Consider the following 112,526-nt stretch of genomic DNA (forward strand, 5'->3'; position numbering starts at 1 on the left):
GACAAGTGCACTTTTACAGTCTGGTGTTTTTTTTTCACTTAATGATGTCATTAAGATTCACTAAGTCTTCCTGTTCACAAGCCTGCACATGTCACAACACACACAAGCAATAGAAGGATAAAAATGTGAAATCTGTTTTTGTATCATGTGTCTGACTTTAAGTGAAGTGTCCTGTCGATTGGGCCAAATTTGGAATGAGCTGTTACTTTATATCCACTGGGAGGAAAATTTGGTCTGACAGCAAGGCAGACTGTCAGTCCAGAGGAGCCAATCTGGTGATCATAAACAACAAAGAGGAACAGGTGGGTGTGTTTGTTTGATGCAACTGCCAGAAGTTCTGTGTTTTAACCATCTGTCCATCTACTGTCTATTGATCTATCTATTCTATAAAGGACAAGAGAAGTGAACTGAAATGTTTCATCTCATTTAGTTTTTCTTTCAGACAAATTCACAACATGATATTACTACAACAGAAGTACTGAATTATGACTGGCCGAAATATTTATGTCTGATTTCAATTAGGAATTTATTGAACTGAATATGAGAGGAGACTCCTGGATTGGTCTGACAGCCGGTTACAAAAGTAAAACTGGGGAACATGAATGGGAATGGGTGGATGGATCCCCGCTGACAGAGGCGTGAGACATTTTCCTTTAAATTAAAACCAAAACCAAAAAGTTATTATTTAATACCTCCATGTGTTGGAAGACAGAATGGCAATACATTACATCAGCAACCGAATATATGACCCACATTTAAAACCGATGTCTGTAAACAGCTGAGAAAATATTTTCAAAGAGCAGAGAGTCAGCTCTGCCTTCTTTTTATTCTAAGATTTAAGAGTATGAAGATTTAATATTCATGAAAAACTTGAAAACTGTTAATGTACATGATGAGACTCAGAGAAAAGTCTAAAGCAGGTCAATTGCGACAGAAATCTGGAAAATGCTTATAGAGAGTCATAGTTATATAAATGTGACAATTGACATGATTTTAGTCTAGTTTAATATATTTTTTTTTTATCCAACAGGTTTTGGGCACCAGGCCAGCAGGATCCTGTTCATGGTTTTTCTGCAGTATGCTGTGAAATTAAGGAAAAATGGACACGATCACAATCTTCTGTATCCAAGACCTGGATCTGTGAGAAATGATTTTTGACTGATGACATAAGGAAAATTAAAATTTCTGAATAATCCAAGTAGTTCTCCAACTTCAATTAGACATCATTAGTGTTAAATTTCATAAAGGTTTGTCATCTGTTACTCATGTTTTTGTTCTACTGTGAGCAATTCCTGTCTTTACCACAATGGATCATTTTAATGTTCATATTTTTGACTTGGTATTCTAATATTTTATTGTTTGCTTGGGTTATTGATCATTGGTTTTGGACAGAAGTTTTTGTTTTCTAAGGATGCAGGAAAGATTATCGCTGATTAATATGTATTTTAAGAATTCAAAACATTAAAAACAGTTACAACTGTTTTGAATTCTTAAAATCTGTTTTTCATTAAATTTTAATGAGAAACAGATTATATGCACATAATAAAATGTTTACAGAATATGCAACAGAGAAAAATAAAATGGAAAATATAAATCTAAACTGTAAAATCAATTGTTTATTTTCTTAATGGAATAATGACAAACGATGGGGGCAGTTTACAGACTACGTGGTAAATTCTATTTGGATTAAGAATTATATCATTACAAATCATTGAACTCCATCCAAGCCTTGGTTTTCATCTTTACCAACAGCTCCTAGATTTCAGGGGGACATCTTGTCCTAAATCCTCTCACCCCTGCAATTCTGTTCTGCCATGATGGTTCATCTCAGTCTATTCGCGAAATACATTCATTTCTCTATCACAATAAATCATGTTCAGTTCTTCCACGTGATCTCTTTTTCTTGAACTTTAGTTGATGAGATATTCAAAACCTTCACAATTTTGAGAAACAGAATTTTGAAATTGTTCTGTAGAATTTATAAAAACAGTTTTTAAGTGATTGGTGAACCTCTGTCCGTCTATATCTCTGAGGAAGTCTGCCTCAGTCAGTCCACTTTTATGCTCGCCACGTCACTTTGTGACAGGGAAACAGAGAAGTTCAGAAAATGCAGAGTGGTCAAAAAGCATGCTCGAGATCAGCAGACCAGACAGCATCCATGGGCTCATTATAAACTACACGCAGTAAACAGAAAAGTGAAAAGGCTGTAAAATTGCCGTAAGCATTTGTACAGTGTGTACAAAGTGCCATTTTCCGGTTGAGCTTTAATCAACGCCTCCGCTGTTAGAAAGCTCAGCAGTGACGCCTTCTGGGAAAGAGCTTAATTACATGCATGTGATCGGCTGCCTCGTTCACCTACAGCAGTGCCGAGGACATTTATCCACGCATGTGACATTTTGTGTGCATTTATAAAGAAATTATCACATATGCACTTACTGCATAAAAAACCTACACAATGTCCAAATATTTGTTTTGTTCTAAAAGAGAAAAAAGCTCTTTAAAAATAAAAATCTGAAGTTCGCACAACACAAAACACGTTTGTTGATCAGTGTCTGCTGATATGTAGATTTAAGGCCTAACAACAACATTTAACCTGTTCTACAAAATTATTTTTACTTGAGACGTTTCTTTTTTCTTACAAATATATCAGGGGCGTTCATTTCTCTACGATGATAAACATCTTTCTGTCTTTTTCACTTTTTTAGAAAATTGAACAAAAATTAATAAGGTTGTGTATTTGCAGTTTAGCCCTTAATGCTTCTACAAACATTTTAATAGAGCTTTTAAAAAAAAGTCAATAAAGAAAACAAATACAGTAGTTAAGAGATTTATCATTTTTATTTATTTGTATTTGAATGAAAAATGACTGAAAACCATTTTTATGTGAGCAACAAAACACAGGACAGTATCCCCCCAAAAATCCCTGATTTCTGTCACATTTTTATGCTTTGAGTTTTCTGGCTGATGATTATCACTAAATTTTGAAAATAATTGCAAGGCCGTCATATTTGACATTAAGTTGAATAAAATAATTATCAAGGCAGCCAGAAGGGGCATAATTGCATCTCATCTGCATATCATTATTGAGATACACACTCGTGGCACAGATATACACTCATAACATTTTGGTAAATATTGGGGGAATCATAAATTCATTTTATTGGAAAATAAAACAACTTTAAGCAAAGAGTTGCATGACACTGCCAAAAACCTTTGGCCAGCTGATCCAGCTGAAAGCAGTGGGTCAGGCTCTGGTTTGACACTTAAGAACATAATAAATGTAGAGCGACCTTTTAATACCCACACAGGCGAACAGGCAGTGTTGGAGACACACGGGACAGTTCGATGTTTCTGAGTTCTCAAACTCAAACTGAAAACTACTAAACGTTGTTAATATGGATGAAATAGATTAATTTGACTGAAATGGATATTACAGATTCTGACTTGTCTCTTTCAGTAACAACTGAATGATCATATGATGGTATTAAAAATTACTAGAAATTTAAAAACTGTTATTTAGAAAAATCACTAATAAAATAACCATGAATCTTCGGTTCTCTAAACTTGTCTAACTGGAGGCGTGTATCCTCGGTTGTAGGGTGCTGTGTTTGTCTACGTGATGTTGATTCAGTCACACAGAGAGTTCAGTGACACTGACAGGAGCTGGAGGGTTAAAAAAATAAAACAATTTCAGTTAGTCCACTGATCGTGGAATGGCTTTTGTATGAAACATTAGTGGAAGTTTTTTTAACTCACAGACTAAAAAAAATACGTTTTTTTTTTCTTAATCTTAAGAATATTAACAGCATTAACAGCCTCGAAGAATGTACATATTTTCCAGCCCAGCTTGGATCTCCATCAGTTATTCCCAAAGTAATATTAATAATGAAAAAAGAAGCCAGGAAGAAAGATTCAAGCCTCACAGTTTAGACAATCCACAGTATCAACAAACTAAATTACTCAAATATGTTTTTCTCACCTTTCCAGTTGGTCCTGATAATGCTTTCATTCAGATTTGTGATGATGTCCACACCACCAGAGAGCTGAAAGACACAGTCGTACCTTCCCCAGTCTTCAGGTGTGACTGATAATACGCTCAGGTCAGCACTCATCTGGAAGGTCTCATCATTGTTGGGGAGGATTTCTCCAAGATAAACATCTTCATGAATCTCCTCCCCACCTTTCCTCCAGAACATCACAGCTCTGCCAGGACAGAAACCTGTAGCGTGGCAGCTGATTGGAAAGGAGGGAGTCTTCTGGAGGAGAGACACTGATGGAAGAACTGGAGAGGAGGAAGACAGAAGTTGTGTAGAGTGAGTGAACACAGGATGAAAGTAGTATTGAAAGTTGAGAAAGGAAAAACAGATAAGGAAAGGAAATGCGAACAGTTAAGGAAAAACGCAATTTGCAGTATTTCCACACGTCATATTTAACTGACATTACTTTAACTTGAGGCTATGAAACAGAAATGTGTTATTTTGTTAAACACCTGCTGGCTCCACAGCTCCACTTGGACCTCTGGTGGGAGGCACCAAAACAAAAGAAATGGGTTTAAGGTTGTCCACTGTGGGAAATCGGCCTCTTGCTTCATCGTCTCACATCCTCAGTAGGCAGCACTACCTTCCCCTCCACTGTTCAAGCATTTTGGTTTGACACCAAAACCAAAATGCTGCTGTGTTAACACTAAAGGGGACTCCTGTTATCATCTCCTTACTCCCACTCACTCTCTGCACTCCAACTTTCACACTTCTTTATACTTTGACTACACTACCTACACTCGCAAGCTTTGTCGCCTTTTCCACCTGTTTTTCTCCATTACCCTGGAAGCTCAACACAAGAAGGGATTCCAGCTTTGACTTCTTCACCACATCCTCCCAACTCTTACTGTCTCTACCTTCCAGCCTAGCCTCCTGCTCCTTGTTTCTCTTTCTGTCATTGGCCATCCAGTATCCACCTCCTCTCACCACCTCCTGCTGCTCATTTACCTCTGTATTACTCCCATATACCTCCTCATCGCTCAGCTCCATAACTGCTGTTATAGCTCTCCACCTCCTTCCCTATCATGTTAGTCTGCCCAACCCTCCCACACTGACTCCACTTTCCAGCTTCCAAGTCCAAAGTCTGCAATCCAAAATAAGCGTCAATTAATCTGTTCAGATTGATATAAACCAGCGTAACAGTCCTCAGCAAAAAATTCCAAACACTCGGGCAAATTTCTCTCAGCCTGGATGTCGCCCCCACCTGTGCATCACTCCTCTCCAGTATGATCATTTTTCACACTGTCAAGTTGTGAAAATGGCCTGAGCTCTGTTACACATGAGATGATGAAATAGAGCTGAGGTTGTGCTATAATAAAACTGTTTATGATACAGTTGTTCCACGTGTTATATTCAACTGTTATCAAATTAAAATGAGGCTTTGAGTGAAAGATTTTTTTATATTGATAAATGCCTGCTGCTTCTGCTCCCCTGAGATCTCTACTGGGAGTAAGACACAACGGGAAGAGTCGGTCGAGTCAATCAGTTGCAGTCTGGAAATGTGAAAAGTAGGGTTGCCTGTCTCCTGTGGCTTTACTTCCCACCTCTGATTCGCTGATTGTCTGCACCTGTGTCTAGTTTCCCTCCTGTGTGATTGTCTGCCACACCCTCACTGGTTTCACCAGAGTTCACTCCACACTGTGTGGATATAGTCTTCTCCCTGAGCCTCACAGGTGTCACACTGTTTTACCTTCTGTGTGACCTTCTGGTGTTCTCCGTGTCCTTTGTGCTTTACTTGTTAGTGCTACTTTTATTTTTCATCTGTCTGTAGCATCTGTATGACATCCCCCTTTACCTCTCCATATCTCTTTGGGAGGCAAAGTGAGCCAGAAAATATTGTAAAAGTTGAATAAAATGTTTGTGTAGGCAGCATGATCAGAATCTAGCAACTAAAGGGAGTGAGAAGCTCTTTGGACGAAATCCTTTTTCTCCTGCTTTTTGGTTGTTAGCATAGGTTTGAGAACTGTTGTTTAAACTTTGTTCGGGAATCTTGGGATTGAAAGAATGGAAAATTACAATCCTCTTAAGTCTAGGCTGAGGATGTAATAGTCAACCTATACATTTTTTCAGAGATAACTATTTTTATACATATATTTTAACATAAACTACTGCATATAATATAAAAACACTGCAGACTACTGCATCCATGAAAATGCTTTGGGTCATGTAATTTTACCTTTTCTCTGCAGGGAACTTCTTGCAGTGTTCCAAACTGTCTTCAGCCAAGTTGGACAAACCACATTGAGAAAGTATTGAGCGTCTCTCAGGTCAGCTCTGTCAGCATCCCATCTTATTTTGGTATTGACAGCCTCTGGTTTCAGTGCGATCCATGTCAGTGTCTTTAGATCAAGCTCAATAAAGTCCTCTCCATCATACCCAAAACGTGTCAATCCGGTCACCTTGCCAGTGGTTTCATCCCATTCACAGCCATCTATCCTCTGTAAGAAGTGGACACCTGAAGAAAGAGAAACAAAACACACACTAAAATGAACTTGTTAATATTATTCATTTCGTGAATCACTGCTATTTTTCAAGGTTTGAGCTATGCTCAGATCTGAGCTGATCTGTCAACTTTTTATTAGCATGACTAAAGGAAGATAGCTGAAATGCTGTAACATGTACAAATTAACTTGATGTGATACCTCAAAAATAAAAGATGAAGGACAAGAGACAGAAACTAATTTAACCCAGGAGTAGACATCTAGATGACAAATTATAAGAATCAGAACAACTGTTAAGATACAATTGTTAAGCGCAGGACAAACAACAGTGATTATAATTGATTGTTTTATCACAGTTTTAAGTATGTTCACATCTACAAGGTTTGATGATTCCTGGATTCAATGGAGAAGTACATTTTTAAGACTTAAGATCTTTAATTACACAATTAAAAAAAAAAAAAAAAACAAAATTAATTTACTTAAATCATTTTTGTGTAGGCATTTGTATAATTTGTACTGACTGGTGTAAGGAATAACATAAAATATCACACCTCCAGTTTGGTTGAAATCCTGCTTCACAGTGCATATTGTATCTGTGAAGAAGGGTGGCAGATTCTCAAAGCACACATGAGTGTAATACTGTAACTGCTGAGGGTCTTTGTCTACTATTTTCTTCGCCCAGTCCTGTTTTATTTCCAATATCCTGTTTCTGAGGTCACAGTAACCCGCCTCGACGCCATCAACCATCCCAACACCCATAAACTCTGAGATGTTTGGGTTTCCAGAAGATGCCGTGATGAAATACTTCAGTGAGTGTCTCTCTGTGGGGCGAACAATGTTTATATTGTTAGTATATAAGTCAATAAAACATACAAATAGAGTGTGAAATGTGATGCATTCAGTATGATTTGGTGAACGCATTCTCGTATGAGAATCAGTAAAAGTGATGTGAGTAGGAGTGTGTGTGTGTGTGTGTGTGTCTGCGTATGTGTGTGTGTGTGAGCATGTAAGGACACAATGTGACAGAAGAAAATCTTAATGTTATTTATATTTTGACAAAGATGTGGATGACGTTGTTAGTTAACTGGAGTATTAAAGTGGCTTCATTCAAAATAAGACATAATTGCAACTATACAAACAATTTATTTACATTTCACAATCAAATATCACAGACTGTTGGGATCAGAGGGCATGTGAATGTGATTGGCTGCTGAGTGAAACCACCTCTACGGCATATTTGGTTCCACTGGACTCTGACTAGCTGATAGGTAATAAACCTCTGTGAGTAAAGAAAATAAAAGTTTTCCCTTTTCTGAACTACAAAAATATTGATAATAATCAGCCTAAATCTTTAAAAACTACTTTAATGAGATAAATCTGATTTGAACCTTTTATATAAGAAAACCTGACTTCTTTCACACTTTTTACATCAAACCTTTTCATCTGTACCATTTATGATAGTAATGAAAAAGAGTTGTGAAACCAGTAAAATTCATACACATGATAAAATATATATTTATCCTGTTTTATATTCTCATAAATTGATTGAATGAGCATTGATACAGAGTCTATGAACTACCTACAAAAGCAAAACAAATATGCTGCTGTTTACAGATTTGATTAAATGGGTTTTTTTTACCTGCAAATACAGCAGGGCAGAAGAGAAGCAACATAAATAACTTCATCCTTTCTGTATGGTTAAAGCTCGAGGATCTTCAGACTTTGAAAATACGATGGACTTGACTTGGAACTGTGCTAGATTCAAACTGTCACCCACCAGATCAACTCTCTGATGAAATAAGTCCTCCAAACTAAACAATTATATTTGCTCTTACTCTCAGACGGCCCACAGTTTCCAGCCAGCTGTGGGCTCCACCTACAGCTGGCAGAAGAAACGCAAAAGGGAGATTATTTTCACTTATATCATGTCGTCTTTAAGCTGTCTTTGTTTTTAGTTCCCACAGACTTTTCACTGTTAAGAGATGGCGTGTCATTTTACAACCAACTTTTTATCAATGCTCTATGCTGAAATAAAAAGCCCCAAGCAGGCATGGGTAAGGACAAATCTCTGAGCAAGTGACAGAAAGATGTCAGAAAGCTTGTTGGGACTAAAAGAACTGAAAGGCTCTGAACAGCAGTGGAGTCAAATGATGGATACTCGGCTCCCCTCAGCCGTGCAGATGCAGAAAGTAACAGAAGATATGGAGTTTGCATGAGTTTAGCTGCTGGTGTTATATGAAGAATCTGTAACTAGCAACACTACAAGAGAGTCCAGGCAGGATTAATAATTTAAAAAAAAAAACTGAATAATTGAAAATTACACATTATTCCTGTGTCCAATCACCTGAATTCAAAGTACATATGGCATAAATTTACTGATACACTTATACAGGTCTTTCTGTAATCTTCTATTATCCAGCTCACACTGAGACCATTCTTTCCTCCTCTTTCAATAAGTGTGATGTGTTTTTAGTGAAGCTTTAGTCCTCATAGGATTATAGTATGGTACGTGTCATGTTTATAGTATACTGTCGTCTTAAATTTTTACAGATGTAGTGATTTTCGACAGATGTAAAAATGTTAATGCTGTGGCAAAAACCTGCCCATACTGCAGCACAGGGCAAGCATACCAGGCTCATGCAACTGAACTGAAAACCTTAAGGTCCTTGAAGGGCTCACAGACGTAAGCCATTAAATGAAAGATAAACTTTTTCTTTCCATTTGTGAAATGAAAGTCATCTACCAAGATGTATATTTCAATTTTCTCATTTGAGCCTGTTTGACCTTTTTTTTTTTTCTTAAAAATAACTAAACAATTCACTTTCAACTCTTTAAGATGGAAAAAAAATCATGTGCCACAATAAAAGAAATTATTTATCATTGCTTTATCATTTGGTTGTGTCATGGAACAGCTGTGTTTTGCAGGAAAAGGACCCAAACATAATAAATAAATAAATCAACAATAATAATAACAAACAAAACACTGGGTCATTGCAAATGCAAAACTCTCGGAAAAAGAACTGAACTCAAAGATCACTGCTTTATTGCAGGCTTAACAACAATACAGAATACAACACTAGATTGGGAATGCTAAACAGAGACACAAGGAAACACAGGGAAACACACACACACACACAGTTCCAGGGATGAGACATTGACAACTAAGCACAGAGAACACAAGGCTTAAATACAAAGGCAGTAACAAAGAAAGGAGAGACACAAGAGAAGCACGGCTGGGAGCAATCAAACCTGACAAGAACCGAGGGAAGCAAAACAGAATGCATTAATCTGAGACACTGACCTTCAAAGTAAAACAGGAAACACACAGACTGAACACAGACAAACACAGAGACATGGGACCAGGGCGGGCAGAAACACAGAACAGAAGTTGCTCAAAATATAACCAGAACCCAACCCCAAAGAACATGAAAACAAGAATTAACCTTAAGAACAAGATAATAATAACCAAAACCAAAACCACTGAGTCACAGACTCAGGACCATGACATCAACATGTAGCTCAAACATATGAATGTTTTACAGATAAAAGGTTTTGCACATCAATACAGAATATTTCTGAATACATGAAAAAGTAAGGAGAGAATGTCTTCTTGTTTAGAAGACATTAAATGTTCAAATAATTATAAAAAGTTACGGTAAGTGTGAACTGGGCTTTATGCCAAAGCAGACCCAGAGTGATTTATAAGCCATCTGTCCCATGCAGGTGATATGACCAATGATCAGACATAACATATAAATTCTCTAACTGAATGTAAATGTCAAATTCATTACATGAAACGATTATACATGTAATGCATGAATTATTATACATTAGATTTAATAAAGGGTGACAAATATTTGACTGTTAACTACACAAAAAGTAAACATATAAACATCCAGAAGAGGTCACACCCCTAAAGTTAAATGAACCAAGATAAATTATATTTTTGAAATGATACTATATCAATATTTGAGCTTCATTTGAGGCACATACATTTATTGCAGTGTGTGCCTTTAAAATAAACAACAAAAAACTTTTTATGATGTATCATGTTACCTGTTGGGTATTTTGATAAGTACTGTATATAAAATGTAAAACTTTAAACTGTGGAAGAACTGAAACAGCCAGAGCAAAGTCATGCAGAGCGCAGAACTGCGTGAAGGATGGTCATGTTTGTGGATTTAGTGTCTCAGACTGTTCAGAGGCATTGGCAGGAGCTGTAAGAACACAAAGATAAAGCTGATATTTTCTATAATGTACAGTGATTCATGATTTCTGTTAGCAAACACACTAGCTTTCTAGCTAAACATGCAATAAAGAGTCAGGCAAGCAGAAATATGAATAGGGAAGTCACATTATCAAGAAGCATAAATATCACATGCTGAGCATGGTGGAACATGAGGGAAAGTACCACCAAGAAATTTTTTTTTACCGCAACAATCACGAGCTGTTTCAGTTTTTGTTTTTAACTCAAACTGAGAAATGATTGGCAGACACATGACTAAAGGTCACATGACACAAAATCTCATCACTACTCCTTAAAAGCATTAAGCATCACAGGAACACGAAGCTTGTTTTTTGAAGTGTGCTTTTCATTCTAAATGCCAGCAGTAATATGTTCTACGCTGTTCCACATGAGCAAACTCTTTTCCTCGAATGTAGTTCACAGGTAGAGATTTCAATAATTTGTGTTCTGCACAGCAATGAAGATCAGCTCTGTACTTATCTATTACACTGATGCTTCTCACATTATCAGTCAGGTGTCATATATTAATCTCTCTGTGGCTCTGAAACGTAAACTCTTATATATATACACGTATACGCTACTCTTTCAGGCTGTACGTGTTTGGAACTAATGTTAAATGTGTCAGTATGGATTAAACACAAATTCAAAAACTAAATGTAATGTTTCTCCAACTGAGATCACTCACCTTTCTTTCTTTTGTATGCGACAACCGCCACAGCTGCAACAGCTGCAATGAGGCCGATAGCTAGAACAACCGCTGTAGGTATAATGTGAGCGGGCTTCCCTATTGAACAAAATATGGAAACACTTTAGTAATCCCACACATTTTTGCTCTGTGTTATAAAGAACAAGTGAGGAATGACTCAGTAAGGACCTCATAGTTGATGCATCTGACAAAACTGGAGGCAACAGAAAACCATTAAAACTCAGTTAATACTCCAATGTACTTAATCTTCTTGTGCACGCTGAAGATAAACCATACTTATAGTATTTCATTACTTTTTGCTTACTTCAGTTATCTACCATTTGTGTTCCATTTTAAGTGAAGCATCTTACTGATTTGTTAGTAATTGTTCTTTATGAATTGATAATAGAATTGTTTGATTGGATTGGTGAACACCAGTGTGACAAAGGTCAGCTTATCCAGCATCATCTCAAGAAACTTAATATTTTAATGTAAAACCCTTACACCATTATCAAGACTTGATAACACTCAATTGATCGTATATGTTAAAAACAGCTTTTAACAGGAAGAAACCTCCAGCAGAGAACATTAGACAACAGATGTTGAAGATGGAGGTGCCACCAGAAGGAAAAGGAAAATTGATGTAGTGAAGGAGGACATGCAAAGGGTTGGTGTGACAGAGTATTCACTTTTTAAAATCAATGGCTACTCTGTAAAAATGATTCATAACCATTCCAGGATCCAGTCTTACCCCAGTTGGTCCTGATCAGGGTTTTGTCCAGTTTGGTGGTGATGTCCTCGTTTACACCAAAGAGCTGAAACACACAGTCGTACCTCTCCCAGTCTTCAGGTGTGACTGATGAAACATTCAGATCAATACTCATCTGGAAGGTCCCATCATTGTTGGGGAGGATCTCTCCTGGATCTACACCTTCATGGAGCTCTTCTCCATCTTTCCTCCAGAACATCAAACCTCTGTCAGGATAGAAACCTGTAGCGTGGCAGCTGACTGGAGAGGATAAAGACTTCTGGAGGAGAGACACTGATGGAAGAACTGAAAAAAGATAAAGCTAGGAAGGTTTTACATTGTATTTAAATTGTCATATAATTTATTTTATTTTTCTACACCAGATTCTTTAATTCTACCTGCTGTCTGCAAAAAGTTTTTCCCATACTGAACCTACTTCTTCAAAAACTCAGGGCATTCGTGGACATAAAAGTTCTTATTGCATTTTAATTGATCTTCTTCACCATCCCATCCCAGTTTGGTGATGACAGCCTGTGGTTTTAGAGCAATCCATGTCAGTCGCTGCGGGTCGAATGTTAGAAAGTCTTCTCCATCATAACCGTACTGATTGAACGCATTAATTTGTCCAGTCTCGTCATCCCAGTTACAGCCATTCATACTCTGGAAAATATGAACACCTAAAAAAAGACATAGTGACAATAACTGCAGGAAACCAGTGAGATGTGAGCATTACAGAAACAAACATAGAAGGACATACAGTTACTGGCACATAAAACAGTCTATCAACTAATGGACAGTGTGGAAGGTTCACCTTTTTCTCTGCTTCGTTCACTGTTCTTATTTTCTTTTCTTCTTTTCTCTTCACGTGTGCATGAAGTAGCAGATCACATTATGTTATTTTCAGTGTTGGGTAAGTTACTTTAAAATAGTAACTTAGTTACATTACTAGTTACTTCTATCAAAAGTTACTCAGTTACTTCAAGTTACTCGTTACTTTCAAAGTAACTAGTTACTAGGGAAAGTAACTTTGGTTTTACTCAGAATTCTCTTGTTAATGTGTTGCTTCCATAACTTTGCCAGTCTTCTAGCTTGCTTACTTGCCACAAGTGCACTGTGCCACCTACCAATAGACAGGAAAAGATAATGCGCATATTTCCACGAGAGAAATCCCACGCCTGGACCGTCATTGACTGCTGCCATGATTCTAGCCTACGTCACAGCGTCATGTGCGCCTTTTACATCCAACACAAAAACTGCAGTCGTGGTGCTTTCGATTGTACTCAGAACTCTGAAATTCTGCCTTCTGAATAGGAAGATGTAGGTAACACCAGACTGCAGATGAGCTGCTTACAGGGCTGGACTGGGACAGAAAATTAGCCCGGGCATTTTGACTATAGATATTAAAAAACACACGCTGTATTTTAAAGAACATACATTAAGAAGCAGATTATATTAGATTTATATTTTAAATAAGACAAAATTTGGATTTTACAGCAGTAAAATTATTGTATCTCTACAGTTTAAAGATGTAATAAGCTTTGCCCCCGCACAGAGTGGATAGTGAAACAAATGGAATCATCATAAATACATTATTTCATATTTATTACTTCCCCCTCCTCATTGCTTTATTATTGTAGCTCTAGTAATAAATAATAATGTAAGGATTCTGGATCAGCACCATGATGCCCATAGTATATACAGTATTCTGAAGAAGGTCTAAAATGTCACTGTGTGTGCGTGCATGTGTGTGTTTTATTTAGATGGATTTTTAAAACAAATATTACTCATGATATAACATTGTGCAGACATGGCTGGTAAGGACATGAGGAGGAAACAGCAGGAGCTGTGTGAGGCTACTAAAGGCAGTGCTATAACATTTTTCTGTCATCATTTTATTATAGATTAAGTGCAAGAGTTGTTAGGTGTGGATAATTAGATTATAGTTTATTGCAATAACAAGTTGTGCCTTGTTCTCAGATAGACAGCAAGTGGAGAGTGATATATGAAATGATGGGATGGAAGGAAGAAGAGAAGCAAAGAGTGATTCACAGGCAGAGCCTAATTTATTTCTCACAGTTTTTTGTTGCCTTATGGTTCCAAGCACTGTCACCAATCTTTGCATTTTGTTATTATCTCATGACACTTGTTTAATCAGCTACCATCTCTCCTATGGACTTTTTAATGTCTACAGTCTCAGATCAACACAGCCCTGCCCTTCCCATATTAGATTCTTGATGAATGTGTGTTGTTGTTATTCAGCCTGGTTCAATGTGCCCCTTTTTAACTTTGAGCACCCGCCCCTTTAAACCTCTCTGCACGGCCCTGATCAGACCATAAAATTCCCAATGTTAACTGTTACCTCCAGGCTCCCTGCTGACTTTCCATCTCCAAACCATAAAATGTACCAAAAAGGAATTGCCAATGTTCAATGTGTTTTTTAAGTGCAATGTCTTTACTTATATTCGTAAATAGACTTTAGTGAACATGATTTACAAAGGGATTATAGATAAAATTTAAAATGACCTGACTTGACCTGAACCCTTAAAAAATACATTTTTAATGTCAACGATATTTTTTCAATCTTAATTCCATCTTGTAAACCTTTCCCTTTTGGTGTCATTCTTCTGGCACAAATCATTCCTGACACTCGTCTCCGTCTATTCCACCCTGCCTTTCACTTCTTTTATGCAAATATGATCCAGTCACTGTGATTTCTCATTTAATTTGCAGGAAAAATGTCATTACATGAACTGACAGGACTGTGTAACATTTTTAAATGTTGATAAAGAAATACGATCTGGTTGAGATATTTGATGTGTTTGTCACAGCACTGATTAAAAATAATCAGTAATGACCAACATTGGTCTAAAATAAATGTGTGTAAACAAATGGGAGCATTATTAATATTCATTCTTTACAAAACGCCTTTAAAAGGCTAAATCATGCATGAGATTTATGAGAACACTATTTAACTACGCAGTTCTGTACCTGTGTACGGGAAAACTTTTATTCTACCCAGGATAAAGAATCAGAGTTGCAAAAAAAAAAAAAAAAAAAAAAACGAAAAGAAACATTGTACTGAGATCAGACTGCGATCCAAGATTTAAAAGTTGTTCTTACCTGCAAATAAATCACAACATAAGAGAAGCAGCAAAAATATCTGCGTATATGCTTTGTTCTTCATGTTGCGGAGGCATAAAGAGGCATTGGAGAATGTGTCCCCAAATCCAGGAAGTCCTCTATGTTTCAGAAAGTTTTTCGAGTGTTGGTGTTGTTGTGGATAGGCGTAGCTTTGGGTCACATGGTGTCGGTAATAGTAATAGTGATTGCTATATCACCCGTTCACGTCCTGAGGGAATTTTTGTGAATGAGTGGGTGATGGGGGAAGTCGACTTTTGCTGACCGCTCAAGCTTAGAATGTTTTTGATCACTGTTTTTCTACGGGTTTTAAGGATTTGATAACAAATAAAGGAGTTTTAACCTGGAACTTTGACTTACGTTTTAAACAGCGGGCGCGTCAACATTATTTCCCTATTCAGCTGCTCGGCAACTCAAAGGCTTGACAGTCGCCAATAGGTGTGATTTATGAACTTATATAAAGCGCAATGGATTCCAGCAAAATTTGCGTGTTAGTGTGTTCATGTTTCACCTGTGATATGAGGAGCGTGTTCTCATGGACTTTGAGAAGATCTCGTTCAATAAATTTGTACATACAATGCTTGTGAATAATGAAACCTGTAAGTACTAATATTCACGAGACTTTTTTTTTTATTTCAAGTTGAAGTGTTGTCGGGTTTTCTGTTAAGCTGGGCTTTGTGTGTAATCTCATGTAAAAAAAAAAAAGGCATTCAGAGGTCACATAACTTTTTACACACAAAGTTATCTCCATGTGTGCCACCTGCTCAATTCAGAGACACTATCACATGATGATGATAAGTGATAAAAATCTAAGAATAACATAAAACCAGAAAAAGAAACACTATTGAAAATCAGAAAATAAATGGAAAACTTACATGTAATGATTTAAATGAAATTTTTTATTCAAGTTAATTATGTTATGGCTGAGTGTGCTCTAGGTTCTGCTATGAATCTGTGAGTTGATGGCTGTGCATTTAAACTGGGTCCATTAAAAAATAAAAAGGTTACTCTCACAGTCTAAAGGAGATGTGGAAATCTCTTTAGTTTCTCAGGAGATCAAAGGTAAAGTTTATTAATTTCATTGATAGAACAGCTATTTTTGGTGTGTGATCTGTGTTGTAGGAGCTTCAGTTCCAGAAGTATTACAACATTTATATTTTTTTTTTCACCACCAAATGAGTACATATGAATTCCTGTGACTATGCAACATAAAGTTTACACTACTGTAACTGGACAGCTGCACTTCATTCAGTATTTTGCTTTGTAATATTACCCCTTTGGAGCTGTCTGACAACTAGGCTATAAATTCTAAGAAACTGAAAAACCGTTGCAAAATAAAACATTTTAAAGACAAAAGCTAATATTATCTCTTCTTAAAGTAAGAAGAGATGTGGTATATTTCATATTTCATTATCATTTAGGTTAAGGTATAACAGAAATACTGCACCTTCACTTTGATTGAACTGCTGTTTCAAACTAGAAATCAGCTCTCTGAAGAAGTTTGGCTGATCCTCAAAACACTTGTGCTTGTACCAGTGCAGATGCTTAGGGTGTTCTTCTAAAATTTTCCTCGCCCACTCCCGTCTTGGTTCCAATATCTTCTTGCTTACTGCTATGAAGTAACCCATCTGAACGCCATCAACCATCAGCACACCAACAAGTCCTGGGATGTTTGGAGCTCCAGAGGATCCAGCAACAAAATATTTCAGTGAGTGTTTCACTGTAGGGCAATGTTTATAATGTTACTAAATAAATCAGATGCACAAACAGTATTAGAGATATGATTCTCCAAAAGTTGATTCTGTTCATCTGGACGTAGCGTTTTGTGGGAGAAATGTTTCGTCACTCATCCAAGTGACTTCTTCAGTCTCAGCTGCCTGCAGGTTTCCCCAACCTTATATATGGTCATTTGCATAATGACTGAAACGAGCACACTGAAGGAACAATGGCCTGGGAGGTCAGTTCCTTAATCTTAATTATGCAAATTCTCATGACCATTGATCAACAACCATTCACCAAAACCCACTGATCAAAGCCCACTGATCAATGGCCATGAGTATCATTCACAGAGAGTTGGGGAATGGCTGCAATCACAGCATTGTAAGATGGCGACAGATGTACCCTTAGGCCCCCTCCTCGATTCAGAGATGGTCTTTCCCTTTTCACGTAGATGGCCTCCTTGACTCCGCTCTCAAACCAGCGTTCCTCCCTGTCCAAGATGTGTACATCCTCATCATTGAAAGAGTGTCCACTGGCCTGTAGGTGTAAATAGACTGCAGAGTCCTGGCCTGACGAGGTGGCTCTTCTGTGTTGTGCCATCCGCTTCGCCAGAGGTTGTTTGGCTTCTCCAATGTATAAATCCTGCCAATCCTCCGGGCACTTAACGGCGTACACTATGTACATCTAAGGGTACATCTGTCGCCATCTTACAATGCTGTGATTGCAGCCATTCCCCAACTCTCTGTGAATGATACTCATGGCCGTTCATCAATGGTCATAAGAATTTGGATGATGAAGGAACTGACTTCCCACCCCATTGTTCCTTCAGTGGTGCTAGTTTCAGTCATTGTGCAAACGTACTGTATATAAGATTGGGGAAACCTGCAGTCAGCTGAGACTGATGAAGTAACTTGGATGAATGACGCAATGTTTCTCCCACTGAAAAAGCTACGTCCAGATGAACAGAATCAACCTTTTGGAGATTTACTTACCTGGATGATTGAGCATGCATCAAGACATAGTGATCTTAGTGTTTCTAAACCATCTGATTCGGGTTATGCTCCCAGTGTTCTCTCTGAGTTAGCCCATATGGATATTATAGCTGTTGAGTTAACTAAAGAAAAGACTGTTACTCCACCCCAGACTCACCTGCAAATCTTTCTGGCATTGTTTCCCAGTTGGACTGTTTCACTCCTCAGCCTGTAAATTCTGAGGTTTCCCAATCTGAGCCCAGCCACACACCACCACCATCAGCTCCAAATAAGATTGTTCGTCCTCCTCAGCATGAACCATCTAAGACCATGTATTCTGTAGTAAGTAAGTAAGTAAGTAAAATTTATTTATATAGCACATTTCACAGATAAAAATCACAAAGTGCTTTACAATAAGATCAGACATACAAGTTAAAATTAATTAAAAGCCCGTTTGTATAAAAATGTCTTCAGCTGCTTTTTAAAGGAGTCAGTAGAGTCTAGACAGCGTAAAGACAACGGCAGAGAGTTCCACAGCCTAGGTGCCAGTGCCTGAAAAGCCCGATCCCCACGTGTTTTAAACCTAGTACGTGGGACCACCAGTAGCCTCTGACTTGAAGACCTAAGTGCTTAGGATGAAGCATGAGGTTTCAGCAGGTCAGAGATATGTAGCTGATGCTCCTTCTAGTGACTGTTTTATATTCCAACCTGTTTTGTCTTTAGACATTTCTGGTGTTGCCCAGCCAACTCCACAACCAGAAATTGTTCATTCGTTTTTTGTTTTTTTTTTTGTTTGTTTTTTTTGCCTGTCCCGTTTGGCTCTTTTGCCATCAGAATTGTTGTCTAAAGGCGAAGAAAGATGCCCAACGGATTTACTTTACCAAATTGACCATCCCAGCCTTGCCGTAATGGTCCATTTGATTTACCTTTTATTGTTTATTTTGTTTTCACTTGCTGAATATGGGACAGACTTGACTGGGGGAAAGAAGGGGAGAAAGAAAGAGGGAAAGAAAGACAGCTGAGAAGAGGGACGGGGGAGAAGGGCAAAAATCAAAAACCAACAGAATAAGCAGAGAAAAAAAATGCATCTATCGATCACCTGGATCACCTGTTGAGAAAGAAAAAAGAAAACAAGCAGAAGAGAACAAGAGTAATAGAATAAACAACATCACAATGATATATGGGAATATGACAGTAAATACTAAATATTAAACATTATTGTGCAGCACATAAGATCGACAGCACACAGTGTGCTTTGAGGTAGGAGCCAAAAAGGGTGTAGTTTGTGTGTGTGAGCACCCGTGTGTACACCTGTGAGCATGGACGCGCTTGTTTTTTTAAAAGGTTCCTTCATGTAATGATCTGCTAGAGGGTGTGGGGGGGCCACAGCCCCATCCTCCAGGGCATGAAGCAGGTATGGAGGAGAGCAAAACTCCAGACATCCAGAGGCCCTCAGAACACAAGAGACCAAGGAAGACTAACAGAGGGGCAGCCGCGCCACTGTCCCAGAAAGAGCTGAGGAGAGTCCCAGATGAGGGCTCACTCAGCAGCCACGGAGCAGAAGCCAGGGGGGGTTGCAGTGACGCGCCCGTGAGCTCCGCCGGCAGCCAGCCGTGCCTGAGTGACCGAGCCCCAGGCCGAGAGGCCGGCGGCACCCCACCTCCGAAGTGGCCCGAGCGAGCCCCAGGCTCCAGGCCCCGATAAGCGGCTGCCAAGGAGTGAGCCGGTGTGTACCCGGACGCCCACCCCCAGACACAAAGAACCACCAACGCACCGATGTCTGAGGGAGTCCGCCACTGGCAGGGGAAGTGGTGGTGGGGGGAGATAGGCCTCCAAACCTTGGAGGCAGCTAGAGATGGGGAGGGAAGGAGGGCAGGTGACCCCTCCCTGGGGCCAGCTCCCCCGTTGACCCCAGTAGGCACCCCCATACTCCGCGACCCGCCAGGGAAAGGGGGCCCAGGCCCATCCGGACCGGGGCCCAGTGCAGCAGCGCCGCCCGGCCCCACAGAGCCCGGGACAGTCCGTCCAACCCCACCACAGAGAAAACTGCACCCACCCCATCATCCACTCATCTTCCAGACTACATGACACAATAGACGCCCAGGCTGAGATCTTCCTCCACCTCTCCTGTATCTCCCCCTCCTGCAGAGAGAGTTCCTGAAGAGAGGAGAGCTCCTGCAAGATTACTGTTACAAGTTTACTGGCTCCAGGAGGTCAGAGTTCAGATGTGTGATGTCATCAGTAAGCGCAGAAAACAAACAGTGTCTGAGACGTGAGGGAGCGATGTTTTGCTGATGATCCGCTATCCTGCCTGTAAACTCCAAACCTGAACTGAGGAGAATAAAGTTGCAAGAAAAAGGAGAATGGAGTCATGTCTCTCTGAGGGTGCAACAACTGTAGATTTTGACCAGTGAATTGAGTAATTTGATATTCTTGCAAAAGAGTTTATCAATTCAATCACCCCAGAAATATTGATTTGTGAATTTTGGAGAAAGAGTAACACATCATCCGCATAAAGGCTAATTTTATGTTCCACGTTCTTGCATTTTATGCCCTTAATTGTTGTAGCCTGTCTAATTGCTGCTGCTAGTGGTTCAATAAAAATTGCAAACAGTGAAGGGGAGAGTGGGCATCCCTGCCTGGTGCCCCTCAAGAGACAGAAGCTGGAGGATGTTTGGTCATTTGTTCTGACACAAGCTGTTGGGGAATTATATAATATTTTTAACCAGTTTATGAAAGAGGATCCAAAACCAAATTTGTGTAAAGTTGCAAATAGAAATTTCCAGTTAACTCTGTCAAATGCTTTTTCTGCGTCTAAAGAGAATATTGTAGTTTCTAGGTTTTTACTGTATGAGTAGTCTATCAAATTAAGTAATCTACGTGTATTTGTTGATGAGTGCCTACCTTTTATGAAACCAGTTTGGTCAGGATGAATTAAGAGGGGGGTTATTTTCTCCAGTCTCTTTGAGAGAGCTTTGCAGATTATTTTAAGGTCTACATTTATAAGGGATATTGGACGATAGCTTGAGGGATATACAGGGTTTTTGCCTGGTTTTAGCAGGAGATTAATGTTTGCAGAATTCATATTTGATGGAAGTCTGCCCTTTTCTTTGATTTCCAACAACGTTCTGTAGAAAACTGGTGCTAGAATCGTCCAGAATTCTTTGTAGAATTCTGCAGGAAAGTCGTCTGGATCTGGAGCCTTATTATTGGGCATACTTATCAGGGCTTCCTGGAGTTCGCCTGGTGTCAGTGGTGAATCCAGTGCCATTGCTTGAGTGTCCAATAATTTTGGAAGAGTTATGTTGTCCAAAAACTGATCAATTTCCTTTTTAGATGGGTTTATTTGTGGTGAATACAACATTTTATAGAAATCCCTGAAAATGTTGTTTATTTGTATCGGATCATATATTGTGTTCCCAGATGAATCTTGAACAGCACATATAGTTGTTTTTTCTTTCTTTATTTTTAGCTGGTTTGCTAGAAATTGACCGGATTTATTACCATGTTCATAATTTTGTAGGCGTAGTCTTTGTACTAAGAATTTTATTTTTTTATCAATTATCTCATTTAATTGTAGTTTTGTTTTGCGTATTTTGTTTAATGTTTCCTGATCTTGGTGGGACGCGTAGGCTTCTTCTAGTGATTTGATGTTTTTTTCTAATTCCTGAATATTTTTGTTTTCTTTTTTCTTTTTATGTGATGAGAAAGAAATTATTTTACCTCTCATCACAGCTTTCCCTGCTTCCCATAGAACAGAAGCTGATGTTTCGGGAGTGTCATTATAGTCCAAATATGAAGTCCACTCTCTTTTAAAATATTTAATAAAGTCTTCATCTTTAAGTAGTGATATATTAAATCTCCAGTTTTTTCTTGGCGTAGTATTATTCTTGTGCATTAGTGTTAAAGATACAGGACCATGATCGCTGACAGCTATAGGGTGAATCTCAGTGTCTGAAATGTCACACAGCAGTGAGCTGCTGACCAAAAAAGAATCCAGACGAGAGTAGGAGTGATGGACATGTGAGAAAAAAGTATATTTCTTACTGGTGGGGTGAAGGGAGCGCCATGCACCGCAAAGACCAAAGTCGCTCATATACTGTTTGATTATATTTATGGACTGCCAATTACGCTGAGTTCCTGCTGTATTGAGCCTATGTCTTCATTTAGTCCAAGGTTGAGGTCGCCTCCAAGAACAAGTGTGCCATCTAAGTGTTCAGAGAGTGCACTGAAAAAACCGTGAAAGAATGAGAGATCATCAACATTTGGACCATATACACTTGCAATACATAGCTTTTTATCAAGTATAGAGTAGGCTTGGCTTAAGTGTGTGTATCCTATACGACTGTGTGCGCTGTCTGACTGATGTAAATGTGCTGCCGTTGAGCGCATGGTGCATATGTGTCGAAATAAAGGATGTTGTTTGTGGATGAGTGTCGAAGCAGGTGATCGAGGCAGTGAAAGAAATAAAGAAAGAAACCAAGAACAGGGGTGAGCAGCATAAAAACAAGAGGGGGAAAAGAGAGGAAAAAAACGAGAAGAAAAAAAACAAAACGTAAACATTCCAATTAAATCACTGACGGAGAGTGACGGTGTTAATTCTGCTATGAAATCACACTTTAAGATGCGATTTGATATCGGTAAGTTAAACAGATGTTAATGCAAGTTAGTGTGAGTGGATAGGGAAAGGGTGTAGCCGATTCTTATCTGGTGTGAAGTTAATACAGCCACGGAGTGATGTTGGGGTCGCGGTGGAGCTGTCCGTCCACGTACAGCCGGTCCACAGCGATGACAGCGCGGGAGCCCTTCTGGATGAAGCCGCGTCGGATTGGGAAGAGGACCCTGCGTCGTTCCAAGATCTCTTTGGGGAACTGGTCGTTCACGCTGAAGTCCGTTCCTTTTAATTCCCGGCTTTTCACATGTTGCTTTTGTTTGAAGTGGCCGAATTTAGCCACGATAGGACGTGGGCCGTAGCCCGAATGGGGCCGAGGCGATGCACCCTATCGAAAACGATGTTCTTCACCTTCACACATGTCAAGCTCTCCTAAGTACCACTATGAAAGCATGAAACTCATAAATCTTACAACACAAAATTATTATTATTAAATTAGTAAAATTTGTATCTGCAATAAAGATTTTTTCATACATTGTATACATTCTACCACAGGCAAAGTTGCCTCCATTTTTATAGTTTTTATTAATATTTTGTAATAATTTATTCTGTTTTGGGAGTGTTTTTTATGTATCTGTATTATATTATACATACACATTAAAAGTGAATCTCTGTCCAAAAAATGCACTCAGTTTACTTTTTACTCACTATGAGCTTTATTCATTATTCTCCCCCAGTAATTAAGGTTAGGATGTGTATTTTTTCTATTCCAATCCATTCTTCTTTTGCAGCATTTAAATAACCTTTATCAAATTTGATGGTTTTGTTACAGACTTTTCAAAAAAGTGTTTTGCTTTTCTTTCACAAATGTCGGGATTAAATTGTGTTAAAATGCACAAAACAGTGATGTCATGTTTTGTGGTGAGGACCCAGGCACAGAGAGACTTGATGAATTTAAGAATCTTATGATTTAATGAAAAAAAGAAGTCTAAATATCCAAAGTCAAGGGGAGTCACGTGAGCAGACCGTGTCTTGCAACCCATGAGGAAGTTTAAAAAAGGGATAAAACACTCAAGCAGGTCAAGCAAGTTTTTATGTTTGGTTGAGATCACTATTACTGACGAGCAGCCCAAATGAAAAAACTGAAATACATAAAAAAAAAGAAAAAAGAAAGATGTTTAGTTTGTGTGTATGTTTTTTTTTTTCTTAATTGTATTTATCTCCTTTTAAGTGATTTATATCTTTGTTATAAACAAAGTTGAAAAAGAGCTTTGGATTCAGCATAAAATACATAAAGCACAATTATAATTAAAAAGCCCTACTTCTTTTTTTAAATTTTACTGTGTAAGCTCAATGATGAAACAGGCTGATGCTTTGGCACATCCAACTGTATTGCACTCTTCATTTTAAAGACAATAAAACAAGCGAGTCTTAATATTGTTTAAGCAGCATATGTGAATTCAGAATCAGGCGAAGTTCAGAATCCACTTAAAAATCACGTTTTTAACATATAAGGCTCCACATGGACAGACCAAGCTTAAATATCAACGCTTTGGCGAACTTATCATTGAAGCTTTGCCTTTCAGGTCCTCTAACTAGAGTCTCATAACTATCATTCACTTTAATTTTCAAACCAAAGGTGTGTCTGAGCCTCCCTCTGCCTATCAGGTCTATGTTTGTTTTAAACAATGGCTGACTGCTTATAGATTAGTGTTCCCTCAGTCTTTTTTCCTTTCTTTTGGGCCATAGTTTACAACTGTTTACAGACTGTTTACATTACAGGTGTATATGTTGGAATGAATGCCTGATTATGTGTCTGTTTATGTCTCTAGGTCTATGTTTGCACATGTATAGTTTTAATGTGTTCAAACTGTGAAACACTTTGTAACTCTGTGCTTTGAAAAATGCTATACAAATAAAGTTATTATTATTATCATTAATTATAATAATAATAATGATGATGGTGATAATAGTGATCATAATAATACATTTTTCCACTAGCACAAGTAGGACAGTGAAAATAAGAAATGCCCCTTAATTCAGTGTTTCACCTTGATAGTTGTGAGTCATGTACAGACCATTAAGTCCAGTAAAACAAAGACATCCAGAGTGGAGTCTGGATGTCCCAATATGTGCCCCATCAGGGCACATATTTTTTAAAAAGTACTTCAGTAAAATATTTTTGGCCATGTTTCCATTCCACTTTTTTTTTGTGATTTCAGCCTCCACATTTGAAGTGATCCATGTCCCAGTCTCAAGATCAAATGCAATGAAGTCTTCTCCATTATATCCAAATAGATTAAAACCATTAATCTTTTCAGTCTCATCGTCCCATTCACAGCCTAAAATCTGCTGGATAAGGTGGGCACCTGAAGGAGAAACAAGGTTGAACTAAACCAGAATGAGATTCAGGTTCCCTCCTATTATAAGTGCTATTATATATTTCAAAGTTTTTCTCAACCTCTTCAATAAATGTACCAGATATTGTCAAGTAAATAATAAAAGTAACGTACCCTCAATTTCATTTGAGTGCTGTTTGAAAATTCTAGTTTCATCAATCAAGATTTGCTGATAATTCACACAGTTCTTAGTGTATGTTTCCCATTGCCGAGGATCATCTTTTATGAACTCTCTTACCCAGTCTTGTTGGGGTTCTAATGTTTTCATGTTTATGTTGTAGGAACCCATCATAACATCATCAATAGTTACCACTGCTAAATAATCAGGGGTATTCGGGAATTCAGAAGATATCATGACATAAAACTTCCAGGAGTGTTTTGCTGTAAGAGAAACAGAATTTGTTATTTTTTTTCACTAGTTGTCATGTCAGCAAGTGAGAATGAGTTTGGCTCTGTTTCTACTTGCAGAGTGGTATTTAACTAGTCTGTATTTAGTTGTTGTTTACTCAGTTGATTAGGTAGACCTAGCTGCTGACACAACTTTATCACACACTTTTGCTCCATGTTTTTCTCTTTAGGCTAATTTTAATTTCAAATTTAGTTGATAACAATAGTCTCGTTGAGCAAATTAGAAATTAAAATATATCTTGATTGTTGATCATGATCTTACCTGAAGATGCAGCATGACATAGGAAAAGGAGTATCGTTAGCTCCTTCATCATGTTTAGACAGCTGGATTCACACTGAACAACTGAGAGAAGTGTGAGATGGTTTTACAGGTTTGTTCAGTCTAATAATGTTTCCTGGTTTACTGGAGTTTTTTGAATGGCTCAACGTCAACTGACACCCTGCAGAATAACATGGACTTTGCTCCAACGAATACTCTTTCAGTTTAACTTGTTCAGTAATGAAATGAAATAGACTTCTTTGTTATGTTCAAAACTTTTTTTTTACATTTTTACTTTGATTCATTTGTTGCTGCTTGTCTTGTGCAAAGTTTAAAATAAAGTAAATCATGCAAAACATAAACTGAAACTTTAAAGATGTGCACCATAGCCATGACTGAGCCAACAAATATGTTGGTTTTCACAAGTAACTTCTATATAGAGCTACATATAGGTACACAAATATTGTGGGTTTATTTTGGCTATCGTATATTGTTCTGTGTGTTTTGAGATATTCGCCTCTGCTTTTCTGCTGCTAAACTCCACAGCATACCCGGTTATGTTAAAGGCTGAGCATTTTCGAAAAAGCAAACTTTTAAAAAGTTAAAAAAAGTAAAACTTTTTTATTTTTTTAATGTTAACATTTTCAGCTACAAAGGAGTTTACCAGACAGTTACTATAGTTTATTATGCACTTTGAATTATTAAGAATTGTGGTGGAGCCTCAGTGGGTTTCCAGTAGTGTACTAAGATAAAGATGTGTACAAGAAAACCTCCTTTTAAACGTCTTTTAATCTCTAGCTGTCATCTGTAGCCGTTTCCATTGTTTAAAAAAAATTACTAAACCTGTTTCATCAGTTCCTGCTTCTATGCTCCACATGAATAACAAGAAAATGTTTCCAATTTGCTTGTTATTAACCCAGGTGTTGGCTTATTTGCATTTTCAAATTAGCATCTGACTTCCTTGTAAGTTTCTTAAAGATCTGCAGAGTAAACAGGAAGCACTCCGAGAGCCCAAAACTCTGCCAAGGTGGATGCAAAACACCAAACACCAAAAAACCTAATCTCCTTGGCACAGTTCAAAAGTTCCATGTGTAATGGAAATGTGATTTTAACACACGAGATAAAAAACAATTCATCCAGACAGCTTGCAAAGTAAGAAAACTGAAACTCCTAGAATTTTTTTTTAATTTTTTTACAGAAAATTGTATCAAGGTGCACAGACCGTATAAACAGTTTTCACAGTAAGGTGCATAATTACAATGAATTACAATTAAACTATGTAACAATAGGTATAAGGTATAATTTGCAAGCTCCTTTGACTACGATGACCTGGATGACTGAGAACCTTCACAGACAATAGGTATAATGTAATTTTTCACATAGAAACCAACTTTAAATATAATATCTTTATTGATTATGTATTTTTTAGTAAATAAACATTTATTTCCAAGAGGAAAAAATGAATGAAGTAAACAAAAAAAATTGTACTTATTTCTACAATGTTATCTTAATAGTCCCATAACTGAATTAAGAAGGTCTTTCATGCAGCCTTAGTGAGTTTGTGACAGCTTCAAAAATTCTTTATTCAATAAAAGCAAAAACAAACGAACTTGATTGTAAATAATAGACAGTAAATAAACACTGATGTGTCCAAACTGTGCAATCAATAGTGACTCAAGCACACACACAAATGTACATATCTGTTTATTTATTTGCACTGTATTTTCTGTTTTTATTAGAATTTTATTTTCAACTTTTGTATTTCTGTGAATAGTTAGATTGCTTTCTTTGCTTTCCATGCTTTTCTCTGCACTGAATGGGACAGCATGTAATTGCATTGTGCTTTTGACATAATGACAATGAAGGAGTCTGATTCTAAACTCTTGATGTCACTGTATGTCCGGGAGCTGTGTTTGCTTATGTGGTCTCTGGATTCAGTCTCTCAGAGAGGTCAGAGATGTTGACAGGTGCTGTAAGATCCAAAACACATTTTAAGTCCACTGATCATTGATTGGATTTTATTTATATAAAAGAAATAGCAATTGCAATATAAATAAAATGTTTCTTTTCCCTACATGTTATACTTACACAAGTTGGTGCTTTTGCCTAAAACAAAATGGAAAAACAGATCATTTCAGTTCTTACATTTTTAAATATAAAAGTCTTCCTTTCTATACTAAACCATGATCTATGTATCAAACCAAATCTTGACTCTTAAAGAGAGAATACAGAGAACTGTGTGTGGTGCTGCTGCTGTGTTTTTTTTTTTTTTATTATCTTCAGTTTTGCACAGTGGTAAAGAACACCAGCTCAACTCTTTAACTGCTTACCTTTCTTTCTTTTGTAACCAGCAAATCCAATAACAACAGTGACGATGACAACAAGAACAACCATGGCAGTGATGATAGGAACGGATCTGTCTAAAATACAAATAAACCAACAATCATCTGCAGTTTATAAGAAAACATTCTCCTTTAAACCAAAAGCTGGTGTGAGGTAATAAATATAAAGTGGGATAGACCAGGGATTGGTTGTCACAATTCTTACTTTCGCATGAATTGCTGATCATTGAAAAATCTTTCAATATCCATTCCTTATCAAATCTAGGAATAAAGTGTTGGCTCAAAATGGGTATCAAGGAACAAGCAATGTGACAATCAACCCTGTTATTACAACTGAAATGAAGCACAACCATCTGACAGTATTGTTTTTCTCACCTTCATTATTTCCAGTTTCACCTTTGTCCCAGTTGGTTCTGGTGATTGATTGATTCAGTCTCGTGACAACATTGTCCTCAAAACCAGAGAGCTGAAACACACAGTCATACCTTCTCCAGTCTTCAGGTCCGATTGATGAAATATCCAGGTCAACACTCATCTGGAAGGTCCCATCATGGTTAGGCAGTATCTCTTTGTGGTCCACATCCTCATGTATCTCCTCTCCATCTTTCCTCCAGAACATCATGGCTCTGTCAGGATAGAAACCTGTAGCATGGCAGCTGACTGGAGAGGACGAAGTCTTCTGTAGGAGAGACACTGAAGGAGGAACTGGAGAGACATTCTATGTTACAGCAACAGTTTTAGTGTCACATCCCATTGTTTGAGCTACTTGTAACTCTTAGGCCTTGGATACTGGGCACCAGTTAGACTTTCATGTAATGACAGAAATGTTGTGGAGGAAAATGATAGTAACATGATATGTAAATATATGTAAAACCTTAGAAATGATAATGATTATGTGGCAATGTTAAACATGTCTATTTGCATGTTATAATGACAGTAATCAGACATCAAAGTATTTTCTGTCATTATCTCAACATGCACAAATGAAGCAACATTTTGACAATACTTTACATATTTTATTCATTAAAACATGTAAAGTATTATAAGATGTATTTTTTAAAAGGTTCTGGCCTCTTCCTCTCTCTCTCTCACACACACACACACACACACACACACACACATCTCTCTCTCTTTATATATATATATATATATATATATATATATATATATATATATATATATATATATATATATATATGTACAAGATCTCATCCCGTGGGGTCACAATGATCATGAGAACGGTGAGCAAAGATCCCAGAACCACACGGGGGGACCTGGTGAATGACCTGCAGAGAGCTGGGACCAAAGTAACAAAGGTCACCATCAGTAACACACTACAACGGCAGGGAATCAAATCCCGCAGTGCCAGACGTGTTCCGCTGCTGAAGCCAGTGCATGTCCAGGCCCGTCTGAAGTTTGCCAGAGAGCACATGGATGATACAGCAGAGGATTGGGAGAATGTCATGTGGTCAGATGAAACCAAAGTAGAACTTTTTGGTATAAACTCAACTCGTCGTGTTTGGAGGACGAAGAATACTGAGTTGCATCCCAAGAACACCATACCTACTGTGAAGCATGGGGGTGGAAACATCATGCTATGGGGCTGTTTTTCTGCCAAGGGGACAGGACGACTGATCCGTGTTAAGGACAGAATGAATGGGGCCATGTATCGTGAGATTTTGAGCCAAAACCTCCTTCCATCAGTGAGAACTTTGAAGATGAAACGAGGCTGGGTCTTCCAACATGACAATGATCCAAAACACACCGCCCGGGCAACAAAGGAGTGGCTCCGTGAGAAGCATTTGAAAGTCCTGGAGTGGCCTAGCCAGTCTCCAGACCTCAACCCCATAGAAAATCTGTGGCGGGAGTTGAAAGTCCGTGTTGCTCGGCGACAGCCCCAAAACATCACTGCTCTCGAGAAGATCTGCATGGAGGAATGGGCCAAAATACCAGCTACTGTGTGTGCAAACCTGGTAAAGACCTATAGTAAACGTTTGACCTCTGTTATTGCCAACAAAGGTTATGTTACAAAGTATTGAGTTGTATTTTTGTTATTGACCAAATACTTATTTTCCACCCTGATTTACGAATAAATTCTTTACAAATCCTACCATGTGGATTCATGGATTTTTTTTTTCACATTCTGTCTCTCACAGTTGAAGTGTACCTCTGGTGCAAATTACTGACCTCTGTCATCATTTTAGGTGGGGGAACTTGCACAATCGGTGGCTGACTAAATACTTTTTTGCCCCACTGTATATATATAAACATATATATATATATATATATATATATATATATATATATATATATATATATATATATATATATATGTGTGTGTGTGTGTGTGTGTGTGTGTGTGTGTAATGTGACTGTACCTTTTCTATGCACAAAACTTTCAGCATAATTCATGTACATGCTGGACCATGCCGGGAAAGTAGTTGCGAATACGTTCTTCCAAAACCCCTTATTGGTGTGTGCGTTCCATATTTGTTTTGTGATTTCAGCCTGTGGGTTTGAAGAGATCCATGTCTCTGTTTCTATGTCCAGTGCAATGAAGTCTTCTCCATTATAACCAAACTGTTTAATCCCAGTGACCTTTTCAGTCTCATCTTCCAACTCATAACCAGTCAACTCCTGGATTATGTGAACACCTGAGAAAGAGACAGAGAGACTGAACTATTATTCAGGGTCCAACACAATTTAAAGTAACTGATATTACACTTATAGTACATATTTTCATAACAGTAACTTATCATAGCCTAAAGATCATCTCCCAATACCAATTTCCAGACTATGTAGCAATCATCGCACTGTCACAAATGTGACAAGACTGCAAATAGTCAAGTAAATTGGACTCCACAGCCATGCTAGCAGTTGCACCCTGTTGTTACGCTAATATCAAGATGCTCATGTTAACATGTTTATGATTAGCTGACAATGCTCACAACATCACCTGAAAAATTGTTTTATTTGGTCTTATACGCTATTGTTATCAGCTATATTTAACACTACAATACAGTATGGAAATTTAAGCAGTTTTGTACATTTTAAAAAATTTGAACAGAAGAATGTTTCTTTTCTTTTTTCAGGTCATAGGTATGCTTACAGGGAGCTATTATGCTTCCTCACTGCTCTTTGCATGTGGCACAGTACGACTAAAAGTGCGAGTGATATAAAACATTTTGCAACTTTGCCCTTTAGGATTGCAATGCAAGTTGACGTGTGAACACATGGTACTGTTGTTTTAGTGGTTTTATTCTCTTTGCACTAGTCATCCTTAGAATTGTTCTATCTAAAAAAAAATCAAACAAAAAAAGGAATACAAGTGAACATACCACAGAAACATGTAGTTATTAACAGGGCCGTGCAGAGAGGTTTAAAGGGGCGGGTGCTCAAAGTTAAAAAGGGGCACATTGAACCAGGCTGAATAACAACAACACACATTCATCAAGAATCTAATATGGGAAGGGCAGGGCTGTGTTGATCTGAGACTGTAGACATTAAAAAGTCCACAGGAGAGATGGTAGCTGATTAAACAAGTGTTATGAGATAATAACAAAATGCAAAGATTGGTGACAGCGCTTGGAACCATAAGGCAACAAAAAACTGTGAGAAATAATTTAGGCTCTGCCTGTGAATCACTCTTTGCTTCTCTTCTTCCTTCCATCCCATCATTTCATACATCACTCTCCACTTGCTGTCTATCTGAGAACAAGGCACAACTTGTTATTGCAATAAACTATAATCTAATTATCCACACCTAACAACTCTTGCACTTAATCTATAATAAAATGATGACAGAAAAATGTTATAGCACTGCCTTTAGTAGCCTCACACAGCTCCTACTGTTTCCTCCTCATGTCCTTACCAGGCATGTCTGGACAATGTTATATCATGAGTAATATTTATTTTAAAAATCCATCTAAATAAAACACACACATGCACGCACACACAGTGACATTTTAGACCTTCTTCAGAATACTGTATATACTATGGGCATCATGGTGCTGATCCAGAATCCTTACATTATTATTTATTACTAGAGCTACAATAATAAAGCAATGAGGAGGGGGAAGTAATAAATATGAAATAATGTATTTATGATGATTCCATTTGTTTCACTATCCACTCTGTGCAGGGGCAAAGCTTATTACATCTTTAAACTGTAGAGATACAATCATTTTACTGCTGTAAAATCCAACTTTTGTCTTATTTAAAATATAAATCTAATATAATCTGCTTCTTAATGTATGTTCTTTAAAATGCAGCTTGTGTTTTTTAATATATTATAATTATAATAATTATTATGTGGACATGCATATTAGATCGTTTTTAGTGAAATATAATCCCTCCAGAAAGGCAGGAAAAGCCCGGAAACTTACTTTAAAACTAAATATGTTCCCTAAAACGGTGACAGAGCTACAGACCCATGACAGCCAGGTAGCCAGCAGCTATGACCAGCACTACTTGTGCAGTTAATAAAAGGACAGGTAATGTTTGTCGCGCTGTTGCACACACAGCACGCTCGTTTGTTTCAGTTCGTCAGTTGCCACAAGACAGCTTACCAACGTGTACGTAATAAGCTAATACTCCTGGGTGCTACACACTACAGTGTACGCTGTACACCTACTTACTGGTTTTGTCGCATCAGTCTGTGTCTCTGAGTTAACTTGTGTTTCTCCTACAGCTCCGGACCGCTAAAAATGCGCGTGCTCCTTGTGAGCTCGTTCCCGGCTCGTAACCAGCGCGTTCTGCCGTCAAGGGCGATCATTGGTTAAATGTGATCATGTGACTGATGCAAGCCAGATCCTTTTATTTAGCAATACTATGATTAATAGTTAAATATTATTGTTGAGGGGCACATACAGGACTCCGCACGCACACACACATTAAAAAAAATAATATTTTTTTTTTTTAAAAGTTGCCTCAACAAAAGGGCACTTTGGGCACCCATCAGGAAAGGGGCGGGTGCTCAAGTCCCTCTAGCCCCCCCCTCTGCACGTGCCTGATTATTAACATACCTTTAGTTTGGTTTGTGTGCTCCTTGAAACTGGCAGTTGCAACTTCTAACATCTGCTGATAAAGTATCATCATCTGACCATGCTCTTTGCATAGCTGGAGATCCTCTTTCTTCACTTCTTTTGCCCAGTCCTGTCTGGGTTCAGGTTCATTCATGTTGCTGTCATAGTAAACAATCATAACATCCTCAACATTTACCGCTGCCAAATATTCGGGAACATTTCGGACTCCAGATGATATCATAAAATACATCTTAAAGGAGCGTATTGCTGTGGGACAAATAGAATTTAAGCCATTTAAACATCATTCAGAGTTGTGACAAGTTGAAATGTTCTTACATTATACTCAGTATATTGTGAATTAAACATATTAAACTGTCTTGTAATGAATTCAGTATTATAACAAGCACTAAGCATACCTTTTGGTTAATGTCACAGTTGCCACATTATTACTGTTTACACATCATCTAATTTATGATTAGCTTTAAAAGCCTCCAGCGTTACGCAAATTCCAAACTAATATACTTATTAAAATGGATCACGATCTTACCTGCAGATGCAGCATGGCAGAGGAGGAGGAGAAACATAAGTTTCTTCATCATGTTTAGAGAGTTGGCACAGAACTGAACAAGTGGGAGAAGAGTTAGAGAGTTTTACATGTCTGTTCAGCCCAAAGATGTTTCCTGGTTGAGATTACATTCGGAGTATCTGATGCATGTTCAACTTGGACTAATTCCCTACAGCTCCTTGTTTTAACAAACACTACTTCAGTTTGACTGCTGTATAGAGTTATTTTGGGTTGTGTATTCAATAGGGACCTTTTCACAATTCAAGTGTATGCTCAGGGTATTTTTCTATGAAGATGTTTATCTTTGCTTGTCTGCAGTTAAAAGCCAAAGCAGATCATTCATCTATCCAAGAATTCTCTCCCGCATACCCAATCCAAATCACATCATTTACACAGAATGTGACACACTAGACTTACTCAACTTGACACCTGCAGAAGTTTTACTAATAATAAAAAGTAGAATACTTTTAATTAAGAAACGCCATGATAAACCGTGAAATACAAATTGGTATTGTGGAGCAGGGAAATTATTTTACTGCTATTGTTAAATAATCATCATCATTACCATTGCATTAATAATAGAATCTGCAGCATTGATATTGTATTCAGAGGTTTAAACAGTGTGTGTCTTTTAGAAAGACTAAGTTGCAGGCTGACAGGAAGTTGCAGAGAGTTTGCAGAAGGGAAAGCAGAAGTGAAAGCAGAGTCTAAGTTATTCTGAGCAGGTTAGACGAGGCTATTTGAATTACTAGGTTATTCAAATTGTCTGTTATACTTTTATATTCTTTTACTAAGCCCTTAGTAGAGGTTCTTGATTAAAACATTTATTCAACATAGTACATAGTAGTTTCAGTTAGGTTATTACACATAAGGATGAGCCTCTGGTCTGGTAAAAGGTCAGAAGTGCAACGGGTGAGATGAGAGGGCATGTAAGGTCAACATATACATACACACACATTAGTAGACTCATTTATAGGTGAGAAGTTGGTCATGTTTGTCTCTGGAAAGAGGAACAGCGCCTGGCAGGATGTGGGGCTCGTGTTCCAGACGAGACGAAGACAACGTTCTTTTAAACTGTGTTAAAAGTCATTATGGTTTTGATTTGACGTATGTATATATTCTGTCTGTGACGTATGAAGGGGCGTCATTAATTCAAACCCTGATGCTATAAAAATCTGTGTATGCTTTGATTAAGTTGAAGATTAATTCCTGTCTGCGTACAGATTATTCTTCCCACGCGTGTATTCATTAAAATCAATTGTTTGACCAAGATCTTCTGGACCAGGTTGTTTGTACTCTCCTTCCTCAATTATGTGAACCTTAACATTTGGGGGCTTTGTCCGGTGGTTGAGGAGGGAGAGAATTGGAGGTGTAGATGGAGAAATTCGGTGGTCTGAGGTGGTCGGACGGGCAGACATGAGTGCCAGTGGTCGAAGTGAGTGGGCAGAAGCCGGCTTATCCAAAGGTAAGGCACTACCTGTTGAATTATTTCCAAAGTGTGCCAAATTGGACATGATAAAATTTAAGTCTACTCACTGAAATTACTGGTGGGTGTCTGTTTTGATTTTGATTTTGATGAAAAAATCTCATGAGTTGAAGCAGTTAGAGTCTGCTAAGAAGAAGTTAAAGCAGTTAGAGTCTGCTAAGAAAAGTTTAAATACTGGGTTGAAATCCCAAAGAAATTGAGTTAGAGTCTCAAGTAGTTTGGTAGGGAATTTGGTCATTTTGTGGGTTAAAGTCCCGGTTGGTCATTAGGTCAGACCTTTGTTGGTCATTTTGTGGGTTGGAGTCCCCATTGTCCATCAGGGTAGATCTGCCTCAGTCATACACTTGTTTTGGGTGTTGATTGTTGTTTCAAAGTATTATAAATTATTCTAGAACGGCAGTTAGAGTCTGCTAGGAAGCGCAGAGCCCGGAGGTTACGCTCCCTCCTTGTCGTGGACGCGCGACATTGACCTCTCGGCAAAGAGGGTTAGTTCAGTTTGGCTTGACTGTGGGGTACAGGGCATCCTGGAATTAAGCTAGGAGTTAGAGTCTCCTTACCGTTTGGAACGGTAGTCTGTGCTTTTTTGGCCAGCAGAAGTTGGACTTCGGGCATGTAATTTTAACTTAAAACTTCGGGGTAAGCCTTGGCTGTGAAACGCCAAAAATAGAGCTTCAGGCAAAGTTTGGGTTGGTTGACGCTTTTAAATTAACTTAGGGATGTTAGAGATTAGACCAGAAACAGTTAGAGTCTGATACTGGTGAATTGGTCGTAAAAAACTGGGAGTTTATCCGCTGGGCGGTTATTTTAAATTTGTCGAAATTGTGTAGGCGCTAAAGCTGACAGATCTGACAGTGGTTGTAAATATAAGACGTCTTTGTGATATACAATAAGAGAGTTTGGTGTGAGAGGAGGCTGTGTGTCGAGTCAGCAATGCACTGACTGCTTGCTGCTATTTTTAGACGGTGTGTGTGTGTGAGTGTGAAAATGCAAATGAGTAAGCAGTGAACTGTTTAAGGCACAGTTGGTTTTACAAATACTGCTGCAAACATTGTTGAGTGTGTTTAAAATGCCATTTATGTTCATTAGAGGGTTATAAATAAAGTTTTGAGTTGCCGTAGTGGATGTATAGTAATTGACTGAGTTTGAATGTAGATATATAAATATAGTGAGTGCACTGTATATATTTAAGATTAACATATTACTTTCAGTAGTAACTTCTCCCCAGCAATAGTTGCTGGTGTGTTTTATTTTTTCAATTTCTTGTGTGTGCAGTGAGAATTAATAGAGGTTTCAATTGTTTTTTGTTTTTTACTTGCTCCTTCTGATTATGAAAGGCATGTCTAAAATGAATGAATTCAGAATGAACTCTTTTGAGTATATTCCTCAACTCTGGTCACAGTTTAAGTGTGTGAATGCTGTGAGTAGTAGGCTTTGAGTGATTGGGTGCGATGTGTACAAAATAATAAATAATAATACCACTATGAAAGTTGATAGTAGAGTGAGTGCAAAAGGAAGTGTGAGAGGAAAAGGCGGTGTGTGTGAGACGATTCCTGAAGTTTGAAAGAGCTCGGCCGAGCACGCGGAAGACTGTGATGTGAATGCTGACAAATGCAAAGAATTTAGTATATTTAAAAGTGTGTGTGCGTGAAATAAGGGTGCATTGTTTTTAGATCAAAACTTAGTAAAACTAAACAGTTTGATTAGGTTGTAAAATAGGAAAGAGGAACCGAAAATATTGCTCTGAGTGCTGTGTGTGTGTAACAGGAAATGGTGTGGGTGACAGGAAGGTTGCATGCCCATAGAAGGAGAGACTGTGACGAGTGAGCACCCAGACGGGTTAAACTCTAGGCAGATAAAGCGAATGGAGGTTTTAAGAAAATAAATGAAAAGGATATTAATCGTATGCTTTAGTGTGTCAATACAGGTTACAAATGAATAAAGGTGGACTTCTCTCAACCTGGAATTTTGAGTATGGCGCCAAAACCAGTAGAGTAGCATAATTGGGAGAAAACAGGCCAGATTTTGGCTTAAAATTTTATAGCTTGACCTCCCACTTGTCCCCATCCTGAGAAGAAGCTCAAAGGACAGTTAATCTTCTGATGAAGACCAACAGAACATCGTGGACTTGAGAAGAATTTACAAGCAGCCAAAAGACAGTGCAACTGAACCGTTGACACTGAAACCAAACTGACGGGACCAGCAGCATGGAAGGAACCACGAGATGGAAACATGCACTGTGAAGTACAGGCTGGGCAGTTGAACAGTAGGATAATGAACTGTGGAAAGCACTGGACACTGATTGTCAGATTTGCCATGCTTGGAGTAATGTTGAAAGAGACGACTGAAAAGAGAAACAGAGAAGAAGAAACCACGCGATGAAACATGCACGGTAGACTGTGATATTTTGCCAGGCTGGGACTTAATCTAAAAGGAAAATACTGAAGAGAAACAGAGAAGAAACAGACTGTGTTTGCTGGAGAATTCAAGACAACAAAAGGACACTGAGAGAAGAGGACAGGGACCAGTGAGAGGTGAAGCCGGAGGAGTTCGACTGCGAGAATACAGGGTATAATTGGACTGAAATTGAAGCCTGAACTCATGATGGTGTTTAGAGATGTCCACCAGAAAACTAAGGAGGTAAACAAAAAAGAAGGTAAAATGAAGAGAGAAAATAACTGACAAATACATCAATGAATAGAAAACACACATACACAAAGTGTTACATGTGAAATTATTTCTGGAGAGAATCAGAAGTGAGATAGTTTTGAATTAAGAAATCAGTGAAAAGATGCATGAATTAAACCTGACTATAACATACAGAGGCAATGAAGAAAGCAGCTTACACTCACTGAACATTAACAAAAATACATAGGAAAAGCAATGAAGACCTGCTTACACTTATACACATAACATAAGCTGGTATTTCTGACCAGAGAGAGGGAAACGGGTAGTTTAAGTACTCATGATAATAATAAAATGTCTCAGTTTGTCATGGTCCTGAGTCTGTGGACTCAGTGTTTTGTGTTTCTTTATGCTTTTGTTCATTCCGAGTGTGTATTCTGTTGTGATTTTGCCATTTGTTAGGTTTCTGTTCTTTGCCTGCCTGCTCCCACTTCTCTGTGTTCCCTCTGTCTGGTCATGGTGTTATTGTCTGCTCATGAGTCTGCCTGTCAAGTTCAGTGTCCTGTCTGGTTCTCTGTGTCTGTTAGTTTCCTGTTTTATTCTGAAGGTTCATGTCTGATGTGAGTGTGTTCAGTTTACATTTCCCCTGTCCCGTCAGCTCTGATTTCTCCCAGCTGTGTTGCCCTCCTGTCTCTCATCCCCTGATTACTGGTGTGTGTATTTAAGCCCTGTGTGTTCTCCTGCCTGTTGCCGGTTTGTCTGTGTAACTCCGCGTCAGTCTGTGTTCCTCGGTGTCCTGCTCGTCTCGCTGCCTCTCTTCCCTTTTTGTTTCATCTCAGGTTTGTCATTTAGCTTTCCCAGTTCAGGTCTTTAGTTTTGTCTTCCCTCTTGCCTGTTTTGCCTTCTCACCACTGTGTAAATAAACTCACCGGCATCTCATCCACTGCCTGCATCTTGGGTCCTTCTTCTAACTCCACACGGCTAGCCTCGGCAGCCGTGACACAGTTGTGTTTCTTCAGGTGCAAAACAGACCTGGATCAATTCTCCACATGCAGCGGTCGGAAGAAACCTATAAGTTAACATGACTGGATATGTCAAGGCAAGTTTCTGGTTGAATTGTTCACAGCACCATGTCTCCATAAACCTGACAAGTGGGCCCTAACTTGTGGCTGAGGAAAAGGAATGCTGTTAATAAGGTGGGAACTTAAAATTTGGGTTGGCGAATTTGGGAAAGAAAACTGACGGCTTAAGTGGAGAATTGTGCAGGAGTCTGAAACACTGCAAAAGCAACATATGCAAATCACACACACACAAACAGAAAATGCATTAACCTTACAAAGACAAGACAAGCTCATGATGATTAATGCATAGACATTGATTAAACCTGGCTTAGAACACAAACATACGGAATGAAGACCAGCTTGCTATTTGTATGAGTGATAGAATGGTGTGAATGTTTAATAAAATACATTGTGATTGTTGTGTGCAAATTGTGTGGTTTTAACAAGACTTTCGGTGTATTGAGGAGGTGAAATTATGTGAGTTGACCTGGGAGTGTCAGGACTGTGGTGGCAAAACTTTTGTGTGCTTAAGACTTTTGATGTTGTTGTGGTGATGACCTGATTCTGTCAGTCAGGTTCGGGTTGTTTTTTGTTTTTAATAGAGGGAGTTTTGGGAAACATGGACATGTCTAAGAGGGGGCCCATGATTTTTGTAACAGTGCACTTAGAGAAAACCTGTCAGGTGATTTTGTTTTGTGCTTTGATGAGCTAATAATCAGCTCTATTTTTTTCTCATTTTTGTTCTAAGCAGGCCTGCAACAGTGAATAACAGCGCTGACAAATTCTCGGGAAGAGCAAATATAAGGTGGGCTTTCCAGATTACAACTGGCTGAGGAGAAAGCTGCCTGTGGGGACCTGATGAGGTCGTAAGTCCCTGTCTAAAAGGATTGTAGCGAGTCAATCCAGTCCAAAAGCATAAAGAACTGTTTTCCTATGGAAAATAAAAAATGAATGAGCTCATTTTGCTGAGGGTGGAGAATCTGATCACTTGCGCGGGAGTCTCCACTATTAGCAAAAAATATGGTGTGACTGCATGTGAGTGAATGTGTGACTGGATGAATAAATGTGGACAAACAATTTGCTTTTACCAGAGAAAATTTCTGTTTTATTGACTGGGGTTAGATTATGGGATTATAGTATATTGTTGGAGGAATGCCAAATGCTAAAGGGGAAACACTTTTTGATATAACTCATGTTACCATTAATTGAAGACACACATGACTGATAACTGTTCTGTTTTAAGTTTATTTTTATGACATAGATTGGATCATGAGTGGGGAAAACTGAGCATTTTTAGTTTTGTATAGTATTTTCACACATTTCATGTGTCAAAATAAAGGGGGGTTTAGGGTTTATTAATTTAATTGTTTAATAATTTAGGATCATTTTAGGACTTTTTGGGTTTTTTGATCATTTGGATATGGTAAAACTGAAACTATGGTAAAACTGAAACTGTTATTTTTATGTTAAGGTTAAAGGATTAAAGTGAACTGAATCCTGTTTAGAAGCTACAATGCCAGTGTTTTAAAGCTGTATACAAATCTTAGAGGGAAATTGTGGGACACGTTGACAAAAAGATATGCTTTGGGGAAAATTGGTCAAGGTTGTAGGAGTAGAACAGGTTTGATTTCTTTTTTGATTTCTAGAAGAAGTGGTTATAATGTAGGCTTACATACAGATATTACATAGATTTATTTTTAGGATAAAGGGGAGAGCTTATAAGTAGAAATGATTTTTATACATATTGCATTTTGTGCCTTTAAAGGAGTTGTGGCTCAATTCGTCTCTTGAGGGTCACAAGCCTTTGGCTAGCGCTATGATTAGCCAATCTGTGAGGATGATATGAGTTATTGAAGGATTGCACACGCTTACAGACACAAAGTCCAGAAACACACATGAAAGTATGGATTCCAGGGAAAAGGCCTAAAATTCATTTAGCTTTTAACTGAACTTAAAGAAGGACCAAAGAGGAAGGAAAGCATATATTTTGGTTAAGTCTGATAAACTAGAATTAGAAGGTATTTTTACATTAAAAGGAGCAAAATGAAATAAAAAGGCTATACCAAAAAACAGGTTATAACATAGGAAATGTGAGGTTAAAATGAAGTTAGTGTTAACACACAGGAGTTGTTTCTCTTATATGCTTAAACTTAATTGATTAAAGAGGTTGTTTTCTTTTGGAGCTTTTAGTAGAATAGGCGCTTATAATGATTTTCTTGTTGAGCAGCGACAGTTCGTGTACAGGATGTTGATGATCAGATAAGGGAAAATAGAGCGAGTAACCGGACGTGAAAGCAGCGCTTTAAGAGTTTTAAAGTGATGAGTAACGTTGAAGAATATATAAATACAAGTCAATAAGTCAAGAAGATAATTAGGATAAGGCTTTTGATTAAAGAGTCCCAAATATGATATGTTAGGGAGGTGCAGGAAAAGGTGTTTTGTTTCCTTTGCAGAAGATCTCGGCGACCACAGAGGGATGAGGATCCTGGAGGCCCGAGACAAGAGAGGGACGCAGAAAAACCTAATCTTACGCATGGAGTGTTCTCAAGTGGGAGCTGGTGTTTATTACTGGACCAATTAGATGACATGAGGTTGTCTGGTTTGCTGAGCCAGAGGATGGCTAGAGAGGGTCAGAGCGAGGACACAATGTATTGCGACTTCTGGTGTTCCAGAGGTCGAGAGAGGGAGTGTGGAGCAGGGAAATTATTTTACTGCTATTGTTAAATAATCATCATCATTACCATTGCATTAATAATAGAATCTGCAGCATTGATATTGTATTCAGAGGTTTAAACAGTGTGTGTCTTTTAGAAAGACTAAGTTGCAGGCTGACAGGAAGTTGCAGAGAGTTTGCAGAAGGGAAAGCAGAAGTGAAAGCAGAGTCTAAGTTATTCTGAGTAGGTTAGACGAGGCTATTTGAATTACTAGGTTATTCAAATTGTCTGTTATACTTTTATATTCTTTTACTAAGCCCTTAGTAGAGGTTCTTGATTAAAACATTTATTCAACATAGTACATAGTAGTTTCAGTTAGGTTATTACACATAAGGATGAGCCTCTGGTCTGGTAAAAGGTCAGAAGTGCAACGGGTGAGATGAGAGGGCATGTAAGGTCAACATATACATACACACACATTAGTAGACTCATTTATAGGTGAGAAGTTGGTCATGTTTGTCTCTGGAAAGAGGAACAGCGTCTGGCAGGATGTGGGGCTCGTGTTCCAGACGAGACGAAGACAACATTCTTTTAAACTGTGTTAAAAGTCATTGTGGTTTTGATTTGACGTATGTATATATTCTGTCTGTGACGTATGAAGGGGCGTCATTAATTCAAACCCTGATGCTATAAAAATCTGTGTATGCTTTGATTAAGTTGAAGATTAATTCCTGTCTGCGTACAGATTATTCTTCCCACGCGTGTATTCATTAAAATCAATTGTTTGACCAAGATCTTCTGGACCAGGTTGTTTGTACTCTCCTTCCTCAATTATGTGAACCTTAACAGTATACAAAAGAAAACAAATACTTGAAGCAGTTTGCCTACTTTTATTCAGTTTATAGTTCCAGAATGAATGGGAAACAAACAAAACAAAACTTAAAACTTAAAAGATTATTTGTGTCGCACAGCTTTACTTGATAAACAGGTGGCTAGATAGAGGGAAAGAGAGAGAAAAAAACCTGATTGACCCGATTGGTTGGATTCACATCCATAACAACAAGATGTCTGAAATGATTACATTTCAGAGACATTTAGATCTAACTTCCTTATAAGTTTCATGTAGGTGTGAAAACATTGATGTGCTTGAGCAACATATGACTAGTTGGAGCCACCTGGTGGATAATTAATGCAACTGTATTGTTAAGGTTCTCATCACTGCATCCCAACTGAAGGTGGTTCACATGATCAATGTTAACATGCATTTTTATTATAAGCACTATTAGCATGTAGTCTGAAAGTTGAATTTTTACACCAAGGTAACTTTATTCACGAGTGCCACTTTTGTTAGGATGCTAAGAGAATACCAGCTAACTAGTCAGGTGCCTTCTGGCTCTAATGTGTTATAGCTGTATGACATAACTGTTATAACACACTGCTCATGTTTACTGTGTGCTTGTTTTAATTGTTTTGTTCTGTTCTGTTCTGTGTGTATGTGTATGTTTGTTTATTGGTTTGCCTTTCAGTCCATTTTCCATGCAGAAATAGTTTCCCTGTTAAGTAATGCAACTAGTATTTGACTGCTATTCTAATATTTTTTTTTATCATTTTAACATTTCCCTTTAATTTTATTTTTAGTTAATATAGATAATGTGTCACAAATGGATATAAATCTCTCTGAAATGTGTAAGGTTTTATATTTTATTGGCTTGTATGGTTTCAGAGGTTTTTGATAACCCATAGGTGTCCCATACTAGCAAACTAGTGTCATTGTACCATCTTTGGGACAAATAAACAAAACAAACCTTTATATCTGTTATTCAGCTGGTTAAAACCCTGGTATAACACATTATCTAAACCAAAGCAGTTTATATAATATATTCTCAGTTTCACCTGCAGAAAAAATAATGTTGCTTCAACTTAAGATTAGATATGATTAGATCAGTTTAAAAGCATTTCAGAAACAAAATAATTATTTCATTTTAGCTTAAAAACATGTTTAACAGCTTGAGCAGCATGGCCCTCCGGTCAAGTCTAGTCTGAGGCCTTTATGTGCACACTTGCATGTTGTCCCTGCATCTGACTGTGTTCTCTCTGAGTACTCCTGCTTCCTCAGCAGTCCAAATACATGTGTGGGTTAAGGCTAATTAGTCATTCTAAGTTAGCTGCAGGTGTGAGCTAGAATCTCTCTTAGCCCTGTGACAGACATAAACGTACAGAACAAGCTCTAAAAAATAATAACATGGATAATGGTTTTTCACGAGGTAAATTGTAGGTTTTATTGTTAAATGGTATTTATGCATTTCAGGTTATTTTATAGAGAAATGTGAAAATGATATAATCAATACTATAAATAAATAATTTCTTCTGGGAATAATTAAGTAATTCTTATCAATTCCCATCCCTAGGTAAGAACATAATACATCTAGCACAGATTCTTTAATACCAACCCAATTGTAGACGATAAAGGAGACCAGATAGTGCTAATGGATAGTGATAAGTTGGTATTTATGAAATAAATAAATTAGGTTGAATAACTGTAATTTTAAGTTTAGAAGGTGGTTAGTGTTTTTTGCATAAAATTAGATCCAAAAGTATATCCTTTTTTTTCAAAAAAAAAGGAACAAAACAAAAAACCCAGAATAATCACATACTGGATACAAAAATACCAGAAATGAAAATACCTGTCATTATGAAAAAAAAAGAAAAGATCAACATTTCCTTTGCTCTTTTTATTATGTAGGTGAAGATGTCTGTATTTGTCCATCATGAGCTGTGTTTGTCTATGCGGTCTCTGAATTCAGTCTTGTAGAGAGATCATAGGCGTTGTCTCGAGCTGTAGGGTGCAAAACAAACTGTTAGTCCTACTAATCTTGAACTGGCTTAGTATCAATGAAAATCAGAGTGACAATGAAAAACACTTTGCTTACATTGTTCAGTATTTGTTTCTGAAATAATAGGAAAAAAATAAATATTCAAGAATGCCAGAGACATTCAGCTTTGCAGTCTGTATCAGAGCATCAGCTCAGCTGAATCGCTCACCTTTCTTCTTCTTGTAAACAGCAGCAAAAACAGCAGCAATGAGGACGAGAGCAACTGAAACAACCACTGCAGCAGTGATGGTGATCATCATGTCTGAGGGTTCCTCTGATCAGTCAGAAATCACATAGTTAAAATGTAAATCACATATTGGTGAGAAGAAGACAGCATAATTTCTATGTCAAGATCTACTGATGTGATCATACATGTAACACTATACAACACTCAGATGCCATGATATATTGCAGTAAAGCAGAGGAGGCACACTAAAATTAGATGGCTGACTTTTTAACCCTTTGACAGGAGTTCTGTGTATTCAGCTCCTCAATTATAAGGCCAGAAATAAAAAGTAAGGGTTTTATTATTTAGAAACACTTGCATTTTGAAATGTAAGTTCCAGTACCACTGTCAGGATTATGGTTGAAACAGTTTTCTCTTAAGAATATTAACAGCAGCCATTCGCACTCACATTCACACCTATGAGCAAGTTAGAATCATCAATGAACCTGACCCCACTAACTGCATGTCTTTGGACTGTAACACCCTGATAAGGAGAAGGAGAAGTAAATGGATGAATGGATGGCTGTTAGCAGTACCAACACTGGGCACATTTTAAATCAAAGAGACAGTTATTATATACAAGTACTGATTTTTTTTCCTCCAAGTCTAACAGGATCTCCATGAGTTATTCCTACAGTAGCAGCTATTCTGCCTGAGATCACACAAAAACAGGACAAAACACTGGATTACAGACAATCCACAGTAACAGGAAACAAAATGAATTAAATGAGCTTTTCTCACCATTTGTATTTTTTCCTCCCCTGTTGGTTCTGATCACTGTTTCATTCAGCCTGGTGATGATGACATCCTCACCATCAGAGAGATGAAACACACAGTCAAATCTGCTCCAGTCTTCAGGTGTGAATGATGAAACATTCAGATCAACACTCATCTGAAAGGTCTCATCATTGTTGGGGAGGATCTCTCCAGGAACCACACCTTCATGAAGCTCCTCTCCATCTTTCCTCCAAAACATCATGACTCTGTTAGGATAGAAACCTGTAGCGTGGCAGCTGACTGGAGAGGAGGGAGTCATCTGGAGGAGAGACACTGAGGGAAGAACTGGAGAGACAGATGGAGGCAATGCAGGCAGAGGGAAGGAAGAAGTAGCAATTAGAAAATAAACCAGACCAGGATACAAAGAAAAACAAAGAAGAAATTCAATAGGAGGAAATGTACAGTGTATGTGTTAGATATAAAACATTATAGTACCAGCAGAAAATAATTGTGAGTGATTTTCTGTGTAGGTTTTCAGGCTTCCAAGTTATGGTAGTCTATGAAGCTTGTAAAGAAAGCAACTGGACTTTAACTTTCTTGTAGACGTTTCAGCTCTCATCCGAGAAACCAAATGGTGGAGATGTCTTGATGCATGCTCAATCATCCAGGTAAAGTAATCCCCAAAAGTTTGTCTGTTCATCTGGACGTAGCGTTTTCAGTGGGAGAAACGTTTTGTCACTCATCCAAGTGACCTTCACAGTCTCAGCTGACTGCAGGATTCCCCAACCTTATAAATAAAAAGTACATTTGCATAATGACTGAAACTAGCACCACTGAATAACAATGGACCGTGAGGTCAGTTTCATGATCATTAATATGCAAATTGTCATGACCATGGGGCAAATAGCAGAGAGTCCCATGTATCTAAACCCTGTCCCTTGAGACGGTTATTGACCCACTATTGATTATGTGCCTCGTCACATGAGCCAAAGTGTGAAAAAATAGGCGTGGGGTGGCTTACGACACCAACTGTCTGTCATCTACAATGTAGTTTGGAGATCCAGTCCCAGGTGCCTCAACCCCTACTCACATCTTGCGTCATGTGGCCTCAATAGGTCACATGATAGGTTGAGGAAAGGTGTTTATTGCGTGAGGAGCAGGATTTTGAATTCAATTCTGGATTTAACAGGAAGCCAATGAAGGGAAGCCAAAACAGGAGAAATATGCTCTCTCTTTCTAGTCCCTGTCAGTATGCTTGCTGCAGCATTTTGGATCAGCTGAAGGCTTTTCAGTGAGTTTTTTGGATATCCTGATAATAATGAATTACAGTAGTCCAGCCTGGAAGTAATAAATGCATGAACTAGTTTTTCAGCGTCACTCTGAGACAGGATATTTCTAATTTTAGAGATGTTGCGCAAATGGAAGAACGCAGTCTTACATATTTGTTTAATATGTGCGTTGAAGGACATGTCCTGGTCAAAAATGACTCCAAGGTTCCTCACAGCGTTACTGGAGGCCAAGGTAATGCCATCCAGAGTAAGAATCTGGTTAGATACCATATTTATAAGATTTTCAGGGCCGAGTACAATAACCTCAGTTTTATCTGAATTAAGAAGCAGAAAGTTAGCGGCCATCCAGGTCTTTATGTCTTTAAGACATTCCTGCAGTTTAACTAATTGGTGTGTGTTATCTGGCTTCATGGACAGATAGAGCTGGGTGTCATCTGCATAGCAGTGAAAATGTATGCTATGTCTTCTAATGATGCTGCCTAAGGGAAGCATGTATAATGTAAACAGAATTGGTCCTAGCACTGAACCCTGTGGAACTCCATAATTAACCTCAGTGTGTGAAGAGGACTCTCCATTTACATGCACAAACTGGAGTCTATTAGATAGATATGATACAAACCACTGCAGCGAAGTACCTGTAATACCTACAACATGTTCTAATCGCTCTAATAGGATATTATGGTCAACAGTATCGAATGCTGCACTAAGGTCTAGCAGGACAAGCACAGAGATGAGTTCACTGTCAGAGGCCATAAGAAGATCATTTGTAACCTTCACTAAAGCTGTTTCTGTGCTGTGCTGAGCTCTGAAACCTGACTGAAACTCTTCAAATAAACCATTCCTCTGCAGATGATCTGTTAGCTGTTTGACAACTACTCTTTCAAGGATTTTTGATATGAAAGGAAGGTTGGAGATGGGCCTATAATTAGCTAAGACTGCTGGGTCTAGAGATGGCTTTTTGAGTAAAGGTTTAACTACAGCCAGCTTGAAGGTCTGTGGTACATAGTCGATCATTAGAGATAGGTTGATCATATTTAAGATCGAAGAATTAATTAATGGCAGGACTTCTTTGAGCAGTTTTGTAGGAATGGGGTCTAAAAGACACGTTGATGGTTTGGAGGAAGTAATTATTGAAGTTAACTCAGAAAGATCAATTAGAGAAAAAGAGTCTAACTTAACATCAATGGTACTAAGAGTAGCTGTAGATAATATTACATCTGTGGGATGATTATTGGTAATTTTTTCTCTAATGATAAAAATTTTATTTGTGAAGAAGTTCATGAAGTCATTACTAGTTAACGTTAAAGGGATGGTTGGCTCAAAAGAGCTCTGACTTTTTGTCAGCCTGGCTACAGTGCTGAAGAGAAATTTTCTTTATGACCCCCCAATTATTTTCTTCAATCAGTGATGAATAGTAAGATGTTCTGGCTTTGCGGAGGGCTTTCTTATAAAGCAGCAAACTATTTCTCCAGGCAAAATGATGATCCTCTAAATTTGTGACACGCCATTTCCTCTCCAGATTACGAGTCATCTGCTTTAGGGTACGTGTTTCAGAATTATACCACGGAGTCTTCTGATTAGAGACCTTAGTTTTCACAGGAGCTACAGTATCCAGAGTCGTACATAGTGAGGAGGTGAAATTATTAACAGGATAATCGACCTCTGTTGGGGTAGCGTTCAGATAGCTGCTCTGCTCTGTGTTGGTACAGGGCATTGAAGATGATAACAGTGGGTGGATTATATTCTTAAACTTAGTTACAGCGCTTTCAGAAATACATCTACTTTGATAAAGTCTACTCTCCACCGCTGTGTAATCAATTATTATAAATGTAAATGTTATCAGGAAATGATCAGACAGGAGAGGGTTTTCAGGAAACACTGTTAAATGTTCAGTTTCTATGCCATATGTTCAAGATCAAGAAGAGTGTGATTAAAGTGGTGGGTGGGTTCTTTTACATTTTGAGAGAAACCAATTGAGTCTAATAACAGATTAAATGCCATGTTGAGGCTGTCATTTTTAGCATCTACATGGATGTTAAAATCACCCACAATAATTATTTTATCTGAGCTCAGAACTAAATTAGATATAAAGTCTGAGAAATCAGACAGAAACTCTGTGTAAGGCCCAGGTGGATGATAGATGATAACAAGTAAGACTGGTTTCTGAGTTTCACAGCTGGGGTGGACAATGTTAAGCATCAGGCTTTCAAATCAGGCCCCATCTTATCTTAATGACCTTGTAGTACCATGTCACCCTATTAGAGCACTTTGCTCTCGCTCTGCAGGCCTACTTGTTGTTCCTAGAGTATTTAAAAGTAGAATGGGAGGGAGAGCCTTCAGTTTTCAGGTCCCTCTTCTGTGGAACCAGCTTCCAGTTTGGATTCGGGAGACAGACACTATCTCTACTTTCAAGATTAGGCTTAAAACTTTCCTTTTTGCTAAAGCATATAGTTAGGGCTGGACCAGGTGACCCTGAATCCTCCCTTAGTTATGCTGCAATAAACATAGGCTGCCGGGGGATTCCCATGATGCATTGAGTTTTTCCTTTCCAGTCACCTTTCTCACTCACTATGTATTAATAGACCTCTCTGCATTGAATCATATCTATTATTAACCTCTGTCTCTCTTCCACAGCATGTCTTTTATCCTGTCTTCCTTCTCTCACCCCAACCGGTCACAGCAGATGGCCCCGCCCCTCCCTGAGCCTGGTTCTGCCGGAGGTTTCTTCCTGTTAAAAGGGAGTTTTTCCTTCCCACTGTTGCCAAAGTGCTTGCTCATAGGGGGTCATATGAGTGTTGGGTTTTTCTCTGTATCTATGAAGCGCCTTGAGGCGACTTTTGTTGTGATTTGGCGCTATATAAATAAAATTGAATTGAATTGAATTGAATAAAAGCAAAAAAGTGAATGGTGGCTTGGGCTACTCCAACACAAGTCGATAATTTGGTTAGTGATTTTACACTGTTAAGACACTGAAAATCTGCTCCAACACCTGCTGAAATAAACAAGCAAAAAGAAAACAACACAGTAAGGAAACTACAGAAGCAACCAACATGAGCATCAGTAACAGTAAATAATAAATATTGAATGCTTGTTTTAGTCAATAATGCCTTTCTTGTCCTTACATGACCCACACCTTTTTTCACAACTTGGGTCATGTGATGAGTCACATGATTAATAGTGGGTCAACCCCCACTAAGGTTTAAATACTAATACCAATAAAAATAATCTTAATTCTAACCAATATAAAAACCATCTAATAGGTCACATTAGTCTTGATACAACCTCTGCCATCACATTTGATCAATCTCTTTGGGCTCCTTTGATCGGCTTCATCACCTAGTGGAGGTGGGGGGTCGTGGCTTGGTCCTGCCTTCGCTATTGTGGTTGATATGGGGGTAGGGACGGCCTTAGGGCGTCTGGGGAGTCCCTAGGGACATTTCCCAGGTTGTGGCCATGACCTGGTTAGGAGCTCTGGGGGCTCTTAGATGGTGTTTTCCTTGTGGCTGCGTACAGCGGAGATGGGGGAGGGTCTGTGCTGGCGGACGTTGGTTACTGGCCTGGTAGCCTGGCTGCCCCTGGGAGGGTCCGGGACGGGCGTGGAGGCTTGGGGGTCTGGGGGTGCTCCGCCCCCCGGTCTGGGGTGCTGGCCGGGCCTTGGGGGCTTGGGTCCTGGCTGTTGTGTCGCCGGAGCAGTGGGCGGGTGGGTGCAGGGGGGCTCAGCCCCAGTGCAGGTGACCTCTGGTGCATCGGCCCAACTAGGAGGCTCTCTAACTGGTGGGGAGGTTGTTATATCTTTGCAGGTGGTCTCCTCACTACAGGAGCTCACTCTGCAGGTGGGGGGAGATATATAGGAGAGGTGGAGAATGAACTCAACCTGGGTGTCTATTGTCTTGTGTAGTTTGGGAGATGATTGGATGATGGGGTGGGTGCAGTTTTCTCTAGGGTGGAGTCGGGTGGGCTGCCCCGGACTCTGTGGGGCTGGGCAGTGCTGCTGCTGCGGGGCCCGGTCCGGATGGGCCTGGGCCCCCTTGCCCTGGTGCGTTCCAGAGTGTGAGGGTGCCTACTGGGGTCAGCGGGGGAGCTGACCCCAGGGAAGGGCCGCTTGCCCCTCCCTTTCTTCCCTCCCCATCCTCAGCTGCCTCCCTATTCCCGCTCTACCACACCCACCCACACACGCAGGGCTTGGGGTGCAGGTATGCCACCAGGGTGCGGGGGAGGCACTCCCCCTCTGTCCCCTTCTGGCCGCCTGTGCCTCAATTTTATTCTGCAACCTAGACATCCACATTACTCACACTCTCACATAACACATACATATAGGGCCTTGGGGGTGGGCACGTTTTACAGCATCCAGAGGATGGTCGGTGTACTCCAACCCACCTCTGGCGCTGGTGCCCTACCCTGAATTTTAAATGCATTTAGACACTAAGGGTTTTCGGGAAGAGCCGTGCTGCTCTCTGAGAGGAAGCTAGTACCATGCTCTCCTGAATTTTAAATGCACTTTAGAACAGCATACAGCACTACATATGAGCGGGCGTAGGGAGGTTTGAGGTCTTCACTCACCCCGGTTCTGTTAGCCGTCAGGGCTGAGGGGCTGGGAGGAGGTGCTGGCCATCAGACTGGGGTCTGGGATGCGGGGCCTCCCTGCTACTGCAGATAAGGAGGGGGTCCGCTTGCCTCCACCCCATAGAGAAGGGTTACATCTCCTGGGTCTAGGTGCGGCTTGCCCCTCTGAGGGCGGGGGTACCTGGACCTGGGATATAGAGTATGTTTGGGGAGTGCGACTGTCTGTGCAGTGTCTATTTGTGTCTGTCTACACGTTGGGTGAGTGCCGAGTATTTGGTGGTGCATATGGGGTGGGAATGCACGTTTGTGTCCGCGTGTGCCTGTTCGTCTGTGTCTATATGTCAGGTTGGGTCTTAGACTCAACCTCTCTGGGTACATCTCAGGCCCTCTAAAGTACGGAGACCTATCTCCTCTCACCACACTCCCTGCCAGTGGCTGATGCCCTCAGACGTTGGTGTGTTGGTGGTCCTTGTCGTCTGGGGCTGGGCGCTCATGTATGTACCGGCTCACTCCTGGTGGCCGATTGGCGGGGCCGGGCGCCTGTGGCCCGGCTGGGCTCCTTCCGGGGGGTGGGATGCCCTCAGGCCTCTGGCCTCTGGGCCTGAAGCTCGGTCCTCTCTGGCACAGCTGGTTGCCGGCAGAGCCCGCGGGCACGCCACTGCAACCCCCTCTGGCCTCTGCTCCATGGCTGCTGGGTGACCCCTCGTTTGGGGCTCTACTCAGCTCTTCCCAGGAGGGTGTCACGGTTCCCCCCCTTTGGTGGTCCTCCTCGGGTCCTTGTACTCTGGGGCCTCTGGATATCTGGGGCCTGGATCGCCTCCATACCTGCTTCATACCCTGGTGGACGGGGCTATGGCTCCCCACACTCCCTAGCAGATCGTTACATGGAGAAACCTTTGGAATACAAGCATGCCGATCCACACAGGTGTGCACACGGGTGTTCACAGACGCGGACTACACCTTTCTTGGCTGCTGCCTCAAAGCACATTGTGCGCTGTCTATCTTGCGTGCTGCACAATATCGTTTAATATTTAGTATCTACTGTTATCTACTGCTAGCTAGTTTATTGTGATGGTGCTGTTTTTTATTATGTTGCTCTTTGTTGTTTGCTTTCTCTTCTGTTTTTTTTTTCTCCATACACGTGATCCAGGTGTTTTTTTTTTTTCTTTCTTCCCCCCCTTCTCACCGTCTCTTCTCCCCTTTGGTTTTCTTTCTCCCCCTCTCTTTCTTTCATTCTTTCTCCCTGTCCTATCCTCCAGTCATGTCTGTCCCATTTGTAGCAACTGAAAATAAAATAAATACATAATTATAATAAAGATCAATCAAATGGACCAATATGGCAAGGCCATGATGATCCACTTGGTAAAATAAATCCGCTTGGCATCTTTCTTGGCCTTAAGACAACAATTCTGATGGCTAAAGATCCAAACGGGACACAAAAAATAAATAAATAAATAAATACTAATACCATTTCACTTTAAAACTAAAGGAGCTGTTTGGATGAGAGGGAAACGTCTTCCCCTAGCTTAAAGAAGTCCAGCCGCTTTCTTTACATGCTCCATAGACAATTGTGACTATAATTAAAGCAAACATCTGAAAATCAAAACAAAATTGAATTTGTAATTTAAAACAGAACAAGCTATACAAGCCAAAGAGTTTTAGTTTATTTAGTTTTGGAAGACTCATTTGCGCCCAAGCTTCATCTTCCTGGCTGATGTCTTTAGATCAGGCACGTGCAGAGGGGGGGGGCTAGAGGGGCTTGAGCACCCGTCCCTTTCCTGATGGGTGCCCAAAGTGCCCTTTTGTTGAGGCAACTTTTAAAAAAAAATATATTATTTTTTTTTAATGTGTGTGTGCGTGCAGAGTCCTGTCTGTGCCCCTCAACAATAATATTTAACTATTAATCACAGTTTTGCTAAATAAAAGGATCTGGCTTGCATCAGTCACATGATAACATTTAACCCTTGACGGCAGAACGCGCTGGTTACGAGCCGGGAACGAGCTCACAAGGAGCACGCGCATTTTTAGCGGTCCGGAGCTGTAAGAGAAACACAAATTAACTCAGAGACACAGACTGATGCGACAAAACCAGTAAGTAGGTGTACAGCGTACACTGTAGTGTGTAGCACCCAGGAGTATTAGCTTATTACGTACACGTTGGTAAGCTGTCTTGTGGCAACTGACGAACTGAAACAAACGAACGTGCTGTGTGTGCAACAGCGCGACAAACATTACCTGTCCTTTTATTAACTGCACAAGTAGTGCTGGTCACAGCTACTGGCTACCTGTGTAAGGCTGTCATGGGTCTGTAGCTCTGTCACCGTTTTAGGGAACATATTTAGTTTTAAAGTATTTAGAAACATATTTAGTTTTAAAGTAAGTTTCCGGGCTTTTCCTGCCTTTCTGGAGGGATTATATTTCACTAAAAAATGATCTAATATGCATGTTCACAATTATGCATTATTATAATTATAATATATTAAAAAACACACACTGTATTTTAAAGAACATACATTAAGAAGCAGATTATATTAGATTTATATTTTAAATAAGACAAAATTTGGATTTTACAGCGGTAAAATTATTGTATCTCTACAGTTTAAAGATGTAATAAGCTTTGCCCCTGCACAGAGTGGATAGTGAAACAAATGGAATGATCATAAATACATTATTTCATATTTATTTCTTCCCCCTCCTCATTGCTTTATTATTGTAGCTCTAGTAATAAATAATAATGTAAGGATTCTGGATCAGCACCATGATGCCCATAGTATATACAGTATTCTGAAGAAGGTCTAAAATGTCACTGTGTGTGCGTGCATGTGTGTGTTTTATTTCGATGGATTTTTAAAAAAAATATTACTCATGATATAACATTGTCCAGACATGCCTGGTAAGGACATGAGGAGGAAACAGTAGGAGCTGTGTGAGGCTACTAAAGGCAGTGCTATAACATATTTCTGTCATCATTTTATTATAGATTAAGTGCAAGAGTTGTTGAGTGTGGATAATTAGATTATAGTTTATTGCAATAACAAGTTGTGCCTTGTTCTCAGATAGACAGCAAGTGGAGAGTGATATATGAAATGATGGGATGGAAGGAAGAAGAGAAGCAAAGAGTGATTCACAGGCAGAGCCTAATTTATTTCTCACAGTTTTTTGTTGCCTTATGGTTCCAAGCGCTGTCACCAATCTTTGCATTTTGTTATTATCTCATAACACTTGTTTAATCAGCTACCATCTCTCCTGTGGACTTTTTAATGTCTACAGTCTCAGATCAACACAGCCCTGCCCTTCCCATATTAGATTCTTGATGAATGTGTGTTGTTGTTATTCAGCCTGGTTCAATGTGCCCCTTTTTAACTTTGAGCACCCGCCCCTTTAAACCTCTCTGCACGGCCCTGCTTTAGATGTTACTTCAATATGTCCAAATAATTTTCTTTTCTCAGGATGCCATCTACTTTGTGAAGTGCATGAGTTCCTTTTGCAGCAAAACAGCTCCACAACATGATCCTACCACCCCCATACTTCACAGTTGGCATGGTGTTCTGAGGCTTCAAAGCTTCCCCCTTTTTCCTCCAAATATACAGTTTATCATTGGCCAATAGTGCAAATTTTGTTTTGTCAGACCACAGGACATGTCTCAAGAAATTAGAATATTTGTCTCCCTGGGCTGGGTTGATTCACACTTTTCACGCCAAAAATCGTTCCTCTCTGGGGCTTAGAATCTGTCTTCTTCCCAAGCAGTATGACAGTTGTGCATTCCCATATTTTTTAATACTTGCATATTATTGTCTGATTGGATGAACGTGGGACCTTCAGGCATCTGGAAATTGCACCTAAGGATGAGTCACACTTGTGGAGGTTGACAGTTCTTTTCTTGATGTCTTGGTTGATTTCTCTTGATTTTCACATGATGTCAAAGAAAGAGGCTCTGTGTTTGGGGTGTGCCTTTATTTTCATCCACAGGTGTGTCACCAATTAACTCAAATGGACTCAAACAATCAGAAGCTTCTTAAACTCAGTAATGAAGTAATGTAATGAAGCTTGTGCGTAAATTCAATAAGGAAGGTACTCATCTATTTGCTTCCTGTGTGTTAGTGATTAATATAATCTTTACATAACTTCCATTTTCCCGCACTGTGAAGCTAATACTTGGGTTGCAGTCACGTGGTTCTGATGACGTGCGGAGGCAGCGCGATTTTTGAGTGGAGGGCGGAAGTAAACATGGAGGACACTGTGGAGAGTCAGGAGAGCAGCTATTGTGCAACTTTAGACCCCGTTTCTCGGGAGAGATATAAACAGATAGTTAAAAAATATATCGGACGTGATCCGTATTCTTTGAAAATGTCCGAATACACCACAGAAGTAAAGGATTTGCCTACTATCGACGCTGTGGATATCACCAACTACTTGGTCCTCCAGACTTCTTACTACACTAGGCAGCAAATGAAAGCTTTCAAGAGTCTGGAGGCGTACAATTTTTTTGTCAGCGGGTGGGTCCACAACCTTGGAACAAAACGTCTCCGTGATGGATACAGTTTGGTGTTTGCAAGGGTGAGTGTTTGTTCTTATATTGCTTTATCTTAAACACGCTAACAGTTAGCGTTAGCGGCTTTAACGTCAACAAACATGCCAAATCCTTAGGACTTCGTTAGAGTGACAGTTGTTTGTTTCAAGGTAAACCATTCTCAGAGGTCTAACGAGACACCTCTGAAGACTTGGGTAATTGCAAGCTTAATTAAGCTTCATTCTTTTATCTCGTTTGAGAACTGATTCCGATCTGGGTTTTCGTTCGTAGCCGAGATTGACCGTCGGAGCCCAGTCCTCCGACTCTTCGTCATCCAAAGCACTTGGGCAGCCTATAGTCCCAATCAAGTCAATATTAGACTACTAACTTAAAAGCACTAAGTAAACGAGAATTTAACGACAACATAATGCTAATAAGTTCGTTTGCAAACATAACATTACCTCTGACGAAGTGGTCGCTGCAGACACGGGCATTGGCAGACTCTGCTCCTCCCGACTGTAAACGTAAATTTAAAATCCATTTTTTCCTACGTTTTATCGGTTAGAATTTTCCATTTTTCTCCTCTTCGTTGGGCTATTTTTGGTACCCTAAAATACCGTTTATCAGTTTCTCGGGTCGACCTACTGGAGCATCCGTAAACACAACAGGACAAAGGCATTTTGCGTACTGTCTGTCTGTGATTTTGCGCTGATCTTTTTCACTTCCGCCCTCCAGTCAAATTTCGCGCTTTACGTCGACGTCACGTCGACGTCAAATGAAACCCAGCTATTGTGACATGACGGGTCTAAACCAATGATTTTTCTCCAGGCCAATCAGTCTTCACTCCTCGTACTTTAAATCTCACTGTGCATCTGTCAGTCTCCCGTAAAGACAGCTTGGTGCAATCCACCTCCTCCCCATCTCTGTCTCTCCCTCATCACTCAGGCTCCATTCAAGCCTCCATCTTCATTTCTGCCACTAGTACCTAGATTGGCTGTCGATTATACCTTACTCAGGGTTGCTAGTAGGGTGCGTCAGCTAGGGGGCAGCAGGGTAGAAATTTAGAATGAGGTAGTTAAAAGTAGAATGGGAGGGAGAGCCTTCAGTTTAAAAAAAAAAAGAAAAAAAGAATGAGGTAGTTAGTTGCTGGGTGAATTCCCAACTTAGTTTCTATAGTGGTAATACTCCTAGGCTCATAGACTCTGACCCCTTGAACGAGAGCCAATCCAGAGTTCTGTACAGAGATAACTGGGATCTGAAAACACATCACAGTATATTTTAACATTAGCGAACCCCCCAGTACATCGTTTTCAGACCTCCATGGTTTTGGCTACTCAGGTTAAACATGATATATAAGTCACTTAGATAACTTAAAAACGTTATTGTTTGGCTTTTTTCAGTGTTTTATTTGTTTCCGAGTAAATCGGTTTGGCTGAGATTAAAGTTATAGTTTTCACACAAATGAATAAATGTCAAACAGAGGGTTAGTCAAACTGATTAAACAGAAGTGTGAGATGGTCAAGAATTGACTCCAGTGTCCTGTTTATTATATTTTAGATAGCAAGGAGCAGATGGCTGTGTTTACTAAATTCCATCGAGACAATCTGCTAATTTTATTACAGGCTTAATAAACTATCATTTTGTCTTCATTTTTAGTCAGCACATAACTTAAACACTTAAAGCTGTAAGCTAATGATAGTTATATAAGAGCAGATGCATGCTGGTGCAATAAGATGTAAGTTTTACGTCCAATGGATCTATCCATCTATAGATCTATCGATCTATCTATCTATCTCTCTCTCTCTCTCTCTCTCTCTCTCTATATATATATATATATATATATATATATATATATATATATATATATATTAGGGGTGCAACGATACACAAAATTCACGGTTCGGTTCGATACTTTGGTGTCACGGTTCGATATTTTTTCGATACAAAAAAAATGTTCATGCCTTTTTAATTTGTCATTTATTAAAATTATAAATATATATTTTAACTCAAAAGTACAGTTTTTAAATTTAACCCTGACCCTTGTGCGTGTTTTTTATTTTGACAGCGAATGCGCACCTGCGGACCAGTTATGTGCAGCCCTGGTTATTTAGCTTGTCATATTGCAGCCACAGAAATTCTTTTGTCCATGAAACCATAAAGCTGCACTTTCTTTTTGCCTTATAGTCTGATTTGTCATAACTTCTCCGTTTTGTGGTAAGCTTTTCTTTGGCTGTCACTTCTTTACCCTGACCTGTCTGATTTGGCTCAGCAGAACTAAAATATATATGCTGCTGCTTTTACACACGCACTCACATAAGCTCAGCGATTCTCTCACATCAACCTCTCACATGTTTAAGCTTGCTGCGGGAGATTTCACTTGTCATGTTTGCGTAGTAAGCTAACGATTACCGTATTTTCACGACCATAAGACGCACTGTACTAAAAGGCGCAGTCTCAGTTATGTGTGCCATTACTGTATTTAACACACACATAAGGCGCACTGGACCATAGGGCGCATACAAGTACCGTATGCGTATTTAAAAATAAAGCGGGAGCAAACCTGAGTTCGGTACCTTACTCACATTTCTATTACCGGTAATCGTCATCATCAACAACACACAAGCATACAAGTGTGCATATTTAAAAATAAAGCAGGAGCAAAACTGAGTTTGGTACTCACATTTTTATTACCAGTAATCGTCATCATCAACAACACACAAGCATACAAGTGTGCGTATTTAAAAATAAAGCAGGAGCAAAACAAAGTTTGGTACTCACATTTTTATCATCAATCAAACCCATCGAAGTCCTCATCCTCTGTGTCTGAATTGAACAGCTGCGCTAAATCTCCATCAAACATGCCAGGTTCACTTTCTTCACCGTCAGAGTCACTTTCCGTGCCGTGCGGCTCCTCGGAAATGATGCCGGCTTTTGCAAAAGCTCGAACAACAGTGCCAGCAGACATGTTAGTCCAAGCATCTACAATCCATTGGCAAATTGTGGCGTAACTCGCCCGGCGCTGCCTTCCACTCTTGGTGAAACTGTGGTCTCCATCGGTCATCCATCGCTCCCAGGCCGCTCGCAGCCTTACTTTGAACGGGCGGTTCACACCGATGTCCAGCGGTTGGAGTTCCTTTGTCAGGCCTCCCGGAATGACAGCAAGCTCACAGTTCATTTGTTTCACTAGTTTTTTCACATCGGCTGTGAGATGGGCACGCATAGAGTCACAGATTAAGAGCGATGGTGATGCGTGGAAAAAACCACCTGGTCTCCTTACATACACCTCCCTCAGCCACTCTTTCATCATTTCCTCATCCATCCAGCCCTTTTCATTTGCCTTAATGATGATTCCTGCTGGAAACTTCTCTTTAGGCAAAGTCTTTCACTTAAAAATCACCATAGGCGGCAGTTTCTGTCCATTAGCATGGCAGCCAAGCACAACAGTAAAAGAAGACTTTTCATACCCCGTTGTGCGTATCGCTACCGTGCTGGTCCCCTTCTTCTCCACAGTGTGACTCACCGGGATGTCAAAAGTGAGCGGGACCTCGTCCATGTTTGTGATGTGGCTGGGCTGGATGTTTTTGTCGCCGATGTGTTTGCTGCGGAAGATGGCCAGCTTTTCCTTATAATCCGCTGGAAGTTGCTGCGCTACCGTAGTCCTGGTCCGGATGGAAAAATGGCACCGTTTCATAAAACGAAAGCACCAAGACGGACCTCCTTGGAAATGTTCAATGTTCATCTCTTCAGCTAGTGAAACTGCTTTTAGCCGAATGGTGACCGTCGAAACGCTTCTCCCGCTCGTTCTTTGCTCGATGATCCACCGCTCGAGTCTTTCCTCCAACTCGGGCCACCTCGCCTTATGTCCGCGGAAACTCAGCTGCGTTTTCTTGACCTGCCGGAGCTTGTTTTCTAGCTTCCTCCATTTGCGAACCATCGATTCGTTAATCTTAAATTCTCTCGCCGCTGCTCGATTTCCATGTTCCTCCGCATAGCTGATGGCCTTCAGTTTAAACTGTGCTTCATAAGCGTGTCTCTTTGCCATTTTCAGGGTTGTTAAAACAACGATGTTCCACATAATGCACATACCTGTCCTTTTATACAGGTATGTGCGATTGTCCGGTATATACGATCAACGCCCACACTTCACCCTTTAGCGTTCTCATGGTGTTCTCTACTACGTCCTCCTTACAACACACAGGGCGCACTGCGCTATAGGGCGCGCCGCACTTTTTAAAGAAAATCTAAGACTTTTAAGTGCGCCTTATGGTCGTGAAAATACGGTAATAAGACAATGTCAGAGGAATTGGTGCACGAATTATCATCACTCACAGATCAGTGCTGTCGCTCTCTATACACAGTTCGCACGATTGCAAAGTGAAAGCAAAAAAACAAGTGCAAATTCAAACGCGATTTCAATATGTCACATATTGACAGTGGCTCACCGATGCCAATGACATAATTACCCAGCTACATTTCTGAAAGAATGCAAAAGCATTGACATATATTTTTCCTTTCTACAATAGCCCGATGGTACACATTAGGTGTACCTCTTGTTTACGCTAAACTAAAATATTTTGCTGCCTTTAAATGGAATGAACTACAAAAAAATGTGAAACTGATTTCATTACAATCTTTTAAAATGTTATATTATCTACAACTACCCTTGCATATGGTTTTCTTAATTTTTGAAAATGTATAATGTATTCTTGTATTGTTTTTTTGTAAACAAAATGATTAAATACAAAATTAATCCCAAAATGTTTTGTCATACAACTGTATTTCTTGGAAGACCATGCAACACAAAATAAACACCACAGCATCCATGAAACCACATCAGGTTGTGTGACTGTACCTGTTCTCTGCAGGGAGCTTTTCCTATAGGACAAATACTTCTTCATCCACTCTGGATAAATGTTAGTGAGGAAGTTTTCCTCGTATTTTGTTCTACCACTGTCAGCATCCCATCTTTGTTTAGTAATAGCAGCTTCTGGTTTCAGTGCGATCCATGTCAGTCTCTTCAGATCAAACGCAACAAAGTCTTCTCCGTTATAACCGTACTGTGAAAATCCAGTCTCCTCTCCAGTTTTTTCATCCCATTCACAGCCTTCTCTCTTCTGTAAAATGTGATCACCTGAAGAGAGAAACAAAGAAAAGAGAGATAGCAGTATAATATTTTAATATTGCACATTGTCATGGGTGCACTGCGTCATGGATATGATGCATGGCAGGTAGGATGTGGACCCAAACGCACTCATGGGATAGTGAGAGGAGAGCACACGTGGGATGCATGGTTGGAAAGTATAAATATTTGGGCAGAGGAAGTAAATGTAACACAAGAAACTAAGAATAACAGTTACCAAAATAAAACAAAAAGCCACAACTGATTGGGAAACGAGGGTTAACCCTTTAGAACCGGTAGGAGCGGACACGCTCCATTTTGCGTAACTATTTTTAAATCCCGGTAGCACTGCAACCACGTGATTTTTTTTGCATATGAAACCGGAGGAATTGCACTTACATCTTATGCCATCAGCTTGTCCTCGGTCACAGTTTCCTTCCACATATAGCTTTTCAAAAACTGCATAAAAAGCGCTTGTAGCAACAAAAACATAATATTCCAGAAACACGCTTTGCCGATCCGATCAGCTGTTTGTAACACTTCCTACGTCCATCAGCGCGAACTATCACATGACCGCATGACCTGCCCGAAACCGGAAGTGACGTCATTTTGCGGAAATGTATTTTTTTTTACCATCGTGGCCTCATGAGCTTATACTTGTGTTTTTAAAAGTTATGTTTGACTTCATGACTTTCTGTGTCGTTTCTGGGATGCTTAGGACTCATATTGCACTGCTGGAAATAGTTTATTTTGATGCATATGCTGTTATTTTGCAAATTTGCACTATAATATATTTTTTCTGTTTTTCCTGTAGTATATGAAAATTGGTGTATCTCAAAAATAAAACTATGAAAACACTCAAAATAAATTTCCTTTGGTGGGAAACTATTTTGTGCAACTTTTTTGTATTTACAGTTTTGAGGGATAAGCCTCTTAAATTTCTCTAACTAGAAATATATGTTAAAAAAACAAAAACGATTTTAAATTTTTTTGTAGTTTATTGCACTTTTTTGCAATTTATGTAATTACTATGCACTTAATGCAGACATATTATTAAAATTTGGGCTATAATGGTTGTATTGATGTATAGAAACTTGAAATGCTCCAAAAAATGGCTCCACAGCATGTAAAAATATAATATAAGCTCTGGCGGACTTGGTTCAATGGTTGGTCTTAAAGGGTTAAATCGACATAGATGACTGAAGAACTAGAGAGGGGAACAAGGAAGGAGAAATGCAGACAACGCTGGGACATAAAGTTGAACTAAGCAGAAGCAACGTGTACATCACTAACCAGAACAAAAACTGAAATTAATATAATAAATTCACAAGAAACCATAGAAAAGAGTCCTAAACTTCTAATAAACTAAAGCAACCACACAACAAAGTAAATACTAACTACAACAAGAATGAATCATGAGATACAAATATTAAACTAAATATACACAAAGCTACAACGGAAGTAAAAAGAATAAGTAATCAAATATGAATATGAAGTTGATGGAATTCTGCAACATGTAAAAGTAGGCTTGGTGTGTCAAGATTAAAAGAAAAACAAGAGATCGAAACTGACAACTGACAGAAACTGAGGGCGAATTAAGCGAAACAAAACAGTCAGATAAGTCAAACTTTACTCAACTCATTCTTGCTTCCTCTGCATCTGTACCATTGATTCATTCATGTTGAATTCTCTCGCAGCTGCTCTATTCCCATGTTGTTTCAGTATAGTAATGACTAACCTCATATTGTGGATGGATTATCTCACGTAGCACATCATTATATACCAGCTAGTGCAACTTCAGTAACCCTACAAACGTCACTGCTGTTTAGATTTCTGTCTTCATTTATGTCGGAAGTGATAGCAGAGCTGTACGTTATAATTTTTTCACCAATCTCTCAGTCAGAACATGCTATATCATGTTTAGGTGGAAACTAGCGAGCAAACTTCCTGCTAACTTTGAACTCTGTTAAATTTAATAAATTCTATTTTCATGGATGCCTGGATGCTAAACTTAATTGTTACACCTGGTAAAGCAGCAACACCGGGGCCGGTGTTGTGCCAAAAAGTGATTGTCTGCCAAAAACTGATTTCCGGTATTTGCCAAAAACTGATTGCTCGTATTTAAACTGCTATAAGTAACTTGTTGGGCTATAATATGTGAAACATATGTCAAATGCATCCATTATGGATGACATAAAGTCATCTTGAGCCACAAACAACATTCGTGTAACAAGGTAGAAGGCGCATTCAGTTTGTGGCAGTGACTTTTGTACAACCTTTATTTATGCAGTTAAAAAAAAATCTCATTAACATTAAAAATGTCTTTTGTAAGAGTAAGCTGGCCAAGAGGACAGCAGAAATGGCAGCAAATATTACAATAGTGCTGTAAAAATATTTTAAGTGGGGGTAAAGGACCGGATTGGTTAAAATGTAAGTACAATAACACAGAGTTGTAAAGTTACTTGAAAAACAGATAATTTTTTATTCTATATATAACTTCTTTGTAAACCATGTTCACCGAAGTCTATTTATCAACATACGTAAAGATATTACACATAAAAAATACACAGAAACATTGGAAATCACTTTTTGGCAGACAATCACTTTTTGGCACAACACCGGCTATACGCTGGGGCAAGAGGGGGCAATGACCCCTTAAACAAACGCCTTGCCCCCTTAAGTCAAACTTTTAAAAGTTGAGAAAGAAAATAATAGATTACCCACAAACTGAATATGGACAAGATTTATTATAGTAGCTGAAAAATCCACTGGAAAAGGCACAAATGAGATGATAGGTCTCACGTCTCGTTCGCTCTATGCCTCCGTGCTCTGTTTTTGCGCAGGCTCACACAGCACTCAGCAGAGAACTGCCACTCTCCCCAGCTAAACATCCATGCGACGCATCTTGCCACTGCCTTCATGTTAGACTCAAGTTTATAAAGAACTCATGTCAAAATATTGTGGTTAAGTTAAATCCTATTTATTAACCAACCAGCTGCGAAGAACGTACTTTCTCCCATTTAGCTACGGCAGGCACTGAGGTGCGTTTACCGTCTCTCTGTTAATTTGATTTTCCATTAAACCACGATAAACAGGTGTTTATGTTGTTGTTTTTTTACTATACCAACCTGTTTTGTAAGTATTGGCTATATTGAGAGGTCTTATTTTATTCTTACTTCATTTTGCAAATTTACTTGAATTAGGCCATCCAATTAAGGTAAATGTTCTGTTTTAATTGTTAGAATCTGATGAGCAATGTTTCATTTAATTTTTTGTTTTTTTGCTTTTCTGTTTTCCCGAGGGATTGCCCCCTTAACGCGGTCAGGGGGTTTACGTGCCTTAGTGACCATAAAGGCTAGACCAGCAGAAGCCTAGCCTTCAGGTTTGGACACTCAAATTGGTCAAGTCTTAGGGTAGAGGCCTGACAACCACAACCACATGTACATCTAAAAAAAGATATAAATATTGAAACACTAATCCAACATTATCCTTTATTGACGGATCATTTGATCTTAAACTTTGTCATGTTCGGAGGCAATAAGACGCAGGGTTCTCAAGCACGAACCACTTTTTATTCAATTGTAGCAGCAGTGTCCGTGGCTACATCAATTTCTGGAAAAACACATATACACCGGTCTTCTAGCGACCTCTAGTGGCTGCCCTCATGGTAGCCTTACTAGGACAACATAAACAGATTTCACAACATCTCCCCTTTTAACAAAGGTACTTTAAACATAAAACAGTGTTGTCAGAACGCAGGACATCACAGGGGTAGACTACCCTCAGTCCTGATAAGGGATTATTCTGCCCTTAGAACATAGAAAGGAGATAGTCCTCAGTCTCTGAATCTGAGAGGTACTTTAATTTCCCGCCCCCTGGAAGTCACTCTCACAGGTGTGGTAGGGTGGAGAGGAGACCCCGGGACAGGGATTGGCAATGTCTGCCTTACTGGTGGTTCTTGGGAAGCGGCCACCCCTTTAGTTGGAGTAGTCGGTGTAGCTGGAACAGTGCTCTGCTGCTGCTCCTCGGGATCAGCGGTGCCTGGGACAGGCTGAAGGTGTCGTCTGTTGCGGCGAGTCACGTTCCCATTCGCCATCTCCACCAAGTAGGATCTCGGCTCCTTAGACTTACTGATGACCTTGGCTGGAGTCGTCCACCCCTTTTCCCCGTCAAGCTTCACTACAACATCCTGGCCTGGGAGAAGCTCAGGAAGTGGACGAGCTGAATGTCTGCGGTTGTAGAAGAATCTGTAAGAGTCCTTAGCTGCAGCATCTCTTTGGCACACTGTGTCCCTATTGACTGGACTGGGCAGCAATATCTTTTCGAGTACTGGGACGGTGGTGCGGATTTGACGTCCTGTCATAAGTTGAGCTGGGCTTGCACCGGTTGCTGCAATTGGTGTAGAGCGGTAACTCATTAAGGCTAAGCAGGGGTCAGGCTGTTTGAGAATGTACTTGGCCGTTTGGACAGCTCTTTCAGCAGCTCCATTTGACTGGGGGTAATGAGGGCTCGACGTAGTGTGGGTGAAGCCATAACTCAGTTTGAAGTCTTGGAACTCTGATGATGTGAACTGCGTCCCATTATCACTGACCAGTTCTAACGGGATGCCCCATCTAACAAACATGTGTTTAAGCTTGTTAATGACCTGTCTGCTGGTTGTTGTAGTGAGGGAAGCAATCTCAACGTCTCTTGAAAAATAGTCAACAACGACAAGAAAGTTCTTACCCTCAAGCTCGCAAAGATCAGCTGCAATCTTTTGCCAGGGGCCATTGGGCAGAGGAGTAGTCACGAGAGGTTCCCGTCGCTGTGTAGGCTTGTGCTCTCTGCAAAAGTTGCATGACCTCACCTTATGTGTTATTTGAAGTCCAATGTTGGGCCACCACACTGTTGATCTTGCGCGCTCTCTACATTTAGTTAGTCCTTGGTGGCCTTCATGTAATTGGTCAAGGACACTGGGTCTAAGTGCTGTGGGAATTACGATGCGATCGTGGTAGAGCACTAGACCATCTGATTCTGAAAGGTGGCTTCTGGCTGCATAAAAGCCTTGCAGTGGTGAGCTCTTTGCCATTCTCCGAGGCCACCCTTGTCTGATGAAGATGATTGCTTTTTGAAGCTCTGGGTCCCTCTGTGTAGCTCTACGAATTTCCTCCAACTTATGTGACTTGATAGGTTTGCTTGTCACTACGTTGCTCACATATGCCTTGACATGGCTGTCTGTCTCGGACGGGTAGCATCCGTGCAGTGGATGTCTGGAGAGTGCGTCCGCCACCACTAACTGTTTACCGGGAACATGCTCAGCAGTGACATTAAATCGCATCAGTCGCATCAGCAATCTCTGACATCTCAGTGGCGTTTTATCAAGGTCGTATGAGTTGATCAAAGGCACCAAGGGCTTATGGTCAGTTTGTAGACGTACATGACCCATGCCTTGGATGTAGCGGGTAAAACGTTCGCAGGCCCAGACAGATGCTAAACACTCTTTTTCGATCTGCGAATATCTTTTCTCTGCGTCTGTGAGAGTGCGAGAACAAAAGGCAACAGGCCGTAACTCCCCGTCATTGTCCTGTAACAGTGCAGCACCCAGGCCATAGCTGCTGGCATCCGCACTGACAACTGTTGGTCGGCCTGCATCATAATAACAAAGTGCTGGTGCAGCCACGAGCATTGCTTTTGCTTTGTTGAATACTTGCTCCTGAGGCTCGCCCCACACCCATACAGTCTCTTTTTTGAGTAGATTGGAGAGGGGGTGCAGCACCGTGGACAGGCCTGGCAGGAATTTTCCAACATAGTTGGTACCTGCCTGAGTTGTTCTACATTGGTGGGGCTGGGCATCCTGGCAATAGCCTCCACCTTGCCATCATCAGGTTTCACACCATCCGCACTGATGATGTGACCGAAGAACTGTAGTTCATTCTTTCCAAAGTGGCACTTGGACCTGTTGAGCTTAAGTCCTGATGCTTTGATTGTCTGTAATACTGCACCTAAGCGTTGGTCATGTTCCTCTTTGTTAGCCCCGAAAACCAATATGTCGTCCATCACGACGACAGTCCCCTCTAGGCCCTTGAGCAAGGTGCTCATGAGCCGCTGGAAGATCTCGGGTGCTGAAGTTATGCCAAATGGCAGGCGTCTGAAGCAAAACCTGCCCATGGGAGTTATGAACTTGGTTAGTTTTTGGCAGCTGGGATCCAGTGGTATTTGCCAGAACCCACTGGAGGCATCCAAAGTGGAGAAAACTTTAGCCCCTGCTAACTTAGGAGTTATGTCATCCAATGTGGGCAAGATGTACCGTTCACGCTTTACTCCCTTATTCAGACGTTTTAAGTCCACACACACCCTGACCTCATCCTTGTTGCACTTTGGAGCAGGCACCATTGGTGCACACCAGTCTGTTGGCTCGGTGACTTCCTCAATGATGCCAAGTTTGAGCATGCGCTTTATTTCCTTTTCCACTTTTGGGAGGAGAGGAAAAGGCACCCGGCGTGGGGTGGTTACACTGTACGGCACTGCATCTTCGGTCAGCTCGATTTTTACAGGTTCACAGTTCAGCAGGCCAATTTCTCCGAACACATCCTCTGTTAAGTCACTACTGATTTTGTTAACTCTAGTGACTAATCCCATGCGCTTTGCTACTGTCTTCCCCAGTAGGTTACTTGCATATTGCCCTTTTATAACTGTAATCCAGTACTGGTACTTTTGGCCTTTGTACTCTGTAGTAGCAAGGAATTTACCCATGCACTTGACTTTTCCACCAGGGCTGTACACAGTTGGCTTACACTGGATAAGTTTGGGTCTCTGCTGTAGCTTATTAAGGGTCGTTTCTGTCATAACAGTGGTGTCTGCGCCTGTATCAATTTTGAAATCAACTGGACTGCCATTTACCAATAGCTCAATGTCCCAGTCGGCATCTGAGCCTGACTCCTCAATGACTGTTGTTTTTGGCTCAATTACTGCTCCCAGGAAAAGCTCCCCTATGAAGAATGAATCCTCATCTGAGTCCTCTACAGCCTCAGCCCTGACCTCTTTTAGCATTTTGGTTTTGCATACAACTTCAAAGTGTCCCAACTTATTGCACTTTCTGCATCTTTTATTGCGGGCTGGGCAGTTTTCTCTTTTGTCATGCACCCTGTTGCATCTTTGGCATTTTGGTTTACTCTCACCATGTTGTCGCTCACGTACCTGATGAGGTTGGTAGTAACTCCTTCTCATGCTGTTATAATGCCTCTGTTTCACCTCATTCACCGTGCTTTCCACTCGGTCTGCACTTTGCTGTTTGACTTGTTCACTCTGGCGTGCTAGTTGAATGGCTTTATCCAAAGTTAAGTCCGCCTCGAGCTGGAGTTTTTGTGAAACATCTTTGTCAATTAATCCAATGACGATACGATCCCGGATCTGCTCGTCTTTACTGCCGCCGAACTCGCAGTGCTGCGCGAGCTCGTACAGGCTCCACACGAAAGCCTCGACCGTCTCCCCGGCCCTCTGGCTCCGTTTGTGAAAACAGGCGCGGTCGTGGATAACGTTTCTCTTTGGGACAAAGTGCTCATCGAACTTTTGTATAACCAGATCATACTCAAACTGCGGACTTGGCCTGGCCTCCGTAGCAGCAGGAAACACAAATGAGCCATATATTGGTTCGGCATCTCTCCCCATGGAGTAAAGAAGCGAGTTCACCTGCACTTCGCCGCTCTCCATCCCTAGCTTGGACGCCACTCGAAAACGGGAGAATCTCTGCCGCCATATCGGCCACTCTGCCGGCTGTGTAAAGTCGAACGGCTCCGGAGGTCCAAATTTAGCCATTTCTTCGTGTAACTCGGCGTGAAGTCCTCAATTCTGACACCATGTCATGTTCGGAGGCAATAAGACGCAGGGTTCTCAAGCACGAACCACTTTTTATTCAATTGTAGCAGCAGTGTCCGTGGCTACATCAATTTCTGGAAAAACACATATACACCGGTCTTCTAGCGACCTCTAGTGGCTGCCCTCATGGTAGCCTTACTAGGACAACATAAACAGATTTCACAACAAACTTTTACCTTAACGTGGCTCCTTTTTTTGAAAAAACTTCCTTGTATCCATTATGAACCTGGCTGTTTCTCTGTACACAAACACACACACACACACACACACACGCACAACAGGAGTTATAAGGTTAATAGGCATCCAGTCAGTTATCTAGTTAGTACCTTGGCACATGCACATATGACAAAATAAGCAGCTTTCAAACAGGACAGTGGTAACAACAGCAGGCTACGGACAATTTTAAATTTTAGATTATAAATAGACTGTATAAATTTCAATGGGAGCAACAGGACGGTCAAATGTCGCTGATTTTACTACAGAGTAGGACAGATTGTAGGGTAGCAAACATCGTTGGAAAACACATTTTCAACACTGCAGGTTACCTGGTGTAATGTTTTTCAGCTAAAAAAGAAACATGGTCTGACTCCTACCAAACTATATAAAGAGTAACTGAAGGTTAAATGCAGCTAAAATGTCCTGTTTTAAGCCAGGCACTTACACCTCTGCTCCACTGCGTCTCAGCTACTGGCAGGAAGGGCGCTACAACCAGAGCAGGGGAGAGGTGAGCTGGAACAAACCCTTTTTTTGGGGGGGGGGATATATCTATACTTTTGTTGTTAAAACATTATGTCTCAACCAAGTACTGTATGGTTTTTATATTTTTAGTAGTGTGTGACACAAACAGCAAATATTGCCAAAAAAAGTAAGAAATCTTTGGGGGTGCTTTGATTTGCTTCAGCACTTCCAAAAATGGGCTAAAAACGCCCCTAGACTAATTTAATAGTCCGCGCATCGTTTGAAGCTTTATAAGATCCTGAAAGACGAGGAATAAGTAGTAGGATTTATGAGTGTAATAACGGACTAAAAAAAAAATATGTCAGCAATGCATGTACAAGGATGCCAGCTGCCGTTAAGCACCACAGAAGAAGAATAAGCAGTCTCTGGTATCGTAGCTGTGTCCAAATTTAGGGGCCACATCCTTCGGAGGCTGCATTTGTAGGCCTGTTACATCACAGCGATGCAACGAAGACTGTCCAAATTCAAAGACTCCCCCAAATGTGGCCGACAAATGCGTCCTCCTTTTCTGCAGATTTGAAGGATTGGTCGGGTGTATTCTTCGTGGCCCAACCTATCCCAGAATTCATAGCGCAGCCCAGCAAATTCGCCATTGTTGGAAATTAGTTTTAATATTACTCTTTTTGGGTCACAAAATAAAGTTTTAAGATGTTTTAGGGCAATAAAGTAGCTGTGTAAACTTCAAATACCTGCTTGATTTATCAAGACATCACATATTTACAAAAGTGTTCCAACGTTGTTGGAGACGTCTGTTACCGACCAGCTCGATAGCTAGTGGGGGTAGCGAACCCCCCAGTACATCGTTTTCAGACCTCCATGGTTTTGGCTACTCAGGTTAAACATGATATATAAGTCACTTAGATAACTTAAAAACGTTATTGTTTGGCTTTTTTCAGTGTTTTATTTGTTTCCGAGTAAATCGGTTTGGCTGAGATTAAAGTTATAGTTTTCACACAAATGAATAAATGTCAAACAGAGGGTTAGTCAAACTGATTAAACAGAAGTGTGAGATGGTCAAGAATTGACTCCAGTGTCCTGTTTATTATATTTTAGATAGCAAGGAGCAGATGGCTGTGTTTACTAAATTCCATCGAGACAATCTGCTAATTTTATTACAGGTTTAATAAACTATCATTTTGTCTTCATTTTTAGTCAGCACATAACTTAAACACTTAAAGCTGTAAGCTAATGATAGTTATATAAGAGCAGATGCATGCTGGTGCAATAAGATGTAAGTTTTACGTCCCAATGGATGTAGGATATATATATATATATATATATATATATATATATATATATATATATATATATATTAGGGGTGCAACGATACACAAAATTCACGGTTCGGTTCGATACTTTGGTGTCACGGTTCGATATTTTTTCGATACAAAAAAAATGTTCATGCCTTTTTAATTTGTCATTTATTAAAATTATAAATATATATTTTAACTCAAAAGTACAGTTTTTAAATTTAACCCTGACCCTTGTGCGTGTTTTTTATTTTGACAGCGAATGCGCACCACTTATGTGCACCCCTGGTTATATAGCTCGTCATATTGCAGCCACAGAAATTCTTTTGTCCATGAAACCATAAAGCTGCACTTTCTTTTTGCCTTATAGTCTGATTTGTCATAACTTCTCCGTTTTGTGGTAAGCTTTTCTTTGGCTGTCACTTCTTCACCCTGACCTGTCTTATTTGGCTCAGCAGAACTAAAATATATATCCTGCTGCTTTTACACACGCACTCACATAACGCTCAGCGATTCTCTCACATAAACCTCTCACATGTTTAAGCTGCGGGAGATTTCACTTGTCATGTTTGCGTAGTAAGCTAACGATTGATAAGACAATGTCAGAGGAATTGGTGCACGAATGATCATCACTCACAGATCAGTGCTGTCGCTCTCTATACACAGTTCGCACGATTGCAAAGTGAAAGCAAAAAAACAAGCGCAAATTCAAACGCGATTTCAATATGTCACATATTGACAGTGGCTCACCGATGCCAATGACATAATTACCCAGCTACATTTCCGAAAGAATGCAAAAGCATTGACATATATTTTTCCTTCCTACAATAGCCCGACGGGCAGGGCAGAGATAGATTTTGGTACCCCGACTGAAAAAATCGCTAGCCCCGGGACGTCGGGCTAGCGATATTGCGAGCTCTGTATCTGATTGAGGAATCACTCATCTTTGTCTTTGCACTAGGATGATGTCAGCGTAAATGTGCAGTCATATTCGTTGTGTTCCCACTAGTGCTTTCAGGTTAATCTTGTTGAAATGACCTTAACGCCACAACACGGCAAATCTCCGTTAACGAGCTACCGCCGATTGCCCCGTGCATGGGGCTAGACGGCCAACACGTTAACGAGCTAACTGCGCTAACACACTAGCTCCCACCCATGTAATTGAGCATTGCATGGCACATCCAACATACTGTTTTACTTTAGTCCATGACTCGCTTACCTTCAGGGTCATACGTCACATGAAAACCAAAATAATTCCAAACACCAGATCTGAATGAGGGTGGGGGAGGTCCATGTTGCAAGGGGAGCTTAACTTCTGTCTCGCTAGCTTGCCCTGCGCTCTTCCTTCTGTGTTGAGCGCTCAGTGGATCTGCGCTCGACAGTGCAGCCTAGGCGGAGTAGTCGAACGCAGATTCACTGAGCGCTCAACACAGACAGCATCGTCAGAAGGAAAGTTGATAAAATAAATTACAAATTTTGTATTGTTCGATACATATGCGTACCGAACCGAAAGCACTGTATCGAACGGTTCAATATCGATACGAATATGTAAAAAAAAAAAAAAAAAACACCCAGCACGCCCCTGCGGGCGGTTTATCCTTCAAGCTCGGGTCCTCTACCAGAGGCCTGGGAGCTTGAGGGTCCTGCGCAGTATCTTAGCTGTTCCCAGGACTGCGCTCTTCTGGACAGAGATCTCCGATGTTATTCCCGGGATCTGCTGGAGCCACTCGCCTAGCTTGGGAGTCACCGCACCTAGTGCTCCGATTACCACGGGGACCACCGTTACCTTCACCCTCCACATCCTCTCGAGCTCTTCTCTGAGCCCTTGGTATTTCTCCAGCTTCTCGTGTTCCTTCTTCCTGATATTGCTGTCATTCGGAACCGCTACATCGATCACTACGGCCGTCTTCTTCTGTTTGTCTACCACCACTATGTCCGGTTGGTTAGCCACCACCATTTTGTCCGTCTGTATCTGGAAGTCCCACAGGATCTTAGCTCGGTCATTCTCCACCACCCTTGGGGGCAACTCCCATTTTGACCTCGGGACTTCCAGGTTATACTCGGCACAGATGTTCCTGTACACTATGCCGGCCACTTGGTTGTGGCGTTCCATGTATGCCTTGCCTGCTAGCATCTTGCACCCTGCTGTTATGTGCTGGATTGTCTCTGGGGCATCTTTACACAGCCTGCACCTGGGGTCTTGCCTGGTGTGATAGACCCCAGCCTCTATGGATCTTGTACTCAGAGCTTGTTCTTGTGCTGCCATGATTAGTGCCTCTGTGCTGTCTTTCAGTCCAGCTTTGTCCAGCCACTGGTAGGATTTCTGGATATCAGCCACCTCCTCTATCTGCCGGTGGTACATACCGTGCAGGGGCCTGTCCTTCCATGATGGTTCCTCGTCTCCCTCCTCTTTCTTGGGTTTCTGCTGCCTGAGGTATTCACTGAGCACTCGGTCAGTTGGGGCCATCTTCCCAATGTATTCTTGGATGTTCCTTGTCTCATCCTGGACTGTGGTGCTGACACTCACCAGTCCCCGGCCCCCTTCCTTCCGCTTAGCGTACAGCCTCAGGGTGCTGGACTTGGGGTGAAACCCTCCATGCATGGTAAGGAGCTTTCTTGTCTTGATGTCAGTGGCTTCTATCTCCTCCTTTGGCCAGCCTATTACCCCAGCAGGGTACCTGATCACGGGCAGGGCGTACGTGTTGATGGCCCGGATCTTGTTCTTACCGTTCAGCTGACTCCTCAGGACTTGCCTGACCCTCTGCAGGTACTTGGTGGTTGCAGCCTTTCTAGCGGCCTCTTCATGGTTCCCATTTGCCTGCGGGATCCCCAGGTACTTGTAACTGTCCTCTATGTCTGCAATGTTGCCTTCTGGTAGTTCAATCCCCTCAGTTCTGACTACCTTCCCTCTCTTTGTTACCATCCGACTACACTTCTCCAGTCCGAACGACATTCCAATGTCATTGCTGTATAGCCTGGTAGTGTGGATCAGTGAATCGATGTCACGTTCACTCTTGGCATACAGCTTGATGTCATCCATGTACAGGAGGTGGCTGACAACTGCTCCGTTCCGTAGTCGGTATCCGTAGCCAGTCTTGTTAATGATCTCACTGAGGGGGTTCAGGCCTATGCAGAACAGCAGTGGGGACAGAGCATCTCCTTGGTAGATCCCGCACTTGATGGTGACTTGTGCTATGGGCTTGGAGTTGGCCTCTAGTGTTGTACGCCACATCCCCATTGAGTTCCTGATGAAGGCTCTTAGGGTCCCATTGATCTTGTACAATTCTAGGCATTCCAGTATCCAGCTGTGGGGCATTGAGTCATAGGCCTTCTTGTAATCAATCCAGGCAGTGCACAGGTTGGTCAGTCTGGTCTTGCAGTCTCGGCTGACTGTTCTGTCTACCAGTAGCTGGTGTTTTGCGCCTCTGGTATTCTTGCCAATTCCTTTCTGTGTCCCACTCATGTATTGACCCATGTGCCTGTTCATCTTAGCCGATATGATGCCTGACAGGAGCTTCCATGTAGTACTGAGGCAGGTTATTGGTCGGTAGTTGGAGGGGACCGGTCCCTTCTTGGGGTCCTTGGGGATCAGGACCGTCCGACCTTCGGTTAGCCATTCCGGGTGTCTCTCGTTAACTAGCAGCTGGTTCATTTGTGCTGCCAGACGCTCGTGGAGTGCAGTCAGCTTCTTTAGCCAGTAGGCGTGAACCATGTCGGGCCCTGGTGCTGTCCAACTCTTCATACTGGAGACCCTTTCTTGGATATCTGCCACTGTGATGGTTACTGGACCCTGTTCAGGGAGGTCGCTGTGGTCTGCCCTCAGATCCACTAGCCACTGAGCATTGCCGTTATGGGTTGCGTCCTTCTCCCATATGCTCTTCCAGTATTGCTCCGTCTCCAGCCTTGGTGGTGCTGTTCTCTTATTATTGTTCCCTTGCCACTGAGAGTACACCTTTGCTGGTTCTGTGGAGAACAGCTGGTTTATTCTCCTGCCTTCTATCTCTCTGGTGTACCTCCTCAAGCGGCTGGCCAAGGCTGTGAGTCTTTGCTTGGCAGTTTCCAAGGCCTCAGGTATGGACAGCTTGCTGTATTTCTTATGCACCTTCTTTGTCGCACCTTTCTGCAACTCCGTTAGTTGGCTAACCTCCCTCCGTGCTACTTTGATCTTGCCCTCTAGCCTCCTTCTCCATGGAGGGTACTGCCCCTTGTGGCTGTTCAACTTGTAGCCAAGCATCTCACTGATCACTGCTGCCGTATTGTAGATCAGCTTGTATATCAGCTTGAATATGTATATATATATATATATATATATATATATATATATATATATATATATATATATATATATATATATATATATATGTGTATATATATATATATATATATATATATATATATATATATATATATGTATATATATATATATATATGTATATATAAGCTTTTAAAGGGAAAATCTATATCACTGTCTAATTATTTTTTATGCAAAACTCGAACTATTGCTTCATCATCCTTTTTAAAGAACGCTCACACTAACAAGGTTTATGATTCAGTTGGTGAAAACAAAAATAAGACTTCAAAAATCTTTAACTGATAATTAACAAAATAATTTTATATCAATTGTTTTCTTTTTGCTTATCAATTGACATAATTGTTCTAAAAATATATATTACTGCACCTTCACTCTGGAACTGCTCCTTCAGACTAGAAATATGCTTTCCAAAGCTTTTCCAATTCCTAAAGCACTCCCGAGTCAATATCTCCAACAGCTCAGTTTCGTTTTCAAGCATCTTCTTCACCCAGTCCTGTCTTGGTTCTACTGTCTTGTTGATGCTGTCACAGGAACCCAGCTGAATGTCATCAAGCGTCATAGCACCCATATACTCTGGGATGTTTGGGACTCCAGAGGATGCAGTGACCAGATACTGCAGTGAGTGTTTCACTGTGGAATAAACAATTTTTGTAGTGTTAAATAAAAGTAAATAAAACATTCAGAGAAAATGTCAGAAACATGATTGGTTCAGTATGATTTTTTTGTTTGTTTGTTTCACACAAGGTACACCAGTAATTCATTTCCCATACACAACCTTTCTTTCAATTAAAGTAACACTGTTTCCATGCATGAAAAGGAGAAGGAAGAAGAATAAATTCTTATTGACACCTGCCCCCTATCTGTGACAATACAAGTAACCAAAATTACACTCTGACAATATTCTGCACATAACAAAACAAAACAAACTAAACAGAACAATATACTCAACAATGAGCAATACCACCAAATATCAAACTGAAAGGATAATTTATTCTACAATTAAATTCTGTTATTTTCAATTTCTAAAAACTGGTTTATCATTTTATTCTTATAGCAGATTTTAAATTGAGAAACATTTGTACAACACTTAAGATGATCATTGAGAGAATTCCAGTTTCTTATGCCTATGACTGTTGGACACATTTGCCTTTGTGTGGTTCGAGCAAACCGATGCTTAAAATAAAACTTCCTTCTGCCATCCCCATTTTCTGAACACAATACAAATAAACTTTGTAACTTAAGAGGAAGCGTTTTATTTTTTGCCCTAAACATAATAATCAATGTCTGTAATTTCACTATATCTTCTAGTTTTAATAATTTCGATTTTATAAACAAACTATCAGTGTGTTCTCTATATTTAACATTATGCATAATTAAGCACTCTCTTCTGTAATAAATATAATGGTTTCATATTAGTCACATATGTATTCCCCCATACTTCAACACAATAACTGAGATAGGGTAGAAACAATGAAAAATATAATATTCTCATTGTCTTGGAATCTAATATATATCTTACATTACCCAGGATATATCTCCTCTCAGTAAAATCGTATTTTCATTCAGATGTAAAAGTGAAGCTGAAGACAGTGAAAGTACAAAGAGAGATCAAATTTCCAAATAAAATATCAATAATGTGGACATAATCTTACCTGATGACGCAAACTGACAGAGGAAAAGCAACAATAACAACCTTCCCATCGTAGCTTCATTTGGATTATACCTTTAGGACCAAAGCAGTGAGTTATTGTTCTAATTTAGCCCAGGCTTCTCCCATGTGGCAGCAATGACTGTATAAAAGATATACAGTCATCTTTTATACAGTCATTGTTTGGCAGAGGTAACGTTGACGTATCGTCCTGAAGTGGATGTGAAACATCACATCCCGTCCTCGCGGCTTCGGTAGAGAGCCGCCTACGTGTCAATTAAAAAACACGTGTGCTTTATTAAAAATGAAAGCTTTATGTTACAGTATCAGAACGAATTTATTTTGCTGTAATACTTTGAAAATACTTTGAAAATAAAGTTTTTTTTAACTTGATTTTGAGTCCTCTGAAATAATAATAGCAACCCAGATTTAAAACAAATGCTGTCTTAAATCTGATAAATGTATATTATTTCCTGTTTTAAAACGGAATGTAATAATTTTCCAATTTTATTGTATTTAAAAGAGAAGAACATAAACTATATTAAATGCTTAAAGGTACACATTTTACTGTTATGTTTTGATGTGTATGCGTGTTCTCCTGCGCTCTTTCCGTGTTGTAGACGTTAATCACAAACTTCCACGACAGACAGTACATACCACAAGAAAACAGAGAAGTGAAAACTCCTAACAGAAACCCAGGGACGATAACCAGACAAGAGTATAACAGATCTGTTAGCTGTAGGTCACATGACACCATAAAAACAAGCTTTCGCTTTCTGTGATGCTTAATGTTTTTAGTGAGTAAAGAAAACTGCAGTCAAAAAGATCATGTGTGTGATTTGCATGTTAAATGGCAGCATTTGTTCTACACTGTTTCACATAAACCAAACTCTTTTCCCCAAATTTATTTGAAATATCGCACAGCTAAGGAATTCAAGTTTATGTTTTTAGCAGCTATAGAGACCGACCTGCAGCTCTTTACTTATCCTTGACACAGATGGAAAAATGGAGTTAGAAGATAATATCATTTTATTTATACATCATCAGTTTACTTTCATGCAGTCATTTCACTGTGGCTCTGAGATCTGTACTGTTATTTCAGGCTATAGTGTTTGGAACTAATGTTAAATTTGTCAAATGCCCCCACTGTGGCCATTCATACTACACCAAAGTAAATAGATAAACAATATAAAAAATAAAACACATAAAATTTCCCGTTTTTTTTTTTAGTATGTGAATTAATTCAATTTGATTCAGTTCAGTTTTATTTATAAAGCACCAAATCACAACAACAGTCAGCTCATGGCACTTATATTCTAAGGTAGATACTACAGTAATATTTACAGAGTAAATAATCACATAAATCCTTAAGAGCAAGCACAGTGGGATGGAAAACCTCCCTTTAATAGAAGAAACCTCCAGCAGAATGGGTTTGATATCTGTAGTTAATGAATGTACCTGGCAAAACTGAGTATAAAAAATCCTTTTTAACAGCAAGAAAATTTCAGCAGAACTAAAATCCGGGAGGATAATCATCTGCTGCTACCAGTTTGGGTGTAACAGGAAAATGTAGAGAGAAAAGATAAGCTGGGGAAGATTGGAGATCCCAGACAGCAGACTCCATTGCCATGATGTCAGTATTACGCAAGATTGTAGTTAGTATATTGGGCATAGTTTGTGCATTGCAGCATGACATCAGGATCAATATGTTGCTGAAGCATAGGCTGGATGTAGGGAATAGAGGGAGAGGTCTGATGAAAGTGAAGAGACAGGTGTGGCCTCTGTGAGTTTTCAGTTAGTTGTTAATTGTCTATTGATAACGGAGCGTGAACCTGTTAACAGAGGAAAAAGTACTCAGGTCTCTGTTGTCTTCAAGCTGCTTCTCTCGGCTTTGACTGTGACTTTGTTAATGCTAGATCATAAAGTTAATCTTTGAGACCACGGTCTCCTGTTGCTGATAGCAGCCTGTTTGGGAGCTAGCTGATATGTGAGAGTATTGGGCAGATTAAGTATTTCATGCCAGCATTCCCAACAATAAAAGACAAAGTGTCATTAAAGAAAAGATTTTCCAGGAAAGTCCTTGATCTGTTGTGACCCATCCTAGAGTCCTTGAGTTTGTACTCATAGGAAGTCGCTCCATCTACAACAGTGTAGATAAACTGTGGCTGACAGGTAGGCACAAGGGTCTCCTCTGCTGCTTTCCTATTGTTCAGGTAAACTGCCAGTTACATTCTTCAGGCAAATTTGGGAAGTGATCTCAGACCTCTGATGCCGTCAGAATTCAGCCAGTAGCTTTCAATAAAAGGTTAAATATATGAAAATAAGTAAGATGAAATATGAGTTATAGATATATAAAACCTCACTGCTGATGCCGAACGAACCCTGAAGAATTTATCACAGTGTCAAAGTTACTATACATTACTGTTAATGACTTTGCTTGTAAGGTCTCTTCATGGATGAAGTGAATCTGAAAACACTCCCAGTATGATGCTTTAAAAAAAAGATCTCCAATCAAACAGAATTGCCTAGAATATGTAAAATGTTATAATGTTTTTGTTGTTTTTAGGGCAAAAACAAGCTGTCTCAGTCACCATGTATTGATCAGCCCGATCAGTTTAAACCTGCTATCAGTCATCTCCTGCTATTCATTATCAGCTGCTTTCTGTTTTCATGAACACACTCAGTTTCACTGCTCTCACTTCATCATTTTCCCCCTCCTGGTGTCAGAAAACCGATGAGTTTAAAAAAACAGTTGAATGTATCAAAGTAGAGACAGCTTAATGACCCACTCACTCTCCATGGCCTCATTATAAATCACTTTAATGAAAAATTCATGTGAGGGTAATACTCCTAACACCTTAATGTGGGAACTTTAATATAAGTACATTCTGAGTTGAAGTATCCCACATGTGAATAAAAATATTTTTAAAAGCCTCTGATTATGCGAGAGAAGCTCACAACCTGATGATGTCAGAAAGTTCAAACAATGATTTATAGTTGGTGTGAAGGAGCATCTTAATTCAAACAGAACAGTGTTATTGGTGTGATGACTAATGAAGACAGGAAACTACAGAAAGACAAAAACTTGTAATATATAATGCTGAAGTTAAAGGTTATTTTGATCAGTGTTCTTTAGGGTTATTTAAAAGTATTTCCTTGGACATTAAAAGCAGTTAATAGAGTTAACCTGTAGGAAGACTCCATGTACCTCAGGTTCGAATTAATCATGCCCTTTTGGGCTGCAAATGTACTGCAGAAGAGCCACAGTAATTACAGAAATTCAGTTTGACTTCACCTCACACTGTCCTCATACATTTCCTGCACTGCCCTCACATACTTCTCTGCCACTCTTCACATCCTCATATTGTTTCTCTCTTGGCACAACAGAGTCATGTATAGAGTTACTAAGATAGTTTGGCCTACATAAACATAAACATAGACAAACAGAGCTGAAAAAAATTGAAGTTGGGCCTGTTCATACAATACAAACATCCAACCGAGTACTAATTTACAGGAAATGTACAGCAACCTGTGCACCAGTGGTCTATAAGACATCACGTTACATGTGGAGAAGTTTAATCAGTAGTATTTATAAAGTATAAAAACATTAAGCTGTGGAAGATACAAAATACAGCCAGAGTCAAACGGTCATTTTGAAGAGTGGGTGGCAGGGAATATGGAGAATATCATATGACACAAGTTACTCAAGAAATGTGTGACTCACACAGAGAAGTGAAAACTGCTACAGAAACCCAGGGTCACGAGTAACTGTTAACTCATGTTCACAAGTAAACTACATAGTAGTCGTGTTTAAATGCTCACTGGTTGCATTTATCTAAATGTGCAGTGGAAGGTAAATTAAGTTTATAGATATAAATACAGATTTATTCAAAAGGAGTAAAATGATAACTTTTTTCCTTAAAATAATAACTAATAATAACTTTTTTTAAATCTAGAAACACATAAAGTCATGACACTCATTCTAGATGCACAGTAGCACCTTTGGATATTTTGCTTTTGATCTGTCTTTTAAGGCTTTATGTCTGTTTTTATGGTATTGTAAGCATTTTAAATCACTTATAATATTTCTGTTTCTAAACTATATTGTTTTATTTTTTTTAATTTAGCTTTCAATTATGAGAGATAATAAATCTCATATCCATCACATCCAATGACAATAGCAAGTGTCTATTCTCTTTTGAGTGCAGGTATTTGAGTGTGAGTCCTCTGGTACTCCTGGTTTAACTGTCTGGTGCATTTAAAGGGTTAAAGCTGAATCCACTTCTTCCCACTTTCTACTCATATCTGTTTCCACTGTTTTGCTTTGTTTTTAGAAGTTTTTATTTCTTTCGCCTCGCTGTCCCTCGTATTATTCCTTCATAAACTTTGGTAAGTGACAGCTTTCAGTGGTTCTCTGTTCTCATCTCTCTCTGATGATTTAATTGGATTAGGCTCCTGTGGTGGGGCGTGGTCTGCGGTGCCATGCAGGGAGGGCGGACGCATCTGCACGGCATCCTTAATCACGCCTGCCTAGTTAAAAACACGGGGACTCAGGGGTTTGGGTGTGTTGTGGTGTGACAAATATTGAATAAAATGGCTCAAACCTATGATCCCTGGACCCGCCGTGTCTCAGTCACACCACAGCTCCTTAAAAGGCTTTTTACAGCTCTTTAGTAATATAAAAAAAGACTCTTGACAAAGTACACAATGAGCTTGAAATAAGGAGGTGTTTGCATAAAAAGAAGTCCTCTGACAAATCAGCACGTGGCATGTGAAGCCTACTCTAACCCTACTGCTGAAATAAATGTTACTTAAAACATTTATTTCACTGTATTAAGTCTTTTTATTTTTATCTTATACTTATACTTTTATTTAGTGTCATCTGCTACTGGATGCAGTCAAATCATGTTAGATATGTTATGATATGATATGATATGATATGATATGATATCTTTATCTTTATGATATCTACCAGATTATTTACTGTTTTTAGTCAATGAATCCAAATGTACATCATCAATCCAAGATGGCGCCAGTGTGCACGCCGTGCTGTCTGGTGTTTTACTTTCTCTGTGCTGCCATGATGTCTTTGCGCTACTTATCTATGATCAAACTCTTTGAATCTTTGGCCATTGAATCACAAAACACCTGATTTGAAATGGAAACCAGAGAATTTTCCTCTGCTTCCAACAGACATTTCTGACTACATACGCCGCCTACCATTTACCCTTCCATACAGGAAACACTTAACTAGATGGGGTAAACGGGGTTATATCCATGTTTGCATCAAGGCTTACCTAAATTCACATGAAGTGATTAATCATCATGCACTTATGGATATTCTACCTTCTTCCCCTGCTCTCTGGGACCATTCTAGCTTCAGATTGTTCTGTCATGACCAGATTTGCCCTGGTGGACTTCATGCTCACTTGGACCTACCGTTTGAGCTTCCACCTATTCAGAGTTGGGTGCAGTCCTTCACGCGTCGTGGACACGCGTCGAGGTGCGAATTTGCACGCGTCAAGTTAGAGGCGTCTGGCATGTTTTTGGTCGCGTCTATCGCGTTCGGTGTGAACACACGGTTATGGTATGACCGTGTTTTAATTGTTGACAATTTCAACATCCATGTTTGTTGTGAGGATGGCCCACTAGTTAAGGACTTCCTTGCTCTTATTGACACTTTTAATCTCATTCACACGCTTGATCTGGTACTGTCTTATGGTCTGGATGTTTGCATCACAGATATCAAGGACTCTGAAATTTCAGATCATTTCCCAGTTATGTTTTATATTGCAATAGGCAATGTGGGGTTGAACAGTGAGCGTCCTTTGCACCAGATGCGCACGATTAATTTTCAAACCATTGTTCACTTCTCTGCTGTGTTTACTAGACATCCAAATTTACTTTCCCCTGAATTTGAATATCTCTGCCCCACTGCAACCACTCTTTAACTGTCTTCATGATGTCAAAGTCTGGTTATCGCGTAATTTTCTCTCCCTGAATGAAAATAAAACCGAAGTTATTGTTTTTGATAATCATACCCTTAGGGCCAGCTAACTGATACTCTTTTTTCCTCTTGTTAGCCATTGCTCCCACACTGTAAGAAACCTCTGAGTATTTTTGGATAACTCTTTTCAAGGTTCAAGGTTCAAGGTTCTTTATTTGTCACATGCATAGTTATACAAGTATAACACACAGTGAAATGTAGCCTGACACGCTCCTCGACATGTGCAAAAATTGGGGGGGTGTAGAGGAAGAACATTATATATATATATATATATATATATATATATATATATATATATATAGAGATATATGTAGATATAGATATAGATATATATATAGATATATATATAGATATAGATATAGATATATAGATATAGATATATAGTATATACACTGGGTGAATGTGCAGTAGTAGCAGCAAGCAGGTGAATTCTGTACATTAATATGAATAGACATCTGACTATTTTACAGGATAGACAATATAAACATATTTAAAATTAAAGGAATTTGAAATGTACATTGTGCCTTGGTTTAGTGTCTGGAAGAGAGTCCTGTCTCAGTCAATTATAGATGATGTGAGAGGGCGGGTGTGTGTGTTTAGGGCACGGATGGCTTGGGGATAGAAGCTCCTCTTGAGTCTCTCTGTCCTTGCCCGGAAGATGCGGAACCTTCTACCAGATTGCAGAAGTTGGAACAGTTTGTTGCCAGGATGGGACGGGTCCTTCAGTATCTGCGCTGCTCTAGTCCGGCATCTCCTGGTGTAGGTGTCCTGAAGCGGGGGGAGAGCAATCCTGCAGCAGCGTTCTGCTGTACGGATCACTCTCTGGAGAGCTTTTTGGTCCTTCACACAGCTGTTCCCGAACCACGATGTCATGTTCTGTGTGAGGATGCTCTCCACAGCGCCTGTATAGAAAATCCTGAGGATCTTTGGAGAGACCCTGAACTTCCTCAGTTGTCGTAGGTGATACAGGCGCTGCCTAGCCTTTTTGGTCTGGACCTGAATGTGGGCAGCCCATGTCAGGTCTGAGGAGATGTGGACACCAAGATACTTGAAGGACTGCACCCTCTCCACTGGAGCTCCATTGATGATGATGGGCTTGTAGTCTCTGTGCTGACCCCTTCTGAAGTTCACCACCAGCTCCTTGGCCTTGCTGACGTTCAGCTGGAGGTGGTTGTCCTGGCACCACGATGCCAGATTCTTCACTTCATCCATGTAGGCCGCCTCATCGTTGTTGGAGATGGCACCCAACACCACTGTGTCGTCAGCAAACTTCACAATGGTGTTGGAGCCGTGGGTGGCCACACAGTCTGAAGTGTAGAGGGAGTAGAGCAGTGGCGAGAGGACACATCCCTGAGGTGCTCCTGTGTTGATGGTGATGCTGTTGGAGAAGCACCTGCCCACCCTCACCACCTGAGTTCTGCCAGTGAGGAAGTCCAACACCCATGCACACAGACGGCTGTTAAGTCCCAGTTCCCTCAGCTTTGTGAACAGTCTGCAGGGCACTATTGTGTTAAACGCTGAACTGTAATCAACAAACAGCATTCGCACATAGTTACCCTGTTTCTTGTCCACATGGCTGAGAGTGGTGTGTAGGACGTGGGCGATGGCATCCTCTGTGGATCTGTTGGATCTGTAGGCGAACTGCAGCGGATCTGTGGTGTCTGGGATGGAGGAGGAGATGATGTTCTTCAGCAGCCTCTCAAACACCTTCATTACTACTGAGGTCAGTGCAACTGGCCGGTAATCGTTCAGGGATGAGGGTTTGCTGTTCTTGGGCACAGGGATGATGGTGGATCTTTTGAAGCATGTGGGGACCACAGACTTCGCCAGGGACTCGTTGAAGATGTAAGTGAACACACCTGCTAGCTGGTCAGCACAGCAGCGCAGCAGACGGCCGGTGATGCCGTCTGGCCCCGCCGCTTTCCTTGTGTTCACTCTCCTCAGTGCCACTCGGACGTCATGCTCCGCGATGCTGGTCACCGGTCTCTCGCTGATGACGTCACTGTCCTCGGTAGTCAGGCGGTAGATAGCATTAGCCGCCTGGCTAACCTCGAAACGGGCGTAGAACCGATTCAGCTCGTTGGTGAATGCAGAGTCGGCGTTGATCGGCGCAGTGTCCCTGGCTTTGTAGTCCGTAATGGTGCGTAGTCCGTGCCACATACTCCGTGTGTCGCCCTGGTGGAAGCGGGACTCCACACGTTCCCGGTACCGGCGATTGGCATCTCTCACCGCGCGCCGCACGCCGTATGAGGCCGCTTTGTAGGCGCTCATATCGCCAGTGGCGAGACCCGCGTTGTAGGAGGCGGTCCTGGCGTTTACTGCAGTGCGGATCGATCTGTCCATCCACGGTTTCTGGTTTGGGAATGTGGTGACTCTCGCAGTGGGGATAATCTCCTCTGCTAGCATGTTGACGAAGCATACTGCTACTTCCGTAAACTCGTTAATGTCGACTGCGCATGCTCTGAACATGTCCCAGTCTACGTCGTTGAGTGCGTCCTGTAGCGTAGCTTCTGATTGGGCAGTCCACCGTTTTACTTCCCTCGTGGTCACGTCTTCCCTCCGTATGCTTTGTTTATACTGGGGAATGAGGAAGATGGCGTTGTGGTCAGACTTCCCAAAAGCCGGGTGTGAGACAGCTTTGTAGCCCTGCTTGTATGGCGTGTAGCAGTGATCCAAAATCCGATCCCCTCTCGTTGGACACGAGACATGCTGGTAAAAGTTTGGCATGACTTGTCTGAGGTTCGCTTTGTTAAAGTCTCCTGCTACAATGAGGGCTGCGCCCGGGTCCTTGTTTTGAAGCGAGCTCAGCACATCATGTAATTCGGACAAAGCCATACCTGTGTCCGCTTGGGGTGGGATGTAGACCGCCGTGGCGATGACTGAGGTGAACTCACGGGGCAGATAGAAAGGGCGGCACTTAATGCTCAGGAACTCCAGATGTGGCGAGCAGCCGCTGGAGAGAGTAGAAATGCTCCTGGCATCACACCACTTTCTGTTTACCATGAAACACACTCCTCCACCTTTGGTTTTGTTTGACTCTGCCGTTCTGTCCGCGCGGAACACAAAGAATGAATCCGACGGAGTTACGGCCTGGTCCGGCACGGTGGGGGTCAGCCATGTCTCCGTGAAGCACAGAATGTTGCAGTCCCTCATGTCACGTTGGAAGGTGACCCTTGCTCTTAGGTCATCGAGCTTGTTCTCCATGGATTGTACATTGGCCAGTAGGATACTGGGCAGTGGTGCGCGATGCGCCTGCTGTCTCAGTCTGTTCCTAATACCAGCGCGTTTCCCCGGCGCTTCTTTGTTCTGCGCCTCGGATGAGCGGCCCGTCCTTTGTTGTTCTCCGCGCCGCGTAGAATCTCTGGCGGCCAGGAAGGGTCAGGTTTAAAAGTGTCCAAGATTAGATGTGCAACCTTGGCACCGATGTTTACAAGTGATCCGCTGTCGTATACTATAAGACTAGAGGATTTTGGGATGTAAACCAGAGCAAAAAATAAGTAAAAAACAAGAAAAGTGGATAGTCGGAGCGGAGCGGTCAGGAAGGCGTCTGGACGTGGCCGCGCCATCTTTTGATATGTAAAAATATAATATAAGCTCTGGCGGACTTGGTTCTATGGTAGGTCTTAAAGGGTTAATCGTCACAGTACTAGAAAGAGTATTGATTAAGGATTTAAATTTGAAACTTTGAAAATACCAAACAATATTTTCAAAACCACTCCAGGATCCAGTCTTACCCATGTTGGTCCTGATCGCTGCTTTGTCCAGTTTGGTGATAATGTCCTCGTTCACACCAGCAAGCTGAAACACACAGTCGTACCTCTGCCAGTCTTCAGGTGTGATTGATGAAAGTTTCAGATCAACACTCATCTGAAAGGTCCCGTTATTGTTGGGGAGAATCTCTCCATGATCCACTCCATCATGAATCTCTTCTCCATCTTTCCTCCAGAACATCATGGCTCGGTCAGGATAGAAACCTGTAGCGTGGCAGCTGACTGGAGAGGAGGGAGTCTTCTGGAGGAGAGAAACTGAGGGAAGAACTGGAAGAAGGAAAGGAATTCAACCAAAACCTAATATTCAAAACAGAGTTGTTAGAGCCAAACAATCATCATCTTAAGTCATGTCAAGTTTATTTGTGTAGCACTGTTTAGACAGAAGGTAATTCAGAGGGGAGGATAAATACAAGAGACATTTAAAACATCCAATGTATATGATCATATAACACATATAACTTTTCATCACCAGCTTCCAGCAGCTGCATAAGGCTACAATATGACATCTTTTAGACTAAAAATAACCCGAAACACTCTGAGATATAGTAATGAAATTGTGAACACAAGAATACTTAATACTTAATGAAAAATCATGAGTTTCAGTTCATGTCAATAATAACCTTTCAACCACAAACATAATAAATATTATCTTAATCCATCCATCAATTTTAACATCACCAGAAGCCAAATTCACCACCAGGTGGAGCTAAAAGAGGAGCTGCAAAATGGCTCATTCACTGTTTGGAAACCACTGATGAACTACAGCATCACTGCATTACAGTTTTTCCTCAAATGCTAAAACACAAAAGCCAATCCTCTAAACCAGATGACCAGTTGTCTAAACACATTTACTAAATCTAGCCATCATTTACCAATATCATAAACACATGTCACATGAAGACACAATTCACAGAACACAATCCTCCATTGTCATAAATCTAAACACATCTTTCCTTGCTAAAACACAAGTTGCAAAAGAACTCTGCTCATATTCTCAAATGAAAGCTCATGTGATGCAACATGCTTGCCACAGTCAGCAATATTTGAACACAAGAGCAGGAGCACCAGCCCCCATCATGTACACTTTCTACAGAGGCACCATCGAGAGCATCCTGTCGAGCTGCATCACTGTGTGGTTTGGAGCCTGCAATGCGTCCTGTCATAGAACCCTCCAACGCATAGTGAGAGCTGCAGAGGGGATCATTGGTGTCTCTCTCCCCTCCCTCCAGGACATTTACAGCACCCGTCTCACTAAAAAAGCCCTTTGCATAGCGGCTGATCCCACGCACCCAATGCAAAGCTTCTTCAAGCTGCTGCCGTCAGGGAGGAGACTGCGGAGTCTCCAGGCCAGGACCAGCAGACTGAAGGACAGCTTCATCCATCAGGCTGTCAGGAAGCTAAACTCCCTCCCGATTCTGCCCCCTCTCCCCTCTTCTCCTCCATGGTCTCACTGAACTCTGTCACACACACACACACACACACACACACACACACACACACACACACACACACACACACACACACACACACACACACACACACACACACACTCTGACTCACTCACTGGCCTGCACCAGTTACCAGTCACTTTGTGGAGCATTGGACTGCCATTACCTCATAAGACTTTGTTGTTATACTATCTCGTACCGTATATCACTAAATCTCCATTTGCACTACTCTGCCTGGTTTACACTCAATGTCATTTACCCTTACCTGAATATTGTATATTGTATATTGCATAGCTTTCTTGTTAAATTGTATTGTATTTATTTAAATTTTTACTTTTTAATTTATTTTATTTGCATTTTTTAATCACTCTCTTATATTTAAATGTTCATTTGCTATTTCATCTAGGGTTTGAGAGTAACGAAATTTCTATTCTCTGTATGTCCTGTACATGTGGCAGAATTGACAAATAAAGTTGACTTTGACTTTGACTTTGACACCTGGCGTCATTCATTACACACAATGACTCAAAATTGAAGACACTTGTTGCTAATGCTGTGACCACATGTATAAAAGCAAGTTCAGAGTGTACAGTATGCTGAAGATTCCAAACAAACACAATGGATGAAGGCAGAGTCAGGGGAAGAGGAATTCGATGCAGAGGAGGAAGAAGAGCTGGCCCTGGAAGAAGAGGAGCAGGCCAACGAGGAAGAGGAGTTCAAATGAGAGGAGGAAGAGGAGCAGGCCAACGAGGAAGAGGAGGAGGCCAACATGGGAGATGAGAAGGTCCAGGAGGGAGAGCAAGACAACCTTGCACCATCATTACGGACGAGATGCGAGCAACAGTCATTAACCATGATCTCCACGCAACATTGTAGAGGTGTGTCAACCAGGAAAGCCCTACAATATCCAGAGCCTTCAGAAACTCGGGGAGGACCTCATCCACACCAGGGGCTCTGCGGGTCATCCCCCTCATCCCCAGACTCTGCTTCCTCCTCGGAAGACGTGTCAGTGGGATTAAGGAGGTCCTCAAAGTATTCCTTCCACCGCCCGACTATTTTCTCAGTCAAAGTCAGCAGCGCTCCGCCAGCACTATACACTGTGCAGGTAGAGCACTGCTTTCCCCTCCTGAGACGTGTGACCATTTGCCAGAATCTCTTCGAGGCAGTCCGAAAGTCTTTTTCCATGGCCTCTCCAAACTCCTCCTACACCCGAGTTTTTGCTTCAGCCACTGCCCGAGCCGCATTCCGCTTGGCCTGTCGGTACCTGTCGGCTGCCTCCGGAGTCCCACAGGCTAACCAAGCCAGATAGGACTTCTTCTTCAGCCTGGTGGCTCCCTTCACCTCTGGTGTCCACCATTTGGTTCGGGGATTACCACCACGACAGAGACCAACCATCTTGGGGCCGCAGCTCAATGCAGCAGCTTCGGCAATGGAGATGCTGAACATGGTCCATTCGGACTCAATGTCCCCAGTCTCCCTCGGAATGCTGTTGAAGCTCTGCCGGAGGTTTGCGTTGAAGATCTTGCGGACTGGGGCCTCTGCTAGGCGTTCTCAGCACACCCTCACTACGCATTTAGGTGCAACAGGTCTGTCCAGCGTCCTCCCCCGCCACCTGATCCAACTCACCACCAGGTGGTGATCAGTTGACAGCTCAGCCCCTCTCTTTACCCGAGTGTCCAGAACATATGGTCGCAGGTATGGGGATACGATTACAAAATCGATCATCGATCTGCGGCCTAGAGCGTCCTGGTGCCACGTGAACTCTTATGTTCGAACAAGGTGTTTATTATGGCCAAACTGTGATTTGCACAGAAGTCCAATAACAAAACACCGCTCGGGCTCAGATCAGGAAGGCCATTCCTCCCAATCACACCTCACGCATTGAAGTCTCCCAGTAGGACAAAAGAGTCTCCAGGTGGAGCACATTCCAGCACCCCACCCAGGGACTCTAAGAAGGCTGGGTACTCTGAACTGCCACTCGGCGCATAAGCACAGATGACAGTCAGGACCAGTTCCTAAGGCGCAGGGAACAAACCCTCTCATCCACTGGGAAGAACCCCAACGTACCGGCAGCAAGCCGAGGGGATATTAGAATACCCACCCCAGCCTGCCGCCTCTCACCAGGGGCAACTCCAGACTGATTCTAGAGCCCAAGTCATGCGTAGAGGTGAGCCCGACTATATCTAGCTGGTACCTCTCAACCTCACGCACTAACTCAGGCTCCTTCCCCACCAGAGAGGTGACATTCCATGTCCCAATTGCCAGTCTTGGTAAGGCAAGGCAAGTTTATTTGTATAGCACAATTCAACAACAAGGTGATTCAAAGTGCTTTACAGAGACATTAGAAACAAAAACAAATAAAAAGCATGATTTAAAATTGATTAAAACAAGCAAACAAACAAACTAATTAACAAACAAACAAAACAGTATATAAAATCAAAATAGATAAAATCAGAACAATAGATAGAATCAGTAGTTAAATGTAAGTTTTGAAATTTAAGCTTAAAAGTGTAGATTTGGTGCTTTAGTCAAATGCAGCTGAGAACAGGTGAGTCTTCAACCTGGATTTAAATAAACTGAGTGTTTCAGCTGATCTGAGGCTTTCTGGGAGTTTGTTCCAGATATAAGGAGCATAAAAGCTGAATGCAGCTTCTCCGTGTCTGGTTCTGACTCTGGGAACTGATAAAAGACCGGATCCAGATGACCTGAGGGATCTGGAAGGTTCATACTGGGTCAGGAGGTCACTGATGTATTTTGGTCCTAAACCATTCAGAGCTTTATAGACCAGCATCAGAACTTTAAAGTCTATCCTCTGACGGACAGGCAGCCAGTGTAAAGACCTCAGAGCTGGACTGATGTGGTCCACTTTTTTGGTCTTAGTGAGGACTCGAGCAGCAGAGTTCTGAATGAGCTGTAGTTGTCTGACTGATTTTTTAGGTAGACCTGTAAAGATGCTGTTACAGTAATCAAGCCTACTAAAGATGAATGCATGGACTAGTTTTTCCAGGTCCTGTTGAGACATCAGATCTTTTATCCTTGAAATATTCTTGAGGTGATAGTAAGCTGATTTTGTTATTGTCTTAATGTGTTTTTCTAAGTTTAGGTCTGCATCCATCACTACACCCAAATTTCTCGCCTGGTTTGTGGTTTTTAGGTGTATAGATTGAAGTTCTCTGGTGACCTGTAATCGTTTTTCTTTGGCGCCAAAGACTATTACCTCAGTTTTGTTTTTGTTTAGCTGGAGAAAATTGTGGCACAGCCAGTCATTAATTTCCTCAATGCATTTACCAAGAGCCTGTACAGGGCCTCGGTCTCCTGGCAACATTGTGATATATATTTGTGTGTCATCTGCATAGCTGTGGTAGTTTATTTTGTTGTTGTTTATAATCTGTGCCAGTGGGAGCATGTAGATGTTAAACAGAAGGGGTCCCAAGATGGAACCTTGGGGAACTCCACATGTGATACTTGTCTGCTCAGATGTGAAGTTACCTATTGATACAAAGTATTTCCTGTTTTCTAAGTATGTTTTGAACCAGTTTAGTACAGTTCCTGAAAGACCTGCCCAGTTCTCCAGTCGTTTGAGTAATATGTTGTGGTCAACTGTATCAAATGCTGCACTGAGATCCAGTAAAACTAAGACTGACATTTTTCCACTGTCTGTATTCAGACATATGTCATTGAACAATTTGGTCAGAGCGGTTTCAGTGTTGTGATTCTGTCTAAAACCTGACTGGAAGGCATCATAGCAGTTATTCTGTGTTAAGAAGTAATTGAGCTGTTGAGAAACTGCTTTGGTAGCCAGGGATCAGTCCGCCAGGGCCTCCGCTAATGGCCGCCGCCCGGCACACAATGCACCTGACCCCTATGATGCTTCCTACGGGTGGTGGGCCTGCGGGAGGATGGGCCCATGTCCCCTTTTCGGGCTGTGCCCGGCTAGGGCCCATGGACTAAGGCCCGGCCACCAGACGCTCGCCCTCAGGCACCCTCCTCGGGCCTGGCTCCAGGGTGGGGCCCCGGTAACCCTATCCCGGGCAGGGTAAACTGTTCCCTCGATGTTTTTCTCATAAGGGTCTTCTGAATCGCTCTTTGTCTGGTCCCTCACCCAGGACCAATTTGCCATGGGAGACCCTACCAGGGGGCAAAAGCCTCCAGACAACATAGCCACTGGGATCCCTGGGACACACAAACTCCTCCACCACGATAAGGTAGCGATTTACGGAGAGGGTCACCAAACACACGTTTAATATTTTTTTTGCCGAGAATGTAGTGGTTTAATCTCTTCATTTGTCCGGTCAGATAATCACAATAAAGCCTATTTGCCAATGTGCTTCGGTGATTTTGTAGATGTCTGTCCAGCCCATTATCACGGCCCATAGGGGATACAAAGTGGACAAATTAACTGAATAATTTCTTTAACAGGTTTGATTCATCCAGGAGGCAGTCTTCAACATTTGCTGCAGTCTCACTAACCCCCACTGCTTCTGTTCCACCTCTGACACCTCAGAAACTTCACATCTCCTCAACTCACCCTGCTCACTATTCCCCACCCCAATCACATCATCCAGTACACATCAGACACAAGGTTTCAGTCTGTCTCTCTCAACCATCCAGGTTAGGGGGGAACTGAAGAAACCAACCATTAAAACCAAGAAGGCAGTGGGTCCGGATGGCATCAGCTCAAGGGTTGTCAGGACCTGCGCAGATCAATTGTGTGGGGTGATGGAGTACATCTTCAATCTGAACCTGAGGCTGGGGAGAGTTCCACAGCTCTCAAAAACCTCTTGTGTGGTACCAATGCCAAAGACTCCACTTCCCAAGGACCTTAACAGCTACAGGCCTGTGGCTCTGACATCCCACCTGATAAAGACCCTGGGGTGGTTGGCCCTGGCTCAGCTTCAGCCACTGGTGAGCTCATCACTGGACTTATTTCAGTTTGCCTACCAGATTGGCACTGGAGTGAATGATCCCGTCTCTACAGTGCGGGAGCCCCACAGGGAACAGTTTTGCCTCCGTTCCTCTACACTGCAGACTTCTCTCACAACTCCACCCAGTGCTTCCTGCAGAAGTTCTCTGATGACTCTGCAATAGTCAGCCTCATAACTGATGGGGATGACAGGGAGTAGAGAGAACTGACCCAAGGCTTTGTTGACTGGTGCCAGAAGAACTACGTCCAGATCTACACTAGAAAAACCAAGGAGCTGGTGGCAGTCTTCCGCAGGCCCAAACATCCTCCACTGCAACCACTAAAAATGCAAGGTATGGACATGGAGGCTCTGGATAGCTACAGGTACCTTGGTGTTGTTGGGATTGAGAATGTTTGATTTATTTTACTAAAATATGTGGTTATAATAATTTTAATACATTTACTGCAAATGTCCTCATTCGAGTTGGCACTCAGTCTTCTGAAGGTCATAAGCTTCATTCGGCGTGACTGTCCAAACTGATATATTGTGGGAAATGACTTAGAGTGCAGAAGGCTAAATGCAAACACACTTTCACACATAGATAATAATTAAAATAAGTTCCTGGGTCAGAGAGTTCCGAACACGATATTCTAAACCAACTTTGAATCACTAGAAGAACCATGGATAATAACATTAGATTATCAAGGCTAGCCAGAGAGGTGTTTTGCTTTTTTGTCTCTTACAGACGAGGGAGCAGAAACCAGACAAGGTCACGGTAATACAAGGATGCTTTGAAGCAGACACCAAGACTGCCATGTCCGTGCGGGAGGAAGATAGCTCTTATAATCTCTGTTTTTGTCTCACTATATAATGCTGTACAGCCCACTTGAGGGTCATCCTTTTTCTGAAACATGCTGCTAGTTCACATAGAGGTCCACGGCGCTGTGTAAGCTGTATAAACTTGTCATTTCAACTGCCAAAAGCAAAGTAAATCCTTTTTTAAAAGACAAACCTTTCTCCTGAGATTCCTTCCAAAAATTCTGAACACGGCAGTGTTTACCTGAAGAATAAACTGGACTGGAGTCACAATTCAAATGCTTTCTGCAGGAAAGCGCAGAGCAGGCTGTACCTGCTGCAGAGGCTCAGGTCTTGTGGAAAGACTCTGAAGTTGCATTATTGCACAGCACAACAATCAGAAAATATGCCTGCAATGTTAATGCCTTATTATAGTGTTTTCAGTAGCAAAAACTTTCCGTCACTGATCCAAGTGACTTCTTCAGTATCAGCTGACTGCCCAACCTTATAAACAGTACACCTGAATGAACAATGGGCTGTGAGGTTAGTTTCTTGATGATTAGTGTAGAGGATGGAAATCAGCCAGGACGACTCATGAAACGTGTGCCGACATCTTGTTGAATATAGGTGTGTAAATCCAAAAATGTGCAGCAGGTCAATTGATCACAGCCTGTACAATAAGAAAATCTACATAAGGGCTTTATAGAAATTATTGTGAGTTATTAGTCTTTTCCCCAACTGTTTTTAGGCACCTCTACCCCCCACTGAATCCCACTTTAACCTCCTCTCTACACATTTTCCTGTTTAGAGGCAAACACACTCTATACAATGTAGGCAACAGAAAACAGATTTTGTTTTCCTTCTTGGTCTCTGTTGATGTTCTGCTTACATGATTAACTTTTCACTGACATAAAGTTGGTATTTGAACTATAACTGTAACTGTTTGAACTATTACCGTCAGGCCGACGGTACAGGTCACATAAAACCAGGACAAACAGATTCAGGGATAGCTTCTTTCCCAGAGCTATCACCGTAGTAAATAAGCACAAAAACAATTGAACCTATTCCATACCGTCACTGTCATTATATTATGCTGCTATTCATACTGTCATTATATTAATGCTGCTATCCTGTGTATATTGTACATACTATTGTTTGAGTACTTACGATTGTTTTTTTGTACTTTTTATATTTTACATTTATATTTATTATTGAAACTTGCACCAAGGGAGTGGCACTCCAATTTCGTTGTACTCTGTACAATGACAATAAAGGCTATTCTATTCTATTCTATTTCCATCTACTAATATTATGTTATTATTACACTGATATAGCACAAAATCCAGCTAGCTTTGCATAAAAATATGTGGTAGAAATATTCTTCAATGAGATACTTTTACTTTTTGACAAGAGTCTGTGCATTTTCACTTTCTCTTGAATAAAGAAATTTAATCTGTACTTCAACTTTCCCTAGAGTATTTTTCAACATCATTATCTGGACTTCTACTTAAGCACACGAATATCTGTACTTTTGCCACCTCTGGTCAAATTGTAGTGTTACAAGTCCTTGGATCAGAGACATTGATCTTTGTCAGTTGTACCATGAGGTTTAATTATTCAGTGACTTAATCAGGACTGTCTTACAATGATTTCTGAATAAACTAGGCTAGTCTATTATTGAACAAAGGGAAATTAAGTCATAATTTCAATTTCCTCAGCTCTGTTCACAAAGAAACATTTGTATTTTGCAAAATATCAGCAGTTTTAAAGACAGGGGAACAAAAGTGTATAACACAAATGTTTTTCAGTGACAGTAGGCAGATACTTCTTGTTGTATCAAATCTTAACACAGTGCAAACTCTATGGAAACTGGTAAAATGGTGGTTTCTTCAAGTGGCACAGCTCAGTACTCATTGGGCAAAAAACCAAAAACAAAACTGTGATATTTCCAGTTTCTGTAGGGTCTAAAAAGCTTCCATTATTATTTCTTTCAACATGTCTGTATTGCTTCACAGTGTTAGCTAATAACAAATTATACAGGGAGTGCAGAATTATTAGGCAAGTTGTATTTTTGAGGAATAATTTTATTATTGAACAACAACCATGTTCTCAATGAACCCAACAAACTCATTAATATCAAAGCTGAATGTTTTTGGAAGTAGTTTTTAGTTTGTTTTTAGTTTTAGCTATTTTAGGGGGATATCTGTGTGTGCAGGTGACTATTACTGTGCATAATTATTAGGCAACTTAACAAAAAACAAATATATACCCATTTCAATTATTTATGTTTACTAGTGAAACCAATATAACATCTCCACATTCACAAATATACATTTCTGACATTCAAAAACAAATCAGCGACCAATATAGCCACCTTTCTTTGCAAGGACACTCAAAAGCCTGCCATCCACGGATTCTGTCAGTGTTTTGATCTGTTCACCATCAACATTGCGTGCAGCAGCAACCACAGCCTCCCAGACACTGTTCAGAGAGGTGTACTGTTTTCCCTCCTTGTAAATCTCACATTTGATGATGGACCACAGGTTCTCAATGGGGTTCAGATCAGGTGAACAAGGTGGCCATGTCATTAGTTTTTCTTCTTTTATACCCTTTCTTGCCAGCCACGCTGTGGAGTACTTGGACGCGTGTGATGGAGCATTGTCCTGCATGAAAATCATGTTTTTCTTGAAGGATGCAGACTTCTTCCTGTACCACTGCTTGAAGAAGGTGTCTTCCAGAAACTGGCAGTAGGACTGGGAGTTGAGCTTGACTCCATCCTCAACCCGAAAAGGCCCCACAAGCTCATCTTTGATGATACCAGCCCAAACCAGTACTCCACCTCCACCTTGCTGGCGTCTGAGTCGGACTGGAGCTCTCTGCCCTTTACCAATCCAGCCACGGGCCCATCCATCTGGCCCATCAAGACTCACTCTCATTTCATCAGTCCATAAAACCTTAGAAAAATCAGTCTTGAGATATTTCTTGGCCCAGTCTTGACGTTTCAGCTTGTGTGTCTTGTTCAGTGGTGGTCGTCTTTCAGCCTTTCTTACCTTGGCCATGTCTCTGAGTATTGCACACCTTGTGCTTTTGGGCACTCCAGTGATGTTGCAGCTCTGAAATATGGCCAAACTGGTGGCAAGTGGCATCTTGGCAGCTGCACGCTTGACTTTTCTCAGTACATGGGCAGTTATTTTGCGCCTTGGTTTTTCCACACGCTTCTTGCGACCCTGTTGACTATTTTGAATGAAACGCTTGATTGTTCGATGATCACGCTTCAGAAGCTTTGCAATTTTGAGACTGCTGCATCCCTCTGCAAGATATCTCACTATTTTTGACTTTTCTGAGCCTGTCAAGTCCTTCTTTTGACCCATTTTGCCAAAGGAAAGGACGTTGCCTAATAATTATGCACACCTGATATAGGGTGTTGATGTCATTAGACCACACCCCTTCTCATTACAGAGATGCACATCACCTAATATGCTTAATTGGTAGTAGGCTTTCGAGCCTATACAGCTTGGAGTAAGACAACATGCATGAAGAAGATGATGTGGACAAAATACTCATTTGCCTAATAATTCTGCACTCCCTGTATATCATACTGTTCTGTTTGTTTGCTGTGGAGTTAACTGAAACCAGTGTTAACTAGATTATCTTGAACATGTTTCTGAGTAGTCCTCAGCAGATGATATGAGAACCACATTTTAAACAAATAATACACTTAACCTATAAATCAAAAGTAAAAGTAATCTAAAAGCAGAAACATGATGAACAGGTTTTTAATTATAGGGGAATTTGACAGAGAGATGCTTCATGGGTGTGACTGAGAGGCAGTAAAAGCAACAACAAAGCAAACAGAAGCAGAAAGGTGTACTTCATGCCAAATTCTTAACCTGCTTTCTCACAAATGACACGGACAGCACAGAAAAGTCAATTTCCACACATTGGAGCTTTAACACTTTTGTAGTGAGGATCACAAGTCACAAGTAGTGAACAGATTAAGGAGGAAAATAAACACTGCAACACAAAACCAGGAAAAATCAACCTCAGCAAAAAGTTCTCGTCTATAAATTATATGCTTTTCCTCTTTGTGTATTCAGCATGAAGTTTTTGCTGTTACTGCTTTTCTGTCACATTTCATCTTCAGGTAAGACCTTTTAAATATTTTACTTTTTTCTTTTGCATTAAAAGCAGTGTCCTGCAGTTTCCTATGGTTTATGATACCCTGAGTGTGGACACTTTATTAAGTACACTTTGACAATGATAGGTTGGACTGATTCAACAATATTCAAGAAAAGATCCATTATTGGATTGAGATCTGGTGATTTTGGAGGCCATTTGAGTTTAGTGAAATCATTGTAATCTTGAAGAAATAAGTTTGATGGGATTTGAGCTTTGTGACATAATGTTTTAGCCTGCTGGAAGCGGCCTTCAGAAGATGGGAACATGGTCCACATATCCATAAAGGGATAGACATGGTCTCCAACAATTCTCAGATGGGCTGTGGGGTTGAGTTGTTATTAAGATACTCAAGTTCCATGATAAAATATCCCCGTTACCATTTCACCATTACCACAGTCTGAACTGTTGATACAAGGCAGGATACATCAATGTGTTCATGTTCTCTATGCCAAATTCTGACTCTATCATCTGCATTTTGCATCACAAATCGAGACGTATTGGATCAGGCAATCTTTTTCCAATCTTCCGCTGCCAATTTTTGTGAATCCATGTAATCTATTGCCTCAGTTTCCTGTTCTTAGCTGAAATGAGTGGCAGCAAGTGTGTCCCATCTGCTTCAAGTTTTGATGTGATGTTTGTTCAAAAATGCTTTTTTACATGTATTGGTTTTAACAAGTTTTTCTTTGGGTTACTGTTGTTTTTATCAGTTCAAAGCATTATGCTGTTTTCCTTTGACCTCTGACATCAGCAACTTATTTTCACCCAGAGAAATGCCAGTCACTTGATATTTTCTTTTTTGGACCATTCTTTGTAAACTCTAGAGACAAATTTGTGGAAAATTCCTAGTAGATCAGCAGTTCTGAAATACTCAGACCAGTATGTCTTAGAGACTTCTCTCTTAGATCACCTTTCTTCCTCATTCTGATACTGTAAAGGTTCATGTATTTTTCTTTTTTAACCCTTCTCTTAAGTGTTTTAAGAGAAGACATTAGAAGTTGATTTTGTATTTCAAATTTTCTGAAATCTTATGCAAGTATGCATTAATGTTCCTATTTTAAAGTTTATTTGTTTTCTTGGCAGTGTAATAATAAACATTGGAAATTACATATTTAGAAACAAACACACAGGCAAATTGTATTTACAGTTAAAATGTTGACCTAAAATGTTACCATACCATGTTTTTTGACATAAGGATTTTTACATCAGTTATATAATGGCATTTGCTACAATTTTACCCATTTACTGAATTTTATTTAACTATGGTATCTAAATAGAATATTATCTCATCAATTTCCATACGTAACCAGTGGAAACAATATGTCTGTTGGGTGTTTAATTATCTGAAGACTTGTTATTAGATGCTTCTAGTGTCTCATTCTGATACTCTGTTCTGTACAGTAAAACACTCCATGACTATTTTTTTCACTGCATCTTCTGGAGTCCCAAACTTCCCGGAGGTTGTGGCTGTTATGCTGAATGATGATGTAGAGGTCGGTTACTGTGACAGCAAACTCAAAACAGCTATACCCAAACAGGACTGGATGGAAACATTAAGAGATGAGGATCCAAAGTACTGGAAGCTGTACACAGGGGAGTGCACAGTGCATCAGCAACTATTTAAAGAAGAATTTCATGTTGTGAAAAAGCGCTTAAACCAAACTGGAGGTTTGTGCATTGAAGTTTGTTGATTTGGTTTTGTTCCACTAAAATAGATTACTCAGTGTATACATTGCATTTCCCTGCTGTAGCTGTCTGAAGTGGAATTAATTTAACAAAAATGTATACCATGATATATTTTATGGAGTACCAGAAGATTCATGCATATTAAAATAGCAAAAAGGATCATGCTTCAGTAATGGAATGTGAAATAATATACACATAATATACACTTTAGTAAATTCATGTTGCACAATGTGAGGTGCACATTTAAGCAGCATTATTCATTATTGAAGAATGAGATAAATGCCTTTGCTTTAGGTTTTTCAAATTAATACCTGAGTGTTTCTTAGTTTTACACTAGTCAGTTTGTCAAATCTTTTTCCTTATGTAGTTAAGAAAGAAATTAGTGGCCAGGAACATTACTAGTAACAACTCATCATATTAAACAGGTGCACAAAAATAAAACCATAGATGCATAAATTATCCTTAATGCTGAGAAATGAAACAGGGACAAGGTATTGAACAGGTTTACTGAAATTTATTTGTGTATATATATATATATATATATATATATATATATATATATATATATATATACACCCAGCACGCCCCTGCGGGCGGTTTATCCTTCAAGCTCGGGTCCTCTACCAGAGGCCTGGGAGCTTGAGGGTCCTGCGCAGTATCTTAGCTGTTCCCAGGACTGCGCTCTTCTGGACAGAGATCTCCGATGTTATTCCCGGGATCTGCTGGAGCCACTCGCCTAGCTTGGGAGTCACCGCACCTAGTGCTCCGATTACCACGGGGACCACCGTTACCTTCACCCTCCACATCCTCTCGAGCTCTTCTCTGAGCCCTTGGTATTTCTCCAGCTTCTCGTGTTCCTTCTTCCTGATATTGCTGTCATTTGGAACCGCTACATCGATCACTACGGCCGTCTTCTTCTGTTTGTCTACCACCACTATGTCCGGTTGGTTAGCCACCACCATTTTGTCCGTCTGTATCTGGAAGTCCCACAGGATCTTAGCTCGGTCATTCTCCACCACCCTTGGGGGCATCTCCCATTTTGACCTCGGGACTTCCAAGTTATACTCGGCACAGATGTTCCTGTACACTATGCCAGCCACCTGGTTATGGCGTTCCATGTATGCCTTGCCTGCTAGCATCTTGCACCCTGCTGTTATGTGTTGGATTGTCTCTGGGGCATCTTTACACAGCCTGCACCTATATATATATATATATATATATATATATATATATATATATTAGGGGTGCAACGATACACAAAATTCACGGTTCGGTTCGATACTTTGGTGTCACGGTTCGATATTTTTTCGATACAAAAAAATGTTCATGCCTTTTTAATTTGTAATTTATTAAAATTATAAATATATATTTTAACTCAAAAGTACAGTTTTTAAATTTAATGTTGCTGAAACAACAAAGTCATAAAAAATAAATCTATCTGATTGAGGAATCACTCATCTTTGGAAAAAAGAGTTTATTACAGAGAAATGTCTCTTTCCAAAATAAAAGCTATACTATACGCTTCTTCTGGGCTATATTCTCAGCAGCATATTAAACATATCAGGTCCCCATAAGGAGAGTCATGTGCTAACGGCTGTCTAAATGACTCGGGTAAAGTTTGTAGCATGCCTGCTTGTTGTTTTTGTCTGCTTCCACTTGTCTTTGCACTAGGATGATGTCGGAGTAAATGTGCAGTCATATTCGTTGTGTTCCCACTAGTGCTGTCAGCGTTAATCTTGTTGAAATGACGTTAACGCCACAACACGGCAAATCTCCGTTAATGAGCTACCGCGGATCGCACCGTGAGTGGGGCTGGACGGCCAACACGTTAACGAGCTAACTGCGCTAATGCACTAGTTCCCATGTAATTGAGCATTGCGTGGCACATCCAACATCCTGTTTTACTTTAGTCCATGACTCGCTTACCTTCAGGGTCATACGTCACATGAAGACCAAAATAGTTCCAAACGCCAGATCTGAATGAGGGTGGGGGAGGTTCAATTTGCCATGTTGCAAGGAGAGCTTAACTTCTGCCTCTCTAGCTTGCCCTGCGCTCAGTGAATCTGCGTTCGACTACTCCGCCTAGGCTGCACTGTCGAGCGCAGATCCACTGAGCGCTCAACACAGACAGCATCGTCAGAAGGAAAGTTGATAAAATAAATTAAAAATTTTGTATTGTTCGATACATATGCGTACCGAACTGAAAGTACTGTATCGAACGGTTCAATATCGATACGGGTATCGTTGCACCCCTAATATATATATATATATATATATATATATATATATATATATATATATATATATATATATATACAGTGACTTTGGCTTACTGTAGTCTGTGTGTCTTTCTTAGCTGTCCACATTTACCAGAGACTGACTTCGTGTGAATGGGATGATGAGACTGACAAAGTCAGTGGTTTTAATCTGTATGGCTATGATGGAGAAGACTTCCTAACGTTTAACATGGAGACACAAACATGGATTGCCCCCAAACCTCAGGCTGTCATTATAAAACATTTATGGGACAATGACAGTGCTCGAAATATCTTTTTTACAAATTACATCAACCAAGTTTGTGTTTACACACTAAAGACCAATCTGAAATATGGGATGAGCTTTCTGCTGAGAACAGGTAAATTAAAAACTTGATGCAGTTTCATGATTTATCATATATATATATATATATATATATATATATATATATATATATATATATATATATATATATATATACATATATATATATATATATATATACATATATATATACATATATACATATATACATATACATATATATATACATATATATATATATATATATATATATATATATACACATATATATATATATACATATATAGCCTGCATTAAAATAATCATGAAGCCTATGCTTCCAATTAACTGTTAATTTATCAAATTTTCTCTTTAGAGCTTCCCTCAGTGTCTCTCCTCCAGAAGACTCCCTCCTCTTCAGTCAACTGCCACGCTACAGGTTTCTACCCCCACGGGGCCATGATGTTCTGGAGAAGGAATGGAGAAGAGATTCATGAAGGTGTGAATCATGGAGAAATCCTGCCAAACCATGACGGCACTTTCCAGATGAGTGTTGACTTGGACCTTTCAACAGTGACACCTGAGGAATTCGGGAATTATGACTGTGTGTTTCAGCTTTCTGGTGTTAAAAAAGACATCATCACCAAACTGGACAAAGCCATGATCAGGACCAACTGGGGTAAGACTGGAATAGTCTTATAGATATGAGAAAGACATATTCAGTCTTTTGTATTTGCTCTGTAGTTCAAATGTTTTCTACTTTTGTAGAATCTTGAAGTTGTTTCTGACCAGGATATGTCCATTATTGTGCATTTTACAAAATTATGTTGGACTTTATTTAATTTGTGCAATACCTTCAGAAATATCCTATCTAGTATGATGCTGAAAAACTAGTCCATCCATTTTTTCTTCCAAGCCTTACAGTTTTAAAAAATATCATTGTAATTAATTTATTATCAGGTTGTCCTTAAAACTAATTGGAAAACCTTCAGTGTTAACAAACAAATGGATTACACGACAGTCTTTTCCCGTTTCATTTGTTAGGCTATGCCCTCTCTATTTCTGGTAATTCCACGGAAACCCAAACAAAACACTCAATAAGACTCTAATGCCTGGTTCTCAATCTCACAGCCCATGTCATCCCTACTTGTGGGCCGCATAATGACGTGAAGAAATATTTTTAAAAATAATTATTACAAAAATATGTTAATACGAAGTCAATATGAGCAGTATTAGAATCATAGCCCTAGAGAATGTAGCCTCATGGGCAGTGTAGTCCAAGCTGCAGGGAGAATGTGTGGGACTCCCCCTCCCGTTATGTGTGTGTGAGGGAGGGAGGGAGAAAAAGGAGAGTCGAAAAGTGTGAGTTGTCCCAGCCCCCAGGACATAATTAGGACAAAGTTTATAAATAAAAACAAAATGCTTTATTATTGTGGCGGGACGTGGTTTGCGATGCCACTGCAGGTGAGATGGACTCACCAGCACGGCATCTACAATCATGCCTTGATGGCTTAAATCCTGTGCTCTTTTTGTGTTATTGTTGTTTTTGGTGGTGATGTGTACGGATGGCAGTGGGAGAGCTGCAGCCGTTGAATGTACTGTTATAGCAACCGTGTGATTATTATAAGGGTTGTATTGTATAAGGGTGGACAGCTCGCGGGAAGGACCAACTCGGGATGAGCCGGAGGCTGGCGTGCCAGCGGGACCTGCCAAGCTGAAGACGGAGGTCGAGGTGCGCAGGGGTCTTGCAATGCCCGAGGGCGGCCGGTCCGGCCTGTCTTCCAACAAAGGCTGGCACGCTCCGTGGTCCTGTGTGCTGGCTGCCTGCCCAACTGCCAGTGAGCCCCGACTCACTTCCATGCCTGCTGCGCCACCACTGTTTGCCACCTGGGTGGCCACCGGACCAGCTCCGGGGTTGCCACTGGAGACGCGGGGGACCCCTGGAACCACGTCGTCACCAGCGTCACTGGATGCGCGGGCGACCACCAGAGTGGACACTTCCCCATCGCTGGGCCCTGGCCTGGGGCGCTGATGGTCCAAGCCGATTCACTTGCCTCCTCGCAGAGGGGAGAGTAGGTTCGGCTGAATGCCCCGCAGGCTTCAGAGAGGCGATGGGGGTATATGGTGGGGCGTGGTCTGCGATGCCGCTGCAGGTGAAATGCATTCACCTGCACAGCATCTACAGCTTAAAATCTGTGCTCTGCTTGTGTTGTTGGTGGTGATGTGTATGGCTGGCAGCAGGAGAGCTGCAGCCGCTGAATGTACTGTTACAGCAACCGTGTGATTATTGTATGAATAAATAATGCTGCAAGTCATGTAAATGCCAGCAGCATTAATGGAGCACTTTTTGACATTGCCTGCAGTACCATGGCACAGGCCAAGCAGATCAGGTGGACAACCGCTGCATCAGTGGCGTATACGAAACAGGTCTGGCGGAGCTGCAGTACCAGTGATTCTCCATCGAGGAGAATGGGAGATCCTGGGTAGCTTGCCAGGTAGCTGGTGTAGGCATTGACATGCTTTGGTAGGTATTTGGGGAAGGAGTTTCTCGGGCAGCTTGGCTGGAAGCCGACGTCAATGGAGACCCTTGAACTGAGCAGGACCAGGCAGAGCACTGACCACAGGTTTGTACCTAGCTGGATCAGATGGTGCAGAGACCTCTGGTGGAGGCTGGACAGGTGGTTGATCAGGTAGTGGTGTGGAGGCTGCAAGTGGTTGAGCAAGTAGCGGGTGGAAGTCACAGAAACATGATAGAGAAACAGTCTTTAAATATTTTGAGGTGAGGTTAACAGTCTCAGTCCTAATTTTTGTAGACTCAGGAAGCTTGAGAAAAACTGTCAGTTTCACTCACCCCAGGCGTCCGCACCAACCGAGTGAACTGTAGACTCCGGTGGTGCTTTTTGAAGTCCTTTTTTTTTGCCTTGGTTAGGGTGGGGATGAACTTTGAAGCCATGGAGAGCTGGTGAAGGAGTGGATTGCTTGGAAAAATGGCTTCCACGACATTTAGCCCTACTGACCTAACTTTGAGGAGAGAAGTCTAGGGGCCTTTCTCAATATGCGTACTTGTGCGTACTTGCGTTCTCGTGTACTTGTGATACGTCATCAGTCGGAGACCAAGTACTGTTCCAATTCGAAGTACGCATCAAGCCGAGAACGCGAAAAAGTCCCGGATGTGTTCTCGCTCCGCCCGTTTTATCGAGCATGCATCGGTGGTGACTTGTGTGGACTTGGTACAGCTAAATATCCCAGAATGCATTTCGTCCAAAACTCAAATGCGGCAGTGGCGGACGAGCGGGGCTGAAAACATTTAAATATTACTCTTTCTGGGTCACAAAATAAACGTTTAAGTTATTTTCAAGCAAGAATGTAGCTGTGTAAACTTCAAATATCTGCTCGATTTATCAAGATATCATATATTTCCAAACGCGCTCCGACGTTTTCGGAGAGGTCTGTGACCCGCCAGCTCCATAGCAGACAGCGAGGTCGAGGATCATTAGAGCCGGCGAGAACAGCGGACTCCCGGCACATCGTTTTCAACCCCCCCCCGTGGTCTTTTCGCTACTCAGGTTAAACAAACCCCAAACCCCAGTAGCTGTCTATTATATTGAGTGTCCACTAAAATAAAAATAAAAGCGTTCTAACATCTCACCTGCTTGTTTTTATTAAGGTATGTACATGTACACTATTTTTATTAATAGAGATTTCACTACTGAGGTTAAACATGATATATAAGTCATTTAGATCACTTCTAAATGTTAATGTTTGCTTTATTTCAGTGTTTTATTTGTTCCTGAGTAAACCGGTTTGGCTGTGATTAAAGTTAAGCTTCATAACATATTACTCACAGTTAAATTAAGAGGGGACGGCAGAAAAAACTCCGGACCTATGACATCATTAAGTACGCTGGTGTTCCAATTGTACAAATCGCGAGTCCGTGCTCGCGGTCTCGGCAAGTCCGGCCTCGCCGAGAACGTTGACAGTGAGTTGAGTCTGCTGAGACCATTGTGATTGGTCTGTACCGTCATGTCTGCTGCAGACAGCATGGAGTGAAGAGAGTATGGACCTAAACGTGGACTACAGAGATGGAGTAAGATGTTAACAAAAGATGAGCCTTTATTTTGGGTTGCACAACTCTACAAATAAAAGCATGGGAAGAATTTGTTAGAGCTAACAAAACCTAAACTGGGGAAAGCTAAAAACAAAAAACACAAATTGAATAGAAAAAAACCCCGCAAAAACCTGAATCACAAAACGTAGGACCTGGAACCATGAAACTTGAAAACACAAGGGACGCTAAGCAGACACACCAACAACAGACAGAGGAGAACAGATGACTAAATACATGTGGAAAACAAGGGGATGGGAAAAAAGAGGGAAACACGGCATAGGCTAATCAGAAACAATGAGACAGCAAGAAAAACAAAACTGAACATACTACACACAGGATGAGGGACTATCAAAATAAAACAGGAAAAAAAGGAATAAAGAAACAAGGATGACTAGATGTAACACAAGGAACACAGCGGAGGCACAGTAACAAAACCTAGATACCTAACTAGATAACTAGATACCATAAAATAAGCAGAGAATAACTAAGGTAGCTAGATATACAAATGACTATACCAAGAAAAAATGCTAAAAAATCAAGGAATATTCCAAAAACAAAAAAAGAAAAAGAAAAAAGAAACATGTAAACCTTGGTTCCCCAGACCCAGGACCATGACACCAACAGATGATCAAATAATCTCAGACCTTCCATCCATACTTTGTGAGTCTCTGTTCCTTGAATATTCACGCTGTTAATGTGGTTTGCAGTTTGTCCATCATGTTCACAAAATCTTTCTTTGGTTTTCAAATAGTGCCTATAATCTGCTATAGAACAAAAACAAAAAGCAATTGGTTGAAAAGAGGGTTAATGTGTGAGTCATGTCTTAAGGTACACTATCGAACCCTTTTTTCTATGAGGAGTCAATCATTACAATTCTTTGTTTCCTTTTTTTATTTGTTTGTTTTGTTTTGAACAGAGAAGCCCTTTGACACAACCATTTCCATCATCTCTGCTGTGGCTCCTCTTGCTGCCACCCTCATAGTGGCTGCTGCTTTCATTTGCAAAAAGAAGAAAGGTAAGATGAAAAAAACACCTATTCTCTTCTCATCTTCTCCACTTAAATTTGATGCTTGGAAAATTCAGCATTTCTCTGAAATGTAATAAATAAGGGAAATATTTTTTTTCCTCTTGTTTCAGCTGAATGCCCTCCCTGTCGTGAGTAAAACCTATTCATGTTTTTACTATAATGAATAGCAGATTAAGAGTGAAAAGTCCTCCTTTGTGAATAAGCAAAATGTCCATGCCCATGATTTCAAATAATAAGGACACTGTATCCATAAGTAATACCTGTAAACCAAACATTCAGATTTTGGACTACATCAGAAATCTCCTGCCCCTAATCCCTGTATATCACTGCGGTTTGACACATATCAGATGACTCTTGCTGTAAACTGACAGAGTGGGGGGTGAGCACAGATGGCTTACATACCTGCTGTGCACAAACATTAAAAGTCCACTTACTTTCCATTGTATTTTGCCAAGTAAAACACAAAATACAAAAGTAAGGAAATACTAAGAGTAATGACAGACGTGACTAAGAGTTAAATGGTAATAAAAACATAATTATACCAGCTGTTTATTAAAGAAAATTATGCAGCGTAAGTAAACTCAGTTTGTTTTTTCTTACAGCTCCTGACAACATCTCTGAACTCTCTGAGAAACTGAATCCAGAAGCCTGATAAACACTCTGCACACAGTAAATTACCTTAGAAGAGCAATAGGTTAGGTTGTGATATCAACTAAAAAACTTTCTTAAAATTCTTGAATATTTCTCCATTATATTTAAGAGTTACTGTAAAGTCTGCACTTCTGTATATATGTATAAGTATGTTGTGGGTAACTGTCTTACATTAATTTTTTGTTACATCTTGACATTGAAATTCTGTAGTATCATGCATACAAAATGGCCTGTATTTGTATATGTCTTTGAAGGTTCTCAGTCATCCAGGTCATCGTAGTCAAAGGAGCTTGCAAAGAAAAGCATCTGGACTTCTTTAAGTTACTTGAAGACGTTTCACCTCTCATCCGAGAAGCTTCTTCAGTTCTAAGGTCAAATGGTGGAACGTCCCAGATATAAGCCTAGTGGGAGTATCCCCCCACAGAGGGATAGCGCTTTACTTAGTCCCTAAGGACCCCAAAGCGATTTACACTACATTCTGTCATCCACCCATTCACACACACATTCACACACACATTCACACACTGGTGATGGCAAGCTATATTGTAGCCACAGGCACCTTGGGCCCACTGACAGAGGCGAGGCTGCTGGACACTGGCGCCACCGGGCCCTCTGACCATGTACAAAAGTGCCAGAATTTAAAGAAACAACTTGTTTTAGTATAATTAGTAGTGTATGAGAAAAAAAGAAATGTGTTACATGAAATATAAACCAGTGAGCTTGTGGTAGGACTTGACCTTCGCAGCTAAAGAAGTGCAGGAGACAGATGCTAGCCAGTGTAGTGAGTGATTTATTCACCATCTTGTGACCAAACAATATTTACAAAAAAATAAAAAAACTCAACTCCATAATTAACTCAGTTCAAATAAACATAACTGAACTTAAATTAATGGAAATTAAGGTCAAAATGCACACAGCTACACTGACCTGATCCTTTTTCTGAACCCCTGTATTCATCTGCTTAAATAGACCATTCACCCCAGGACTATTCCATTAGGTAGGTAGGATGAACATTAACATACTCCAACCTATCCTACTACCCTTTACTAGCAAAAAAAAAAAAATCTCTACAGTATATTCAATACATATTGCACCAATAAATCCATATCTGTATAAACACAGTCTAAAATCAGCTTTATTAAATTACCAAGATTCTCCCTCCTTCTTCACCTGGTCTCTTCTTGTGACCTCAGATTAACCAGGAAGCTATAAATAAAGGAAGTAAAACTATATTTTCTCCTTTTGTTCCTGGAACACAGGTAGGTAAGGTGAGTTCAGACTAAACCAATTAACAGTTGAAATAAATAACATGTTAACTTAACAAACTTTGATTTAAACCAAGATGTTATGTTAATAATCTGTAAAAGAGCAAAACATAAACAAACCTGGGATAGTAAGTTTGCCTATTGCAGACTATATATGAAATATGGTTAAATCAAAACAAGAATGTTAACTAAGAATATAGACAAATGGTGTTCTCACTAGTGATGGCCAAATTAAGCTTTCTGAAGCTTGTATTGAAAAACGGTTCATTTCTCGAAGCTTTTCAACAGAGTCCTCTCTAGTGACATCTGGTGGCCAAAAATATGAAGAGCAGCTTGAATCTACAAAATGAAATGGACTGCTTCATTATGATTGCCCACTCTACAGAGTGGAATTCTGTTTCATATTGGGCCACCGTTGTGTTGCTTTGACCATGTATTGGTTATATGGGTTTTGTTTTTTGTTTTTTTGTTTTGTTTTTGTTTGTTTTTTTTTGGGGGGGGGGGCTGAAAAAAATGTTATGTTTAATAAATAATTTTGATCAATAATCTTTCCTTGTTTAAATATGCGCCATGGTGTGGTCTTTCTTTACTTGTGACTTCTTGATCTTGGTAAATAAAATAACTGAAAAATACATGTAATAATGTACAGCACATTATGGAGTATGCTTCTGCTGTGAGGTCCTGCCTCCATGTACTTAGGAAATTAATCACTGGACAGCTGGACAGGTATGTTTATAAATATCATTATATTAGGCAAAATTTCTTATACATATTTCTGACCTAAGGGTTGGATTTATTGTGAATTGGAAAGCGAAAATGCTTATAAACAGGGCTGGGTATCATCATTGATTCTAGAATCAATTCGATCCACGATTTGATTCGATTTGAATCGGGGAAATTTTGCCTCAGGCAGTCCAAAATATTATAATTCTGATCACTTATCAGTACATATCCATATTTTTATATCTATAAAAAGAAAGCTGAGACTTCATCATAGGTGTAAACATCACAGCAGATTCCTTTGTGTCAAAGTAACTCAGAATAAAATACAGAAAAACATGAAGGCAATTTTCCTGGCCTGGCTTATGTGAGTACAAGAAAACAATGATTAGAGTGGCCCAGTGGAAACTGCCAAATGGAAGTAGAGTGGGGGTCTCAGTGTTTGTAACCTGATAATTATGGTCTGGAGTAGGGCTGGGCTATATCATAACGTTCACGGTAATACCGGTGTAATGTTGGGCAACGATAGGAAAATGAAATATCGCGATAGAATATGGGTAAAACGCGCATGCGCAGTGCTTTTGTTTACATACGCACATGGCGGCGATGCAGAATGAGAAGGACGAAAGTGGATCGTTAAATGAAACTGATTAACCAGAATTGGTTTGTATAAATGCTGCAACTTCAGTGGTGTGGAGCTGGTTTAGCTTTCATCCGTCAGATACACAACAAAGCACTATTTTTGGTAGCGCATGCTAGCGGGCCGTCGTTATTACCGTGTTTTTTGGAAAATACAGCACACTTAAAATCAATCCTTTGATTTTTCTAAAAATCGACAGTGCCCTTTATAATCCCGTGTGCCTTCTGTATGAATTCTGGTTGTGTTTACTGACCTCGAAACGATTTTATGTGTTACACGGTGCTCGAAAATCTGTCAAATGTTTCAGTACGACTTTGCTAAGCTACGAAGCCGCAATGCTTGATGATTGTCGGAGCATTACGGCTACCGTAGTCAGGTGCCTCGCCGAGTGATACGTACTGTGCTTCAACATAATATTAACGTATTGTGTGTATAACCTCTTTAAGTTTTGTGGATATTATACATGGTTATGCTGAGGATATGTCGGCCAATTTCCACTGGAAATGCCTTTTGGTTAAACTGTCAGGAAGGAATTTGCATTTGCACTGTTAATTTTTATATAACTTTAATGCACTTAAAAAAAGCTGCTTGTTTAAGTGAAAAAACATTGATGGGGTTTTTTTTTTGCACTAATAAAGTTGAGGAGTTGTAAAGTATTTTGTCTAGCGTCAATTATATCGTCAGTTATATCGTTATTGCAAATTTTCAAATATATATCGTGATAAATATTTTTGGTCATATCGCCCTGCTCTAGTCTGGAGGGGAGATGGGCTTTTATGACAGGCAGGGAGTCACATATACAGAGACACACACCCAGTGCTTTAACTGTTACGACACACAACTCACGTGCACACACGCACAGGTATGTGTGCGCACACAAGCACTCACCTGCTCGCACATACATACACAAACACAGTGTTTTGGGTTTATAACACATCATGTGGGTTTACGATGGGGGGTCGCTTCTATAAAACTGCTTGTAACAGACAAAGAAGTTGAGATTTTTGCAGAGGGACTGCCGGGCCCTGTATATCTCCCCTTGTGGAAGGTGCATGAGTGTCTGAAGATGAATAAAGGTTTTGTGAAATAACTACTGAGTTCCGGTGTCGTCTCTGGAGGCCTGAGTAATAAAAAGAACTGGGGTGAAACAGAAAACGGAACACTTTTCATAGCAGATAACCTTAACAATATTCTGCAATAGAAAAAAAACAGAAGAAAACCATGAATCAGCATATAAACATTACCTGATGCTGCTGAAGTAAAGCAGGGCAATGTCACAGAGGTTTAATTAGAGATACAGCTAAGCATTTTGCAATTTCGCATGATTTTAAAAAGTTTACATTTCTTCAGTATTTAACAGCAGAAACGAGACTTCCTTGTCGGAAGTCAGTACATAACGGTAGACTTGTGGGTAATAAGCAAGCGAAAAATGCACTGAGAGAGAGAGAGAGCTGTGCATGAAGCCCCGACGGCATGTCCGTGCCATCGGGTCAGAAAGGCGACATCTCTCTGATTCTGACTCTGTGCTTGTCCTGCTAGACCTCAGTTCCGCAGTTGGATACTGCTGAACATAATATTCTATTAGAGCAATTGCTTTGTATCATATCTATCTAATAGACTCCAATTTGTTCATGTAAATGGAGAGTCCTCTTCACACACTAAGGTGAACTATGGTGTTCTACAGGGTTCAGTGCTAGGACCAATTTACATTATACATGCTTCCCCTAGGCAGTATCATTAGAAGACATAGTGTACATTTTCACTGCTATGCAGATGACACCCAACTCTATTAGTTATTGTCAGCCCTGAAATATGGTATCTAACCAGATTCTTACTCTGGATGGCATTACCTTGGCCTCCAGTAACACTGTGAGGAACCTTGGAGTCATTTTTGACCAGGACATGTCCTTCATCGCACATATTAAACAAATATGTAAGACTGCTTTCTTCCATTTGCGCAACATCTCTAAAATTAGAAATATCCTGTCTCACAGTGACGCTGAAAAACTAGTTCATGCATTTATTACTTCCAGGCTGGACTACTGTAATTCATTATTATCAGGATGTCCAAAAAACTCACTGAAAAGCCTTCAGCTAATCCAAAATGCTGCAGCAAGAGTCCTGACAGGGACTAGAAAGAGAGCAGATTTCTCCTGTTTTGGCTTCCTGTTAAATCCAGAATTGAATTTAAAATCTTGCACCTCACATACAAGGCCTTAAATAATCAGGCCCCATCTTATCTGAATGACCTTGT

General features: G+C 40.5%; 4 protein-coding genes, 2 long non-coding RNA genes and 1 pseudogene across 7 annotated transcripts; 2 read left to right on the top strand and 5 right to left on the bottom strand.

The window, feature by feature from the left end:
* The first annotated feature begins 17 nt into the window (after positions 1–17).
* LOC120739474 lies at positions 18–1,554 on the top strand. The gene is made up of 3 exons (XR_005697224.1): positions 18–302; positions 523–638; positions 1,031–1,554. It is a non-coding gene; the product is annotated as an uncharacterized LOC120739474 (long non-coding RNA).
* Positions 1,555–2,968: 1,414 nt separating this feature from the next.
* LOC120739457 (major histocompatibility complex class I-related gene protein-like) lies at positions 2,969–17,027 on the bottom strand. 2 transcript variants are annotated; one of them, XM_040041219.1, is made up of 5 exons: positions 8,118–8,271; positions 7,030–7,299; positions 6,214–6,492; positions 3,980–4,282; positions 2,969–3,663 (listed from the first exon to the last, which is right to left on the bottom strand). In XM_040041219.1, exons 1-5 carry the CDS (start codon positions 8,161–8,163, stop codon positions 3,632–3,634), a joined length of 930 nt encoding a protein of 309 aa, XP_039897153.1. In that variant the 5' UTR covers positions 8,164–8,271; the 3' UTR covers positions 2,969–3,631. The 2 variants fall into 2 exon arrangements, with proteins under 2 accessions (XP_039897153.1, XP_039897154.1); XM_040041220.1 differs by lacking the exons at positions 7,030–7,299; positions 8,118–8,271 and adding an exon at positions 16,743–17,027.
* On the bottom strand, positions 9,500–13,116 carry LOC120739463 (annotated as a pseudogene).
* A 7,492-nt stretch (positions 17,028–24,519) lies between the features above and the next one.
* LOC120739465 (major histocompatibility complex class I-related gene protein-like) lies at positions 24,520–25,785 on the bottom strand. The gene is made up of 3 exons (XM_040041233.1): positions 25,667–25,785; positions 25,111–25,377; positions 24,520–24,966 (listed from the first exon to the last, which is right to left on the bottom strand). Exons 1-3 carry the CDS (start codon positions 25,716–25,718, stop codon positions 24,632–24,634), a joined length of 654 nt encoding a protein of 217 aa, XP_039897167.1. The 5' UTR covers positions 25,719–25,785; the 3' UTR covers positions 24,520–24,631.
* Positions 25,786–27,149: 1,364 nt separating this feature from the next.
* LOC120739452 (major histocompatibility complex class I-related gene protein-like) lies at positions 27,150–34,207 on the bottom strand. The gene is made up of 7 exons (XM_040041213.1): positions 33,577–34,207; positions 33,030–33,296; positions 30,384–30,659; positions 28,381–28,710; positions 27,994–28,083; positions 27,752–27,769; positions 27,150–27,633 (listed from the first exon to the last, which is right to left on the bottom strand). The coding sequence occupies exons 1-7, from the start codon at positions 33,626–33,628 to the stop codon at positions 27,581–27,583; spliced, it is 1,086 nt and encodes a 361-aa protein (XP_039897147.1). The 5' UTR covers positions 33,629–34,207; the 3' UTR covers positions 27,150–27,580.
* LOC120739471 lies at positions 28,452–60,875 on the top strand. Its single transcript, XR_005697219.1, has 4 exons — positions 28,452–28,547; positions 45,416–45,547; positions 50,472–50,475; positions 60,864–60,875. It is a non-coding gene; the product is annotated as an uncharacterized LOC120739471 (long non-coding RNA).
* On the bottom strand, positions 44,059–77,675 carry LOC120739451 (major histocompatibility complex class I-related gene protein-like). The gene is made up of 8 exons (XM_040041212.1): positions 77,085–77,675; positions 76,521–76,592; positions 75,235–75,498; positions 60,448–60,726; positions 45,258–45,578; positions 44,460–44,564; positions 44,348–44,365; positions 44,059–44,253 (listed from the first exon to the last, which is right to left on the bottom strand). Exons 2-8 carry the CDS (start codon positions 76,567–76,569, stop codon positions 44,201–44,203), a joined length of 1,089 nt encoding a protein of 362 aa, XP_039897146.1. The 5' UTR covers positions 76,570–76,592; positions 77,085–77,675; the 3' UTR covers positions 44,059–44,200.
* Between the last annotated feature and the right edge of the window lie 34,851 nt (positions 77,676–112,526).

The sequence above is a fragment of the Simochromis diagramma genome, unplaced genomic scaffold, assembly GCF_900408965.1.
Source record: "Simochromis diagramma unplaced genomic scaffold, fSimDia1.1 OVJJ01000536.1, whole genome shotgun sequence".
Classification (NCBI taxonomy): Eukaryota; Metazoa; Chordata; class Actinopteri; order Cichliformes; family Cichlidae; genus Simochromis; species Simochromis diagramma.

Coding starts and splice junctions, on each gene's coding strand:
- LOC120739457 (XM_040041219.1), bottom strand. CDS start 8,163: ATGAAGTTATTTATGTTGCTTCTCTTCTGCCCTGCTGTATTTGCAG. Junction 6,493..7,029: donor GGATTTCAACCAAACTGGAG/GTGTGATATTTT, acceptor CTCTTTCTTCAG/GTGTCCACTTCTTACAGAGG. Junction 3,664..3,979: donor TATCAGGACCAACTGGAAAG/GTGAGAAAAACA, acceptor TTAACCCTCCAG/CTCCTGTCAGTGTCACTGAA.
- LOC120739465 (XM_040041233.1), bottom strand. CDS start 25,718: ATGATGAAGGAGCTAACGATACTCCTTTTCCTATGTCATGCTGCATCT. Junction 25,378..25,666: donor ATGTCATGCTGCATCTTCAG/GTAAGATCATGA, acceptor TTTCTCTTACAG/CAAAACACTCCTGGAAGTTT. Junction 24,967..25,110: donor GCACTCAAATGAAATTGAGG/GTACGTTACTTT, acceptor TTTCTCCTTCAG/GTGCCCACCTTATCCAGCAG.
- LOC120739452 (XM_040041213.1), bottom strand. CDS start 33,628: ATGATGAAGAAACTTATGTTTCTCCTCCTCCTCTGCCATGCTGCATCT. Junction 30,660..33,029: donor GCACACAAACCAAACTAAAG/GTATGTTAATAA, acceptor TCTCTTTCTCAG/GTGTTCACATAATCCAGGAG. Junction 28,711..30,383: donor AAGTTTTGTGCATAGAAAAG/GTACAGTCACAT, acceptor ATGTCTCTCCAG/TTCCTCCTTCAGTGTCTCTC.
- LOC120739451 (XM_040041212.1), bottom strand. CDS start 76,569: ATGGGAAGGTTGTTATTGTTGCTTTTCCTCTGTCAGTTTGCGTCATCA. Junction 45,579..60,447: donor AAGCTCCCTGCAGAGAACAG/GTACAGTCACAC, acceptor CTGTCTCTCCAG/TTCTTCCCTCAGTGTCTCTC. Junction 44,565..45,257: donor GGGAGGAAAAAATACAAATG/GTGAGAAAAGCT, acceptor CTGACTGATCAG/AGGAACCCTCAGACATGATG.